This window comes from Prionailurus bengalensis, chromosome A1, assembly GCF_016509475.1.
Source record: "Prionailurus bengalensis isolate Pbe53 chromosome A1, Fcat_Pben_1.1_paternal_pri, whole genome shotgun sequence".
In the NCBI taxonomy this organism is placed as follows: Eukaryota; Metazoa; Chordata; class Mammalia; order Carnivora; family Felidae; genus Prionailurus; species Prionailurus bengalensis.
In genome coordinates this window covers 86,182,761-86,326,939 of record NC_057343.1, presented here as the reverse complement: position 1 = coordinate 86,326,939, position 144,179 = coordinate 86,182,761, and the positions used below count along the sequence as shown (strand labels likewise).

Here is a 144,179-nt window from a genome sequence, read left to right as displayed (position 1 = left end):
TTCATGATTATCCAGCATAGTGGAGAAGTAGGGAGATCTGTACTTCCCACATCTCTCAAACAAAGAAGGGCTAAAGCCAAAGGAATTTGAACCCCAAGAGTCTGGGAGGAAAAGAGAATGAGTCTAAAAGGGAGACACAAGGAACATCCATGATGGGCTATAGGTGGATGATTGCATCAGATGAATGCAGGCCACGTTGGCCTGGCAGGGGAGAGATGAAACAGGCCACGTTGGCATGGCAAGGGAGGGATCCCCTTTTGCAGAGAGACAAAGGGAAGAGAAAGAGTGGCTGGGGAAGCACAGAACTGTTTCTGGACAAAAGATAATCCTCGGACTGGGACTGAGAGGGATTCCATCTCTGAGGAAATTTCTTCTGAATGGGGTCAGCTGCCCCATTTGCGCCCCTAGGGAGGAGGGGAAGCAGCCCCCAGTTCGGTGATAGGTCAGGAGCACAGTCTGTAGTAGGAGAGAGCAGTCCTCCCTGGAGTGCTGTGGGACAGGGTAAGGCCTGCCTGTGTCCACAACCCCCTGACTAGGCAGCAACGTCAGCAGCACAGTCTGCAGTAGGAAAAGGTATTCTTCCCTGAAGTGCTGTAGCACAGACAAAGCCAGCTGGTATCACATATCAAGCCACACAGAGAGGCACTTCCCCAGTGCCAGAGCACAGGGAGTGGAACTTTGAGTCCTAGCAAAGTGCTGGGTCAGGGGAATCAGTGGAGTGAGAGGGTCGCCTCATCTGTGCCCACAGCACAGTGAGGACAACTCAAACAGAGTCCACAGGCTCTTGGAGAAGAGACTGGGGGATCGCCATTTCTCCACCACCACCACCACCACCATGGTGGGGCCTCAGGGATCAGTCCTCAGGGACCAGAGTGGAGGTGGGACCAGCCTACATCAAACCAGGCCCCTCCTTGCTGGGTAACTGCATATCTGCTGGAGCCAGATAGATGTTGTGTAACCAGACGGTTCCATCATCCAGGCCAGTGATGCTGCATAGCCCAGATTAATTCCAGGGCAACTCTTGTTATTTACATATATTCTCCCTTCTTATTTCTTTCCTCCTCTAGGCTGGTTACTCTGGTCATTGGTTTGTTTAAACAAATATATGTAATCCATTCTCTTGATACATGTTCTAGACCTCCTTTGGTACATTCCTTTCTCTCTGTAATAATCATGCCATATAGTTTCTCTGTCTGGGAAACTTTTTTTATTTCTTGCCTCTTTCTTTATTTTCCTTTCTCTCTCTCTCCAGTTTAAGCCATTTAGTCTCTCTGCTCAATCTTTTTTTTTCTTCTTTGTACCCACCCCTGTCATTTCTCTCTTTGTATGTGCTCTTCCATCAGCATTGCCTCTACCTTGTTCTTCACTTGTAGCTGGTGTTTCTCGTTTTTGCTTTTGGATTGTTTTTGTTCATTTGTTTGTTCTTGTGTGTGTGTGTGTGTGTGTGTGCGTGTGTGTTTATTTGTTTTATTTTTTGGTGTGTTGGATGCCTTTGTTTCCTGTTTGTTTGTGTGTTTGTTTTCCTTTCCAGGGCTACTTCTAGGAAAAAAAATAAAGCACACTTCATAGAGGGTTCAAACCATCACTATGAGTAGAGAAATAAAATAACCAAAGTCACAACAACAGAGAACAAGTAACACTGTCTGACAATCACTTCCTGAAGGACCAGGCCCTTGACAGTGTATGACCCCATTTAATATAGGACTGCTCACAGGTGCAGAGCACATAACAAGCTTTTAAAACTCATAAGGACAGAAAACTAGCCAAAATGACAACATGGAAGAATTCCTCTCAAAAAAAATTCCAGGAAGAAGTGACAGATAAAGAATTAATCAAAACAGATCTAAGCAATATAACTGAACAAGGATTTAGAATAATATTCATAAGATTATGAAAAAGGCATAGTAGACGGCAGAGAATCTATTACTGCAGAGATCAAGGAACTAAAAAATTGTCATGATGAATTAAAAAATGCTATAAATGAGGTGCAAAATAAAATGTAGGTGGCCACAGCAGGGATTGAAGAGGCAGAGGAGAGAATAAGTGAATTAGAAGATAAAATTATGGAAAAAGAGGAAGCTGGGAAAAAGACAGATAAAAAAAAATTGGTGATCAAGGGGGAGAATTATAAAACTAAGTGATGCAATAAAACTGAGCAATATCCATGTCATAGGAATTCCAGAAGAAAGAGAGAAAGGGGATGAAGGTGTACTTGAACGTATCATAACTGAGAACTTTCCAGATCTGGGGAAGTAAACAAGCACTGAAATCCAAGAGGCACAGAGAACTCCTGTCAGATGTAATTTGAATTGGTCTCCTGCATGACATATCATAGTGAAACTGGAAAAATCCAAAAATAAGGAGAGAATTCTATAAGAAGCTAGGATTAAACAAGCCTTAACATACAAAGGTAGAGACATAAGTGTAGTAGCAGACCTATCTACTGAAACTTGGCATGCTAGAAAGCAGTAGCAGGAAATCTTCAATGTGATGATCAGAAAAAAATATGCAACCAAGAATCCTTTACCCAGAAAGCTTGTCATTCAGAATAGAAGGAGAGATAAAAGTTTTCCCAAACAAACAAAAACTTAAGGAATTCAATACCACTAATCCAGCCCTAAAAGAGATCCTAAGGAGGACTCTGTGAGTGAAATGTTGCAAGGACCACAAAGTACCAGAGACACGACTACAAACATGAAACCAACAGATATCACAATGACTCTAAACCTATATATATTAATAATACACTAAATGTAAATGGACTAAATGCTCCAACCAAAAGGCATAGGATATCAGAATAGATAAAAAAACAAAAACAAAAACAAAAACACAAAACAAAAAACAAGGCCTATCTATTTACTGTCTACAAGATACTCATTTTAGACCTGATTGAGGTCTTAATGATTAGACCTCATTTTAAACTTTCAGATTGAAAGTGAGGGAATGGAAAACTATATATCATGCTACTGGGAAGTCAAAAGAAAGCAGGAGTAGCCATACTTATATCAGACAAACTAGACTTTAAATTAAAGGTTGTAACAATAGATGAAGAGGGCATTATATAATTATTACAGGGTCTATCCATCAGGAAGAGTTAATAATTATAAATGTCTATGCACCTAATTTGGTAGCACCCATATATATATATATATATATATATATATATATAATCACGAACATAAGCAACCTTATTGATAAGAATGTGGTAATTGCAGAGGACTTTACTACTCCATTTACAGAAATGCATAAATCACCTAGACAGAGAATCAGTAAAGAAACACAGGCTCTGAGGAATACATTGGACCAGATGGACTTGGCAGATATATTTAGAACTCTGCATCACAAAACAGCAGAATATATTTTCTTTTCAAATGCATATGGGACATTCTTCAAGATAGATCACATAATGGGTCACAAAACAGCCCTCAATAAGTATAAAAGAATTGAGATCATACCATGCACACTTTCAGATCACAATGCTATGAAACTTGAAATCAACCACAGGAAAATGTCTGGAAAACCTCCCAAAATGCATGGAGGTTAAACAACATCCTGCTAAACAATGAATGAGACAAATAGGCAGTTATAGAAGAAATATATATATATATATATATATATATATATATGAAAATACAGCAATCAAAACACTTTGGGATGCAGCGAAGGCAGTCCTGAGAGGAAAATACATTTCAATTGAGACCTATCTCAAAACAAGAATAATCCCAAACAAAATATAACAGCACACCTAGACAAAATAGAACCAGCATAGCAAAGACACCCCAAACGAAGCAGAAGAAGAGAAATAATAAAGATCAGAACAGAAATAAACAATATAGACTCCAAAAATGAAAACAAAAACAAAACAAAACAAAACAAAACAAAAAAACTAAAGAGCACGTCAATGAAACCAAGAGTTGGTTCTTTGAAAAAATAAACAAAATTCATAAACCTCTGGCAAGGCTTCTCAAAAAAAAAGAGAGGACCAAAATAGATAAAAACAGGAAAGAATACGGATTTATTACAACGAATCCCTCAAAAATACAAGCAATTATCAGGGAATACTATAAAAATTATATGCCAACAAACTGGACAACCTGGAAGAAATGGACAAATTCCCAAGCACCCACACGCTTCCAAAACCCAAACAGGAAGAAATAGAAAACTTGAACAGACCCATAACCAATGAAGAAATTCACTCAGTTATCAAAAATCTCCCAACAAATAAAAGTCCAGGAACAATGGCTTCCCTGGGGAATTCTACCAGACATGTAAGGCAGAGATAATTCCTATCCTTCTTAAGGATGCTCCAAAACATAGAAAGGGAAGGAAAACTTCCAGATTCATTCTATGAAGCCAGCATTACTTTGATTCCCAAACCAGAGACCCAGCAAAAAAAAGGTAACTATAGGCCACTATTCCTGATGAATATGGATGCAAAAATTCTCAACAAGATACTAGCAAATCGAATTCAACAGCATATAAAAAATTATTCACCATCATCAAGTGGGATTCATCCCTGGGCTGCAGGGCTGATTCAGTATTTGCAAATCAATCAGTGTGATATTTCACATTAACAAAAGAAAAGAACCATATGCTCCTGTCAATGGATGCAGAAAAAGCATTTGACAAAATACAACATCCTTTGTTAATAAAAGCCCTGAAGAAAATCATAATAGAAGGAATATACCTAAATATCATAAGTTATATATGAAAATCCCACAGCTAATATCATCATCAACGGGGAAAACCTGAGAAGTTTCTCCCTGAGATCAGGAACATAACCGGAATATTTACTCTCACCACTGTTGTTTAACACAGGGTTGGATGTCTTAGCCTCAGTAATGATACAACAAAATAAAATAAAATGCATCAAAATTGTCAAAGAAGAAATCAAATTTTCACTTTTCAAAAAGACATGATACTCTACAGGGAAAATGCTGCAGACTCCACCAAAAGTCTGCTAGAACTGATACATGAATTCAGCAATATCTCAGGATACAAAATTAATGTACAGAAATCAGTAGCATTTTTATACACCAATAATGAAACAACAGTAACACAAATAAAGAAACTGTTCCCATTCACAATTGCAACAAGAATCATAAAATATCTAGGAATAAACCTAACCAAAGATGTAAAAGATGTTTATGCTGAACACTATAGAAAACTTATGAAGGAAATTGAAGGAGATACAAAGAAATGGAAAAACATTCCATGCTCATGGATTGGAAGAATAAATAATGTTAAAATGTCAATACTACACAAAGCAATCTACACATTCAATTCAATCCCAATAAAAATTGCACCAGCATTCTTCTCAAAGTGAGAACAAACAACCCTAAAATTTGTATGGAATAAAAAACGACCCTAAATAGCCTAATATTGAAGAAGAAAACCAAAGTGGGAAGCATCACAATCCCAGACTTTAGCTTCCACTATAAAGTTGTAATCATCAAGAGAGTATGTTATTGGATGATAAACAGACATAAAGACAAATGGAATAGAATAGAGACTCCAGAATTGGACCCACAAATGTATGGCCAACTAATCTTTGACAAAGCAACAAAGAATATCCAATGGAAAAAAAATTCTCTTTAATAAATGGTGCTGGGAGAAAAAGAAGAATGAAACTAGACCACTTTCTTACACCATACACAAAAATAAACTCAAAATGTATGAAAGACTGGAATGTGATACATGACACCATCAAAAACCCTAGAGAAAAAAGCAGGAAAAAAACTCTCTGACCTCAGATGCAGCAATTTGTTGCTGGACACATCTCCAAAGGCAAGGAAATTAAAAGCAAAAATGAACAATTGGGACCTCATGAAGATAAAAAGCTTCTGCACTGCAAAAGAAACAATCAACAAAACTAAAAGGCAAGGGACAGAATGGGAAAAAATATTTGCAAATGACATACCTGATAAATAGCTAGTATCCAAAATCTATAAAGAACTCTCTGAACTCCACACCTGATAACAAATAGTCCAGTGAAGAAATGGACAGAAAACATGAATAGACACTTCTCTAAAGAAGACATCCAGAAGGCAAACAGGCACGTGAAAAGATGCTCAATGTCACTCCTCATCAGGGAAATATAAATCAAAACCATACTGAGATATCACTTCATACCAGTCAGAGTGGCTTAAATGAACAAATCAGGAGACTATAGATGCTGGAGAGGTTATGCAGAAATGAGAACCCTCTTGCACTGTTGGTGGGGATACAAACTGGTGCAGCCACTCCAGAAAAAGGTGTAGAGGTTCCTCAAAAAATTGAAAACAGATATACCCTATGACCCAGCAATAGCACTACTGGGAACTTACCCAAGGTATACAGGAGTACTGATGCATAGAAGCACTTGTACCTCAATATTTATAGCAGCACTTTCATCAGTAGCCAAATTATGTAAAGAGGCTAAATGTTCATCACCTGATGAATGGATAAAGAAGGTGTGGCTTATATATACAATGGAATACTACTTGGCAAAGAGAAAGAATGAAATCTGGCCATTTGTAGCAACATGGATGAAACTGGAGAATAGTATACTACGTTATATAAGTCAGGCAGAGAAAAACAGATACCATATGTTTTCAGTTATATGTGGATCCTGAGAAACTTAACAGAAGACCAGGGGGGAGGGGAAGGGGGAAAAAAAAGTTACAGAGAGGGAAGGATGCAAACCATAAGAGACACTTAAAAACAGAGAACAAGCTGAGGGTTGATGGGGGGTGGGGGAGAGGGGAAAGTGGGTGATGGGCATTGAGGAAGGCACCTGTTGGGATGAGCAATGGGTGTTGTATGGAAACCTATTTGACAACTATATATATATATGTATATATGTATATGTATATATGTATATGTATATATGTATATATGTATATGTATATATGTATATGTATATATGTGTATATATACATGTTTTTAATACAAGACAAAAAAAAGAAGATAAAATTAGGAAAAAGATGCATGTGAAAAAGAGAGATAAAAAAATCCAGGATCAAGAGGGGAGAATTAGATATCTAAGCAATGTAATCAAACGGAACAATATCTATATCATAGGAAATACAGAAGAAGGGAGATTGAAATGGGCTCAAGGTTTACTTGAATAACTCGCAGCTGAGAACGTTCCCAGTCTGGGGAAGGAAACAGACATTGAAATCCAAGAGGTACAGAGAACTCCCTTCAGATGTAACTTGAATTGATCTTCCTCAGGACATATCATAGTGAAACTAGCAAAATACAAGGATAAAGGGAGAATTCTGAAAGCAGCTAGGGAGAAAAGGACATTAACATACAAAGGTAGAGGGATGAGGGTCATAGCAGACCTATCTACTGAAACTAGGCAGGCCAGAATGAAATGGCAGGAAATCTTCAATGTGATGAACAGGAAAATATGCAGCCAAGAATCCTTTTATCTAGCAAGACTGCCATTCAGAATAGAAGGAGACATAAATGTTTTCCAAACAAAACAAAACAAAACAAAACAAAAAACTGAAGGAATTCATCAGCACTAAACCAGCCCTATAAGAGATCCTAAGGGGGATTCTGTGAGTGAAATATTACAAGGCTCACAAAGGGCCACAAACATCACTACAAGTATGAAACCTACAGATAACACAATGACTCTAAAACCATATATTTCAATAATAATACTGAATATAAATGGACTAAATACTCCAACCAAAAGACATAGGGTATCAGAATGGATTAAACAAACAAACAAACAAACACATCAATAACAACAACAGCAACAAAACATCTATTTGCTGTCTACAAGAGACTCATTTCAAACCTGAGGCTACTTTCTTATTGAAAGTGAGGGTGCAGAGAACTGTCTATTTTGGTACTGGAAGTCAAAAGAGAGCTGGAGTAGCCAGACTTATATACGACAAACTAGACTTTAAATTAAAGGCTATAATAAGAGATGAAGAAGAGCATTATAAAATAATTATAGGGTCTATCCATCAGGAAAAGCTAACAATTATAAATGTCTATGTACCAAATTCAGAGCCACCAAATATTTAAAATAATCATAAACATAAGCAATGTTATTGATTAGAATGTGGTAATTGCAGGAGACTTTAATGTTCCACTTACAACAATGGACAGATCATTTAGACACAGGATCAGTAAAGAAACAAAGGCCCTGAATGATACATTGGACCTGATGGACTTGACAGATATATTTAGTATGCTACATTCCAAAGCAGCAGAATATACTTTCTTCTTGAGTGCCCATGGAACACTATCTAAGATAGATAACATAATTGGTCACAAAACAGCCCTCAATAAATAAAAACAAATTGAGATAATGCCATGAACACTTTCAGATCACAATGCTATGAAATTTGAAATCAACTACAAGAAAAAGTCTGAAAAACCTCCAAAAGCATGGAGATTAAAGAAAATTCTACTAAAGAACAAATGAATCAACCAGGACATTAGAGAAGAAATTAAAAGATACAGAAAAAAAATTAAAATGAAAATACAACAATCCAAACTGTGATGCAGCCAAGGCAGTCCTAAGAGGAAAATACATTGCAACCCAGGCCTATCTCAAAACAAGAAAAATCCCAAATACAAAATCTTACAGCATACCTAAAAAAAGTAGAAGGAGCACAACGAAGACACCCCAAACCCAGCAGAAGAGAAATAATAATAAAGATAAGAGAAGAAATAAATAATATAGAATCTACAAAAAGAAAAAAAAAACAATAGAGCAGATCAATGAAACCAAGAGTTGGTTTTTTGAAAAAAAATAAATAAATAAACAAATGTCATAAACCTCTAGCCAGTCTTCTCAAAAAGAAAACAGAGAATCCCAAATAGATACTATCACAAATGAAAATTGATTTATTACAACCAATCCTTCAGAAATACAAGCATTTATCAGGGAAAACTATGAGAAATTATATGCCAATAAACTGGACAACCTGGAAGAAATGGACAAATTCCTAAGCACACACACACTACCAAAACTCAAATGGGAAGAAATAGAAAATTTGAACAGACCAATAAGTGGTGGATAAATTGAATCAGTACTCAAAAATCTCCTAACAAATAAGAGTCCAAAACCAGATGGATTCCCTGGGGAATTCTGTCAGATATTTAAAGCAGTTAATCCCTATACTTATCAAGCTGTTCCAAAAAATAGGAATTGAAGGAAAATTTCTAGACTCGTTCCATGAAACCAGCATTACTTTGATTTCTAAACCAGACAGAGATCCAGCAAAAAAAGAGGACTACAGGCCAATATCCCTGATGAATATGGAAGCAAAATTCTCAACAAGATACTAGCAAATCAAATTCAACAGAGTATGAAATGAATTATTCAACAATATCTAGCGGGATTCATTCGTGGGCTGCAAGGCTGCTTCAGTATTCTCAAATCAATCAATGTGATACATCATATTAATAAAAGAAACACTAATAACAATATGGTCCTGTCAATAGATGCAGAAAGAACATTTGACAAAATACAACATTCTTTCTTGATGAAAACCCTCAAGAAAGCCAAAAGAGAAGGAACATATTAAACACCAAAATAGCCATTTATAAAAAGCCCACAATTAATATTATCCTCAATGGGGAAAACCTGAGAACTTTCCCCCTAAGATAAGGAACACGACAGGGACATTCACTGTCACCAGTGTTGGTGAAAATAGTGCTGGAAGTCCTAGAATCTGCAATCAGACAACAACAAAAGAAAAGGCATCAAAATTGGCAAAGATTATGTCAAACTTACATTTTTCCCAGACGACGTGATACTCTATATAGAAAACCTGACAGACTCCACAAAAAGTATGCCAGAACTGATACATTAATTCAGCAAAGTCTCAGGGCACCAAATTAATGTACAGAAATATTTTGCATTTTTATCCACCAATAATGATGTAACAGAAAGAGAAATAAAGAAACTGATCACAATCACAATTGCACGAAGAACCATAAATTACTTAAGAAGAAGTGTAACCAAAGATGTAAAAGATTTGTATGCTGAACACTATAAAAAGCTTATGAAGGAAATTGAAGGAGATACAAAGAAATGGAAAAACATTCCATGCTCATGGATTGGAAGGATAAATATTGTTAAAATGTCAATACTACCCAAAGCAATCTACACATTCAATGCAATCCCAATCAAAATTGCACCAGCACTCTTCTCAAAGCTCGAACAATCTTAAAATTTGTATGGAACCACAAAAGACCCAGAATAGCCAAAGTAATATTGAAGAAGAAAACCAAACCGGGAGGCATCACCATCCCAGACTTTAGCCTCCACTACAAAGCTGTAATAATCATCAAGACAGTATGGTATTGGTCCAAAAACAGACACATAGATCAATGGAATATAATAGAGACTCCAGAATTGGACCCACAAAAGTATGGCCAACTAATCTTTGACAAAGCAGGAAAGAGTATCCAATGGAAAAAAAGACAGTCTTTTCAACAAATAGTGCTGGGAGAACTGGACAGCAACATGCAGAAGAAGGAAACTAGACCACTTTCTTACACCATACACAAAAATAAACTCAAAATAGATGAAGGACCTGAATGTGTGACAGGAAATCATCAAAACCCTAGAGGAGAAAACAGGAAAAAACCTCTCTGACCTCAGACGCAGCAATTTCTTGCTGGACACATCTCCAAAGGCAAGGGTGTTACAATAAAAAAAAAAAGAACTATTGGGACCTCATCAAGAAAAAAAGGTTATGCACTGCAAAGGAAACTATCAACAAAACTAAAAGGCCACAGATGGAATGGGAAAAGATATTTGCAAATGACCTATCAGATAAAGGGCTACTTTCCAAAATCTATAAAGAGCTCACCAAACTCCACACCCGAAAAACAAATAACCCAGTGAAGAAATGGGCAGAAAACATGAATAGACACTTCTCTAAGGAAGACATCCAGATGGCCAACAGGCACATGAAAAGATGCTCAATGTCACTCCACATCAGGGAAATACAAATCAAAACCACACTGAGATATCTCTTCATGCCAGTCAGAGTGGCTAAAATGAACAAATCAGGAGGCTATAGATGGTGGAGAGGATGTGGAGAAATAGGAACCCCCTTGCACCCTTGGTGGGAATGCAAACTGGTGCACCCGCTCTGGAAAACAGTGTGGAGGTTGTTCAAAAAATTAAAAATAGATCTACCCTATGACCCAGGAATAGCACTGCTAAGAATTTACCCATTCTTAGGTAATAGGTCCCATATTACCTAAATATAGGGACACTTGTACCCCAATATTTATAGCAGCACTCTCAACAATAGCCAAATGATGGAAAGAGCCTAAATGTACATCAACTGATGAATGGATAAAGAGGTTATGGTTTATATATCAATGGAATACTATGTGGCAATGAGAAAGAATGAAATATGGCCTTTTGTAGCAACATGGATGGAACTGGAGAGTATTATTCTAAGTGAAATAAGTCAGGCAGAGAAAGACAAATGGCATATATTTTCACTCATATGTGGATCTTGAGAAACTTAACAGAAGATCCTAGGGGAGGGGAAGGGGAAAAAAAGTTACAGAGAGGGAGGGAGGCAAACCATAAGAGACTCTTGAGTACTGAGAAGAAACTAAGGGTTGATGGGGGTTGGGAGAGAGGGGAAAGTGTTTGATGGGCATGGAGGAGGGCACTTGTTGGGATGAGCACTGGGTGTTGTATGGATACCAATTAGGCAATAAAATATATTTATAAAATAATAAAAAAATCATTTTATTTTAATAAGTTAAAAAACGTCATTTCATGAAGCTAAAATTACCCTGATATGGAAACCACAAAATATTTACATTAAAAATTAGAACCAATGACCTGAAGAACATGTAAAAATTCACAATAAAATTATAACAAGCTAATTCCACAATACATTAAAACACTTATTCACCATGATCAGGTGGTATTTATTCATCAAGTGCAAGGTGTATCAACATTTAGAAATCAATCAACAGGAAACACCACATAAATACATTAAAGGGAAAGGGATATATGATCCTCTCTATAGATGCAGAAAAACAATTGAAAAAGTACAACATCAACGCATTATAAAAACCCTCAACAAAGTAGGTTGAAAGGTAATGTACTTCCATGTAATAAAGTCTATATATGGAATACTCATAGGTAATACATCCAAAATGAGCAAAATTTGAGGGCTTTTCCTCTCTGGTTGGGAATAAGACAGTGGTGTGAACTCTTGCCAATTTTATTTCAGATAGTCCTGGGATACTTAAAAACAACTATCAGAAAAGAAAAAGAAACACATCAAAATAATTAAGAAATAAAACTTTCACTATCTGCAGATGACATCATAGTCTATATAAAAAACTCAAAAAACAACCAAATATTTGCTAGAGATGATACATGAATTCAGTAAAGTGGCAGGATACAAAATCAACATAAAAGTCTTTTGCATTTCTATACACTAATAATGAAGCAGTAGGAAGATAAATCAAGGAATTAATTCCATTTACAATTGTCCAAAAAACCATATGATATCTAGGAACAAACCTAACCAAAGAGGAGGAATACCTGTACTATAAAAACTATAAAAACTATACTATAAAAACCTGTACTATAAAAACCATAAAAAACACTGAAAAGAGAAATTGAAGACGACACAAAGAAATGGAAAAATATTCCATGCTCATGGATTAGAAAAACAAATACTGTTAAAATGTCTGTACAACCCAAAGCAATCTACATATTTAATGCAATTCCTATTGAATAACACCAGCAGTTTTCTCAGAACAAAACAAAGAAATCTAAAATTTGTAAGGAACCACAAACAATACCAAATAGTCAAAGCAACCTTGAAAAAGAAAAGGACAGGAAAGGACAGAAAAGAAAAGAAAGGAAAAATAGAAGAAAAGAGAAGAAAGAAAGAAAGAGAAAGAAAGAAAGAAAGAAAGAAAGAAAGAAAGAAAGAAAGAAAGAAAGAGAAAGAAAAGAAAAGAAGAGAAAAAAAGAAAAAATGAAAGGAAAGAAATAAAAGAAAATCAAGAGACATCACAACTCTAGACTTCCAGCTGTCTTACAAAGCTGTAATCATCAAGACAGTATGATACTGGCACAAAAACAAACACATAGATCAATAAAATAGAAAAGGAAACCTAACATTAAACCCTTAACTATAAGGTAAATTAATCTTGAACAAAGCAGGAAAAATCATCCAATGGAAAAAGACAGTCTTTTCTTTTAAAAAAATGTTTATTTAGTTTTGAGAGAGATAGAGAGACAAGCATGTGCAGGGTACAGGCAGAGAGAGAGGTAGACACAGAATCTGAAGCAGGCTCCAGGCTCTGAGTTGTCAGCACAGAGCCCGATGCAGGGTTTGAACTCACGAGCTGTGAGATCATGACCTGAGCTGAAGTCAGACACTCAACTGACTGAGCCACCCAGGCACCCCAAGACAGCCTTTACAACAAATGGCTTTGGGAAAACTGGATAGTGAATGCAGAAGGATAAAATTTGACAACTTTATTACAGTGTACATACAAAAAAATCAAAATGGACAAAGGATCTAAATGTGAGACAGGAAATCATCAAAATCCTAGAAGAGATCACAGGCAATAACATCTTTGACATCGACTGTAGCACAGTCATACTAGATATGTCTCCTGAGGCAAGATGAAAGCAAAAGTAAACTATTGGGAAATCATCAGTATAAAAAGCTTCTGCACAGTGAAGGAAACAATTAACAAAACTAAAAGGCAGAAGTAGAAGATATTTACAAATGACATATCTGATAAAGGGTTAGTATCCAAAACATATAAAGAGTTTATAAAACTGAACATGCAACAAACAAATAATCCAGTTAAAAAATGAGCAGAAGACAGTAGTAGACATTTTTCCAAAGAAGACATACAGATGCTTAACACACACATGAAAAGATGTTCAGTATCATTCATCATTAGGAATACAAATGAAAACTTCACTGAGATATCATCTTACACCAGTCAGTTTGGCTAAAATTAACAACACAAGAAGTAACAGGTGTTAACAAGGATATGGAGAAAGGGAAAATTTCTTGCATTTTTAGTGGGGATGCAAACTGGTTCAGCCATTCTGAAAAACAGTGTGGAGATTCCTCAGAACAGTAAAGTAGAATTAGTCTACAATACAGCAATACCACTACTGCGTATTTGCCCCTTGCCCCTCCAAATAAAAATGCTAATCCAAAGGGATATGTGGATTCCAATGTTTATAACAGTGTTAACTACAATAGCCAAAAAATGAAAAAGGGTCAAGTGTTGTTCACTGACAGATAAATAGATACAGAAGATGTAGTATGTGTACACACACACACACACACACACACACAAACACACACACACTGGAATATTACTCAGCCACCAAAAAGAATGAAATCTTGCCATTTGCAATGATGTAGATGGCGCTAGTGAGCATTATGCCAAGTGAAATTTGTCAGAGAAATACTAATACCACTTGATTTCACTCATATATGGAATTTAAGAAACACATGAGCAAAGGGAAAAAATAGGGAAAGAGAGGCAAACCAATAAAATAATTTTCGACTATAGAGGACAAACTGATGGCTACAAGGGAGAAGGTTCATTGGTATTTCAGTTAAACAGGTGATGAGATTTAAGGAGTGCCCTTGGTGTGATGAGTATTTCCTGTTGTATGAAAGTGTTGATCACTGAATTCTACACTTAAAACTACTATTACACTGTAAGTTAACCAACTGGAATTTAAATTAAAACAATAAAAACTTAAAGAGTCTTTTTTTAAAGGACAGTATGTAGAATATATCAGTCCTACAAAATGCAAAGTATGTTAAATAATGACTTTCTAATAGATTGGTATCATAAGGGTGTTTAAAATAAAATAATGAATATTTGATCAGAAAATCATTTGGCACTAAATTTCATAAGATGATTGCTTCATGGAAATATCTAGGTAACCACATTCTTCATGAGTCTTTCATGATCAAGATTATATCACTGTACTAGTATTTGAAAGAAATTGCTCATTTGTAAATAATGTAAAAAGTTGACAAGGTAAATAATTTAAGGCTGAATTTATTCCTTCATTGATATTGTAGTAATGCAATTAAAATGGTTATTTTGGGGGGCGCCTGGGTGGCTCAGTCGGTTGAGCGTCCAACTTCGGCCCAGGTCATGATCTCACGTCCGTGAGTTCAAACCCCGCGTCAGGCTCTGTGCTGACAGCTCCAAGCCTGGAGCCTGTTTCAGATTCTGTGTCTCCCTCTCTCTCTGACCCTCCCGCATTCATGCTCTGTCTCTCTCTGTCTCAAAAATAAATAATTGTTAAAAAAAATTTAAAAAAATAAAATAAAATGCTTATTTTGGTAGGATCATATACATGCAGCCACGTTGAAGGATACTTTGTCCATGTAACAAATATCTTAAAAGTAGCAGAGGATTCTCTTATATTTTAGTCACCAATACAACATTTACCTAAAATTTAAGCATTGGGATGTTGCGTAGTCATGAATTTGACATCATGTGTGCAGAAATATCCATTTTTATAGCTACTTGACTTCCTGGTTACTAATGATCTGTTCACAAATCCTAGGAAACTGAACAAATGCAGTCATGTCCCCCTTCACTGGGTAACAACTTGGATGTTTAAGCTGAATAAGTAGAAAGGCCTTTAAAGAATATCTTCTTTGTGCATTTCCTTGTATGTGGCACCAGAAAATAAGCACTAAACAAATTAATTTAAACATCAGGATGTGCAAACATGGGGATTTTATTCCATTCTGATCATTGATCCTTTTGAATCATCTCCAGTGGGATTTTTATCATAGGGAAATGAGTAGGATAAAGGATCTGCTTAATTGGATACAACTGTGAAATGTTCCTAAGTCCCTCAACACACTCGTGTTCTGAGGGGGAGAAGAAGAATGCCTGGAGTTTAATATGATTTAGGTAAACCATCATATAATGGAATATATTTACAAGTATCAACACTGTTATTTACAAATGTTGTTAGATATCAATGGAAGCTTTTTTGTGTGAGAAATGAGGTGAAACTAAACAGCCTTAACTAAAGTTCAACTAGTGCTCAGTTTCGTTGTGCAATTAGGTTAATGGAAGCTGTAGAGAAAATATTGAAAATTACTTAGTTGTATTATTTCAAATATATTGATAAGAAATCTGTAACGTCCATTTGAAATATCATATCAGCTATGATTCACCCAGAATTATAGTATATTTAAAGTGTAGTAAACAATCATTGAAGTGACAATTTAAAATATATCCGTGTTCCTTTATTAATCACTTTTAAGGTCCAGTTCTAAGGACATATTATTGTCCTAGACACCACATAGATTTGTTTACATAAAGAAAATAAAAATTGGGTATAAAAATTACAGAAATATATCTAAACTTAGTGGAATATAAATAGGAAACAGCAGAGTTTTGCAAAAGCAAAATTCCAATGATTCATAAGACACATCTATGATATCTCTTCGATCTATTGTGAAGCCCTATAAGATAAATCAATACTGTATATAAGAATTATATTGAATATAAATGTTTTGGAATGGGTGTATATAATTACCAACAGCAGGCATGACTCAACATATATTGTCACTATTATAAACTCATTTAAAACTTCCTTCTTTTAGAAATAATTTAAAAACTCAATTCAAATTTATTTAATAATTACAGATTGATTTTTTTACATTTATTCATTTCTGAGAGACAGACAATGCACAAGTGGGGGAGGGGTAGAGAGAGAGGGAGACACAGAATCTGAAGCAGGCTCCAGGCTCTGAGCTGTCAGCACAGAGCCCAACATAGGGCTCCAACTCACCAACCACGAGATCATAACCTGGGGCAAAGTTGGACGCTCAACCTACTGAGCCACCCAGGCATCCCTACAGATTGACTTTGATGTTAAAGATATCACACATGATTTTATTTGGTGAGTTGGTGATATCACTAATTCAATTGTGTTATGTTATTTTCTCTGTTTTTATTAGTTTAAGTTTCATTGTAAATGCGGATCCTGTGGCTGGGAGACTATGAAAACAGCATCATCCGGATTTGCATCTGACATTCCCAGTTGTTTACAATATGCTACGTAGGAAGCTGTCAGAATAGTAAGGAAAATCATTTTCTTTAATTTGAGAGAGAGAGAGAGAGAGAGAGAGAGGGAGAATGCAAGCTAAGGAGAGGGGGAGACAGAGAGAGAGAGAGAGAGAGAGAGAGAGAGAGAGAGAGAGAGAATCTTAAGCAGGTGCCATACCCAGTGACGAGCCCCACACGGACTCCATCCCACAACCCTGAGATCATGATCTGGGCTGAAACCAAGTGTCAAACACTAACAAACTGAGTAACGCAGGTGACTCTGTAAGGAAAGTTCTTTATCAACATCCGACCCCAAATAACACCTGACCAAACTGACCACAATTTGTAGCATGCATGCTCCTGAAATCATCATGAAGAATGGAGTGGTGGAACTGACCTTGAACTCTATATTAGTTCACAACTTCCAAAAGTCATCGGTTCTCTATGCTAGCCATCAATTTCTTACTGAAATAATCTTTTTGGGCTTGTGTCAAATACAACTCACGTCTGACTTTTATTCCTGTTTTCTGTTTTGAATTCTCAAAGGCACCCATTATGCCACTGCAATCATGGTACAGAAATAAGAACAATTGTAGTCCTATGTAACAGGTCTTAAAGCTTCTGTTTTGGTCTCATATCTTTCACTTTTATTCCTATTCCATTTGCCAGAACAAGTCACACAGTGAAACTTTCATTTAAAAAAAAGTTGGGGGCTCCTATATGGCTCACTTGGTTAAGTGTGGGACTTCAGCTCAGGTCACGATCTCACCACTCATGAGTTCGAGACCCAAGTCAGGTTCTGTGCTGACAGCTCAGACCCTGGAAACTGCTTTGGATTCAGTCTCCCTCTTTCTATCTCTCCCCCATCCGTGCTTGAATTCTCTCTCTCTCTCTCTAGCTCTCTCTCTCTCTCTCTCAAAAATAAAGATTAAAAAAGATGGGAAATATTCCAGTGCTCTGGATGCACTGAAGAAAAATCTCCCCCCTTTTTCCCAGGTGTAGTACTTTTATTGCTTGAGTGGTATAAGATTTCATATATGCCTAGGTCTGCATTTGGCTTATAATATACCCATTATTAGTTATGTTTTTACTTAAAAAATATTGTAATGCAAAAAAGGCAACCACAAAATCTTAGTGGCATAAAAAAATAAGCATTTATTTCACACATCCTTACAGGTTGGTTGGCTGGGTTGTGAGTAGATATTGATTCCATGTGTCTTTTATTTATCTTAAACCAACTGAATGGACAGCAGCTACTCAGGTCATGCTCATCTTGTGGGGGAAACTCAAGTTTTCATGATAAAACCTCGTATAGAATAAGCAGAGTCTCCTACTTTAATCCACATTTTATGAGCTAACTAACATGGCCATCACCAGTGTCAAGGAATCATGAAAACATATTCATCCCATTTATATCATATAGGTGTGTGTTTGAAGATGTGTTAATGTTTCCTAACCAATAGTCTAATCTATACAAATTCTACTCATGTTTTCAATAAATATTATATAGTACCAACCATTTGTCAGATATAAAAGTCAGTTTTTAATGTATATGCCTTCAAGTTTAGACAGGCAGAAACAGACACAAACACAAACATTTAAAAAAAGTACAATATGGGGGAAAACAGTGGTGGGCTTAAGTTGGAGGAACAAGGATAAGTCCTCGACTATGGAGAAATTTCAGTAGAGGACTAAATAGATTAAAAGAAGTGGGTATGCATACATCTGGTAGTAAAGTGTTCAAAGCAAGTAAACTAGATTAAGGTCCTAAAGTAGGAGCTAAGTAAGAATGTCCAAAGGAAAAAAAAAGTTACAGAATATAATGAAAGCCAAATTTATTCTAAAGTTTAAATGGAGATATAAAAGACCCAGAATAACCAACAAAGTATTGGAGGAGGAGGACAAATTTGAACTGATAAAACACAGAGTCAAGACCTGCTATAATGCTACAGTAATCAAGGCAGTGTGTTGTTGGCAAAATAATAGACATGTAGATCAGTGGAAGAGTATAAAGCCCAGAAATAGACACATATAAATATAATAACTTGTTATTTGACAAAACAGAAAAAGTAAAGCAAAGGGAAATGTAGTATTTTTCAATAAATGATGTTAGAACAACTGGACATACATAAGCAAAAAATGAATCTAGACACAAACCTTATATCCTTCTCAAAAACTAAATAAAACTGAATCATGGACTTAAATGTAAATCACCAAACTATAAAATTTCTAAAATAATGGGAAAAAACTAGATGACCTTGGTAGAGTGATGACTTTTTTGATACAATACCAATGAATTTCTCCCCAGGAAATAAATAATGAAGAAGGTGAACTTAATTAAATTGGAAACTTTTGCTTTGTGAAAAACTGTATCAAGAGAGTAAGAAGACAAGAGACAGAGTGTGAGAAATTATCAGCAAAACCACATCTGTTATCCAAAATATTTGAAGAACTCTTAAAATTGACAGTAAGGAAACAACTTGATTTAAAAAATGGGACAAATACTTTAACAAATACTGAACCAAAACCATATAGATATAGATGTAGATGTAGATAGATAGATGATATAGATAGATATAGATAGAGATAGAGATAGATAGAGATAGTCTCAGATAGAGATAGATGATAGGTAGATAGACAGATAGCTGGCAAATAAGCATGTGAAAACATGCTCCAATTAAATGTCATCAGAAAAATGCAAATTACAACAACAATTAGATTCTTCTACACATCTATTGGAACGTCTAATATCCAGAGCACTAACAACAACAAATGCAGACCAAGATATGCAACAAGAATGACTCTGATTCACTGCTGGTAGGAATGCAGAAAAATTGGAATGCAGCCACTTTGGAAAATAGATTGGCAGTTTCTCACAAAACTCAACAAACTCACCTTAGAACCTAGCAATCACACAACTTGGTATCTATCCAAATAATTAAAAGGTCATGTCCACACAAAAATTTTGCATGGATATTTATAGCAGCTTTATTTATAATTGACAAAACTTGGAAGCAAGCAACAAGTCCTCCAGTAGGTGAATGTGTAAATAAACCATGGTGCATTCAGACATTGGAATTTTGTTCTAGACTAAAAACAAACAAGCTGAAACTTTGATAGCCATTAAGAAGACATGAAGAGCCTCAAAATCATATTACTAAATGAAATAACCCACTTTGAAAAGGACATATACTATAGGATTCCAACTATACAATATTCTTGTGGAAAGGGCAAAGCTATGGAGACAGGGATTGGAGGAGGGGGAAGGAGTGAATTCGTGGAAAACAGACTTTTTTAGGATAGTGAAACTATTCTGTACGATACTATAATGATGGATCCAAGTCATTATACATTTGTTCAAACCTATAGAATGTATAACACCAGGAGTAAACCTAAGGTAAACTATAGACTCTGGGTGATTGTGATGTGTCAATGTAGGTTTATCAAATGTAACAAATGCACCGCCCTGGTAGGGATGTTGATAATGAGGGAGACCAGAGATGTGTAGGGAAGAGGTATATGGGAAATATCTGTATCTTCCTCTCAATTTTACTGTGAACATAAAACTACTCTTTAAAAAATAAAGTTAAAAAAATAAAAAGAAAAAGAATGAGTACAATTGTATACATTAGGACAAATGTTGCCCACAAATATCATTCATCATGGTAAATAAAATAGGAGAAAATATGCAGTTATTGTAGATAAATTCTATATTTTAAACAACATTAGTAATTACGGAATTCCAAAGATGTCCCAGGATTAGGACTAATGCAATAATCCATTAATTAAAAATTATTTCATTCATGTTATTCATCAGCTCCTATTTTTGGTTCTACAATTACAGGAGTAAATAAAACAGATTTCTTACACTCAGAGGCTTGCATCCCAATAGGGGAATGTACAAGTGCATACATAAATAAGTAAATGTTATAATGCCAAATAATGGTAACGCTTGTGAATTTAAAACGTGGGAGGCAATAGATAGAATACCATTGTACCCTTAATTTGTTTGGTCAAGACTTCTTTTATTAATGATATTTGAAAGAGATCTGAATGTGATGAGGGAGTGAGCCAATTTATGCAGAAAGAAGTGCTAGGGGATGGAGCAACAGTGTAAAGTCCTTGACACTATGAGGAAAAGTAAAGATGGCAACAGTAAAAATCCAGTGAAAGAGGGAAATACTATGGTTAAGTTCACACATGTATCCAGTATCTGTTTGTCAACTTGGACTTATTTAATATATATTGAATAAATTTGAGCATAGAGCTATATCAGCTGTCTAATTTTTCTAGAGAACACCTTTAGAAGTCCTGGAAACATTGTAAATTTTTAAATGTTTATTTATTTATTTACTTATTTATTTTTATTTATTTATTTATTGAGAAAGAGAGAAGGAGAGAGAGAGAGGAGGAAAGAGAGAGTGAGACAGAGGGTCCAAAAAGCAGACTCTGGGCTGGCACTGATAGTAGACATCCTGATGTGGGGGCTGAAACTTAGGAACCACTGTAAGTTCATTACCTGAACTGAAGTCAGATGCTTAAATGACTGAGCCCCCAGGTTCCCCAGTCATGGAGACATTTTAGAAGAAAAGGATGAAAACTGGAAGAGCAGTTAAAAGTTCTTCATGGTACCAAAGCAAGAGACAATTTTGTCTGAGTTCGAGTCTACAAGGGAGCTGTTGAGAAGTGGGCAGATATGGAACCTGTTCTAAAGATGCAGCAACAGGTATGCTGGTGAATTGAAAGTAAGATGTTAGAGAAAGAGAAGAGTCAATAATGATTCTAAATTAGAGAAAAACTATGATATCACATGAATGGTGACAGATTTTTGTTAAAAAAGAACAGATGACTTCCAAACACTAAACACAAAACACGCAAACACACACAAACACAAATACACATGCATACACACAAACTCTTTGGTAATGCAGCAAAAATGTCTATAATATGGTAAAATTCATAGCCACTTTACATTAAAGATAAAACACCCCCAATGCTTCCCATCAATTATACAATCAGGATATTAAATACTATGTAACATGCTTGTTTTGTTCAACATCTTCCTGGAAGCAGTGGCCATGCATATTGGGGTAACATTCCAGCAACCAAAAAGATAGAAATTTCTGGGAAACAAGCAAAAATGAGTATTTGCGTATGATATAAGTAACTTGGTGTATGTTTGAATTTAACTGGAAAGCTATACGAATGCTCAGGAAGTAGAGGGGACACACAATTGATATAGAAAAATGAAGGATCATAAACAGAAATACTACTTTTATAAATTTACAATGTAGCAAAATTTACACATTTCTTCCTCATCAGGAAGATTGCAATATTTGTATAAGGACAATTTTCCCCTGAACTTTATAAAAGAGGAGGCAAGTCAATGAATTGTTTCTAGTTGGGAAGGTAGAATATAGAATATAGGTAAAATATACATTTTTTTATTCATCTTCATGTACTCTAAAATACTATGAAATTCAGATTCAAATTCTCATTTCTTAAGATTCCTTTTGGGGTTTGGGCGCCTGGGTGGCTCAGTCAGTTAAGCCTCTGTTAATTGACCATGTCATTTATATTGTCATGTTTTCTATCTACCCCTGCCTTGTCTCTTATAAACACTTTACTGCCTATTTCCTACACATGCCTCCTGTGTTTTTTCCAAGTCTCTAGTCTCCTCCTTCATTGCTTCTTCTTTTGTGAGTCCAATCTGGAATAGGTTTTGAGAAACCTGGGTGAATGTTGCCTGAGTCTCCTTGTATGTGAACTTTTCTCCCTCATTTATTTACCAGGTTAATGGTTAAGCTAGTTGGAGCCAATTATCTGGTTCAGCTACCTCTGCACAGGGACTGTAAGGAATATTCCCAAGCAGTGGCCAAAACTTCTTTTGTTCCAGGGAAGTTCCCTGTCTTCTCCAGCTGGACATGGACTGCCTATTTTTGCTTTTTGTTGGAGGAAAGCAACTTTTTTGTTAGAGGAAAGCAATTTTGTTCCTCTGTCCAGGCTGATGAGCTTTAGGACTGGGAGTCTTCTTTGTCTTCACTGTGAGCTTTTATCCTCCCCTAGGCTTGCTGGTAGTACCTCAACTCTTCTGTTTCCACCTACCCCTCCTCCTGTTTCTGCACCACCATGGGTGCAGCAAGCATAACTGGCTCCTGTACCAGTCTCCATGCCTCCAGTGCCAGTGGCTCTGCTCCTTGTATCCTTTTTATCTAGGAGCAAAGAGCACCCTAAGCTGTTGCAACACCTTCTTATGAGGTTCAAACCAGACATGTCCCTAATAAACATGAAAGGGCCCAAGGGTCCTCTTGGATTTAATCTACCCACCCCATCTCCCCACAGGTGCTGCACATCTGTCCACATGGACAGTGGGAACAAGGTGACTGGCTCTTATGTTGACCTAGGTGCAAAATATTCAATATTGAAACTCATATAAGCTTGTTAGTTCAATTAAAGTAGACTTGTCTTTAGATTTATCAGCATTAAGTATAACTTTTCTTCTACCAAGGTTTACTAAAGGCAAACATCTGGACAATTTTCAGGTCATTAGGTCAACATAATGGGAAAAGTTGTATGAAAAACATATTTCTTCTGAGCTGTGGGGAATAAGCTTAGGAATTCCCTGGGTTTTCACAGATAGGTTAATAAGGCATAAATAATTAGAAAGTCACAGGATGCTCACACCCAAATTTAGGTAAGCAAGATTAAGTAAATAGGTATAGAAAGGGCAGGGCAAAGGTCCCAGTATAGAGAGCACAGGGCAAAGGCTCCAAAACAAACTTATATGAGGTAAACAAGATTAGGTATTCAGAGCAGAAACACACCCAACTTAGTACTATAGCAGAAAGCAGCTTTCATAGGAAGGAAGGACCAAATCAGGTAAATAGGTAAATAGGGCTATAGACTGCTGTGGGGCAAAGTTGCCCAGAGTGGAGCTAATTAGTAAAGGAAAGGTGCCTTGTTGACCCTGAGGTAGCTTGCTCTATCTTGTCCCCTAGACCAGTTTAGGTAAACAGAGGTGGTACCTCATGTCTGCGGTAAACAAACTTCCACAGGGCCGCCTGGCACCAGGATTTTGTTTGTATTAATTCAAACCCCCAACCCCGAATATCTTCAAAACCTCCTTTCCCTCACTTCCATGAGTTAATGTTCACAGTTTCATTGTCTCTTTGTGCACATCCAGCACCATGTTTGTAAGCCTTCTGATCATAATAAAAACGGAGGAAGGACCCTTAATTGGAGCTCTTCCCAGATGGCCCCAGACATTAGCCATCTCTTGCATTTTAATCCTGCATCCCACTTTCTTGCTAGACAAGAAGGAACCCTAGACCCAGAGGCTAGGACACTGAGCTAAGTTCCAGGGTAAAGAAAAACACAGCTGTTCCTTATTAACCTACACCTGGCCAAGGAAACAGACCTGAGAGAAGAAGGGTCCTGATGCTCACACATAAAGGCTGCCTCCCAGTTGGGGGTCTCAGTGCTGGAAGGCCAGACCTCTGTCCTCCCATGAGCTATCATGGGTCACAGTCCTGAATTTTGGTTCTCTTACATTCACACCGTTTTTAAAATACTGTGAACATGATTCCCAAACAGAAAACTAACTTGTTTGGCCACTCACATAGGGGAAAGTGAAAGCAGGAAGTAAGTGGACTCTGAACAAAATGACTCATGCTTCAAATAGTAAAGGATCAAATAAGAAAGAAGATTAAAGCAGGGTTATTGATAACATGATGAAGCAATCTCCTTACAGAATGAAGATAACTTTAACCCTAAATTCTTCATTTCAGTATGGAGATTGGTTTTCTGAATTAGAATTTACACCACTCTTTTACTCTTTCAAGGAAAACAAAATTGGTGACATTCAAGTTGTCTTAATTGGCAGAAGGCAAACATGAACAGTGTCACATAATACAGACAGGAGTTCTGTGCACAAGTACAGAGGTTGTGAGATGCCTGGACCTCAACATCGCGCTAGAGAGGGTGTTTCAGGGGTGAATTACAGTAGAGGGAGTCTTCTCCTTTCATCCTACTTTTGGGAATAAGCATGGGAGCACCTGTGCTACATATTTTAGCTCCAATATGTACACAAAAATCAAAAATCAAGAGTAAAAATGAAAAAAAAAATAAACTAGTTACAAAACTGGGCCAAACAACCTAAATAGGCCTGGTTTACGGTTTCTCTATGTTAGTCATAGACTATATGTGGGTAATAAATACTTATATGAATATATGTACAACATCACTAGCCACAAAGAAAATATGAAATTAAACCATTATGAGATACCATTGCACATCTGTTGTAGCAAATTAACGTTGTGGGTTTTTTTGTTGTTTTTTGTTCTCGTTGTTGTTTTTAAGTGACAATGCCAATAGTTGTAATGGTACAGATAAACTAGATCAATCATACATTGTTAATGTGAATGTAAAATGGTACACATGCTCCAAAAAATAGTTTTATAAATTCTAATAAAACTAAACATCTGAATGCCACATAACACTAAAATTTTATTTTATTTTACATTTTCTATTATATTATTTTATTTTATTTTATTTTTTTATTTTTTAATACGATATTGTCAAGGTAGCTAATATATAGTGTATACAGTGTGCTCTTGGTTTTAGGAGTAGATTCCCATGATTCATCGCTTACATGCAACACCCAGTGTTCATCTCAGCAAGTGCACTCCTCAATGCCCATCACCCATTTCCTCCTTCCTCCTCATCCATCAAACATCAGTTTGTTTTCTGTATTCAAGGGTCTGTTATGGTTTGCCTCCCTCTCTGAAATTATTACCTTCCCCCACGGTCTTCTGTTAAGTTTCTCAAGTTCCACGTGTGAGTGAAAACATATGATATCTTTCTCTTACTTACTTCACTTAGCATAACACCCTCCAGTTCCATCCATATTGTTGCAAATGGCAGCATTAACAAGCAGTATTTCATTTCATATATAAATCACATCTTCTTTATCCATTCATCAGCTGATGGATATTTGTCCTCTTTCCATAATTTGGCTATTGTTGACAGTGCTGTTATAAACATTGGGGTACATGTGCCTCTATGAATCAGCACTCCTGTATCCTTTGGATAAATTCCTAGTAGTGCTATTGCTGTGTCATAGGGTAGGTCAATTTTAATTTTGTGAGGAACCTCCACACTCTTTTCCAGAGTGGCTGCAACAGTGTGCATTCCCACCAGCAGTGCAAGAGGGTTCCCATTTCTCCACATCCTCACCAACATCTGTTGTTGCCTGAGTTGTTAATTTTAGCCACCTGACTGGTGTTAGGTGGTATCTCAGTGTGGTTTTGATTTGTATTTTCCTAATGATGGATGATGCTCAGCATCATTTCATGTGTCTGTTGGCTATCTGGATGTCTTCTTTGGAAAAGTGTCTATTCATGTCTTCTGCCATTTCTTCACTGGATTATTTGTGTTTTTTTGGTGTTGAGTTTGGTAAGTTACTTATAGATTTTGGATAATAAACCTTTATCCAATATGTCATTGCAAATATCTTCTCCCATTCCATCAGTTGCCTTTTAGTTTTGTTGATTGTTTCCTTTACAGTGAAGCAGCTTTTTATCTTGATGAAGCCCCAATAATTCATTTTTGCTTTTATTTCCCTTGCCTTCAGAGACGTGTTGAGCAAGAGATTGCAGCAGCTGAGGTCAAAGTGGTTGTTGCCTGTTTTCTCCTGTAGGGTTTTAATGGTTTCCTGTCTCACATTTAGGTCTTTCATCCATTTTGAGTTTATTTTGGTGTATGGCATAAGAAAGTGGTCCAGTTTCATTTTTTTTTTTTGCATGTTGCTGTCCCGTTCTCCTAATATTTTAATTCTTGGCAATATTCACAGAGAAATAAAAACTATGTTCGAAAAAGTTGTGTACAGAAATGTCCATAAGCTTAATCTGTATTAGTCAGAATTTTGAAGTAATCCTAATATACTTCAATGGGTGAATAGTTGTACTGTGGCACATCCATACTATGATATACTACTCATTAATGGAAAGGAAACTGTTGGTACACAAATCAACTTGATGGATCCAAATGGAATTACACTGTGAAAAAATCTAATGACATAAATTATATACTGCATGTGTCTAGCCATATAATGTTTTCTAAATTATAAAATTACATTAATGTGGATTAATTAAGTATTTCACATAGGTTAGGTACTGTGAATAGTATTGAGGTGTAGGGTCGAAGACAAATGCGACTTCAAAAGTGTAACACAAGAGATCTTTTTGGTGATCATACCTTTGTATTTCCTGGTTGAGGTTGTTACTCACATTACACATAAGTTAAATTGTAAAAAACTACTCAAACACACAAAAAGAAGTCAGTGAGCACATTAAAGCAGTAACACCTGAAAAATTTCTGTGGATTGTAGTCAATTCAGTTTCGTAGTTAATGACATTATGCTGGAGTTCAACAAAATATTACCACAGAGGGAGACTGGAAGGAACTTCCTATACCAATTTTGTTACTTTTCATAAGTCTATGATTACTTCAAAATTAAAAAAAAATAAAATACAAAATTTAAGAAAGACAAAGTCATAGGTGCGCTTGAGTGGCTCAGTGGGTTAAGCATATTTGGGCTCAGGTCATTATCTCATGCTTCCTGAATTAAAGCCCCACAATATGCACTGTGCTGACAGCTCTGAGCCTGGAGCCTGTTGCAGATTCTGTGTCTCCTTCTCTATCTGCCCCTCTCCCACTTGCACTCTGTCTCTCTCTCTCAAAAATAAATAAACATTAAAAAAAGAGGAAAAAGTCATAGAAACAGCATTGATACTAAGTAATAGAAGTTGATTTTATATATAGGGGCTCCTGAGTGGCACAGTCATTTAGGCGTCCGACTTTGGCTCAGGTAATAATCTTGCGGTTTGTGAGTTCGAGCCCTGCATCCGGCTCTGTGCTGATAGCTCAGAGCCTGGAGCCTGCTTCAGATTCTGTGTCTCCCTCTCTCTCTGCCCCTCCCCTGCTCATGCTCTGTCTCTCTCTGTCAATAATAAATAAACGTTAAAAAAAATTAAAACACACCATGAGAAACTTAAAATAATATAAATCATATAAACTGTGTTCTCAGACTCAATGAAATTAACAATGAAATAAAGAGAATGATAACTTTGAAACTTAAAAATACTTGGGCACCAACTGATTTAAACACAACATATGTGTCATGGAAGAAGTCTCTAAAAATTCAAAATAATTTTGAAGTAGATAAAAATAGAAATACATCTTATCAAAATGTGTGGGATGCAGCAAAAACAGTGATTAGAAATAAGTTTGTTAATATTAAATAAATATATTAGAAAAGAAGGAAAACTAAAATCAATAATCTAACCCGCCTTAAAAAAACTGGAAAAAGAAATGCAAATTACATTTAAATAAAGAGAATAAGGTAAATAAAAATTAGAGTAGAAGTCAATATAATTGACTCAAGTTATAAATAAAGGAAATCAACAAAAACAAGAGCTTTTGATTAATTTTACTTTAATTAATTTTAATTAATTGAAATAATAATTAAAATTGATTAAAGCTCTAACCTGAAAGAAAACTAACTTAAAGATCATTGATATTAGAAATTCATACTAGAAAAAAGTATGGTATCACTCAATTCAAACAGTTAAATATTTAAATATTAATAAATGAACATGTTTTTCTTTTAAGTTTTTATTAAAATTCCAATTAGTTAACATACAGTGTTATATTAGTTTCAGGTATAGACTTTAGTGATTCATCATTTATATAAAACACCCAATGCTTATCACAAGAGCCCTCCTTAAAATACATCACCTATCTAACCCATTCCACTGCCCACTTACCCTCCAGTAACCCTTAATTTGTTCTCTGTACATAAGAGTCTGTCCTGGTTTGCCTTTTTTTACCCCCTTATCTTCATCAGTTTTGCTTCTTAAAGTCTACATGAGTGAAATCATATGTACTTGTCTTTCTCTGACTAACTTATTTCACTGAGCACAGCACACTCTAGCTTCATCCATGTCCTTGTAAATGACAGTATTTTATTCTTTTTGATGGTTGACTAATATTACATTACACACACACAAACACACACACACACATACATACATATGCCACAACTGCTGTATCCATTCATTAGCCAATGGACATTTGGGCTCTTTCCATAATTTAGCTATTGTTGAGAGCACTGCTATAAACTTTGGGATGCACTTCCACCTTCAAATCAGTATTTTGTATCCTTTGGGTGAATGCCTAGTACTGAATTTCTGGATGGTAAGGAATTCCTATTTTTAACTTTTTAAGGAGCCTCCGTTCTGTTTTCCAGAGTGGCTGCAATAGTTTGCACTCCCACCAACTGTGAAAGAGGGTACCATTTCTCTGCATCCTTGACAACACTTGTTGTTTTTGTGTTGTTAATTTTAGGCTTTCTGACATGTGTGAGGTGGTATCTCATTGTGGCTTTAATTTTCTTTTCCCCGATGATGAGTGGTGTTGAGCATCTTTTAATGGAACTTTTAGACATCTGTATAGTCTCTTTGAAAAATGTCTGTTCATGTCATCTGCCCATTTCTTAACTGGATTATTTGGTTTGGGGTGTTGAGTTTGATAGGCTTTGTATATATTTGAATACTAACCCTCTTCAGATATGTAATTGGCAAATAGCATCTCCCATCTCCCAATTGAGTGTTTTTGTCATTAAAGGGTGATGGAATATATCAATTTTTTGCATCAACTGAGATGTTAATGTATTTTCCATCTTTCTATTAACATGGCTTCATGTTGTATTACATGCTTTGATGTTGTATGTTGATAGTTCTTGAATTCCAGGAATAAATCCTATTTGATCATTGTATACAATCCTTTAATATGTTGCTTAATTTAGTTTGCCAGTGTTTTTTTTTAATTTTTTTTTATTTTTCTAAATACATATTTTTAAAGTTTCATTATTTTGAGAGAGAGAGAGAGAGAGAGAGATCTGGGGAGGAATAGAGAGAGAGGGAGACACGTAATCTGAAGCAGGTTCCAGGCTCGGAGCTGTCAGCACAGAACCCAACGTGGGGCTCAAACCCACAAAGTGTAAGATCATGACCTGAGCCAAAGTCAGATGCCTAACCGACTGAGCCACCCAGGTGCGCCACTAGTGTTTATCTTAAAATTTTTACCAATATTCATCAGGAATATTGGTCTGTGACTTTTTTCATGTAGTGTCTGTATCTTTTTTCAGTGTAAAGACAATTATGGCTTCTTAGAATGAATTCAGAAGTGTTTTATACTTTTAATTTTTTAGAAGAATTTGAGGAATTTTGGTGTTATATTTTCTTTAAATATTTGGGAACTAAAATATATTATGTTAAGCAAGTAAGTCAGAGAAAGACAAATATGATATGATTTCACTTATATGTGGAATTTAAGAAACGAAACAGATGTACATAGGGGAAGGGAAAGAAAAAATAAGACAAAAAAAACCAGAGAGAGGGGCAAAATATAAGACATTCTTAAATACAGAGAACAAACTGAGGGTTGCTGGAGGAGGGATGTTATGTAGGGGGGATGTTCTAAATGCGTGATGGGCATTAAGGAAGGCACATTTTGGGATGAGCACTGAGTGTTGTATGTAAGTGATGAAACACTAAATTCTGCTGCTCCTGAAACCATTTATTACACTATATGCTAACTAAATTTATGCTTTAAATAAAATTTAAATAAAACGTATAAATCACGTAGCACAAAAGAAAATCCCCAAACATGAAAAGGCCAAAAATGAAGTTGTAAAACTGCTGCAAAGATAAAGGGAATAGATCCTAAGTCACCTTAAGTTTAAGTTTTAGTCATACTTCTCTCAATTTATAGAAGCAACAGACTGACAGGGATTCAGACTGACCTAAGGTTAAATCATGAATTTAGTATTCATTAAGTATATAACTTTTGCCCAGGTACACAAAGACAAGTCTCAGTCTTTCTTTTCTTTTTTTTTTCTTTTTAAAGTTTATTTTAGAGAGACAGAGACACTATGGATGGGAAAGGGTGGACTGAGAGGAGAGAAAGAATCCCAAGCAGGTTCATCACTGACAGTGCAGAGCCTGATGTGGAGCTCGAACTCACGAAACTTAAGATCATGACCTGAACCAATCAACAAGGAGTGTAAATTAGAAACTTAGGTTTTCTAATTTCTACAAGTAATAATGTATGTAATGTGAGTAGGAATGGATATTAAGTGTATGGTTCAGACACATTTCCTACCTATCATCTATGGGCTTTGCTTTTCATGTCTGTTCAACTTTTAAATATTTGTTTTTAATTTTTAGTCTGAATATTTCTACACCTCTTTATGAGAGTGTGATGCTGATGTTCTTTCCATCTCTTAGAATCCCTTTCTTGACTTTTGTATGCCATGTAATCTTTTTTATTGAAAGTTGGGCCTAAATACAAGGTAAAAACACTGAGGTAGGTAGGCTTTCAGGAGGAAATTTTATGTTTATCTGGCTAGGAGTTAGTCTGTGTCTACTGTTTGCTCTAGCTGTAGGTGTCAAAGGCTAAAATGTCTGCTATTTTTTTAACTCTCCTTTTGCATTTGGGTCTCCATAGAGATTTCTATTTCAATAAGATCTGAAACCTGTGTTTCTTTTGTATTTCTTTGTTATTTTACAGGATGCTTGATGTGGTGGTAAGGTAAGGATAAAGGGCATACTTTATTTCTATAATTAGGTTCCAATCTTTTAGTGTGCCTGTGGCTTTGCACAACACTTTGTATAAGACTTTCAAAGCTTTCCCCCTTTTCCTACCCTTAGGTGTGACAGCATGGTTAGTAGGGGCTAGGCTGAGGCTGGGTATTTTGCTCCCAAGTTTGCTAAAGCTCTGGTAAATCTAGTTTTTAGGCTTTGTTAAAATAGTTTCTTTTGTGAACAAGCCTTTTAGGAACAGGATGATTGGGGCAGATTTCGAAATGATCACTTTTTTTTTTTTTTTTTTTTTTTTTTTTTTTTTTTTTTTTACTTTTCCTACTGCTTGTATGATAGAGGACATTTTTCTTCAATCTTCACTATGATAATCTAGAAAAACTCCTGGATGTAAAATTCAGAAAACTGTATAGGTCCCCTTAAGAAGGACTTCTTTCTTTTAAGGTTTAACTCTCAAGTTTATCTATCTCAAACCTCCAGCATTCATCCATTACAGTTTAACTTTTTTCCTGAGTTCTCTTGATGGTTCCTACCATGATAAACTGATTCTCCATGTCTGTCTGTTGGTCTTTAACTTTGGAGCAGGTGTTTTCTCTGTGATATCAACTTTCTGATGGACCAAAGAAGAGTTGAAACTTTTCAGTTTGTCTTTGAGTTTGTGTGTGTATGTGTTGTGTGTGTCTTGTTGTGAGAATTGGAGTGAGGACTTCCACGTTCTTTCCTTACATGCCAGACTGAAAACCACAATCTCTGAGAGTTTATTTATTTTAAATGTCAGTGTGGCTTAAGGATATAGAAATTAATGCACATACTAACTACCATGTTCAATGAATAAGTCAAGAGTGTCTTCTAATTTCCAAAAAGCCTTCAACAAGAAAGGGCTTTTGAAATTAGAAAATGCTCTTTCATAAAAAGAAAAAAAATAAGTTTTTTGCTACAACATATGAGTAGTGATATCTCATCAAGGTTTTCTTTCATATTTTCTTTATGGCTAATTATGTCATAAATATTTTCATACAAGTATTTATATGCCTATTCCTTCTCTATAGCTAACAAAGTAACCATAAAACAGGACGGACTGTTTATGTTGTTTGGCCCCGTTTTGTAACTAGTTTATTTTTTTTTTCATTTTTACTCTTCATTTATGATGTTTGTGTGTATATTAGGGCTAAAATATGTAGCACAGGAGCTCCCATGCTTACTCCCAAATGTAGGATCAAATAAGGCAAATTTTCCACTGCTAAAACACATTCCTGAAAGACCCTCTCTCTCCAGATGCTGAGGTCTACACATCTCACAACCTCTGTACTTGTAAACAGAGCTTCTGTCTGCATTATGTGACACTGCTCATGCTTGCCTTCTGCCAAGTAAGACAACTTGAATCTCACTCATTTCATTTTCCCTGAAACAGTAAAAAAGTAGTTCAAATTCTAAATCAGAAAACCAATCTTGATACTGAAATGAAGAGTTTAGGGTTAAAGTTTTCTTCATTTGGTAAGGTGATTATTTCATCCTATTATCAATAACCCTGTTTTAATCTTCTTCCTTATTTGGTCCTTACTATGTAAAGCATGAGTCAGTTTGTTCAGAGTCCACTTACTTCCTGCTCTCACTTACCCCTATGTGACTGGCATAACAAGTTAGTTTTCTGTTTGGGAATCAGATTCACATTGTTATAGAAAAGGTGTGAATAGAAGTGAACCAAACTTCAGGACTGTGACCCATGATAGCTCATGTGAGGATAGAGGTCTGACCTTCCAGGACTGAGACCCCGACTGGGATGCAGCCTTTCTGTGTGAGCATCAGGACCCTTCTTCTCTCAGTTCTGCTTTCCCGGCCAGGTGAAGGTGAGTAGGACAGAGGAATGACTATTTTTCACTACCGTGAATCTTCTCTCAGAAGTCATTTTTTCCATAGAACATTCCTTGGACTTCAGCTTTTTTCCCATTATCTAGATGTGAAGACTTGAGAATTGTTCTCATTTCAATTTATCATTTTTTTTTCTGCCTTCCTGTGTCCCTTTCCTTTTCTACACTTTTTAGAATAAAATTATATAATTATGCAAATGTAATTTGTTACTGTAAATAATATATGAATAATATTCAAAATACTGGTATTAATCCTGCCCAGTTTATGTGGTGCATTTTCTAAGCTGAGCCTCGAAAAGGAAACTCAGTTTGCTGCCCTGAGGGATGCTCTCTATCCACTGCTGCCACAACCTACAGTCAGAATCTTTGGGATCCCATGGTCATGTTGTACCCATGCCCTTCATGACCATTGGTAGGGCTATTAAATACTTTTGGCCTTAATAAATGCCTTTATGCTTACATGAGTGCATTGAAATAAGTTTGAATATTACTTCCAGTATAGAAAGTTTGTATTTAAATAGTGTTGTGAGGAAATTGGTACAATTGAGAAGACACGCACTTGCCAGACAGCAAGTTAGTTGAAAGAAGTTCACAGTATTCCATTTCAATTCAAATGTAAACAGTGGAATATCAACACATTTTGTAGAGAATATTCATATTGATTTTAGTGAAAGAGGGGCTATTGAACAACAAGGTAAGTATACACACTTTGCCAAGCAATAAAAGGGATCCATTTTAAATTCTAAAACTGCATCCTAGTCCACTACCTCAGAAACATCATCTATTAAAAATACAAGAAAGCAATTAGTACATTAGAAAATTAATGCGTGCCGCAGGGGCGCCTGGGTGGCGCAGTCGGTTAAGCGTCCGACTTCAGCCAGGTCACGATCTCGCGGTCCGTGAGTTCGAGCCCCACGTCAGGCTCTGGGCTGATGGCTCGGAGCCTGGAGCCTGTTTCCGATTCTGTGTCTCCCTCTCTCTCTGCCCCTCCCCCGTTCATGCTCTGTCTCTCTCTGTCCCAAAAATAAATAAACGTTGAAAAAAAAAATTAAAAAAAAAAAAAGAAAATTTAATGCGTGCCGTAACTGGAAAAGTAATCTATCATATCTGTGAAGCTCTCTACTTAAAAATTAGTTTTAAAGAGATCAAATATTTAATCAAATTCAATCAAATTCAAATATTTAAAATATACAATTTGTAATTTTGGACATTCACTATTTTGTTTCCTTTCATAAAATAATAAATAAGGTGCAGCCACCATAGGGTATACAGGAGAGGGTCAGGAAAACAAAGCTTGTCTTTCTCACATGTCCTAGATAAAGTCCTATTCCATGAAAAGGGTTACATTGAGAAAGACAGAGAAAGTGCCTGGGGAGGGGGGTCAGCTAAGCAGTTTGGGAGCCTAGACAGTGGAAAGCTCATTGGCAAGTATCATTATTGGAATCAAGGTGGGATCCATAAATAAAAGGCACAAATAAATTTCTGCATTTGAATATCAAAAGGCCATAGTCTGACAAGGGCAAGACGGGGAATTTGTGGCAAAGGTCATCTTATCACAGTGGTGCCTGTGGTCACCTAGGAAAAGTGCTCCCAAATCTGTTGGCATGTTGAGGCATCAGGAAACGGTAACATGTGAAAATTTACAATACAAATGCAAACCCTTGTGTAAAAATCACCACAATCAAGTTAATCAATATATCTAGAATTTTCTTCCTGCTATGCTGTTATTTTAAATGTGTATGTGTGTGTATGTGTGTGTGTGTGTATGTGTATGTGTGTGTGAATAACACTTGAGTTATCCCTCTTAACAAATTTCTAAGTGCACATAGTACAATATTGTCAAGTATACATCCTATGTTCTAGCAGATCTTTACTACTTATGAATCTTGCCAAATGTGAATTTCTCTTTAATTGCAAAAAAGGAGAAGTGGGATGCAGTTTTTGTTAGGGGAGTAGGTAAAATGTTCTGTTAAGCATGTTGCAGGATCATTGAGCATGGCACTCAAGAAAGAAATTTTAGACAGTTTACACTGAAGCTTATTTAAGTTCATTTATGTAGCATGGGGACAGGACCCATGGGAAGAAAGAGCTGCACTTTTTCTGTATGAAGCTGCTGTTTATATGCTTAGTGCTCAAAGGGGAAAGGGTCTACACTGAGTATAAGTATTTTGAGTATAAGTACACTGAGTCATAAGTATTTTCTTCAAATTTCTACTCACAAAATTAATTTTGCAAAATTTCCCTGGTGAATATCATTCAGCTCCATATTAACTTTCATGAGATGCACAGGCAGTCATGACTCTCTTTAAGAATGTAGCAACCAACACATATTTGATCCTTATTGCAACTATGCAGGCCATAGCTAAGCTCTCTTGGTTAAAGGTGAACATTTTTCTGCTTCTAGCTGTCATCATTTCCCTCTGACCAATTTTCATTGCTTAAATCATTAAGGTTTTTGAAGGACAAAGGGCTCATCATCTGTAACTTCTTCAACCTGCAACCTGACAAGGATTGTAGAGATGTCACTACATATGGACTAAAATTGGTCACTATCTGTTCTCCAAGTAATCATTACAGAAGGCTATTGCTTTAGTGTCTAGAGTGGCCCTCAGGGTGAATTTGTTTCAAGTAGAGGACCATTTGATGGGTAGAGGATACAGGAACAGGTTGTGTGTATCTCAATAATAGGAGACAACAAAGTGAAAACTACAACATCTCAAGATTATTACTGTAATAAAACTAAAAATTATGATAAGAAGATGTTTTAGTGTGGCCAACCAGGTAGATCCAACCAGGATCTTAGCCAGTCTTGATTACCCCAAATGTAGGGTTTTAAGAGCACCAATTTGGTTATTTATATCAGTAAGTAATCCTGTTATAGTTTTGTTAAAATGTGTAATGTAGATGCAACATTCCACTTTAATAATGACATATGTTTGTGGTTGTGCTGCTGTTAAATTATCTAGTGCCATTTTATTGCGTAGAATTTGTTTATGCTTTTGAGTTACTTCAGTGTTTAATAATGTAAAGCTATTTTGTGTTATTTAAGGCCATAATTGTGTATTTATCAAGGGCATCCATGTGCCATATGACATCTAAAACTACTGATGGAAGAAAAATAGATGCTATATGGTAATACCAAAGAAATATGTATCTTGCCCATTATTGTTTTAGATATGGAAGATTAGTTGGACTTGTGATAGTTAATGCTACAACCAGGTATCCATATATAACCTATAGTCCATCTCCTAATCCAGCCTTCTGGAAGCTATGGCCACTAATTTTGCCCAAATAGCAACTGTGTTCTGTTAAGTGCCAGCCATGTGATATTTGGTCGCTTTGTCCAGTCAGTGGCAAACCAATTGGTTGCTGGCAAAACAATGGTATGGTCCCAGGCTTCTGGGGGGGAGCCATTGCTTTGGTGAGTACCATAGGGTCATGAATCAAGTATATGTTCTTTCTGTTCCCAGCATAAAAGGACCACTTGGCTTAGTTGTTTTATTATGGGAGTAAGCCTCATATATCCATCCCATATCCTGAGTGTATTGATAGGAAAGACTACATAGATGTGGAAAGTGTGGTAATGAGTCTATCTGTTGGTTGGCATATTCAGTTAAAATTTTGATAATTCAAGGATAAGAGAAAGGCCTCCTATGACATGGAGTGGCCCATCTAATTTTTAGCATAATACAGCAAGAAACATTATTATTTTGGGGTGCCTGGGTAGCTTCAGTTGGTTAAGCATCCAACCCTTAATTTCAGCTCAGGTCATGATCTCACAGTTCATGGGATTAAGCCCCACATCAGGCTCTGTGTTAACAGTGCAGTGCCTTCTTGGGATTCTCTCCCACCCTTTCTCTGCCTCTCTCCTGCTCACATAGTCTCAAAAATAAATAATAAAAAAAGAAACTCTATTATTTTTATTAATAGAAATTTCCCTATATGTGCTGGGACTGGGGTGACTTTCTGTTGGGTTTGGTTAAACAAGGCCACTGTATGCTTGGCTAAAGCATCTACTTGAAATCTTGGTTCAATAGAGGTGGCTCCAAGCATAAATATGACTAAGGGATTAAACTATGAAGAAAGCTTCTTTGCTTGATGTCTAGACCTAACCATATTATACTTGAAATGAATCACTGGCAAGTGGGCTATGATTTGCTCTGTGAGATAAGGGTATCGCCAAGTTCATTCTCCAATCAAATTTTAAGGATTTTATCTCCACAAGTTCATAGCTAACCCCATAGAGTGGGATGTGTTCTGACTTTTAAAGAGCAATTTTGTTATCTCAGCCACATGGAATTGGTCAAGTTGACAGCTAATTTACACAGTTGTTGGGGAGTTTATTTTACTGTCTAGATGTTAAATAATCATATGTCCATGGAACACCTGTTATTAGCCCCACAGAGTAACAAATTAGAAGATAGTCTATATGCAAACTCTTATGGCATTTTCTCTGTTTTACCTCAAGTTGTTTAGTTTAGGCAAGTAACAAACATTTAAAGATAATTAATGAAAACTAGAATCTAGCATCCAAAAGGAAATGTTATTAAAACATGTATTTTCTCTCTATATTCACCTTTATTTCCAGAGAGAGCCAAACCAGGGCTAATTTGCTTGTAGATTAATTCCAGTTTTGACAAAATTGGGTTAATTATTTACATAAGCTCACCAAGAATAGTTATTGACCATATACAGCCTTTAAAATCTTGCTGGATTTTAATCTTTCTGGAACTTTTTATGAGGAATATCTAGACTGAACTCTTAATAGCCTCTCTAGGCCAGAGCCAAGCCAATATTTGTCATCACACTTGCCTACAATACCTGTATATTTTGGGGTATTCCTATTCTTGAGGTCTCCTGGAAATATATATCATCCAATCTATCCTGGATATATATTTCAACTAATATATGCAAGAAACTTGATGTCCCTGGAAGTGATGTTCTCTGCTCACCTGATAAGACTGCTGGGAACTCTTAAACAAGGTATCAGGCCAATATTCTCAAGGGAAGTTATTGGCTTCAAAACATCAACCTTAATTCCTTAAAGCTGTCTGGTCATGTATGTGTCTATGCATGTCTCTTTAAAATATTACACTTCAGGGGCGCCTGGGTGGCGCAGTCGGTTAAACGTCCGACTTCAGCCAGGTCACGATCTCGTGGTCCGTGAGTTCGAGCCCCGCGTCAGGCTCTGGGCTGATGGCTCAGAGCCTGGAGCCTGCTTCCAATTCTGTGTCTCCCTCTCTCTCTGCCCCTCCCCTGTTCATGCTCTGTCTCTCTCAAAAATAAATAAACGTTGAAAAAAAAATTACAAAAAAAAATAAAATAAAATATTACACTTCAGATAAAGTCTTGGTAATATAACCAATGTTCCAGTGGTGTCCTGATATGAGGAGACCAGATTTTCATGAAACTTATTCAAATAATTATAAATTCCATGGAAGAAAGAACACTCACTAAGAGTTCCTGAATTCTGGAGGATTCAGTTAGGGGAAAATGTTAAATGCTTCCATTTATTCACCAAGGATTATTCTATCATTTTTCTCAATTCAATCAGTTCTGTGTTTTTAATTTTTGTTCATTTTAAGTACAGCTTGTTCATTAGTTCTGGAAATGTTACCTGGGTCAGTTTTATGATTTTAAAGATACCAAAAACTTGTATTTGTAAAAAATCCTTTCTATGAATCTTCTTGAAGATGAAACACATTTTGCAATAACACTCAAATAATAATTATAAATGACAAAATAAAACCCCTCAGAAATGCACATGGTTAAAAATCTTGTATGAAAATTTGTTATAATGCAATTGACAAAGACATCTGGTTATTTCTGTGACATACAAAATTTCAATAATACAAGCAATGACTTTCTATGAGGACATAGAAACTTCAGGAATTTCATATATTTCCTAGAATAATTATAGATTTATCCATAAAATACAATCTAAAGATTATCATTATTGGTTTGAAAATGTTGTCCAAGTAACTTCAAATACCAAATAAACAAATGTAATTTGAAAAAAAAAAAGAAAAAAGAAAACTTCCTGTATAATTAAATCTTGTAAAGCTTGTTAAAACCCTCAGAAAGTTTTAAGCACATTCCTAAAAAGTATTATAGATCATTACAAATCTAATATTTATATTTAACCAAGGTGACAATAATGGACCCTATTAGGAAATCATATATCAGTTAGCAATACTATACTATTTCAACATTGGAAAGTCTTAAGTTTCTTTTTTTTTTTTTCTTTTAATAGGTTCCACACCCATTGTGGTGTTTGAACTCACAACCCTGTGTTCAAGAGTCCCATGTTCTATCTACCCACCCAGGCAGGCACTTCCTTAAGTAATCAAAGACCTGATAAAGACAAAACATAGAAGCTTTGGTTTTCAGGGCAGATAAAGAAAAATACTGGTATTCTGGGTAGACAAAAGAGAAAAGCCCCTTTCTTTATTTTCTTATCATGAGCAGACCAGCAATCTAAATTTTAAAAAAAGTCTTTTTAAAAATGAGGAGAAACATTTTCAAACTTATACCAGTGTGCCTTAAATTCCATTTATTTCAAACTTAACCACATATAAAATTATTTTCCAAAGATTCTCCTTCACAAACGTCCTACAGCTTTCTTTTTCATTCAGAATTTGTCCTAAGCCTGTTTTCTCTAAACAACCGGTCTCATTTTAGGATAAAATTACATTCTTTTTCCCTCAACAATATTTGTCCTCATTCCTTATGACTTTCTTATTAAAAACTCATCTTTTCTTACATACATAGTTTCTTCCCTTATTTCCATCAGCCCTCATTACATTTAGCAGAATTTTATTTTTAGAAGCTTTAGTGTACAGTTAAAGTTAAATAGGAAACAATTGTGAACTGTTGCTCCAGAATTCTTAAGATAGGAAATTCATGTTTACCTTGTATAATTCTAAAAACGTTTTCCATAGTATTCTTTCAATAAAGCATACCACGTGTTTACCAACAGGCCCAAATATCTTCAGTTTCTCTGCAAGAAAAACCCCAAAACACAAACCTGTGTTCAGTAATCAATGCTTTTCTACATTATTTGGACAAGACTTACATATCCAGCAAATTCAATCCAATTTTATCATTTAATTTAGCAAAAATTCAAATTTTAAGTGACCAAAGATTTTGAAAGCTATGAAAACTTTTATGTGTAAACCTTTTAATTTATTTCAGTTTTTTAAATTATCCATGAAAAGTTTAAGAGAGATGAAACAAGCATCTTTTTAAGTTATTATTATTATTATTATTATTATTATTATTATTTTGCTGACAAATTACAACAGAAATCACATGAGCTTATTTCACACTTAGTAAACCTTGGTAGAATAAATGTTATATATTTAATGCTGATAACTCTAATTTTTTAATGTTTTTATTTATTTTTGAAGGAGAGAGAGAGAGAGAGAGAGACAGACAGAGCATGATTGGGAGAGGAACAGAGAGAGAGGGAGACAGAGAATCTGAAGCAGGCTCCAGGCTCTGAGCTGTCAGCACAGAGCCTAATGCAGGGCTTGAACCCACGAACTGTGAAATCATGAGCTGAAGTCAGACACTTAATCAACTGAGCCACCCAGGCACCCCTAATGCTGATAACTGTAAAGACAAGTCTTCCTTAGTTAAACTAACAAACTTATATGAGTTTAAATAAAGAATATGTTGCGCCTAGGTCGACTTCAGAGACAATCCACTTGTCCCCACTGTGCATGTTGACCTGAGGCGTCTTTGGGGAGAGGAAGTGGGCAGTTTTAATTCCAAGAGAACCCTTGGGCCCTTTCATGATGACTGGGGACATATCCAGTTTGAACTTGATAAGAAGGTGTTGCAACAGCTTGGGGTGCTCTTTGCTCCTCGATAGCAAGGGTAGAAGGAGCAAGAGCCAATGGCACTGGATGCATGGAGACTGGTCCAGGAGAGTTATGCACACTGCACTCACTGTGGTGCAGAAACTGGAGGAGGAGCAGGTGGAGGCAGAAGAGGTGAGGCACTACCAGTAATCTGGGGTAGGATAAAACCCAGAGTGCAGACAAAGAGGACTTCTAGTCCTAAAGCTCATCAGCTCATACAGGAACATACACATATTTCTTTCCTCCAACAAAAGTGAAAAAAAGGCAGCCCATGTCAAGATAGAGAAGTCAGGGCAGACACATTTATTTTCTCCAACAAAAAGTGAAAATAGGCAGTCCATGTTGAGCTGTAGAGATCGGGAACCTCCTTGAAACAAAAGGAATTTTGGCAGCTGCTTGGGAATGAATACTCTTTAAATTCCCTGTCCAGAGGTAGCTGAACCAGATAATTGGCTGCAATTAGCATAGCCATTAATCTAGTAGATAAATGAAGGAGAAAAGTCCACTGACAACAAGACTCAGGAAATATTCCTCCAGGACTCTCAAAATCTATTCCTGATCCCACATAACAGAAGAAGAAACAAGAAGGAAGCTAGTGAGTTAGGAAAAACACAGCAGGCATGTATAGGATCTTGTTAGCAAAGTGTTTATAAGAGAGACAAGGTGGGGGTGCATAGAAAACATGACAGAACACAAGTGATGTGGTGAATTAACAGAAGTAGAAGAACTGATGCAAATGGGTAAGAAGAAGTTGTCTTTAGGCCCCGTAAAGGAGTATAGACAGATCATCCTTGTGGCACAGGGCCATAAAGATCTGACCAAATGTGATTTTGTTCCATTTTCCCTGAAACCTACAAAGAAAGTCTAATTTATAAATAGTATTGAATTTGAAGGTCCCATTAATGGACCAATTTTCATCATTCTTCAGAGAATGTTGAGGCCAGGCACTATTACTGAAGAAGATGAGATGCTTCCTTAAATCCTGTTGTCCAAGGTCACCCCAATGTGTTAGGAGACAGCCTGAATGGGGAATCCTTTGGGAGTGAGGAAGTTGATCACATGGTCGATTCATAGAAAACAAGAGATCACATTAACAATCTAGGAGTCCATTACCAAAATCCCTCTCAGCTCTGAATGGCACCACATCAGGAATATTGGTGAAGGTTCCTGGGATCAGAGTGGTGGGAGGCATCCTTCTTTGGTGACCACTCTGATACTTTTGTACTACCTGAAAAGGGATGTTCAAATTTTCACTGCCCTATTGTATCCTAGGCTACAACAGGTGTTGGTGAATGGACTGAAATGCCACAAAGAGTGTGGTTTCTTTCCATTTTGAAGGAGTCAATATATTTGGCAACTAGTAATAGCCTCAAGGTCTAGTATTAATGGATAAGGCATAGGTTGTTAAGAAGGGGCAGCTATTTGATATCATATTAAGCATCATATACCTAGGGTAGAAGTACTTTCAATCTCTTGATTTCAGCTCAGGTCATGATCTGAGATTGAGCTTCACATTGTGCTCTCCCTGATAGTGTTGAGCCTGCTTGGGATTCTCTCTCTTAATGTTTCTCTCCACCAGTCCCCTGCTCATGCTCTCTCTCAAAATAAATAAATAAACTTAAACATAATAATAATAATGACAATAATAATAATAAACACCAAACCATACTGCAATGACGTTGTAAGCAATCTGCTAATGAAATTTATCATGGAACAGTCAGTAAGGTTTCAAGAGAGAAAGAAACCTAGCCCACTTTTCCAGCCAAGCTGGTTCAGTCCCTTACTTGCATATCTCAAAATATATTATAAAAAACTGATACTTAAGAATAATAATATGAAAGTAAATTTTTTTTTATTTTTATTTTTTAACGTTTATTTATTTTTGAGACAGAGAGAGACAGAGCGTAAACGGGGGAGGGTCAGAGAGAGGGAGTCACAGAATCTGAAACAGGCTTCAGGCTCTGAGCGGTCAGCACACAGCCCGACGCGGGGCTCAAACTCACGCACCGGGAGATCATGACCTGAGCTGAAGTTGGCCGCTTAACCGACTGAGCCACCCAGGCGCCCCAGTAAATTTTGTTTTAAATTCATTTAGTTATTAGTGTGTTTATCTGTACAACTTTCCTTACATTAATGACATGTGAGCAGTTAGAACTTGGAGCTATGCATGCCTAGGTTAAACATACACAGTGACAGAGTGAAAGTGGTGCTATCATGTTTGATGTTTACATTTCAGAATGGTAGCCCTCCATCCTTAAGAAAGATATATTCAATGGGTGACTTGGGTGGCTCAGTTAAGCATCTGACTCTTAATTTTGGTTCAAGTCATGATCTCACGATTTATGATTTCGAGCCTGACATGGAGAACCACCATCAGTCTCTGTGCTGACAGCATGGAGCCTGCTTTGGAGTCTCTATCTCTTTTCTCCATGACCCTTCCTGCTCTCTCTCTCAAAAATAAATAGATAAACATTTAAAAAAATATATTTGAATTTCAATATTGGAACAAAAGATTATGTAGCCTTTTAAAATATATAAGCCAGGTAAAATTTATTGTTTTAAGATTGGTTTTAACCAATGGTTACTTTTTATGCCTATACTCAGAGAGAAATTACAGTAAAATTCTAGAAAATTTATGTTGTAGACAGGATCTCATACTTATTTTCTAAACTGGGTAAATATTATGAATAGAATTATGTTCTTTCTTAACATAACCATTTAAGTTTTAATAGTTTCACCTTATATTTCTTTATAGATTATATTATATAATACATGGTGTAAAGCAAGGAAACATTTGGGTATTACTATTAGAATACTTAGATCATATAATCTAACAAAGAATAAGTATTTAGGGGCAATTTAACATATACTGAATCCATTAATCATTGACTCAATTATTTAATTGTTGACTGACTGAATATTTTCATCTGTTAAATGATAATATATTCTATAACACATGAAATTTTTTTAAGCCATAAACAATGAGATTTATATAATTTGAATTCTAATCCTAGGAAAAGGGAAAAACAATATATTTTTTTAAGATCAAATGACTATTGCATGTTGGCATTATGTTCTGTATTATCTTTTATGCAAACAGTGTATTTGGGCATCTATATTTTATTTTTTGTGTTTTTTTTAACATTTATTTATTTTTGAGAGACACAGTGTGAGTGGTGGAGGGAGAGATGGAGATGCAGAATCTGAAGCAGGCTCCAGACTCTGGGCTGTCAGAGAAGAGTCTGTTGCATGGTTCGAACCAAGAACCATGAGATCATGACCTGACCTGAAGTCAGACGCTCACCCATCTGAGCCACCCAGGCACCCCTGGACAGCTTTATTTGAAATCTGTTCATTAATCGTCTACAATTTCCTATGTTAATTAAACTGGTCTAATTTTTTACTGATCAGATGGCCACAACCATGCTTGTCAAGGTCTCAGTAATGATTCCATTGTTTTAAAAATTATTTCCAGGGCAATTCCAAGTCATAGGACCAAGAGCACCAGTCATTGCCTTTGTTGGGGAAGAGGTTGTGGTTTCCTGTCATCTCAACCCATCAATAGATGCTCAGAACATGGAAGTGAGATGGTACCGAAATGATCCTTCAGGCCTGGTGCATTATTATGGGACTTCCCAGGATCATATGGACCAGCAAATGCCAGAGTACCAAGGGAGGACCAAGTTCCTGAAGGAGAATATTACCAAAGGGCTTGTTGCCCTAAGGATCCATCACATCAGACCTTCAGATGAAGGGGAGTATGTGTGTTTCTTTGAAAGCTCTACATTCTACAATAAAGCACAGTTCAAAGTGTTGGTCACAGGTGAGTCTCTGCAATTAAAACTACTGTCCAAATTGTATTATTTTGTTTCCATCAGCAGTCTAAAGTAGTGTTGTATATGGATAGAGGTGGCTAAATCTATACAAACACTATGACTGAATGCCAAGAAAGTTAAATATGCAATCTAATCAGTCTGCCTCAACATTCTTGGGTGGTAGTAAAAACACATTTTAATCATTTGTCAACATAATTTCTTTGAAGAAAAGAAAAAGTAGGTATTATAGTATGTTCTATCTCAGAAGAGTCCCAGAAGTGTATCTTAGTCTATCTTCTAAATTTCAGAGGGAGTTAAAAGAGACAGAAAGAATCTGAGCAGGCTGCCCTCTGGCTAGGTTTTCTACACCTTGCTGCTACCCACTCTGGGAAAAGCCCAGTCACATGTGGTCTTGTTCACTATTTAGTATGACATCCTTCTTTATTCAGATCCCTGCATAATTTGTCCCCTTAGGTCTCACTCCTGCTCAGATATTGACCAACACACACACACACACACACACACACACACACACACACCAAAACAAAACAAAACAAAACAAAACAAGAAAAACCCCACAAAACTATATTGCCAGAGTGAAAGACTAAGGAAGGACTGTAATTCAACCACACACTGAGCCTGAAACACCATTTTCTCTATAGACATTATAGGGCCTTTACTGAGCTCAGAAGACGAGTTTTTGTATCATCTTTCTTACAATGGACATAATATAAACTAACCCAATATAATGAAAGAGACAATAATATTGACCTTCCTCCCAAAAGCAGGAAAACGTTTTCCTTCAGAACTCCCTGACCTGTATGCAATTGCTCCTTCCTCTTATTTAGTGACAATTGTGCATAGGTCCCACGTAACCCTTAATCCATGTTTACACAATAAAGGGATGTGTTCTTCTATAATTATTCATAAATTAAAGGGGAGCATGTGCAAAGACACTCGCCTGTTAGTTTTAAACACCTTTTTGAGTTACCATTTTTGTTGTTTTTTTTTTTTAATTTTTTTTTCAACGTTTATTTATTTTTGGGACAGAGAGAGACAGAGCATGAACGGGGGAGGGGCAGAGAGAGAGGGAGACACAGAATCGGAAACAGGCTCCAGGCTCTGAGCCATCAGCCCAGAGCCCGATGCGGGGCTCGAACTCACGGACCGTGAGATCGTGACTTGAGCTGAAGTCGGAGGCTTAACCGACTGCGCCACCCAGGCGCCCCTGAGTTACCATTTTTGTAACCAGACATTTTGAGCCACACATCCTCTGATAATATTTCTGACGAATCATGGAAAGAATAGTAACCTCCTTCTGAGATTCCTTCCTGAAATTAAGGAATATCTGCTTTTTATGCAAGTATACTCGTGTTCTTCACTGCAAGTGTCTATTGTATGCAAATGACTTTCAGTGTACTGGAGACATTTAACCAGTCACTAAGAGGCATGAATGAAACCAATTATATTCATTCATTCATTCATTCATTCATTCAGTTTTGCCTTTTGAACAGGGATCTTTCACTCTATTGTGGTAACTTCTGAAGCAATCCAGGTGTTAGACATCCACTTCTATAAGTCCTACAAACATTTCCTAAACTTTGGATAAACTCTTATCAAGGGCTTTGGATTTGAAAACTGTAATTGCTTCTGCAATGAACAATATGTCATTCCTCAGAATCATCTCAATTTATTTATCTCAATTTCTTTACTTGCTCCTTGTTGAGAGTAACTCTACCACTAAATAGAAAACAAATTTCCACTATGTGTCCTTTTTAACCCAGTCTTTAGAAGAGTGCATTTCCTACCTTGACGCTCTTGGCACTAAACTCTGACATCATGCTTGTGATTGAATTTGTCTTGAGCTTAAACAATGGTTAACTGACACACCTTCCCGAATCTCTTATATCTTGTACATGAGTTTTTATTATACATCAAATCATTGTTTGTTCCAAATCATTTATGCAAGGGAAGTTGTATTTGCTACCCAAGCACAAAAACCCAGTGCCAAGCACTTTAATTTGCACTATGAATATATATTTTTAAAAAAGTATGCATTCCACCCATCTTTTTTATGAAGCCCAGAAGACCCCACAACATCCAAAGATATTTGGTTTTTCTCTTGTTTGGCTTTTCTCTTGTTTCCTGTGGGCAGTACAAATATGTGGATTTAATATTTGAACTAAGTACAATATTTTCATAAACAAGCTTTGACTTTAGAAATTAATGAAAATAGGTGTACTTTTAAATTCTTAAGAAATTATATCATCCTCTGGCCTACTGTAAAATAAACCGGTATCTAAATATTGACATAATAAGTGATTACAAATAAGCTTTTAAGAATCCAGATTTTTTTCCAAAAAAAAAAAGACTTCTGTACTACTAAAATGTAGTTGTGCTGCTTTTTTGCCACATTTTGTTGATTTTAATGGGAGATATCTCACTTTTGGGCCTGCAATCCTCATTCATTATAAATAAGAAAAATAAAGTCCTATATTGATAAAATGCTCTGATATTCTTACCTCTTCCAGATGAATTATCCATGAGCTTGTGTAGTTCATCCTGGGATGGATCCATTTGTTTCCAATCCCATATCCACTGCAAAATAATATCTGGTGCTGTGTGACTTTATAGTTTTCATTTGTGCCAGATCTTGAGACCAAGTCCTTGGTTTTCTCTAGCTGGATACCTCATATCTTTCTGTGATTGCCTTAGTTACTATGATTTTTGTCATGAATTTCTTTAAAATATCTCTCCTTAATGGAGGAATAAAATTTTTCTCAGGGTCAGTAATCAGTTCTGATAAGGATGTAGTCTCTGCAGGCAGCTCAAGAATTCTATACTATCTCCTAGAGAAAAGATTCTTCTGTATCTTGAGTCAAATGGAACCAACTCATTTCCTGTTCTGTTTAAATACCCAGGAGGTTCTGGGTAACAGAATTTCTGCAGAACCCACAACTGCAGTGAACACCTACATTAAATTCTACTTAAATACAATAAGCATCACTAACTTCTATCTGTTTGATAGTTGTAGAGTACAGGTAAGCAAATCCATCAATCAATAACTATTAAGGCAACCACAAATATAGGTTGAAAACATAACCAAAATATTTTCTAAGAGATAAGAGATAAAAATGAAGGCCCTGATATTAGGTAACATAATCAGATGGTGTCATAATGGTGAAAACTATGAGATTTCTCTCCCTGCCATGGTCATAAGACAATACAAATCCCAGACTCTCAAAATAGATACAGTATGTATTAAAATCAGCCTGTGCTATGTCAGAAACCATGGAGGTCTCAAGTATGCCCATTAGAAACCCATGAAGGTAGAACAATGGTGACCTAGTTTACTCACCTGCTGGCAAACTTTTCTCCACTTTGACCCTTCAGTCTTCACTTGATAATTCATAAGAGAACATTAATGGCTAAGGCAGCACTTGGAACACATTTTTCAAGCCTGTGAAATTATCCATACCCAACACCCCTAATTTCCAATCCTATTTTTAATTGATGCCAGACCCAGAGGTTGTGTTCTACCCTTAGCTCCCAAATTTAGTAAGGCAAACAGAATAGCATAATTCGAAATACAACTTTTCTCTCTATAGAAAATCAGATACGAATTAAGCATTTATTGTGTTTCTACAAAGACCTGCCAAATATAATCTCTTTAGAAATTACCCATCCAGAATGACATTTCCCTTCAACTCGTAGCAAGCAGCCTAAACACATGAAATACAATGGATGGCCTTTCAAATTGAAGGATCCAGCAAATGAAAACCATATTTTCTTTGTATTCTTAATTTATTAATTCTTTAAGATGAATAATATTTATTACAACATAGTAAGCACTATATATGGAGTAATATTTATAGCCATCATGTGTTGAGACTCTTTTTTTTCCTGGTTTTATAAAAAGGGAATGGAGGCACAGGGAGATTGAGTCAATAGATACACTGGGTCACTAGTCCCAGCAAGTACAAGTGTAACTCTTTGACTACAGAGCCTATTCTCATAAGCGTGATGCTCTACTGATTCTCAAAGCCATTGCATTCTGAGAACTCCATGTATCAGTACTAGCACTGGTTGGCACCACTATGCCACTTAGGTCATTACTGACTTGACACACTATATACTAGTCACCAAATGGTGTTAAGGGTTTGGCCATCCATGCAATATCAGAAATCATTGGATAATTTTCCTTCATAAACTTCCTAGGATGACTATCATAACAAATTACCACAAATGTGATGGACTGAAAACAAAAGACATTTATTTTCTCACAATTCTGGAAGCCAGAGTCCACAATCAAAGCGTCATCAAGGTTATGGTCCATTGGAAGCATCTAAGGAGAATGATTCTTTGCCTCTGACAGCTTCTTGTGGCCCAGGCATTCCTCTGCTTTTGTTGGGATCATTCCAATCTCTGGCTCTATCTTCAAAGGACCAGTTTCCCTGTGTCTCTGTGCCTAAATTCCTTTCTTTTCATATAGACCATAATCCTTTTGGATTACGACCCATCTATTCCAGTATAATTTCATTTTTACTAATTACATGTACAGAAGGCATCCAAATAAATGCACAGATATTAAGGATTAAGACTTGAACATATCTTTTTTTTTTTTTTTAATTTTTTTTCAACGTTTATTTATTTATTTGGGACAGAGAGAGACAGAGCATGAACGGGGGAGGGGCAGAGAGAGAGGGACACACAGAATCGGAAACAGGCTCCAGGCTCTGAGCCATCAGCCCAGAGTCTGACGCGGGGCTCGAACTCACGGACCATGAGATCGTAACCTGGCTGAAGTCGGACGCTTAACCGACTGCGCCACCCAGGTGCCCCAAGACTTGAACATATCTTATAGAAGACAAAATTCAACACAAAACAAGGATAGTTTTGTCCTAGTAAATTTTATTTTTTGTAATAGACTGTAAGAGTTACTGTACATAATACTGTACATAATGCTACACTACTATTCAATGAAGTCAACACACAGTAGCTTAAACCAGAATGTCTCCCGTGGTACAGGGATAAAGGAACTAGAACTGGAAGAGTAGGTACACACTGTGAGGTTTACACATTTCTCTCAACTTGATGTTTTGCCATATGGACAAAATTCACCTTTAAGATGATTCATAGGAACTGTCTGTGCTCCAGTCCTTGAGAAGTGAGAAAAAAATGAAGGAAAAAAGTGTATCTCCTTTCTCTGAGGGAAATATTCCATAAAGCACATATATCATTTCCATTTCAAAACACTTCTATCAGCATATCAAGGCCACTTTTAAATGTAAGGTGGTTTGGAACATTCAGTCTTAAATGGGACTGGGATATTCATAGTTAAAATTTATATTATTCCCCGAAATGTTCTATCCAAAATAGCAGCTACTAACTGCATATTTCTCTTAAATTTAAATTTAGTTGGAATGAATTTAATTGACTAAAATATGAAATTCATTTCGTAACAAAATTTCGGGCGCTCAGGAACGACCTGTAGCTAGTTATTTGGACCACATTGATGTTCATAGCATTCCCAACGTCATGAGAAGTTATTTATTTAAAAATAACTTCTTTAGAATTAGGCATTAAAAGACAATTGTAAAGTGACTACAAATTTGCTACAGAAAACCATCCTATGTTCCTTTAAATTCAGTGACTGCAAATGAATTGATAGAGTGTTTTTCCACTCAACTTAGTTTTTTTTTTTTTTTTAATTTTTTTTTTCAACGTTTATTATTTATTTTTGGGACAGAGAGAGACAGAGCATGAACGGGGGAGGGGCAGAGAGAGAGAGGGAGACACAGAATCGGAAACAGGCTCCAGGCTCCGAGCCATCAGCCCAGAGCCCGACTCGGGGCTCGAACTCACGGACCGCGAGATCGTGACCTGGCTGAAGTCGGTCACTTAACCGACTGCGCCACCCAGGCGCCCCTAAAAAATAAACATTTTTTAAAAACTAAGTTGGGGCGTCTCTAAAAAATAAACATTTTTAAAAAACTAAGTTGGGGCGTCTCTAAAAAATAAACATTTTTAAAAAACTAAGTTGGGGCGTCTGGGTGGCGCAGTCGGTTAAGTGACCAACTTCAGCCAGGTCACGATCTCGCGGTCCGTGAGTTCGAGCCCCGCGTCGGGCTCTGGGCTGATGGCTCGGAGCCTGGAGCCTGTTTCCGATTCTGTGTCTCCCTCTCTCTCTCTGCCCCTCCCCCGTTCATGCTCTGTCTCTCTCTGTCCCAAAAATAAATAATAAACGTTGAAAAAAAAATTAAAAAAAAAATGTTTATTTTTTAGAGAGAGAGAGAGAGAATATGAATGATCCAGAGAGGGGCAAAGATAGAAGGGGACACAGAATCCAGAGCAGTCAGCAGGCTCTGAGCTGTCAGCACAGAACCTGATATGGGGTTCCAGCCCATGAACTATGAGTTCATGACCTGAGCCAAAGTTGGACACTCAACCAAGTGAGCCACCCAGGTACCACATTCTTCTAACCAACTTTAAGAATCATCAAATAATATAATCAGTGATGTTTCAACTGGGAGGGCGGCAAAGGAAAACAATACAGACATGCTTGGTATGTGGGTACTTTATTAAATGTTGATACAGCTGATTTTTTCCCCAAAGTTCTTTGGCTTAGTTATTTTTCTAACTCTCTTTTATGAATAAGAAAATGAACTTCATAGACGTTAATTAAAATGTAAACTGGAAAGAAAACTCTTGGAGATGTGTACTTTCTTTGTCTCTCTTTGGCTTTCCTAGTCTCAGGTACAGCTCCTCATATTCACATTGAGCCTGGCAATAGGATGGACATGAAGATGACCTGCACATCCACGGGGTGGTATCCAGAGCCTGAGGTACAATGGAGGGACCTTCAAGGACTGCACTTGGCACCAGCCTTTGAGACAAAGAAAATAGAAGAAAATGGACTGTTTCATGTGGAATCATCTATCACAGTTGATAAAAATTCAAGAGCAGATGTGTCCTGTGTTATAAGGAACCTAATACTCAGTGTGGAGAAGGAGGTGCATGTCTCCATAGCAGGTCAGTTTCCTCCAAAGTTGATATCTTGAGAAGTCCCTGCTGATCAGGAAGTTCTTACTGATAAAGACCTATGATTGACACACCAGAAGGATATTCTAATTTATCCATTTCTCAATTTTAATGCAGAGAACCTGGAAAAAGTCACATTCTGTCTCATTTTATATTTCTTCTTATGATGGAAATGTCATTCTTCTACTTTATGCAGATGAATACATGAGTGGAAAAAAGTAATAACGTTTTTGAGGAAACCATCAAAGTTCTTTCTAAACTTCTCCTAATCCCACTGCCTAGGGAAAGCATATTTTCACAATTTTCTGTTTTCTCCCATCTTTCAAATTGAATTTGAATCCTGGCAGTGCCATTTATCAGCTTCATGGTCGTGAGTAACTATTGACCTTCCTGTGCTTAGTTCCCATGTGTTAAATACGGATAATCATAGTGTCTACCTCATAAAGTTGTTATGAGTATTAACTCTTATGATTAATAGCACAGGCAGAGAAGAGCTCAGACATTCCAATAACTATCCAAAGTGACAGTTCAAAGAAATAGTTTGCCCATGTGATCTCTTCCAACTTCCTGGATATACAAATATCCTTATTTGAAGTATTGTAGCCTGTCAATAGCATTCTTTATCTCTCGTCCTTTCTAATCTTTCCAGCTTCATCCTTCAGCCCTGTCTTCCTTTGCCTCCAATTCTTCCTACCCCTCACTCATTCCCAGAACATATTCACCCATGCAATATCCCATGTAGGCTGTTATTGACACATTTCTTCTATTTTTCCTCTAACCAAAGGTTTCTTCCTGCTCCCTCTATATTTAACCTTAACCTCTCAGAAAGCTATTCTGTGTTAAGTGCCCTCTTTACTCATACATTATTTTGATTATATGTTTCACTATTTCCCTAGAATGAATATAAAATTCTGAGGATACTGTGTCTATTTTTTATACCCCGTTACTTAGAAAAATACCGATCCACAATATATTTTTCTACAATGCATAAATTTTTGTATCACCTTTAATCAGTAAGTGAAGTGACATTTCCTTTGTGCTTTGGTTTGGGACATCACATTGGTTTAAGTTAGTTAGAAAGGAAACTTGAGGTGGAAAATGTGAAAGAAGCAAACACATACACCATGATAGAGAAAACATTTTAAAAATGCTCATATATTTATATATACATGTATACATATATGTTTGAGATCATCAATTAAAAATTACACAGACATTTTGGGGCACCTGGGTGACTCAGTCAGGACCTCTTTTGAAGTAACAGTATTAAATAAAATAATATAAAAATGATACTCATTTTTACAGATTTTATTTGGTAGCTGACACATATTTCATAAGAAATGGGGAATTGAAATAATCTCTGTCTCAAGAACCTAGACATGAATTCCATTTAGCTTATCATCTAAGATGTCACAATTTTTCCTTTAATCTTTGGAAAGCTCCACATGCTTCCTATTCATTGGTATATTGTCAAACTCACATATATATTTATATAGAAAATAATCAGATAGAAAAGACACATGGCAAAGTCAGTGTGGGGTCTGTAGCAGAAATAATGGAGAAAAGGATGAAAAAAATACTTAAATGCATTTTTAGACTTTTATTTGTTGTAAGAGAATTATTTGTTGCAAATATAATAATATTTGTTAAATTTTGATTGTGGGTACATGGATGCCTGATGAATTATTTGTATGTGTTCAGCATATTAAAACATTTGATAATTTATAAAATAAACATCTGAGTCTCCATATATCAAGAACAGGAAAGGAAACTGAAGCCTCTTTATAATTCCAAAATTCTTTAGAATTGCAGGGAGAGGTAGATGAGGCTTAGAATCTGTGCTCTTCCTCATAATGTCACCTAAAGGAAAACATCTAGGGATTTGTTCCCAACAGCCAAGTCTCTGATAGCAAGCTGAATACTAAGTGAGAAATTTTGTATTTTTCAGATACCTTGTTTCCTGAGGACTGTCCTTGGGCAGTGGGGTTTGCAGTTTTCCTGTCTCTCCTGGCCTTTGGTGCAACAATCAGTGTTCTATTTGTGTGTACCCGAAAAGCCAAAGGTAAACTTTAAAAATGGTGAATTGGCCTCATTTTTGGAAGAATTAGAATATAACAGTAACAAAAAATTCATAAATTATCTGTAGGTGGTCTTTAGAATTTAAAATTGGGAATAAGAAAACCTGAACAGACTCATCCACAAACTTATGGCTTTGAATGTTTGTCAGAAACTAGAGGTTATCTGATGAAGGTCAATTACTTCATCAAGAAAAAAAAAACATGCTTGGTTTGTTTATGAACTGACACTTAAATTTGTGGGTTCAGAAACAAGATTATATAATGCTTTGTTTATGTGTTTATTTATGCACCCAGAGATAATCAAATTCTCTACAATATAATTTAATTGAAATCTTAGTGTAGCATTAGGATGTTTTTTTTCTGTTATCAGAATGCCACTGTTCTCTAATATTGGGAGAGGGGGCAGAAATCAGTATAGCAGTATTCAGAACATTTCTTTGTGAGCAAAAGCAAGAAGATATTAACAAATTAGAGCTTTTTCCAGGCCATGAGTGCCCGTGACTGCCTTTCTCCAGTCCCTAGAAAATAATGCATCATAAGAACCCATTTTTCTGTGCTCTGGCTTGATTACGTTTCTCTACATAGGCCTGGCTACCCACAGCCTGTGGCACTTCTGTCCCTCACTCTCAATGTGTTCAGTGAGTTCTTTAAAGAAATGCTCTGTTCAGAAATAATATTTGTGCTGTAGACAGGCTTAGGTCATTATTCCTGTAGAACTATGATATATTTCTATTTACATTTGTTCTACATTGATTGAATTTCCAGTATCTTGAAGGTTACTTTCCTGCCAATGTGATTTACCTCCACTAGGTAGGAGAAGAGAATCAGGGCAGTGATCAAAATTAAAACAAAACCAGCAAACAAACAACAAAACAAAACAAAACAAAACACAAAACCGTGACCATGAAGAGAAGCATTGCATGGTGTTAAAGTTCTTCTCTCATCACCTGTCAGTTCACAAAAATGATATAGTTCATACTCCTAAATTTTTATACAACTTAGAAATCCCTTTAAATATCCAATACTGTCTACTTGGTCAATATGAAAAAAAATAGTTTTTTTTCTAAAAATGTGAGAAATATATTTTCATGGCAGAAAAATGGTATTTATCAGAGCATAGCTGATAAATTTTATTTAATTGAAAACAATTGTTAACTGTACTGGAATTAAAATGAAAAACTTAATAAAAATGTATAGCTGACAAACAATACTACATTAGTTCCAGGTCTACAACAGATTGATTCAAGAACTCTTCACATTATGCTTTGTTCACCAAAAGCGTAGCCACCATCTGTCACTAACAGCTATTACAATACATAAATTATATTACTTAAGCTGTACCTTTCATTCATGAGACTTAATCAGTTCATAACTGGAAGCCCATATCTCCCACTCCCTTTCACCTCTTCCTCCTCCAGTCCTGCAACAACCAGTGTGTTCTCTGTATTTATGGTCTGGTTCTCTTTTATTTGTTTGTTTTGTTTTCCACACATAATTGAAATCATATGTATTTTTTCTTTGTCTGACATCTCACCAAAATACCCTCTAGTTTCATCCATGTTGTTGCAAATGGCATGATCTTATTATTATTTTTGGCTGAATAATAATCCATTGTATAAATAATGTTTATTCTTTCATCTTTCCAAGGCATTTAGGATATTTCCATATCTTGGGTGTTGTAAATAATACTGCAATAAACATAGCAGAGCATATATATTTTTGAATTACTTTTTCCATTTCTGGGGGGTTAAATACCCAATAATGGAATTACTTGATTTTACCGTATTTCTATTTTTAATTTCATAAAGAAACTTCCTGATATTTTCCACAGTGGCTGCACGAATTTAGCTTCCCACCAACAGTGCACTAGGGTTCTCTTTTCTCCATATCCTTGCCAACACTTAGTATTTATTATATTTTTGATACTAGTCATTGTGATAGGTGTCAGAAAACATTGCCTGGTTTTGAATTGCATTTCACTGATGATTAGCGATGTCGACGATTATTATATGTGTCTGTTGGCCATCTTGAAAAACTTTCTATTCAGATACTCTGCTCATTTTTTAAATGGATTACTCATTTTCTTTTTCTTCCCTTTTTTTTGCTGCTTTCTTTTAGATATTTTAGATATTAAGCCCTTATCAGAAATATCACTTACAAGTATCTTCTCCCATTCAGTAGGTTGCCTTTTGCTATGTTGATAGTTTCCTTTACTGCACACTTTTTTTTTTTTTGGTACAGTCCTAGTAGTGTACTTTTTGCTTTTGTTGACCTTGTCTTAGCAGACATATCCATTAATACGTTGCTAAGATCAATATCAAAGAGATTGCTGCCTATGCTTTCTTTCAGGAGCTTTATGGTTTCAGACCTCAGATATAGGTCTTTAATTTATTTTTATTTTTGGTACGGTGTAAGAAAGTGAGTCAGTTTCATTTGTTTGCATATAGTTATTCAGCTTACCCAGGCCATTTATTGAGGAAGATTTTTTTCTCCTATCGTGTATTCTTACCTCCGTTGTCATAGATTAACTGACCATAGAAGCATAGGTTTATTTCTGGGCTCTCTCTTTAGTTCCATCGATTTGTGGGTTTCTTTCTTTTTTGTGTATCAATAAAATACTTTTTTAGTTATTACAGCTTTGTGGCATAATTTTAAAATCTTGGATTGTGATATATCCAGGTTTGTTTTTCTTTCTCAACATTACTTTGGGTATTCAAAGTGTTGTGTGGTTCCATACATTTTATAATTATTTGTCTTATGAGAAAACTGCTATTGGTATTTTGATAGGGATTACATTGAATCTGTATTTTGATTTGGGTAATATGGATATTTTAGCAGTATTAATTCTTCCAATCCAGGAGCATGGAATATCTTTCCATTTGTTTTTGTCATCTAAATTTCTATAATCTATATTTTATAGTTTTCAGAGTACAGGTCTTTTTCCACTTTGGCGAAGTTTAGTCCTGGGTATTTTATTTTTTGGTGCAATTTTGAATGGATATTTAAAGACATTTTTTTCTACAGCTTCATTATTAATGTTTAGAAATGCAGCTGTTTTCTGTATATTAATTTTGCACCATGAAATTTTACTGAATTCATTTATTAATTTTCATAGTTCCTTGGTGTATTCTACAGGGTTTTCTAAGTATAATATTTTGTCTTCTGCTAAAAGGCACGGTTTTCTTTCTTTCTTACTGATTTGGATGCATTTATTTCTGTGCATTGTCTGATTGGTGTGGTTAGGATTTTCATTACTTTTTTTTTCTTTTTAAGTTCCATTTGTTTTATTGCCATTTATTTATTTATTTATTTATCCATTTATTTATTTATTTATTTGTTTGTTTATTTATTTATTTATTATTTAATATAATTTATTGTCAAATTGGCTAACATACAGTGTGTAAAGCGTGCTCTTGGTTTTTGGGTTAGATTCCTGTGGTTCATTGATTACACACAACACCCAGTGCATATCCCAGTGCCCTCCTCAATGCCCATCACCCATTTTCCCCTCTCCCCCGCTACCCCTCATCAACCCTCAGGTTGTTCTCTGCATTTAAGAGTCTTTTATGGTTTTCTTCCCTCCCACTCTGTAACTATTTCCCCCACTTCCTTTCTCCAATGGTATTCTGTTAATTTTCTCAATATCCACATATGAGTGAAAACACATGATATCTGTCTTTCTCTGACTGACTTATTTCACTCAGCATAATACCTTCCACTTCCATCCTTGTTGCTGCAAATGGCATGATTTCATTCTTTCTCATTGACAAGTACTATTCTATAGTATATATAAATCACATCTTCTTTATCCATTCATCAATTGATGAACATTTAGGCTCTTTCCATAATTTGGCTATTGTTGATAGTGCTGCTATAAACATTGGCATACATGAGCCCCTATGAATCAACACTCCTGTATCCTTTGGATAAATTCCTAGTAGTGTTATTAGTGGGTTATAGGGTATTTCTATTTTTAATTTTTTGATGAACCTCCACACTGTTTTCCACAGGGTTGTACCAGTTGGCATTCCCACCAGCAGTGCAAGATGGTTCCCTTTTCTCTAAATCCTAGATAGCATCTATTGATTCCTGAGTTGTTAGTTTAAGTCACTCTGACTGGTGTGAGGTGGAATCTCAGTGTGGCTTTGATTTGTATTTCCATGGTGATGAGTGACGTGGAGTATCTTTCCATGTCTGTGTGGGCCCTCTGAATGTCTTCTTTGGGAAAGTGTCTATTCATGTCTTCTGCCCATTTCTTCACTGGATTATTTGTTTTTGGGTGTTCAGTTTGGTCAGTTCTTTATATATTTTGGACACTAAATTTATCCAATGTGTCATTTGAAAATATTTTTTCCCATTGGGCCAGTTGCATTTTACTTTTGTTTATTATTTCCTTTGTAGTGCAGAACTGTTTTATCTTGATGAGGTCTCAATAGTTTAATTCTGCTTTTAATTCCCTTGCCTTTTAATTCCCTTGCCTTACTTTTGTTTATTATTTCCTTTGTAGTGCAGAACTGTTTTATCTTGATGAGGTCTCAATAGTTTAATTCTGCTTTTAATTCCCTTTGCCTTGGGGATGTGTTGAGGAAGAATTGGCTGCAGCTGAAGTCAAAGAATTCGTTGCGTCCTTTTTCCTCTACAGTTTTGATGGTTTCTTGTCTCACATTTAGGTCTTTCATCCATTTTGAGTTTATATTTGTGTATGGTGGAAGAAAGTAGTCTAGTTTCATTTTTCTGCATGTCGCTGTCCATTTCTCCCAACATTTGCTAAAGAGACTCTTTTCCATTGTATGCTCTTTCCTGCTTTGTCAAAGATTAATTGGCCATACTTTCTGGGTCCAATTCTGGGTTTTCTATTCTCCTCTATTGGTCTATGTGTCTGTTTTGTACCAATACTGTACTCTCTTGGTAATTACATCTTTATAGTAGAGGCTAAAGTCTGGGATTGTGATGCCTCCTACTTTGGTTTTCTTTTTCAATATTACTTTAGTTATTCAGGGTCTTTTGTGGTTCCATACAAATTTTAGAATTGTGTGTTCTAGCTTTAGGAAGAATGCCAGTACAATTTTGATTCAGTTTGCATTTAATGTATAGATTGCTTTGGGTTCTATTGAGATGTTAACAACATTTATTTTTCCAATCCATGAGCATGGAATGTGTTTCCATTTCTTTGTTTCCCCTTCAATTTCCTTCATAAGTTTTCTATAATTTTCAACATAAATATATGTTATATCTTTGATTAGGTTTATTCCTACGTATTGTATGGTTCTCGGTGCAATTGATAATGGTACCAATTTCCTGATTTCCCTTTCTGTTGCTTCATTATCGTGTATAAAAATGCAACAGATTTCTGTACATTGATATTTTACCCTGTGACTTTGCTGAATTCTTGTATCAGTTCTAGCAGCATTTTTGTGGATGCTTTCATGGTTTTCTATGTAGAGTATCATATCATCTGCAAAAAGTGAAAGTTTGACTTCTTTTTTGCCAATTTTGATGCCTTTTATTTCATTTTATTGTCTGATTACTGATGCTGGGACTTCCACCACTATGTGAAACAACAGTGGTGAGAATGGGCATCCCTGTCATGTTCCTGATATCAAGGGAAACACTGTCAGTTTTTACCCATTGACAATGATATTAGCTGTGGGCTTTTCATAAATGGCTTTTATGATGTTTAAGTATGTTCCTTCTATCCTGACTTTCTTGAGGGTTGTTTATTAAGAAAGGATGATGTATTTTGTCAAATGCTTTTTCGGCCTCTATTGACAATATCATATGGTTCCTATCCTTTCTTTTATTAATGTGTTGTATCACATTTATTGATTTGTAAATATTGAAGGAGCTCTGAAGCCCACGAATGAATTCCACTTGATCATGGTGAATAATTATTTTTATATGCTGTTGAATTTGATTTGTTAGTGTCATGTTGATAATTTTTGCATCCATGTTCTTCAGGGATATTGGCCTGTAATTCTCTTTTTTTGTGGAGTCTCTGTCTGGGTTGGGAATCAAAGTAATGCTGGCTTCATACAATGAGTCTGGAAGTTTTCCTTCCCTTTCTATTTTTTGGAACTTTTTGAGAAGGATAGGTGTAAACTCTTCCTTAAATGTCTGGTAGAATTCCCCTGGGAGGCATCTGAGCCAGGACTCTTATTTGTTGGGAGATTTTTGATAACTGATTCAATTTCTTCACTAGTTATGGATCTGTTCAAATTTTCTATTTCTTCCCATTTGAATTTTGGCAGTGTGTGGATGTGTAGGAATTTGTCCATTTCTTCCAGGTTGTCCAGTTTGTTTGCATATGACGTTTCATAGTATTCTCTGATAATTGCTTGTGTTTCTGATGGATTGGTTGTGATAAATCTTTTTTAATTCATGATTTTATCTATTTGGGTCCTCTGTCTTTTGTTTTTGAAAAGTCTGGCTAGGGGTGTATCAATTTTGTGTATTTTTTTTCAAAATAACAGCTCTTTGTTTCATTGATATGTTCTACTTTTTTTTGTATTCTGTATTGTTTATTTCTGATATGATCTTTATTATTTCTATCCTTCTGCTGGCCTTGGGGTTTATTTGCTGTTCTGCTTCTAATTCCTTTGGGTGTACTGTTAGATATCATACTTGGGATTTTTCTTATTCTTTGAGATAGGCCTGGATTTCAATGTATTTTCCTTTTAGGACTGCCTTTGCTGTGTCCCAAATGTTTTGGACTGTTGTGTTTTCATTTTCATTTATTTCCATATATTTTTAATTTTCTTCTTTAATTTAATTTAATTTAATTTAATTTAATTTCTTCTTCTTTAATTGGTTTACTCATTGATTTTTAATAGGATTTTCTTTAACCTCCATGCATTTGGAGGTTTTCCCAATGTTTTCCTGTGATTGATTTCAAGTTTCATAGCATTGTGATCTGAGAATATGCAAGGTATTATCTCAATTATTTTATATTTATTGAGGTGTATTTGTGACCCAGTATGTGATCTATCTTGGAGAATGTTCTGTGTGCACTTGAGAAGAATGTGTATTCTGCTCCTTTAGGGTGAAAAGTAAATATATCTGTAAAGTCCATCTGGTCCAGGGTATCATTCAGGGCCATATATTTTCTGTATTGATTTTCTGTCTGGATGATCTGTCCATTGTTGTAAGTGGAATATTAATATCCCCTGCCATTACTACATTCGTATCAATAAGGTAGCTTATGTTTGTGATTAATTATTTTATATATTTGTGTGCTCCTGAATTGGGAACATAAGCATTTATAATTTTTAGCTTTTCTTGGTGGATAGATCCCATAATTATGTTATAATACTCTTTTTCATCTCTTGTATCAACCTTTATTTTGAAATCTAATTTGTCTGATATAAGGATGGCTACTTCAGCTTTCTTTTGAATTCCAGGAGTATGATAGAGGGTTTTCCAACCTCTCACTTTCAATCTACAGGTGTTCTCAGGTCTAAAATGGATCATTTTTAGACAGAAAATAGATGAGTCTGGTTTTTTATCCATTCTGGCACCCTGTGTCCTTTAATTGGAACATTTATTCCATTTTCATTCAGTGTTATTATTGAAAGATATGGGGTTAGAGTCATTGTGTTATCTGTAGTTTTCATATTGTAGTGATGCCTGGTCCATCATGGTCTTTGCAACATTCCACTCACAGAGCACCCCTTAGGATCTCTTGTAGGGCTGGTTAAGTGGTGATGAATTCCATCAGTTTTTGTTTGTCTGGGAAAACGTTTATCTCTCCTACAATTCTGAATGATAGGCTTGCTGGATAAAGGATAGTTGGCTACATATTTTTCCTATTCATCACATTGAAAATTTCCTGCCACCCACTTCTGGCCTGCCAAGTTTCAGTAGATAGGTCTGCTACTACCCTTATGTGTCTACCCTTGTATGCTAAGACCCGTTTATCCCTAGCTGTTTTCAGAATTCTCTCTTTATCTTTGGATTTTGCCAGTTTCACTATGATATGTCATGCAGAAGATCAATTCCTATTACATATGAAGGGAGTTCTCTGTGACTCCTGCATTTCAATGTCTGTTTCCTTCCCCAGATTGGGAAAATTTTCAGGTATGATTTGTTCAAGTACACTTCATGTCCTTTTCTCTCCCTTCTTATTCTGGAACTCCTATGATTCAGATATTATTTCATTTCATTGGATCACTTAGCTGTCTAATTCTCCCCTCGTGGTTCAGAATTTTTTATCTCTCTTTTTCTCAGCTTCATCTTTTTCCATAATTTTGTCTTCTGTTTCACCTATTCTCCCCTCAGCCTCTTCCGTCCTCACTATCACTGCCTCTAGTTTATTTAGCACCTCATTTATAGCATTTTTTTAATTCATCATGACTACTTTTTAGTTCCTGATATCTGCAGCAATAGATTCTCTGCTGACTTCTATGCTTTTTTCAAGGCCAGTGATTAATCTTATGACTACTATTCTAAATTCTTGTTCAGTTACATTGTTTATATCTGTTTTGATTAATTCTTTAGCTGTCATTTCTTATTGGAATTTCTTTGAAGAAAATTCTTCTGTCTTGTCATTTTTTCTAGTTTTCTGTCCCTTCTGCATTTTGAAAGCTTGTTGTGTATGCTGCACCTGCGAACACTACTATATTATAGAGTGGTCATATACTGTCCAGGCCCTGGCCATTCAGCAGGTATTTCTTGGAGTATGTTACTTGCTCTTTGTTTTTGTGACTCTGGTTGCTTTATCTCCCTACTCAAACTGATGTTTTGGACCCTCCACCAGGTGTGCTTTGATATGTTCATGGAAGTGGCCCTATGATCCTCCACTTTGTCCCCATGGGCCCCTGGAGATGTCTTTGTCACTTTGCAGCCCAGACTCTTGGAATTCAATGTCCTTTGGACTCAACACTGCTTTTTTTTGAGGGAGGAGGGAACTTTGGGTCCCCCTACTTCTCCACCATGTTGTATCTCTTCTTCATTACTGTTTTGAATACAAGTGACAAGAATGGACATCCTTCTCTTGTTCTGTTGTTAGAGGAAGAGCTGTCATTTTTTTAACCATTATATATGATAATAAGTGTGGTTTTCCCATGTACAAAATTAATTACACTGAAGTATGTTCTCTCTAAACCCATTTTGCTAAATTTCTTTATCATGATAAATATCAAATTATGTCAGCTAGTATTTTCTGCATCTATGGAGATGATTACATAACTTCCATCCTTTATTCTATTAATGTGTTATATAATGTTGATTGATTTGTGGATACTGAACCATCCTTGCATCCCCAAAAGAAACCCCTTGATCATGGTGAATGACGTTTTTCAAGATATTATTAAAGGTGGTGTGCTAATAATTTGTTGAGAATTTGCATCTGTGTTCATCAGGAATATTGACCTGCTTTTATTTTGTTTTGTTTTGTTTGCTTTAATGTCTTTGGTTTTGTTATAAAGGAAAACATTTTTTTAATCTTGGAATTATTTGGAAAATTAATTTGTTTTACATTTTTTGGAATAGTTTGAGCAGAATCAGTATTAACTCTTCTTTAAATTATGTGTGCAATTCACTTGTGAATACATCTGGTCCTTATGTTGTATGTCAAGAGTTTTTGGATGCCAATTCAATATTATTACTCAGAATTGGACTGTTCAGATTATCTGTTTCTTTGTGATTCAGTTTTGGAATATTATATGTTTCTAGGAATTCATCCATTTGTTTTGGTTGTCTAGTCTGTTGGTGTCTATTTTTTCACAGTGGCATAATTGTAATCCTTTATATGTCTCTGGTGTTGGTTTTGATTTCTCCTCTTTCATTTCTGATACCATTTGTTTGGGTTCTTTCTTCTTTCTTTCTTTCTTTCTTTCTTTCTTTCTTTCTTTCAATAAGTGTATCTAAAGGTTTATCAATTTTGTTTATTTTTTCAAATGACCCAGCTCTTGGTTTCAGTGATATTTTCTATTTTTGTCTCATTTTATTTATTTTAATTCTCATCTTTATTATTCTCTTCCTTCTACTAACTTTGTATTTTGTTTCTTCTTCTTTTTCTAGTTCATTTAGGTTAAGTGTTGATTGTTTATTATGTATTTCTTGATCTTGATGCAGGCATCTATAATATTGAATTTTCCTCTTAGAACTCTTTGCTGAATCCCAAAGTTTGTGAGAAGTTGTATTTTTATTTTCATTTGTCTCCATGTATGTTCTCATTTCCTCTGATTTCTTAGATTACCCATTTCTTGATTAAGAACATATTGTTTAGCCTCCTCATGCTTGTGTCTGTGTGTGTGTGTGTGTGTGTGTGTGTGTTTTCCAGTTGTTTTCTTGTAAGTAATTTTTAGTTTCTTACTGTTTTGGTTCAAAACATTCTTCTCCTGATTGCAATTTTCTTAAATGTATTGAGTTTTTGTTTGTTTGCTTGTTTGCTTTGTTTTGTTTTGTTTTGCTTTTGTCCTAATGTGATCTATTCTGGAGAATGTTCCTTGTGCACTTGTAAAGAATGTGTATTGTTATGTTTGAATAGGATATTATGTATAAATGTGTTAAGTTCATCTGGTTTAATTTGTCAGTCAAAGACATTGTTCCCTTATGGATTTTCTGCCCTGCTGATCTCTCCATTGAGATTAGTGGGGTACTAAAGTCCTTCACTATTATTGGATTACTGTCAATTTCTTTTTTTTATGTTTGATAATATCTGGTTTGTGTATTTAGGTGCTCTAGTATTGAATGCACTGATAATTACAATTGCTATATTCTCTTTTTGGATTCATTGTTTATCTTTAGATAGTGTCTTTCTTTTTCACTTCCTAGAATCTTTGTTTTTAAACCTATTTTGTATAAGTACATCTAACCCACATTTTTCTTCACTTACATTTGCATGGCAAATACTTTTCCATCCCCTCACTTTAATCTTTATATGTCTTTATGTCTAAAGTAAGTCTCCTTCAGGCAACATATGCATGGGTCTTTTTTTTTTAATCCATTCTATCATACAACAACTTACATTGAAGCATTTTGAACAGTATATTTTAAATAATTATTGATAGGTACATTATTGTCATTTTATTTGTTTTCTTAGCTTTTTTCATCTTTCTCAGTTTATTTCCTCCCTTGTTCTCTTTTCTTGTGATTCGTTACTTTACTTAATGGGATTCTTGGCTTTTTCTTTATATTTTTGTAATATCTAGTATAAGTTTTTGGTTAATGATTACCATGAGGTTCATACATAAGATCTTAAGTATATAACATTTTAACATAAGTTCACGTTCAATTAAATTCAAATACATTTTAAATGAACTTCATTTATCTTCTCACTCTCCATTTTATATATCTATCTATATCTATATGTGCATCTGCATCTAAATCTACATCAACATCTACATTTATATATATCTATATCTATCTCTATCATCTATCATCAATCTATTGATATCTATCTATATCATCTATATCACCTATCTCTATTATCTCTATATCTATCTGTCTATGTATCTATGTACCTATGTATCTATTTACCTATCTATATCATCTCTCTATCTATATAGTCATATTTTACATCCTTTTATGTTGTGAGTCCCCTTATCATTTTTTTAGATATAATTGATTTTAATACTTTTGTTTTTTAACCATTATGCTGACATTTTACATGTCTGCTCTACTAACTTTACTGTATTTTGCTTTTACTCATGATTTTTTTTTTCCTTTCATAAATGTCTTCCTTCTCATTATGGTCTATTCATTTTCACTTAAAAGTCCTTTTAACACTTCTTGTAAGGCCTGTTTAGTGGCTATAACCTCTTTTAACTTTTCTTTTTCTAGGAAAGTCTTTATCTCTCTTTGAATTCTGAATGATAGTCTTGCCATCTACACTGTTCTTGGTTGTAGTTTTTATTTACTTTTTTCTTTTCAAAACTCTGAATACAGTAGGCCACTCCCTTTTGCTCTACATGTTTAGGCTAAAAAAAATGAGCTCATGGACTTATTTGGATTTTCCTTTTTAGTAACTACTTGCTCCAATATTTCTGCATGTATGTATGAATGTATGTATTTAGTACAAAGGGGGATGAGACAAAGCAGGAGAGGGAGACAATCTCAGTCAGGCTCCACCCTCAGCATGGAACTCTATATAGGGTTGATCTCACCAACCTGGGATCATAACCTGAGTCAAAATCAAGAGTCAGACACTAACACACTGAGCCACCCAGACACCCCTCTTTTTTTGCTTTTAAAATTATCTCTTCATATTTAGTCTTCCATATTTTAATTATTAAGTGTCATGATGTGGACCTCATTGGATGTCTCTGAGCTTTGGTACCTGGATGTCTGTTTCCTTCATCAAGTTAGTGAATTTCTCCACTATTATTTCTTCAAGTAAGTTTTCTGCCTCCTTTCTCTTTTCTCTTTCTGGAAACCATATGATGTAAACACTTATTCACTTGATGTTATCTCATAGATCCTTTAGTTTACCCTCATTTTTATTTATTTTTCTTTTTGCTTTTCTTCTTGGGTGCTTTCCATGACCCTGTCTTCAAGATCACTGGTCTAGTCTCCTGTATTCTCTAAGCTAATGTTGATTCCCTTTCGCACAATTTTATTATAGTCACTGTATTCTTCAACTCTGATTTTTATATTTTCCTACATATGTTAAAATTCTCACTGAGTTCATTTACTCTCCACACCTGTGAGCATATTTTGGAACATTACTTTGAACTCTTCATTAGGTATATGATTACCTCCATTTCATTCTGTTGTTTTCTTGACATTTTTTCTACTTCTTTCATTTAGAACATATTCTCATTTTGCTCATTTACTGTGTGTGTGTGTGTGTGTGTGTGTGTGTCTTTCTATGAATTAGGCAAAACAGCTCATTTTCCTGAACTTGAAGAAATGATCATGTGTATAGTTATCCTCTGTGTAGACTGTTTTTAGTGCATTTGGCTAGATGGCTGGAACTGTGGTTTCCATGGGCTCTGGAGCAGAGTGCTCAATATACTCTGGCTGCCATAAAAGTGTAGCCAAATATTAAGTGGGATCTGGCCGTGGTAATACTGGGGATCACCACACTCAGGGGTCTCTGGCAGGGCTCCGTATCTGAGGTGGGTTCTGGCCAGGTGTTCCCTGGACATTTTGTGGCAGGGCCTTCCCTGGTAAGATGTTTGGAGTCAGACTGATGCAGTCCTGGAGCGTTCCACTGTGTTTTGCACCGGTGATATCATGGTGATTCAGCTGGAGCTGTACTAAGTGTAGACCCAGTGTGCCCTGGTGTATACTGCACTGGCTCATCATTAGTGTAGTGGCTGGCTGGTGTGGACTAGGTCTGTGGATCACTAAGGAGTTAGCCAGCTAAAGGTTCTGGACTCTATTCCTATCCATACTATTAATATGGAGGGAAATATAACCTGTGTTTTAATGAAGACCCTTTGACCAAGGGTGAGTTTCATTAGCTCCCCTGTCATTTGGTAGAGTTCTAGGGCTGGGTCCTTTATATTTTAGTTGCTCCTTTCTTTTAACTTTTTAAAAAATTTTAGTTATTTGGAATGCAGGGTTATATTAGTTTCTCATGCACAATATAGTAATTCAACACTTGCATATAACACCAGTGCTCATCAAAACTACTCTCCTTAGTTTCCATCATCTATTTAATCCATTGCCCCACCCACCTCTCCTCTGGCAACCATCAGTTGGTTCTCCATTGTTAAACATCTTTTACTTGATTTGCCCCTCTCAATTTCTTTATTTTTCCTCGTTGAGCATTTGTTCTGTTTCTAAAACCCAAATATGAGAGAAATCATATGGTATTAGTCATTTTCTGACTCACTTATTTTTCCTAGCATAATATTCTCTAGATTCATCCATATTATTGCAAATGAAAGATTTAATTATTTTATATTGCTGAGTTATATTCCATTGTGTGTATGTGTATATGTGTGTGTGTGTGTGTGTGTGTATGTATATACATATATATATAATTGCAGTTATGTGTATATCTATTTTATTACAGATGCATATATATATATATATAATTGTAGTTATTGTGTGTATATATTTTGTTACATATATATGTGTATATATATATACATAATGTAGTTATTTTGTATATAGGTATTTTGTTACATATATATATATATATATATATATATATACATATATATAAATCCATTCATCACTTGACACAAGTGGGCTGTTTACACTATTTCACTATTGTAGATAATGCTGCTACAAAGATCAGGGTACATATAGCCCAGAATTAGTATTTTGTATCTTTAGGTAAATACCAAGTAGTGCAAATATTCAATCATAGGGTAGTTCTATTTTTAACTTTTTGAAGAACCTCAATACTATTTTCCAGGGTGACTGCACCAGTTTGCATACCCACCAACAGTGCATGAGCAATTGCCTTTTCGACATCCTATGAACAAATGCTATTTCCTGTGTTGTTAATTGTAGCCATTTTGGCAGTTGTGAGGTGATATCTCATGGTAGTTTCCATTTGTATTTTTCTGATGCTGACTAATGTTGAGTGTCTTTCCTTGTCTTTGTTCATCTTAATGTTTCCTTTGTAAAAATATCTATTCATTTCTTCTGCCTATGCTATAATTGGATTATTCATTTTTGGGGTGTTGAGTTTGTAAGTTCTCTATATATTTTGGATAATAACTCTTTTCTCACCTGTGTCAGTTGTAAATATCTTCTCCCATCCCATAGCTTGCCTTTTAGTTTTGGTGTTTCCTTCCCTTTGCAGAAGGTTTTTATTTTGATGAAGCCCCAATAGTTTATTTATTTATTTTTTTTTTACTTTTGTTATCCTTGCCTCAAGACAGATATCAAGAAAGAAGTTACTATGACCAATGTCAAACTATTGCCTATGTTATACTCTAGGATTTATATGGATTCAGGTCTCACATTTAGGTCTTTATTCTTATTTCAATTTACTTCTCTGAATGGTGTAAGAAAGTGATCCAGTTTCATTCTTTGTCATGTAGCTGTCCAGTTTCTTCACACGATTTGTTGAAGAGACTTTCTTTTACTAGTGGTAATCCTTTCCTGCTTTGTCAAAGTTTAATTGACCACATACTTGTGAGCTCATTTCTGGGTTTTCTGTTAAGATCCATTGATCACTGTGTCTACTTTTGTGCCACGAACATACTGTTTTGACCATTGTAATATAACTTGATATGGAATTATAATTCTCCCAGCTTTACTCTTCTTTTGCATGATTGCTTTGCCTCTTTGAGGTCTTTGTAGTTCCCTACAAATTTTAAGATTGTTTGTTGCAACTTTGTGAAAAATGCTGTTAGTATTTTGATAAGGATTACCTTAAATGTGTAGATCGCTTTTGGTAATATAGACATTTAACAATATTTGTTCTTCCTATCCATGCACAAGGAATGTCTTTCCATTCTTTTGTGTCCTCTTCAATTTCTTTCATGAGTGTTTTATACTTTTCAGAAAACAGGTTTTTCACCTTTTAGGTTAGGTTATTTGTATATATGTTATTGTATTTGGTGCAATTTTAAATGGGATTGGTTATTTAAATTGTTCTTTCTGCAGTGATTTATACAAATGTAACAGATTTCTACATGTTGACATTGTATCCTTCAGATTAACAGAATTTGTATATCAGTTCTAGTAGTTTTTTGAGTTGGTATTTCTGGTTTCATATGTGGAGCATCATGTTATCTGCAAATACTGAAAGTTTGAGTTGTTCCTTATGCTGATTTAAATGTCTTTTTCTCTTTATTTTGTCTGATTGCAATAGCTAAGACTCCCAGGACTATGTTAAATAACAGTTATGAGAATGGTCAGCACTGTCTTTCTTTCCTGACCATAAAATAAAAGTTCTCAATTTGCCCCACTGAGGATATTTGTTGTGAATTTTACCTTATGACTTTCATTATTTTGAGATGTGTTCCCTCCAAACATACTTTTCAATGCTTTTTTTAAAATCATGAATACTCTACCTTGTCAAATGCTCTTTCTGCATCTATTGAAATGGTCATATGATTCCTATTCTTTCTTTTCTTTTTTTTTTAATGTGGTATATCATGTTGACATGTTCATGAATATTGAACCTCCCTTACAACCCGAGAATAAATTTGACTTGATCATATGAATGAGTTTTTTAAAGGTGTGTGTGTGTGTGTGTGTGTGTGTGTGTCGGTTTGCTAGTATTTTATTGAGAATTTTTGCATCCATGTTCATCAGTGATATTGGACTGTAGTTTAATTTTCAGTGAATACTTTATTCAGTTTTGGTATCATGGCAAAGCTGGCCCCTTAGAATGAATTTGGAAGTTTTCCTTCCTTTTCTATTTTTTTGTGAAAAATTTGAGAATAACAGTTATTAACTCTTCTTTAAGTTTTTGATAGAATTTGCCTATAAATATAAGTGGCCCTAGATATTTGTTCATTGGGAGTTTTTTTGATTACTGATTCAATTTATTTTTGGTTACTGTTTTGAACAAGGTTTCTATTTCTTCCAATTTCAGTTCTTCTAATTTATATGTTTCCTTTCTACTCAAAGTTCTGTGGAAGGATTTGACCCTAGTATATGGGTCTTCCCTTGTATGTTAAGGACTACTTTTGTCAGTGTATATTGCAAATTTAATTACAATATGACTTGGTGTTGGCCTGCTTTTGTTGCTTTGATAGGAGTTCTCTCTGCCTCCTGGATCAGGATGTCTGTTCCTTTCCCCAGATTAGGCAGTTGTTTAGATATTATTTCTTCAAATAAATTTTCTGCCCCCTTATTTTTCTTTTCCTCTCTGAGACCCCAATAATATAAATGTTATTACGTTTGATGTAGTCACTGAGTTCCCTAAGTTTATTCTCCTGTTCCATAATTCTTTGCTCTCTTCTTTGTTCAGCTTCATTATTTTCCATATTTTTCCTATGGAAAAATAGTCACTAATTTGTCACTCTGCTTCTTGCATCCTTCTCTTTATTTCATCAAGCCTGTTTCCAACCTTGTTTATACATTTTTAATTTCTTAATTATTATTTTCTCACTCTTTTATATCTATGGTAAGATTCTCTCAGATGTCTTCTATTCTTTTCTCAAGCCTAGTGAGTATCCTTATGAATGTTGTTTTAAATTCTCCATCAGGTATGTTTATTTGTTTGGCTTAGATTTCTGATCATGGCCTTATCTTATTTTTTCATTTGAGGCACAGTCATCCACCCTTCCATTTTGTCTAATTACCTGCCCTCTACAGCATGTCAGAAAAGCTGGTTATGTCTCCTGCACCTGAAAATAATGACTTTACGAAGAACAGACTGTGTATTATCTAGGACCTGGCATTTCATGAAGTTTCTTGTATGAGTGCTGTATGTATTCTGCTATAGTGCTTTAGATGATATAACGTTTAGACCAGTCATTTTAGGAGGCTCCCCTTGCCTTCTGTGGGCAGTGTTTGAGGTGAGACTCTGGTCTACTTCTCAAATGAGACCTGACACTACCTCAATAAGAACAGAAGATTTTCAGAACTCTCTGGTTGGGAGATGTGGTGTGGGTAGGGTTTATGCTCCATATGGGGGTGGAGCCTACTGCACTAGGACTGAGGCAAGTTTGAGTGAGAAGGGTAATCCCATCGTAGTTCAGAGGTGTGGCACTTGGTGTAAACAAGTTAGGAAGACAACTTTGATGCTAACCTGCTTTGTACACTTGGCTCTGTATTTATCCTTAAGGGTGGGTGAAAGAATATAAAGCATTATATTTGACAGCCCCTTGGATCTATAGATAGTTACAGAAACTCCTATGTGATTTGGTAACATTCTAGGGCTCTTCTCTATTCTAGTTGGTCTTTTTAAACTATGGCTTTTTTTATGTGCTACAGAATGTCCAGGGCTGGCATGGGTCAGGAGTCTGGGGCTTACTGAGGCAAGCCACTTATGCTTCTTAAACTATGTCCCTGTATGCAGTATTAAAGTCAATGGTGTGGGACAAACAGTGGTGCTACCAGCCCCTCCCACACAGAGAGAGTTCTACCAGTTCCCCCACTATTTGGCAGGATTCTAGGGCTGGTTCCATTATATTCTAGTTACCTCGTTAAACTACAGGAATATTTTGTGCCCTAGGGCAGACAAATCTGCTCATAGTTCCTTAGTACTATCTTATTTCACTAAAATTTACAGCACTGGGGGCAAGATTCCGTTTATTTCCATATCTCCATATATCTTGCCCTTTTCTATCTTTTTGTTATGTAGAAACTGTCCAGTAAGCCATCACCTCTTTTTTTCAGGAGGAATTACTCTGTAAATTCAGTGTGTAGATTTGGTGTATCGGTGGTAGAGAAGAGTTCAGAATCCTACTACATCACCATTTTCCAAACAGATCCACAATAATTTTTTTTGGCTATTTTCATTTTATATTATTTTTTTAATACAGATATTAGCCTGAGCTAACTCCAGGGAAAAAACAATTAAATAGTCATATAATTTATTGTTGGTAATATATATTTAAAATTTGTTCAATTAATTACTTTTCTTAAAACAGATTACTTTGGGTCTCTGTACATATTTCTGAATGTTAAAACCAAATTAAACTTGTAATTGTGTACTATAGGTTGTAAGAGTGACTTACCAATGATCTGCTACACTCATACTAAAGGATACACATGCATTCATTTATTTTGGATGCATTTATTAAGAAATACTATGCATCGGGATGGTTGTACATTAAGAACATGACAGGCACATTACAGGTGTGATTTCAGTACTTTTGTGGGAAGAAAATGTGTTTTAATCACTTTGTCAAAAAAAATTACTTAGTGTCTTGGTGCATAGTGCATGTGTACTTTTGATCAAGGTATTGATATTTAAAGACAATATGAACCAACAGTCTTAGAATCACCATGTATTTGATGAATGTTAACCTTTCTCCCGCACTAATCTTACCCTCTAAAAAATTGGCATCAGCAGTTGTGAAAGCTAAAGTAGCATTTAAAAGCTGTTTTCCAAACAGTGAGCAAAATGACAGAGTTGCCAACCCTGAGCTCTCATTCCCATACAGAAACATCAAAACAAAGTCTCAGAATTGATCATAACCAATTTGTCGGAATTCTGAACAAAAATAAAAAATTTACAACAAGTAAGCAGAAACTAATGAAGTGACCATTCAAATGGTAGGGGAGTATTGTGTCAATTTTAGTTGCCTTTGATTTACCCTCTCTGTTGCATTAAGGGTCTTCATTAGGAAATTGCAGGAATCTGCATTAAAAGTCTGGACCCATTTCCCTGAGTTGACAGAGAGAAGGGCAGATAATTCATAAATTATTACATATATCTACTCCAATCTGTGTCGATGTTACTTGACAGACTGATGTAAGATGTTTATCTTGGTTTTGCCTATCTCAGAATTGAGAGTTAAAGAGCACTTAGCATTTCTCCAAAACACTACAAGCTGAACTAGCAATTCTTAGAGGACTGGACAAAACATGGGAGTCAAACCAAACAATAGACTGCCTAAGATAAACTCTGGGAAGTTTCTTAGGGAAGCCAGGGCATTCACAAACAGCCTCATGCATGTCCAAAGTAAGCCTCATTCAGAAAAAGTCTTACAAAAATACAACTTTTTTATCATGGGTTTTCTTCAAGCTCAGTAAAACTCTGAGTGTTAATGGAGAGCCATGAACAAAACCAATCAGCAAACACTAGGGGAGACATTTGCCTTTCTTTTTTGTTTGTTTCTTTGCTTTTTTTTTTATTTAATACATTTTTAGTTCCTGAAATTCAAGTAAATATATTTCTTTTTTTTTTTTATGAAATTTATTGACAAATTGGTTTCCATACAACACCCAGTGCTCATCCCAAAAGGTGCCCTCCTCAATACCCATCACACACCCTCTCATCCCTCCCACCCCCCATCAACCCTCAGTTTGTTCTCAGTTTTTAACAGTCTCTAATGCTTTGGCTCTCTCCCATTCTAACCTCTTTTTTTTTTTCCTTCCCCTCCCCCATGGGTTCCTGTTAAGTTTCTCAGGATCCACATAAGAGTGAAACCATATGGTATCTGTCTTTCTCTGTATGGCTTATTACACACTCTCCAGTTCCATCCACGTTGCTACAAAAGGCCATATTTCATTTTTTCTCATTGCCACGTAATATTCCATTGTGTATATAAACCACAATTTCTTTATCCATTCATCAGTTGATGGACATTTAGGCTCTTTCCATAATTTGGCTATTGTTGAGAGTGCTGCTATGAACATTGGGGTACAAGTGGCCCTATGCATCAGTACTCCTGTATCCCTTGGATAAATTCCTAGCAGTGCTATTGCTGGGTCATAGGGTAGGTCTATTTTTAATTTTCTGAGGAACCTCCACACTGCTTTCCAGAGCGGCTGCACCAATTTGCATTCCCACCAACAGTGCAAGAGGGTTCCTGTTTCTCCACATCCTCTCCAGCATCTATAGTCGCCTGATTTGTTCATTTTGGCCACTCTGACTGGCGTGAGGTGATACCTGAGTGTGGTTTTGAGTTGTATTTCCCTGATAAGGAGCGACGCTGAACATCTTTTCATGTGCCTGTTGGCTATCCGGATGTCTTCTTTAGAGAAGTGTCTATTCATGTTTTCTGCCCATTTCTTCACTGGGTTATTTGTTTTTTGGGTGTGGAGTTTGGTGAGCTCTTTATAGATTTTGGATACTAGCCCTTTGTCTGATATGTCATTTGCGAATATCTTTTCCCATTCCGTTGGTTGCCTTTTAGTTTTGTTGGTTGTTTCCTTTGCTGTGCAGAAGCTTTTTATCTTCATAAGGTCCCAGTAATTCACTTTTGCTTTTAATTCCCTTGCCTTTGGGGATGTGTCGAGTAAGAGATTGCTACGGCTGAGGTCAGAGAGGTCTTCTCCTGCTTTCTCCTCTAAGGTTTTGATGGTTTCCTGTCTCACATTTAGGTCCTTTATCCATTTTGAGTTTATTTTTGTGAATGGTGTGAGAAAGTGGTCTAGTTTCAACCTTCTGCATGTTGCTGTCCAGTTCTCCCAGCACCATTTGTTAAAGAGGCTGTCTTTTTTCCATTGGATGTTCTTTCCTGCTTTGTCAAAGATGAGTTGGCCATACGTTTGTGGGTCTAGTTCTGGGGTTTCTATTCTATTCCATTGGTCTATGTGTCTGTTTTTGTGCCAATACCATGCTGTCTTGATGATGACAGCTTTGTAGTAGAGGCTAAAGTCTGGGATTGTGATGCCTCCTGCTTTGGTCTTCTTCTTCAAAATTCCTTTGGCTATTCGGGGCCTTTTGTGGTTCCATATGAATTTTAGGATGGCTTGTTCTAGTTTCGAGAAGAATGCTGGTGCAATTTTGATTGGGATTGCATTGAATGTGTAGATAGCTTTGGGTAGTATTGACATTTTGGCAATATTTATTTTTCCAATCCATGAGCAGGGAATGTCTTTCCATTTCTTTAAATCTTCTTCAATTTCCTTCATAAGCTTTCTATAGTTTTCAGCATACAGATCCTTTACATCTTTGGTTAGATTTATTCCTAGGTATTTTATGCTTCTTGGTGCAATTGTGAATGGGATCAGTTTCTTTATTTGTCTTTCTGTTGCTTCATTGTTAGTGTATAAGAATGCAACTGATTTCTGTACATTGATTTTGTATCCTGCAACTTTGCTGAATTCATGTATCAGTTCTAGCAGACTTTTGGTGGAGTCTATCGGATTTTCCATGTATAATATCATGTCATCTGCAAAAAGCGAAAGCTTGACTTCATCTTTGCCAATTTTGATGCCTTTGATTTCCTTTTGTTGTCTGATTGCTGATGCTAGAACTTCCAGCACTATGTTAAACAGCAGCGGTGAGAGTGGGCATCCCTGTCGTGTTCCTGATCTCAGGGAAAAAGCTCTCAGTTTTTCCCCGTTGAGGATGATGTTAGCTGTGGGCTTTTCATAAATGGCTTTTATGATCTTTAAGTATGTTCCTTCTATCCCGACTTTCTCAAGGGTTTTTATTAAGAAAGGGTGCTGGATTTTGTCGAAGGCCTTTTCTGCATCGATTGACAGGATCATATGGTTCTTCTCTTTTTTTTTGTTAACGTGATGTATCACGTTGATTGATTTGCGAATGTTGAACCAGCCCTGCATCCCAGGAATGAATCCCACTTGATCATGGTGAATAATTCTTTTTATATGCCGTTGAATTCGATTTGCTAGTATCTTATTGAGAATTTTTGCATCCATATTCATCAGGGATATTGGCCTGTAGTTCTCTTTTTTTACTGGGTCTCTGTCTGGTTTAGGAATCAAAGTAATACTGGCTTCATAGAATGAGTCTGGAAGTTTTCCTTCCCTTTCTATTTCTTGGAATAGCTTGAGAAGGATAGGTATTATCTCTGCTTTAAACGTCTGGTAGAACTCCCCTGGGAAGCCATCTGGTCCTGGACTCTTATTTGTTGGGAGATTTTTGATAACCGATTCAATTTCTTCAATGGTTATGGGTCTGTTCAAGCTTTCTATTTCCTCCTGATTGAGTTTTGGAAGCGTGTGGGTGTTCAGGAATTTGTCCATTTCTTCCAGGTTGTCCAATTTGTTGGCATATAATTTTTCATAGTATTCCCTGATAATTGTTTGTATCTCTGAGGGATTGGTTGTAATAATTCCATTTTCATTCATGATTTTATCTATTTGGGTCATCTCCCTTTTCTTTTGAGAAGCCCGGCTAGAGGTTTGTCAATTTTGTTTATTTTTTCAAAAAACCAACTCTTGGTTTCGTTGATCTGCTCTACAGATTTTTTAGATTCTATATTGTTTATTTCTGCTGTGATCTTTATGATTTCTCTTCTTCTGCTGGGTTTAGGCTGCCTTTGCTGTTCTGCTTCTAGTTCCTTTAGGTGTGCTGTTAGATTTTGTATTTGGGATTTTTCTTGTTTCTTGAGATAGGCCTGGATGGCAATGTATTTTCCTCTCAGGACTGCCTTTGCTGCGTCCCAAAGCATTTGGATTGTTGTATTTTCATTTGTTTCCATATATTTTTTAATTTCTTCTCTAATTGCCTGGTTGACCCACTCATTCGTTAGTAGGGTGTTCTTTAACCTCCATGCTTTTGGAGGTTTTCCAGACTTTTTCCTGTGGTTGATTTCAAGCTTCATAGCATTGTGGTCTGAAAGTAAGCATGGTATAATTTCAATTCTTGTAAACTTATGAAGGGCTGTTTTGTGACCCAGTATATGATCTATCTTGGAGAATGTTCCATGTGCACTCGAGAAGAAAGTATATTCTGTTGCTTTGGGATGCAGAGTTCTAAATAGATCTGTCAAGTCCATCTGATCCAATGTCTCATTCAGGGCCCTTGTTTCTTTATTGACCATGTGTCTAGATGATCTATCCATTTCCGTAAGTGGGGTGTTAAAGTCCCCTGCAATTACCACATTCTTATCAATAAGGTTGCTTATATTTGTGAGTAATTGTTTTATATATTTGGGGGCTCTGGTATTCAGCGCATAGACATTTATAATTGTTAGCTCTTCCTGATGGATAGACCCTGTAACTATTATACAATTTCCTTCTCCATCTCTTGTTACAGCCTTTAATTTAAAGTCTATTTTGTCTGATATAAGTATGGCTACTCCAGCTTTCTTGTGGCTTCCAGTCGCATGATAAATAGTTCTCCATCCCCTCACTCTCAATCTAAAGGTGTCCTCAGGTCTAAAATGGGTCTCTTGTAGACAGCAAATAGATGGGTCTTGTTTTTTTATCCATTCTGATACCCTATGTCTTTTGGTTGGCGCATTTAATCCATTTACATTCAGTGTTATTATAGAAAGATACGGGTTTAGAGTCATTGTGATGTCTGTATGTTTTATGCGTGTAGTGATGTCTTTGGGACTTTGTCTCACAGGGTCCCCCTTAGGATCTCTTGTAGGGCTGGTTTAGTGGTGACAAATTCCTTCAGTTTTTGTTTGTTTGGGAAGACCTTAATCTCTCCTTCTATTCTAAATGACAGACTTGCTGGATAAAGGATTCTTGGCTGCATATTTTTTCTGTCTAGCACCCTGAAAATCTCGTGCCAGTTCTTTCTGGCCTGCCAAGTTTCAAAAGAGAGATCAGTCACGAGTCTTATAGGTCTCCCTTTATATGTGAGGGCACGTTTACCCCTTGCTGCTTTCAGAATCTTCTCTTTATCCTTGTATTTTGCCAGTTTCACTATGATATGTCGTGCAGAAGATCGATTCAAGTTACGTCTGAAGGGAGTTCTCTGTGCCTCTTGGATTTCAATGCCTTTTTCCTTCCCCAGTTCAGGGAAGTTCTCAGCTATGATTTCTTCAAGTACCCCTTCAGCACCTTTCCCTCTCTCTTCCTCCTCTGGGATACCAATTATGCGTGTATTATTTCTTTTTAGTGTATCACTTAGTTCTCTAATTTTCCCCTCATACTCCTGGATTTTTTTATCTCTCTTTTCTCAGCTTCCTCTTTTTCCATAACTTTATCTTCTAGTTCACCTATTCTCTCCTCTGCCTCTTCAAGCCGAGCTGTGGTGGTTTCCATTTTGTTATGCATTTCGTTTAAAGCGTTTTTCAGCTCCTCGTGACTGTTCCTTAGTCCCTTGATCTCTGTAGCAAGAGAGTCTCTGCTGTCCTGTATACTGTTTTCAAGCCCAGCGATTAATTTTATGACTATTATTCTAAATTCACTTTCTGTTATATTATTTAAATCCTTTTTGATCAGCTCATTAGCTGTTGTTATTTCCTGGAGATTCTTCTGAGGGGAATTCTTCTGCTTGGTCATTTTGGATAGTCCCTGGCGTGGTGAGGACCTGCAGGGCACTTCCCCTGTGCTGTGGTGTATAACTGGAGTTGGTGGGCAGGGCCGCAGTCAGACCTGATGTCTGCCCCCAGCCCACCGCTGGGGCCACAGTCAGACTGGTGTGTGCCTTCTCTTCCTCTCTCCTAGGGGTGGGATTCACTGTGGGGTGGTGTGGCTCGTCTGGGCTACTTGCACCCTGCCAGGCTTGTGATGCTGGGGATCTGGCGTATTAGCTAGGGTGGGTAGGCAAGGTGCACGGGGGCAGGAGGGGCAGGCTTAGGTCGCTTCTCCTTAGGTGATCCACTTCAGGAGGGGCCCTGTGGCAGCAGGAGGGAGTCAGATCAGCTGCCGGAGGTTTGGCTCCGCCGAAGCACAGAGTTGGGTGTTTGCTAGGTGCGAGCAAATTCCCTGGCAGGAACCGGTTCCCTTTGGGATTTTGGCTGGGGGATGGGCGGGGGAGATGTTGCTGGCGAGCGCCTTTGTTCCCCACCAAACTGAGCTCTGTCTTCCGGGGGCTCAGCAGCTCTCCCTCCCTTTGTCCTCCAGCCTTCCCGCTTTCCGAGCAGAGCTGTTAACTTATGACCTCCCAGAGGCTAAGTCGCGTTTGCTCTCGGAACACAGTCCGTCAGGCCCCTCCGCTTTTGCAAGCCAGACTCGGGGGCTCTGCTTGGCCGGCGAGCTGACCCTCCACCCCGGCTCCCTCCAGCCAGTCCATGGAGCGCGCACCGCCTCGCCGCCCTTCCTACCCTCTTCCGTGGGCCTCTCGTCTGCGTTTGGCTCCGGCGACTCCGTTCTGCTAATCTTCTAGTGGTTTTCTGGGTTATTTAGGCAGATGTAGATGGAATCTAAGTGATCAGCAGGACGTGCGGTGAGCCCAGCGTCCTCCTAAGCCGCCATCTTGCCTATCCTCCAAGTAAATATATTTCTAAACAACTAGCTGAATACAAGTTAAAGAACATGGAATTCGTTGGCCATACATGATTATATATGATCTTTGTAAAGATAACTTTGGAAAGTAACTAAGCAACAACTTCAACAAAATATTCTTGAAGAAGAGCTATGACTTACCAAAAAAGGACTCTAAAGCAAGTTTTAAAATATAATTAAATAGCTAAAGAACACTATGGAAAGAAAGAAGGAAAGAAAGAAAGAAAGAAAGAAAGATAAAGAATGAAAGAAAAGAAAAGAAAAGAAAAGAAAAGAAGGAATGGTGGAAGGAAGGAAAGAAGGAAGGAAGGAGAGAAGGAAGGAAGGAGAGAAGGAAGGAAGGAAGGAAAGAAGGAAAGGACGGAGGGACGGAAAGGATGGGGGCACCTGGGTGGCTCAGTCGGTTGGGTGTCCGACTTCAGGTCAGGACGTGATCTCAAGGCTCTGAGTTCAAGTCCCTCGTGAGGCTCTGTGCTGACAGCTCAGAGCCTGGAGTATTTTTGGATTCTGTGTCTCCCTCACTTTCTGCCTCTCCTCCACTTGTGCTCTGTCTCTCACTATCTCAAAACATAAATAAACAAAAAAAAATATTAAAGAAAGAGAAAGAATTAGAGGAAGGAAGTAGGGAAGGAAGGAAGGAGGGAAGAACAAAGGAAACCAGGAAAACTGAATGGACAAAATAAAATTTTAATAAAAATACAAAAATATAAGGAATCAAACAAAACTTGTGGAGCTATAAAATTCAATAAATAAAATTTAAAATTTACTACAGGGGTTCAAATGCATTTTGAATACATGTTCTAAATAATTAGTGATGATTGTAAATGTTAAATCTGAAAAGCAAAAAAATATATAGAAAAATTAACAGTCTAAGGGACTTGTGGAACACTGTAATGGTAAATTTTGTGTCTCAACTTGAATAAGTTAAATGATGTCAAAATAACTGATAAAGCATTTCTGGATTTGTCTGTAGGAGTGTTTATGAAAGTTATTTACATTTAAATTAATACAGTAAGTAAAGAAGATAATCTTCACCAATATAGGTAGTCATCATCCTATCAATTGATGCCCAGAACAAAAAGGGTGAATAACAGAGAATTAACTCTGTTCTTGAAGTGGGACATCCATTTCCTACTGTTGGATATTGATGCACTTGAGTTTCAGGCCTTTGGACTCAGAACAGAATTTACACCATTGGCCTGCTCAACTATTAGTCCTTCAGATTCAGGTTGAGACTTATGTGATTGGATGTCATGCTTGTTAGGGCTCTAGATTTTGACTGGAACTACACAATGGGGTTTTCTGGGTCTCCAGCCTAAAAGTGGCCAATTTGAGATTTCTCAACCTCCAGAAATGTGTGAGCTAAGCCTACATTATTAAATTTCTTTTCCTTTCTCTCTTCCTCTTTCTTTCTCTCTTTCTCCCTACCAGTAGATTAGATAGATAGAGATATGTATATGATCTATCACTTATCAGTTTATACCATATTGGTTCTGTTTCCAGGAGAACATGGACTAATACAGAATTTGTTACTAAGAGTGGATCTTGAGAAACATCATTTTAAGGATGGGTTGGTTCTGATTAGATTTGAAGATACTAGTGACTTAAGGCACCTCAGTGGCTCAGTCTTTTAAGCTTCTGCTCTTGATTTTGACTTAGGTCATGATCTCCCAGTTTATGGGCTTGAGTCTTGTGTCAAGCTATGTGCTGACACTAAAGAGACTGTTTAGGATTCTCTCCCTCTCTCTGCACCTTCCCCTGCTCGCTGGCTCTTTCTCCCTCTAAAAATATAAACTTAAGAAATATATTAATGACTCTATTTCCAGTAGTAAAGAGAGCACAGATAGTTCATGTTTTTGACTGTTTATAGAAATATGCAAAATATCTGCTTTGGACATTTCTAATCAACCACTTATAAGAAACAAGTAGTTGCATGACTGCATATGATATTTTTCATTTTTTTAAACTAAAAATGTAATGATGTTGCTTGGTTACTCCTATTGCCACTAGGCAAAGTGATGCAAGAAAAAGATGAGCTCAGGGACTACAATTTTCAGCTCAAGTGTGACATAAATAGTCTAAGAACTTCTATGTTTGCCTTGAAGAAGTCCCTTACTTCTTGTAGTTGCATGGTTAAAATTGCTTAAAACCAAACACAGAACCTCAGCCTGTGACTAGGAGAATTGAAACATAAGTTAAACTCCCAGTACTGAATGTCATCTACTCTTCTTTAAAATTTTTTAAAAAATGTTTTTAATGTTTATTTACTTCTGAGAGAGACAGAGAGAGAGAGAGAGTGCAAGCAGGGGAGGGACAGAGAGAGAGGGAGACACAGAATCTGAAACAGGCTCCAGGCTCTGAGCTGCCATCACAGAGCCTGATGCGGGGCTTCAAATCACGAACTGTGAGATCATGACCAGAGGTGGAGTTGGATGCTTAACTAACTAAGCCACCCAGGCTCCCCTAAATGTCATCCACTCTTAAAGTGACAACACTGATGAAGGAGAATGGAATTTTATATGTTGAGGTGGGTATGTGGGGAGACCCTGGTGAACCTGGGAACATGTGGCCCCTAAATTCTGATTTTTTTTAACCAATGGAAGAAACTTACCTACCTCCATGAAGATTTCCCTCCTCAGTTCTAGTAGATTTGACCTCCCAGCCCACAGAATTGTCCTGCATAACCCCAGTAACTGCAGCATCCTTACCCACACTGGCCTCTGAGTCCACCTCCACCTGATGGGGGTTAACTCTGTGTTACCTAAAATTAATAATGGTTTCCTCTGAGGAAATTGCCTTACAAGATAATGCTGATTCTCACAAGACTTATAGCACCTTTTTGCTTCTATACTTCTAATTAGACTTGAGTCCCAGCAGAATCCTAAATGTGGTATTAAAGTGTAACCCATGTGGAGGTGTGATACAATCTAAAGGAGTGTAAATTAGAAACTTAAGTTTTCTAATTAATACAAGTAATAATGCATGTAATGTGAGTGGGAATGGATATTAAGTGTATGGAATAATTGTAGAAGGGACATAAATTTGGATCAGGTAAACTTTATTGGTATGAAGTCTGCATTTAATTGATGTTGCAACTCAAGTGGTCAGAAAGCACTTTGTTTGGATGAAACACTGAACAACAAATGTAAGTGAACTGGGTATACCAGACATTACTTTCTTTAATGTGAAGGAAGGAATTCGAAGATTTAGGTAGATTAGAAAGTTAGAATGAATTTGTTTTTTAAGACCAGTCACCCATGCTAGGAGGGTCTAAATGACATACCTCACATCATAACTGTGAGGAATAAATTTATGAGACGAGCCTCATTAAGAACATCCTTGAAGTGTACTGTGATCACTCATCTTTCTGGGTCAGAATTCACAGTGGTAAATTCAGTCACTTACTTGAAAATTTTAAACGCTGTGGGAGGAATTAGATCCCAAGGTGGTAAGGGTTAAGTGGAGGCACTCAACCTCCAAAGGCACAAGGGGTGGGACTACTGTAATGGACAGCAGAGTCAAAGCAGCATTTTTAGGAGTCTGACTCATGCAGACTTATGCTGTTGACTAAACATGGTGGTCTTAGAAGTAAAATAGGAAGTCTGCTAAATTTTTGCTTGATTTGTACAAGCAGAAAAGTTCTAAGTCAGGTAAATAGAAGTCTAACTTAAATCATAAAAAAACATAGTCACAGTCATTCAATCATTTTCTGATTTGAGCCAATTTATAGATCAAAGTCCTTAAGTAATGGCAATTTGTGTTTCTTTGAGAATGAACTCCACCATATTACTGAAAATTGATACTCAAACTTTCTCACAGACTTTCCCCAAGGGTTCTAAGACTTTTACCAGAGTAAATGTACATTGCAGTAAGGGAATAAACAATTTGGGACGACTACACACTATATCTGAACCTACACTAAGTCTAGGAGACCAAAAATGTCACTGTGTCTTACCAGAGTAGAGACAAAACAGCTTCCACAATAATATAGACCTAGTTCATGGTCCCACACGAAATGAGCAGACTATTGAATCTGTAAATGAGAGAAAATAACACACCCAACTGGGGAAAATATTGCCTACCAAATCCAGCGCTGCCCAATGAATGGTGTGTCTCATTCTTGGTTGTAGGAAGGTCCAGATGCAACAACTTATCATGTACCTTGGAAAGAATATCTCAACATGTCCCAAACCACTGCACCCTTAGAAGTTTCTAGACAAGCCCTGAATTTTAGTCTGAAATGTTTCCACCCCCTTTTTTACTGATAAGTATAGAATAATTGCTACAATTTATCACTAGGTCCAATCAGCATGTCATCAATATTATGGAACAATGTGATATCTCAACGAAGGGAAAGGTAGTAAATAAACTTTAAATGTTCAAGTAGAACATCAAGTAGGTTGCAATATTCACAGGACCAGGAGAACTTTCTCCTGAAGAATGTGTCTGCTCTGAATCAGCATTCAATCAATGGTGCTGATTATCTTAATTCACAAATCTTGAAATCAAAGCAGAGCCAATGGAGTGGTATCATTCACAGTTACCTACAGTGAACCATAAACAAAATTTTAATTTTTGTTCCCATGACTTTATGTTCTGTTGGCCTAGCAGACTTTGTTCCAGAGGGAGGAATGTTCCATTGGGATATACAACAATAATTCCAACCAAACTGGAAGTTAAGAATGCACCTGGCCACATAGGAATCCTTATGTGTCTGAGCCAACAGGCAGAAAAAGTTACAGTGTTGGTTGGGGTGACTGATCTTTATTACAAGTGTAAATTGGACGGTGATTCAATAAACATGCCTTAATCCACTTTGAAAGTTTGAAGTCATATTTAGACTTTCTAAACGTCACTTGGAAAATTTAGAAATATGTAAAAACAACAATACAAAACAATTTAGTAAAAATTATGATAGAAATTAGAAAATATAGATGAATGAAAGTGAAAAAGAACACAACATAACAAAGTTTATGGAATACAGTGAAGAAAGTGGCCATAGAGAAAACTATAGTTGTAAACAACAAAGTTCTAAAAGAACATCCTTAGTAAATAAAATTAGACGTGAGGAAGTAGAAGATTAAAAAAAAAGAGCAATTTAAATGAAAATCTGAGAGAAGAAAAGGAAACAATATAGAATAGAAAAAAAAATAAGTTGGCACTTTATAGTGCCTTTAATAAGGTCAAAAAATTTAGAAGCATTTGACTAGACTGGAAAGAAAAATAGAAGAAAAGAGAATACAAACAAAGCATAAATGAAAGGGGACAGTACCAGGATCTGTTAATAAGTCCGAGTTACAATGAGAATATTATGAACAATTGCTTACCAAAAATTGCATAATCAAGACATATAGAACAAATCTCTAGAAATACAAAAATTATTGAAACTGACTCAAAATAATCTACCATATCACAACAGACCTATAAAAAGTAACAAAATTGAATAAGTAAACGTAAGTCTTTCAAAATAAGAATTTTCAGGGCAATATGACTTTAGTGGTGAATTATATAAAAATTTAAAGATTTAAAAACCATGCTTCACAGCACTTCCAAGGAATAGAAGAGTCCAAAACTCTTCATAAATCATTTTATGAGGCAAGCATTACCCTGATACCAAAGCCTGATTGAAAGAAAGAAAGAAAGAAAGAAAGAAAAGGATACAGACTAATATCCTTACGAGTATTTAACAAAATGCAACCAAACTGAATCTAAAAGCATCTTAAACAGCAATGAAAAGATTCATGCACTATAATGAAGTGGAATTTTCCCGGGAATACAAGAGTGTTTCAATATAAGAAAATCAAATAATGTAATTGGCCTTACTAGTGAATTAAAGGTAGAAGCCTACATGATAATCTCAAGTGACACAGAAAAGACATTTAAAAAAAATCTATCACTCTTTCTTATTAAAAGCATTAATAAATATACGAATATAAGGAAATTACCTCAACATAAGAAAGGGAAGGTTTTCAAAATCCACAAGCTTGCACTATATGAAAAGGGAAAAACTGAAAGCTTTCTTCCTAAAGTCAGGAACAAGAACAATTTGCCAGTTTTACCACGTCTATTCAACACATTGTACTGAAAGTTCTATGCAGAGCAACTGGAAAAGAAAATACATAAAAGATATTCATATTGGAAAATAAAAATTGAAACAAAATCTATTCACAGATGACATCATCCTCTATGTTGAAATCAAACAACCCACAAGAAAGTTAATAGAAATAATGAATCAATTTATCAAATTCATAGGGTAGAAAATCAACATACAAAAATTAGTTATATATTTATAGACCTGAAAAAAATCAGAAAAAAATATATTAAAAAGTCAGTTCTGTTTACAATAGTGTCTAGAAAAATTAAGCAAGGAGAAATGAATTAAACAAGGATGTAAAAAATTGCACACTAAAAACTACAGACCATTTATGAAAGAAATTAGAGACTTCAAATGGAAAGAAATCACGAATTCATAAAAATGCAAATTTAGTATGATTAAGATGCCAATATTACTTAAGTGATCAGCAGACTTAATGCAATCACTATCAAAACTCCAAGCTCACTTCTTACAGTGGGGAAACTGGTATACAAATTTTTATGGATCACAAGAGGCCATGGATAGCAACAACAAAAAAAATCTTGAAATTGAAGAACAAAGTTAGAGGGATCATAATTTCCCATTTCAAAACTTACTGCAAAGCTACAGTAATCAAAAAGGTGTGGTTATTGAATAAATATCTATCTGTCTAACTTCTATCTATCTTTCATCTCTTTATCATGTATATCATATCTGCATCAATGAAATAGAATGGAGAGTCTATAAGTAAACCTTTATTGCAAATTGAATTTTCACAAAGCTCAAAGTCCATTCTATGTGTAAATATTGTCCCTTTAACAAGTGTTTCTGGAATAACTGCATTTCCACATGCAAAAGAATGAAGTTGGATCTCTGCTTCATATATATAGAAAAACTAACTCAAAATATATCAGTGAAATAAAGATTAATAAAAAAGTATAGAATAAATAACATGGGCAAGTCATGACATTGTACTCTTAAACAGGACACCAAAAGCACAAACACCAAAGGGGGAAACAAAACACATAAATTGAACTTCACTGACTTCTTTAATTAACTTTTTAGAGATTTTATTTTTAAGGAATCTCTACACCCAATGTGGGGCTCAAACATATAACTGCACAATCAAGCTGCCTGCTCCACAGACTAAGCCAGCAAGGTGCTCAGAACTTCATTGACATTTAAAACTACTTTGTATCAAAGGACATTACCAAGAGAGATAAAAGACAAATTACCGAATGGGAGAAAATATTTGCAAAATATATATCAAATAAGGGTTTTATCTCAAGAGCACATAAAGAATTTTACAAATTCAACAACAAAACAAACAACCCTAATTTAAAAATAGAAAAAAAAATACATATTTTTCTAAAGAAGATATAAAATGGCAAAGAAGTACATGAAAAGAAGCTCAACACTATTAGTCATTAGGGAAATGAAAACCAAAACCACAATGAGATATCACTTCACACCTTTTAGGAGGGCTATATTATTTTTAAAAGTGAAAATAACAAGTGTTGGGGAGAATATGGAGAAATTACAACCCTTGGACGTTGCTGGTGGGAATTTCAAATACTGCAGCCATCGTGGAAAACTTTTGGCAGTTCCTCAAAAAAACTATAAATATAATTACCATATGATCAAGCAATTCCATTCCTAGTAACATACCTCCAAATAATTAAAAACAAGGAGTTGAAGAGTTTCTTTATGCCAATGTTCATCGTGGCATTATGTATAGCAGCCAAAATAAAGAAACGACACAAATGTTCATCATTACATGAATGGGCAAATTAACTATATTACATAAAATAGTGAAATATTATTCATTATTCATAGCAAGGGATGATATTGTGATATATAGTCCAACATGAATGAGCCTTGAAAACATTATACCAAGTAAAATAAGCCTGACACAAAAAGGGAAATATTGCATGATTAACTGATATTAAATACCTAGACTAATCAGATTTTATAGAAACAGACATAGAGTTAAAGGGAGTTGGAGGTTTGAGACAGTGGGAAGTTACTGATTAATATAGATATTCTGTGCAGGGTGATAAAAATATTTCAGAAATAGTGGTGATATTTGCACAACAGTGGAATGTACTACTGCCAAAGATTATACACTTAATAATAATTAAGAAGTCAGATGGTATCTTATAATATTTATCTATCATCTATCTATCTTCCTATCTATCTATCCTACATATATTCTTATATATTTATATAATTTACATATGGTGTGTGTGTGTGTGTATATATATATATATATATTCACAATATTTAAAATAATAAGGTATTTTTCTCTATAATGATTGCATTGCAGTTAGAAATAATTAACCCCAGGCTATTGATTTAAAGTCTTTTAGGGGCGCCTGGGTGGCTCGGTTAAGTATCCGACTCAGGCTCAGGTCACGATCTCACCATTTGTGAGTTCGAGCCCGCATCGGACTCTGTGCTGACAGCTCGGAGACTGGAGCCTGCTTAGGATTCTGTCTCCCTCTCTCTCTGCTCATGCTCTGTCTCTCTCTGTCTCTCAGAAATAAATAAATGGTAAAAAAAATAAAGTCTTTTAAAGTTTTACCTTTATTTCCCATTTTATTAATCCTGTATTCTACTATTTTAGGTTTAAAATATAGGTGTGTGTACACACGCACACGCACACACAGAACTTCATGATGCTTTTAAACAGTGGAAGGAAACTCTCTAAAAACCTGAATGTCAAATTGGATTAATAGAGTATCCTCTTGTGAGCCAAAAGAGAAGCTCAACCACACCATAGATGAGTTCTACTAATAAATTCATTTTTGTCTGTTTTTCTTTTTCTTTTTCTTTTTCCTTTTAGGTTCACTCAAGAAGAAGCATGGTGAGTTGGTTTACTTCTAACTCAGAGCAGTTCAAGCATTTGTTTACAGGACAGGGTCACAAATTCAAGTTGTGCCTGACCAACATGAATCCAAAGAAAAGATTGCAGGAATTGTGTATGCAAGGCAAGTTGCCATAGGACTAATCTTATCCATGTTAAAAAAGAGAGCCCAGGATGAGAACTTAAGTAAGGGCTATTTAACTGTTTAATATATATGAACATTGTTCTAACAACATCCCTAAGGAGGAGCTGTGATTTGTCAGTTTCAGAGAACTAGGGCAGAAACAATGTACTGTTATGTTCATTAAGTTATTTCTAAGGACCAGCTAAAGTAAATGTTCTCAAAACCAAGAATCGATCAGAATGCCATGGAGAGCACATAATTCTGGGACACATCCCTTAATTTTTGATTCAATATTTCTGCGTTAGGCTCAAGTATTGTCATTTCTAACAAGGTCCCATATGAGAAATGCCAATGCTGTGCAGCCAGGAGCCACACCATGAAGAATGTGGCTGTATCAAAATTTACTTGATAATTTACAGAACTATTAAGAACCATTAACATTAGAATTTAAATTTTATTTTTAATTACCTGATGGGCTAAAACAATACAAAGTATGAATGCACAAGAAACAGATCAAATCCAGGAAAAAGACATGGAGCTTCCCAGGCTACATGGAAATTGATGCCATTTAACTTTTGGTATTACAATTTGAGAATAAGTGGTAAGATATCTAGGAGTAAACCAAGCCTTGTTTCTAAGGTAAGTAGCATTCTTCTGCTTTGGTTAAGAAATCACAATATCGAGGTGCCTGAGTGGCTCAGTTGTTTAAACATCCGACTTCAGCTTAGGTCATGATATCATGGTTCATGAGTTCGACTTTGACTCAGGTTATGATCTCATGGTTCATGACTTCCAGCCCCAAGTCGAGCTCTGTGCTGATAGCTTGGAGCCTGCAACCTGCTTCGGATTCTGTGTCTCCCTCTCTATTTGCACCTCCTCTCTCTCTCTCTCTCTCTCAAAAATAAATAAACATTAAAAAATTAAAGAAATCACAATGTCAATGAAAAAAGTTATTAAGTACTGAAAAGTGTTGAATCATTAGGAAAGACCAGAGCACTTTTGAAAACTGAAATTACACTCTCTTTGTCATTTTGGACTGGGACAGATGCATGTACTTGCATTTAGTTACAATGAGTGCAATACTGTAAGATGTAGATATTGAACATTATTCCTAGTCCTATTCCCAGGACACAGTCTAACTGAATGAGTCTAGGCCCTTGGGGAGACAGGCCCCTGGAGCTGAAAAGATAATGTGAATCTGGGGTAGTCAGAGATTGAAGATAAGTAGTACCTATTCCTATTGCAGGAATTTTGAATTGTGAGTTCTGGGCTTAATCATATACACAGGTATCTTGGGAAGTAGGAGATTTTAGACACAGTAGAAGTTTAAGTGCCATCTCTGGAGACAGCTTTCCATATAGAAAGAAAATATTGTTTTGTTTTGTTTTTTGTAATGTATTTTTTAAAATTGAATTTAGCCTATATTATTGAATTTCTCAGGTGTACACCATATTTATTTGACATTTCTATGCTTTGCTCAATATTCACCACAATAAGTATAGTTACCATCTGTCACCATACACTATTATACCATTACTGACTATATTCTTTAGGTTGAACGTTTCATTTTTGTGACTTATTTATTTTATAAGTAGATGTTTGCATTCTTAATCCTTTTATTGTGCCCTTGTCCACACCCACCACCTGTGTGGCAACAATTTATTGTTTGTGTTTAACAGTTTGCCTTTTCCTTGTTTCCTTGTTTCCTTGTTTTTGTTTTGTTTTGTTTGTTTTTTGTTTTGAATTTTTGGATTCCACATAGAGTGAAATTATATGGTACATGTCTGTCTGACTTATTTCACTTATCATAATACCCTCTTGAACAATGCATGTTTTGGAAAATAGCATGATCTCATTATTTTTTTAAAGCTAAGTAACATTATATATGTTGCCACCACACCAGGTCCCTAAAGTTTGGATTTTAAAACTCAGCTGGCTTGGCCAGGATAGAAACAAAGCACAATGTGCTTCTCCAGTCAGGTAGGAAAACCAGAAACAGACAGTGTAAAAACAGCAGTCTCAAAAAAACTATCACACAAAAGGGGAAATTATCTGCTCTTCTGGGAGAGCTTCCCTGACTGCAGACAGCAGAAACTACCCATTCTGGGGACAATGGAGCTGGAGTGATAATTTTCCTCCTCTGTCCTGCAGCATAAACTAACTTCATTAAACAGCACAGTGACAACATTGGCTGTTTCAGTTGCTTACACCCAGCCCCACTGTCCAGCATTCTACTGGTACTACTTTTCTCTGGCAAGTGTGTCAAAGGACTAGCAAAGCAGGTCCCCTCCAGAGGACCAGCAGAATCCTTCTTATGCACCACCTCTACCAATCATAGAGTTCTGCAAAGATTCATGTATAAGGGGAAGTATAAGGGGAATAGACTCACATCCTTATTAACAAGTAGATTAGAGGACACCTATTTAAAATTTGACAATTTGTGGCCAAGGTCTATACATTCCCCACAGCTGGCAGGAGAAACTCAAGAGGACTAACTTGAGGAATAGAGCATGCATAACAGCAGCAGAGTGCCACACCACAGATACATTTTGAAGCATGGGTCTCTGGACATGATTTGACCTGCTCTTCATAAAGCCATTACTCTCAGGAGCACAAAACATAACAGACGTACCTAACACAGAAGAAAAGAGACTTAGACAAAATGTCAAGACAGACCAACTCATTCCCCCAAAAAAGTACAACAAAATGTCACAGCCAGTGATCCACTTGAAACAGATATAGGTAATATACATGATTCACAATTTGAAGCAACAATTATAAGAATACTACCTATGCTTGAGAAAAGCATAGAAGACACCAGGGAGCCTATTACCCCAAATAGAAAAGATCTTAAAACCAATCATGCTGAAATGAAACATGCAATAATGGAGATTCAAAACTGACTGGATTCAATGACTACAAGAATGAAAGAAGCAGAGGAAGGAAGAGGTGACAAAGGGGATAGATTTATGGAAAATAAAGAAGCTGATCAAAAGAGAGAAGGAAAATTTTGAACCATGAAAGTAGACATATGTAATCAGTGATTTCATTAAATGTAATGACATTCTTACAATAGCAGTCCCAGAAGAAGAGAGAGAAAAGGTGGCAGATGGTTTATCTGAGACAATTATAGTTGAAGACTTCCGAATCTGGGGAAGGAAATAGACTTCCAAATTCAGGACGCACATATAACTTCCATCAAAATGAACAAAAGCAGGTAAAAATCAAGACATATTGTGTCTAAATTTGCAAATATAAAGATAAAGAAAAAATCTTAAAAGCAACAAGAAAAAAGAAGTCACTAACTCATAAAGGTAGACCAATAAGGTTAGCAGCAGTTTTCTCCACAGACACTTGGCAGGCCAGAAAAGGGTTCCATGATATATTCAATGTGCTGAATGGGAAAAATCTGCAGTCAGTAGTAAGGTATCCAGCAAGGCTATCATTCAGAACAGGAGAGATAAAGAGTTTCACAGATAAACAAAAACAAATAGAGTACTCTCAACCAGTCCTGCAAGAATTATGAAAGGGAACTCTTTCAATGGGAAGAAGACTAGAAAGACACAGAGAGTATCTCTCAAAATAATTACAAAACAATCACTACAACAGCACTAAGACCATTGATTATGATATATCAATAATTATTCTGAAAAAAAATTACACCGTAAATTGAATAAATGATCTAATCAAAAAACAGTGTGTCAAAATGGATATGTAAGAGAAAAAGACACACTTATGCTGACTACAACAGACTCATTTTAGACCTCAAAACACAAGCAAACTGAAAGTGAGGGGATGCAGAAACATTTACAATGCAAATAGATGTCAAAAGAAAGCTTTACTGGCAATATTTATAACAGACATACTACATTAAAAAAAATTTTTAACATTTATTTATTTTTTGAGAGAGAGACAGACAGACAGAGCATGAGCGGGGTAGGGGCAGAGAGAGACAGAGACAGAGACAGAGAATCCGAAGCAGGCTCCAGGCTCCGAGCTGTCAGCGCAGAGCCTGATGCGGGGCTGGAACTCACAAACCATGAGATCGTGACCTGAGCTGAAGTTGGATGCCCAACCGACTGAGCCACCCAGGCACCCCCAGACATACTACATTTTAAACTGAAAACTATAATATGAGATAAAGAAGGACATTGTATCATAATGAAGGAGGCTATCCAACAAGAAAATCTAACAATTGTAAATATTTATGCACCCAAAAGGAAAGCACTGCAATTTATAAAACAATTAATAACAAACATAAAGGAACTAATTGGTAATAATAAAATAATAGGAGAGGAATTTAACATTCACTTGCAGCAATGGAAAGATAATATGAGCAGAACATCAACAAGGAAACAATAGCTTTGAGTGACACCCTGAGCCAAATGGGCTTAACAGATATAGTCAAAACATTTCTTCCTAAACTATCAGATTACCATGTTTTTCAAGTGCACATGGGATATTTTCCAGAATAGATCACCTACTTTGTCACAAATCATGCCTCAACAAGTACAAAAAACTTTCAGATCATAACATATATGTTTTCTGACCACAATGTCATGAAATTTGAAATTGACCACAAGAAAAAAAAATGGAAACATCAAAAATACATGGAGGTTAAAGGACATCTTACTCAGGAATGGATGGATTAACCAGGGAATTAAAGAAGAAATAAAAAAAATACACAGAAACAAATGATAATGAAAACAAGATGGCCCAAGACCTTTGGGATGAAGCATAAGCTGTAGAAAAAGGGAAATATAGAGTAATAGAGGCCTCTTTCAAGAAGTAAGAAAAATCTCAAATACAAAAACTAAGCTTACACCTGAAAGAGCTATGTAAACAACAACAAACAAAGCCTCAAACCAGCAGAATAAGATAATTAAGACAGATTAGAGCCGAAATTTATGATAGAGAAAATAATGAGGAAAAAAAGAACAGGCGAATGGGAAAAGGATCTGGTTGAAAAAACTAATAACATTTATAAACTCCTAGCCAGATTTATCAAAAAGAAAGAGAAAGGACCTCAATAAATAAAATCACAAATAAAGGAGGGGAGATCACAACAAACACTACATTAATACAATTATAAGAGAATGTCATGAAACATTATATGTCAGGAAACTGGGCAACTTGGTATAAATGTACAAACTCCTAGAAACATATAAACTACCAAATTTAAATGGAAAGAAATTGAAAACTTGAACAGACCAATAACCACCACCACCAACAAAAATGGAATCATTAATCAAAAATCCCCCAACAAAAAAAGTTCAGGGCAAGAGTCTTCACAAGTGAATTTCAACAAAAATGTACAGAAGACTTAATACCTATTTTTCTAAAAATGTTCCAAAAAATAGAAACAGAAAGAAAACTTCCAAACTCATTCTATGAGGCCAGCATTATTGTGATTCCAAAACCAGATAAAAATCCCACAAACAGGGAAAATTAAAGGCCAATATCCCTCAACAATATCCCTCAAGTAGAAAATTGAATCTAAGGTACATTAATAGAATTATTCACCATGATCAAGTGGGATTTATTCCTGGGCTGCAAGTGTGGTTCAATATTTGCAAAATCAATCAACATGATACACCACGTTAACAAAATAAAGAATAGGGACAATACATTCCTCTAAATGGATGCAGAAAAATAATTTAACAAAGTACAGCATCAAATATTTAAAAAAACATAAACCTCAATAAAGTAGAGATAGAGGGAACATGCTGCAACATCATAAAGGCCATAAGGAAAAGGCACACAGCTAATATCATCTGATATGGAGAAAAACTGAGAGGTTTTCCTCCATGATACAGGAGCATGACAGTGATACCCACTCTCAGCAGTTATTAAAAATACTACTGGAAATTCTAGCCTGAGATATCAGATGACAAAAAGACATATAAAGCATCAAAATTGGCTACAAAGAAGTCAAATACTCACTATTTGCAGACAACATGATACTGAATATCGAAAATTGTCAAAATGTCTATACTACCAAAAAATTGCCATATTTAATGCAAACCCTAACAAAATACACCAGCATTTTTCAGAGAGATGGAATATTTCTAAGAATTTATGGAACCACAGAAGACCTGGAATAGCAAAAACAACCTTGAAAATGAAAAGAAAAGCTGGAGACATCATAATTCCAGACTTCAAGTTATATTACAAAGTTGTAATGATCAAGACAATATGATACTGGCACTACAACAGACCCATACATCAATGGAAAAGAATAGAAAACCCGGAAATGGACCCACAACTATATGGGCAACTTATCTTTGACAAAATAGGAAAGAATATCCAATGTGAAGAAGACAGTCTCTTGTACAAATGATGTTGGGAAAACTTGAAAGCAAGAGGCTAAAGAAGGAAAAGGACCACTCTGAATACCATACACAAAAGTAAATTAAAAGAGGGTAAGATGCATAAATGTTAGTGAGGAAATCATTGAAATCTTAGAGGAGAAAACAGGCAGTAACCTCTTTCACATTGGCCATTACTAGCTGTTTCTCCAGAGGCAAGGAAAACAAAAGCAAAAACAAACTATTGGAAATTTACCAAGATAAAGCATCTCTACAGTGAAGAAAACAATCAAACTAAAAGGAGACATTTGGAATAGGAGGAGATATTTACAATTGACATATCTGGTAAAGGGTTATTATCCAAAATAGATGAAGAACTTTTAAAACTCAACATCAAAACAACAAATAATACAGTTAAAAAATGGGCAAATGATATGAATATACACTTTTTTCTAAAAAAGGTGTTAATGGCTAAGAGAAGCAAGAAAAGATGGTCAATATCACTCATCAATAAGGAAACACAAATCAAAAGTAAAATTAAATATCATCTCAAACCAGTGAGAAGGGCCAGAATTAACAACACAGGAAAAAACAGATGTTGGCAAGGATACACAGAAAGGGGAACCCCCTTACACTGTTGATGGGAATGCAAACTGGTTAAACCGCTTGGAAAACAGTATGTAAATTCCTCAAAAAGTTAAAAATAGAACTACCATAAGATCCAGCAATTGCACTACTAAGTATTTACCCAAAGGATACAAAAAATACTGATTTAAAGGCGTACATGCATCTGTTGTGTTTAGAAGCATTATCTAATATACCCAAACTATGCAAATTTGCAAAAAAAAGCGCTCAAATTCCCATAAACTGATGAATCAATAATGAACATGTGAAAAAAATATACATATACATAATGTATATGTAATGTAATGTATAATGTAATGTGTGTGTGTGTGTGTGTGTGTGTGTGTGTGTGTATAATGGAATATTACTCAGCAACAGAAAAAAAAAGAATGAAATCTTGCCATTTGGGAAGTCATGGATGTAGCTAGAGATTATCATGCAAGGTGAAATAAGTCATTCAGAGAAAGACACATACCATATGATTTCATTCAAATATGGAATTTAAGAAACAAAACAAATGAACATATGAAGGGAAAAGAGAGAGAGGCAAACCATAAAACTGATTCTTAAGTAGACAATAAACTGAGGGTTGCTGGAGGGAAGGTGGGCTGACCAATGGGTTAAATGAGTGATGGGTATTAATGAGGGCATTGGTTGTGATGGGTAACGGGTATCTATAGAACTGATGAATGACTAAATTCTACTTCTGAAACCAATACTGCACTGTATTTCAACTAACTGGAATTTAAGTAAAGACTTGAAACTCAAATTAAAAAAAAGTAGCATTTTCATTTTGGGAGGTAAATACCCAGTGGTGGATTTATGGATCATATGGTGTTTCTATTTTTAAATTTTTGCACAATCTCCATACTGTTTTCCCCAATGGCTCCACCAGGTTACATTCCCACCAACAGTGTCTGAGAGTTCCCTTTACTCTACCCCCTCGTCATCTTATGTTATTTCTTGTCTTTTTGGAATCAGCCATTCAAACAAGTGTAAGGTGATAATCTTATTGTGTTTTTGATTTGTAAATTGTTTATAATTACTAATGTTGAATATATTATCAAGTATATGTTGACAATCTGTTTGTTTTCTTTAGAAAAAAATGTCTATTCAGGTCCTCTGCCCATTTTTAAATCAGATTGTTTTTGGTATTGTTCATGCTGTATAAATTCTTTACATATTTGGATATTAACCTCTTCTTGGATATATTATTTTCAAACTTCTCTCATTCAAGGATTTGCCTTTATATTTTGTTGATGACTTCCTTTTCTGTTGAAGAATTTTTACCTTAGTGTTGTCCCAGTACTTTATTTTTGCTTTTATTTTTCCTTTCCTGGGGCAATATGTTCATAAATATGATGCTAAACTAATGACCAAGAGATTACTGCCACTGTTTTCTTTTAGAAGCTTTATGACTTCAGGTCTCACATTTAGATCATCAAGCCATATTTATTGTATTTTTGTGTATTGTGTAAGAAAGTGGTCCAGTTTCATTCTTTCACATATACTTTGCAGTTTTCTCAACACCACTTGTTGAAAAACCTTGTTTTCTCATGATATATTCTTGCATCTTCTGTCATAGGTTGACTATATACATGTGGGCTTATTTCTGTGCTCTATATCCTATTCTATTGATCTATGTGTCTATTTTTGTGTTAGTACTATACTGCCTTGATTACTGCAGTTTGTAGTCTATCATTAAATCTGCCATTGTGATTCCATTATCTTTGTTCTGAAATCAAGATTTCATTAGTTATACAAGTTTTTTTTTTCTGTGATTCCATAAAAGTTTTAGGATTATTTGTTCAAGTTATCTTAAAAGATGTTATTGGCATTTTGTTGGATTTGTACTGAAACTTTAGGTTGCTTTAGGTAGGATGGACATTTTAAATATATAAATTATTCTAAAAAGCAAGTATAATACATTTTTCCATTTGCTTGTGTCATTGCAATTTGAATATATTATTATTATTATTATTGTCTAATTGTGGCAGCTAGGATTTTCAGCACTACTATGAGGAATAAAAGTGGTAAGACTGAATATCCCTGTCATATTCAAAACTTAGAGGGAAAGATTTCAGTTTTTCACTATTGTATGATGTTAGATTGAATTTTTTATATATCACCATTATTATGTTGAGATATTTTCCCTCTAAATCCACTTTGTTAAGAGTTTTTATCAGGAAGGAATGTCGTAATTTGACAAATCCTTTTTCTTCCTCTAGTGAGATGATCATATGTTTTTTATCCTTTCTCTTATTAATGACATTAATCACATTGATTGGTATGTGAATGGTGAAAACATGCTTGCATCCCTGAAATAATTACTACTTGATCATGGTTAGTGATTTTTTTTTAATGTATTGTTGAATTTGGCTTTGCTAATATATATTTTTTTGGCAATTTTCATGCATGTTCATCATAGATACTAGCCTGTAGTTGTATTTTTGTTTTTTGTTTGTTTGTTTTTGTTTATTTTTAGTATTTTGTTTTGTTATGTTTTTCTGTACCTTTGGTTTGGTCTCAGGGTAATACTAACCTCATAAAAAGAATTTGAATGCTTTCTTCCATATTCTATTTTTTAATATAGTTTCAGAAGAATAGGTATTAATGCTTCTTTAGATGTTTGGTAGAACTTACCAGTGACACCATTAGTCCTGGACTCCTGTTTGTTAAAAGTTTATTAATTACTAATTTTATTATTATTAAGTGGCTTTTCAAATTTTCTATTTTTCCTGATCGAGTTTTGGAACTTGGTATCTTTCTAGGAATTTACCTATTTTTTTCTAGGTTGTCCAATTTGTTGGCATTTTTTAAATAATATTCTCTTATAATCTTTGCAAACCTGCTTTGTTTTTTTTTCCATTATCTGATTTTATTTATTGTGTCCTCTCTTTTTTTTTCTTAATAAACCAGGCTATAAATTTACCAATTTTGTCTAACTTTTCAAAGAAGCAGCTCTTGGTTTCATTTATATTTTCAACTTTTGTCTCTATTTCATTTACCTCTGCTCTAATCTTCATTTTGAGTAGCATTTTTGGTTGTCCTTTCCCTTTCTAGCTCCTTTAGCAGTAAGTTTAGATTGATTACTTGAGATCCCACAGCTAACATTATACTTAATGATGAAAAGCTGAAAACTTTTCCTCCATGTTCAGAACATGACAAGTATGTCCATTCTCAACATCTTTTTACAACATAGAATGCTTATGCATTCTAAAATGCTGAGGCATTTTAACAGTATGGATTCATTGTAACCATAACCATAGAATTTTTTTCCCATTTCCTTGTGTCTTCTTCAATATCTTTCATCAGCATTTTGTAGTTTTTAGATTACAAATCATTCACCTCTCTGGTTAGGTTTATTCCTAGGTATCTTATGGTTGTTGGTGCAATTATAAATAGGATCAATTATTTAGTTTCTTTTTCTGCTGCTTCATCGTTGATGTATTAGGAATTCAACATTTCTGCACATTTCTATACATTGTACTTCTGTACAAGATTTCTGTACATTGATTGTGTATCCTGTGGTCTTATTGGATTCCTGTATCATTTCTAGGAATTTTTTCATGGAGTCTTTTGGGTTGTCTATATCATTTAATCTGCAAGTAGTGAAAGACTGACTTTTTCCCTATCTATTTGGATGCTTTTTATTTCTTTAACTGTCTGATTGCTGAGGCTTGTACTTTCAGTGTCAAATAACAGTGATGAGAATGGATATCCCTGTTTTGTTCCTGACTGTAGATGAAAATCTTTCAATTTTTCTCTAGTGAGATGATGTTAACTATGGGTCTTTCATATATGGCCATTATTTTTTTGATGTATGTTCCCTCAATCCCTACTTTTTGAGTTTTTGTTTGCCAGAGTGTGGCAAATTTTAACTAGGTATGCTCTGGTCTGCTTATTATATGATAGCTGATGTGACTTCCAGTAGAACTGAAGCCTTGCAGGACACTGTGGTTGGGAGACACGGTGTGGACAGCATTTCTGTCGGTCCACTGAGGAAGGAACCTGCCTTGCTGGGACTGAGGCACACTTGACAGGGAATGGAAATATTGGCAGAGCACAGGGGTGTGAGACTTGGTGTAAGCAAGGTAGGCAGCCAGTCTCAGCACTGTGTATTTACTAAAGGTTGTTCTGTGTTTATGCTGAGTGGTGAGGGAGACAGATATCACCAACCAACTCCTTTGTTTCCAGTGAGGGGTTCTTGTGTCTACTGCTCTCAGAGAAGCACTCACTGAAGAGTGAATAATCTCCCCTCTGTGTGTTCCCTGTGTTTTTCAGATTCTCATTTCCATGCTGTCCGTCCCTAGGTAGTTTGCCTGTCTTCTAGCAATGAGCATTGCAGGGTCCATTCCAGGAAAGGCTCCCAACTTTGAAAACAACAGACTTTAGGGACATGGTTTGGGCAGGGGCTGCACTGGTCTTCTGGAAGAGGGTCTCATCTCACTGAGACTGATGCAGGTTTTGCTGATAAGGGCAATCACAGGCTAGGAAGACAGTGTCAGGGTTGAGCTGCCTTTGACAGAAGGCTTTGAAATTATTATCAATGGTGTGGGAGGGAAGTGGAACATTCTGAAACTTTTGTCCCTGTAGAGGGGTCCCTATGAATGCCACCTGCCACTCAAGTGCTCCAAGAAGAATAACAATCCCTACCTGTATTCCCCAAGCATTCCTCCAGCCAAGCCATCTGCCCTTGTGGTGTTTGCCTGTCTTCTCCACAGGAGTAGGACAGTACTTTTTGTTCTGTATCCCAGTTAAGACTCCTGACGTTAAAAACTCCAGGCTTTAAGCCCTACTGGATTAAAAAAAAAAAAAAATCTAGGAAATAAGCTCCTTTGTTATTCCCAGTCAATGGCTTTGAGGAAGTGTCCTCCTTGTGCATTCCCCTGCATAATCCTCTCCCTCTCTCTCTCTCTCTCTCTGTCTTTGTCTCTGTCTCTGTCTCTCTCTTGTCTTTCTCTGCAACCAGGGGTCCCTCCCTTCCACAGTGCCCAGGATCCATGTCTCCCCCAAACCATGTCTTTGCATTTCCTACTTTCCTCAATGTCGCCTTTTCTCTCCCTCTAGTTGTGAAGTTGTTCTGCCAGTCTTCAGGTCAATTTCATAGGTATTCAGAATGATTTGACAGCCATCTAGCTTTGTTTAAGTAATGAGAAAAGCTTAAAGTTCTCCTACTATGCAATCATTTTAGCTCTGAAGCAGGAAACCTTGAAAAGGAAGGAAAAGCTCATGGTATCACCCTTCTGGATACCAAAATGTACTGTAAAGCTATAATAATGAGAAGAGTACTTTATTGGCACAAATGTGGATAAATAGATACATGAGCACAACAGAATAGCCCCCAAATAAGTCCTCACTTATATGGACAATTATTCAGTGACAAAAGAGGCAAGAATATACAATGGGGAAACTATCCATTCAATAAATGATGTTGAGAAAACTAAAAAGATACTTGCAAAATAATGAAATTTGACCACTTTCACACCATAAACAAAAGTAAATTGATAATGGGTGGGAAGACATAAATGTAATATCTAAACCATAAAAGTCTTAGAAGAAAACATAAGCAGTGAGTTCTTTGACAAAAGTCTGAGCAATATTTACTTGAATCTGGTTCCTCAGGCAAGGACAGCAAAAACAAAAACAAACTATTAGGACCATATCAAACAATTTTTTCACAGCCAATGTAACTATTAACAAAATGAAAACACAACCCACTTAATGGGAATAGATATTTTCAAATTATGTATCTAATAAGGGATTCACTATGAAAATATATAACAAACTCATACAATTCAATATGAAAAACTCAAGCAACCCAATTTAAAAATGGGCAAATATCTGACTGGAATTTTCAAAAAAGACGTACAGATATACAATGGTTACAGGAAAATATGCTAAACATCACTAACCATTAGGAAAATATATATCAAAGCCACAGTAATATATAATCTCACATCTATCACCATGACTAATATCAAAAGGACAGGAAACAACAAATCGTAAATATGTGGAAAGGGGATAATGTGAACTGTTGGTGGGAATATAAATTGGTGCAGCCATTATTGAAAACTGCTTGAGGATATTCAAAATAAATAAAATTGAATTATCACATTATCCAGTAATTCCAGTACAAGGTAATTATCTAAAAATTAAAAACACAAATTTAAAAAGCATTTCTATGTTTATTACAGCATTACTTACATAGCCAAGATATGGAAGAAACATAAATGTCCAATTATTGTTGAATGGATAAATAAAACATAGTGTGTGTGTATATATATATATATATGTTTATGTATATATAATGGAATATTACTTAGCCATAAAATGAATTAAGAAAGAATGAGATATTGCCATTTAAGACAATATGGATGTACCTAGATAGTACTATGCTAAGTGAAATGAAGAAAGCCAAATACCATATGATTTCTTTTGCATGTGGAATCTAAAAATCAAAACAGAGATACCTGGGTGGCTCAGTTGATTGAACGTCTGACTTCTGCTCAGGTCATAATCTCGTGGTTTGTGAGTCCGAGCCCTAGTCTGGGTTCTGTGCTGACATCTCAGAGCCTGGAGTCTTCTTTGGATTCTGTATCTCCCTCTCTTTCTTCTCCCCGCCCACACTTGTGCGCTCTCTCTCTCTCTCTCTCGCTCTCAAAAATAAATAAATATTATTTTTTTAATACAAATAAAAATTAAAACAAACTAAGGAACAGAACGAAACAAACTGTGGTTTTAGATGCAGAGAATAACTGATGGTAGTTATAGAGGATATTGGTGGGGGAATAAATGAAATGAGTAAAGGGAAATAACAGGTGCTATCTTTCAGTAACAAAATATATTTAGAAAATGGGTATAGTTTCTCAGGATCCACATAAGAGTGAAAACATATGGTATCTGTCTTTCTCTGTATGACTTATTTCACTTAGCATGGGGGAGGGGAAGGAAAAAAAAAGTTAGAGAGGGAGGGACCCAAAACATAAGAGACTTAAAAACTGAGAACAAACTGAGGGTTTGATGGGGGATAGGAGGGAGGGGAAGTTGAGTGATGGGTATTGAGGAGGGAACCTGTTGGGATGACCACTGAGTGTTGTATGGAAACCAATTTGACAATAAATTTCATATTAAAAAAAAGTAAAAAATAAAATTAAAAATGGGTATATAATGTACAGCATAGGGAATATAGTCAATACTATTCTATTATATTTGTATGGCGGTCAATAATAACTAGACTCAATTTGCTCATGATTTCATAAAACATAAATATTCAATCACTACCTTTTGGTAGTGGAAACTAATAAAGTATATCCGGTCAATTATGCTTCAGTTAAAAAAAAATCTTGCTGTGTGAACAAGGGTTTAAGATAATAACATTTTGCACTCTCCTAAGTATAGAGATATGATTTTGGAGATACATACTTTACTCTCATTCTCTTTGAATGACCTCCTCCAACTGTCATAAATGTAGTTAATAGTGTCAGAAAGAGATTTATTCAAACAGTTTGAAAAATCTTAAAAGCATTTGGCAATACTTGTTACAGTGTTGTCCTTTGGGGATATTTTAATGTAAGACAGTTCAGAACTACTAAATACCCAACAGGTCCACTATTCTCGAGAGAATATCATCCTGAAAAGTGTTAGAGGGTCATGACTCAGACCTCTCTGAATCATAGTACAGGTTCTCAAAACTCTGTGAATAAGCTCTATGAGGATGAAACTTGTATTTACTTGTTATCCAGCTGCACAACACATGGCTCACAGATACAAAATATAGTTTCCAACCTCCATCTGTAATAAACTGCATCACCTTCACAGAGCAGTGAACTCTCAGAATTTTTAGTTTCACTCTAACTAATTTGTGTATTTCCTCTTAAAGGTAAACTCCGGAAAGAATATGGTAAGTCATTTATTACTTCCTTGTGTATATCATATTGATCACAGTATAAAAAGTCAGGCCTTTTTTGAAGGAAAGTTTTAAGAGAAAAACACTTGGTAAAGATATAAGTATATAAATACCACTTTGAAATTTGGGATTGTGCATTTCCTTTCATTTTTTTTCTTTTTTTAAAAAAAAATTTAAAGGTTTTTACTTTACTATTGAGAGACAGAGAGAGACAGAGCATGAGCAGGTGAGAGGCAGAGACAGGAGGAGACACAGAATCTGAAGCAGGCTCCAGGCTCCATGCCGTCAGCACAGGGCCTGACGCGGGGCTCGAACTCACAAACCACGAGATCATGACCTGAGCCAAAGTTGGATGCTCAACCGACTGAGACACCCAGGCGCCCCTCATTTTTTCTTAATTAGGTTGTTTGAGTGTCCATGAGCTCTGTTAGGTCATGCTGTGTCTAATCCCTTGAAGTTTGCAAATGTTGCTTTGATTCTACAGAGAGGAGAAACTGGGTAATACTTGAGGAAAATACTAAAGGAAGGTCTGCAGTTAAATCTACCAGATATACTTAAAAGGTACAGGGTGCTACATTTCAATGTACAGCACAGCCTTGTCTACTATCCAAATATCTACTAATGTTAGCTATTCTCACTTTTTGTTGTTTGTTTGAAGTGCATGTTTTACTTGCTAACCCACTTTCACTGGAATTGAGAAAAGGAAGCTTGTGTAAAATGTACTTGGAGAACATTTTTTTTTCTCTTCTGCATTTTCAAAATTTCCTCATGTCTTGAGGATTCTTTCTTACCTATTCTGACCCACTCAAATTTAAAAAAATTTCCTCATGTACCACACACCAGTTTCCAAAGTAGAAATTGCTGTTTGTATTATCATCAGACTATGCTCCTAGATGAAACATTAGAGGAAAATTATGTCTTTCAATGCCCAGGATTTCTTCTTGGGATGAGCAATAAAGACTAATTAGCTGTTTCAGGTTGTTTCTGGCTCTGGATATATTCTCCTCTCAAAGGCTCACTGATCTTGTCCCAGTCTCTTGTGGTTCAAACCCCATGTGTAATCTGGATGAACTTTGCTTGGGAAATATTCTAGGATGACATCCACACAATCAGCAGATGGAACAGAATGGACTGACTTAGTTCTTGGAGAAAGGAGACCATAGATGATGGAGTTATTAGCATATTTCATGATACTATGCAGTCTCTTAGAAATTATCTATTTGAGATAATGTACACAATGCCTTCTTTTTATTTTTTGTTTTTTTCTTCTCTAGCTTTTAATTTTCACCTACTTGCCCAATATTTTACCAAGTCAGATGTTGAAAGATTTGAGTAAAGTCTGTTTCTTTAGAAATTCTTCCATATATACTTTGTTGAATTCTTTATTATATATTTGTTTTTACACAGAGCTCTTACGTGAACAGAAAGGTGAGTAGTATTTGTTTAAATTTTAGCGGCAGACATCATAGAAAAGTATATTGGTCAACTAAAATTTAGCAATTGATTCCATATCATAAACTAGTTTTTAAATGGTCTCTCTTTTAAGCAGTTTCTCTATATATGATTAGTCATAAGTTGAAACTATTTTGTATTTTGTAACATTATAAATTATAAGTTCTATACATGATTTGCATTTTAAAAGAGTCACAATGTGGCATCTTTGTTGAAATCTTTCTCCTGTTTATTATTTGTTTTGTTTTTTACAGTCTCAATAAGGTGTTCAGATATTCCTTTATGATTTTTCTATTATTAATTCTTAAATACAAATTAATACCTGAATTTTGATCTTCATATTGGTTTCTTCTAATATCTGAATCTATATTATTAAATAACAATTAATGCTAATTCTATTTTATACAATAGGATGCCAATCAAATATATCACCATCAATATTGGGCACTTTTAAAGACTTTGCATTTTTCTATATGATATATAAAATTTAAAAAATGTGATATGCATAAGCTTTGATATACCATATGCATATTTTTGTTTTGATTTTTCTTTATTCTTGGCCTTGTTTTTAGGAGATTTTTTTATGGTAATTTGGTCTCTGTACCTTTGTACTTGTTTTTCTCTATTCCTGAAATATTTTATTTCTGTAATCATTTCCTAATTAAATCTATTTTTCCTGTGGGAACCTGGTGAACCCTCACTAGTTGAGAGAGGTATATGAGTAGTCTATGGTATCCCACAGCCATGCATTCTCTCATTATTGTTTTTCATGGTGATCTGTGCATGTGACAGGTCAGAGCTATGTGTCCTCCTTTACTGAGGGAGCCTGATCCATGTGGAGCTAAGGGCGGCCAGTCCACAAATATCTGTTGAGTGGAAAAAATTATTTGTATTTATATTTTTCTTTGTCAAATTGTTTTGCTCCTTGTTTTTCTAGATTATGTATGAAAGAAAATATTAGCTAGGAACCAGACCTAATGTTTTATTTCCTGATCTAGGATTTAAAGATCACATAACACCTAATTTTTGGAGAAACACTTATGTCAAAATTAATTTCTTATATTTCCTTAGTACTATATTGAATTGAATCTCATGTCTTTGGCCATGCAACTCTGGGCCAAGTGAGGCAAGGTGAAGAATCTTATCCTGGAGATGCCTAGAAATATATTTGGCATGAGACTTTCAGTTAGGCTCTATGTGACCTCAAGAGAGTGATGTGGAGGGAACACTTCCTAAGAGAGTTACTAAGTACTCCTCTCCCATGAAAGGCTATCGTTCGTGTGGGAATTGACAGGGAGGACCTTAAGGAATCTGCCAAAATCCTCTCCAAAAGAAAGTGATAATTTGAACATCTAAGCAGGCAGATGACCCTCATGTGAGACAAGTTTTTCTCCTTCCTTTACACAAACGCCCACTCCACTCCACCTTCAGTTCTCATTCCTGGAGGAACCACAAGTTTCATGGGAGGTGAGAGAAGGTAGGAGACCTGAGGCAGAAGGGAAATGGGCCATTGCATGGCCTGAACAATTTAATACTCAAAATAGACATGAAAAAATAATTCTGGGAAATTTATTTGAAACGTTAACAGTGAGATTAAATAAGGTTGTTTTTTGCATAAACTTGATGATTTCTAAGTTATTCTACAAACCAGTTATAAAGCTACATATAACTATGGCCCTATACTCACGTTTGGTCAAATGTTTAATAAATAGCTATTGAAAATATACTTGTTTAAATAAATTTGGTAATGTCAAGAAACATACTATATTATTATCTACTTAAGAAAATTCTCAAGAAAGGCCTTGTGAACAGTTTTGCTGACTCTTCTCTGAAACACTCAAAGAAATGGGTTATCCCAAAGTGGTTGGGGGTACAATCCATTGAAATTGCAATCGACCCTAAGTCTGCAGCCATGTAGCGTTCATTCTGGAAGACAAATCTGCAGTAAGTTTATTTTTTTTTATTTTTTTTATGTATTATCTGTATCTTTATTTTATTTTATTTTTTTTTATGAAATTTATTGACAAATTGGTTTCCATACAACACCCAGTGCTCATCCCAAAAGGTGCCCTCCTCAATACCCATCACCCACCCTCTCCTCCCTCCCACCCCCCATCAACCCTCAGTTTGTTCTCAGTTTTTAACAGTCTCTTATGCTTTGGCTCTCTCCCATTCTAACCTCTTTTTTTTTTTTCCTTCCCCTCCCCCATGGGTTCCTGTTAAGTTTCTCAGGATCCACATAAGAGTGAAACCATATGGTATCTGTCTTTCTCTGTGTGGCTTATTTCACTTAGCATCACACTCTCCAGTTCCATCCACGTTGCTACAAAAGGCCATATTTCATTTTTTCTCATTGCCACGTAATATTCCATTGTGTATATAAACCACAATTTCTTTATCCATTCATCAGTTGCAGTAAGTTTATATTCATGTAAGATAAACATGGTATGTTTCCAAGACTGTACATCTAAACAGCCTGTAGTTTGGAACATTTTAAGGTGTGAAGCGGGAAAGTACCTCCTTATTTCTAAAAATCCAAGATAGACACCTTAAGTTTTTATGGTTGCTCAAATAAAGGATATATTGCTAGAGCTGAGTATGCCAAATATACCACGTCTTTAATGCAAAGTAAGGTAAACCAAACCCTCCATTTCAGTAAATCCTCCTTTCTCAGAAGCCCCTCCCCCCCCACTTCATTTCCTTCTTATCAGCTGCCAGGTATTGTAAATGAAGTGTGATAAAATGAGGGTCTGAAGGCCACTTTCAGACTTCCCTCTTATCCTGGAAAGAATGGTAGAATTTGTAGGTCCTTGGCACTTATATTCTCAAATTTGAGACATCATCCAAAAGAGATCACTTTTAATATCCTATTTTATATCTACATAAACACATTTACAAGTCAAATAGTATGTATTTAGTTTGTGTTGTTTATTATTATTATTATTATTATTCAGGAAATAACTATCTCTCTCTGTGTCACACATATACACTGGATCATTAAGTCTTTGTTCTCAGGGTCTCTGTTTTCAAATTGAGACCAAGTAATAGGACAGATATTCCATGAATAGGAATAAGAGGACACGTTCTAACATACATTTTCTTTCTTTATTTATATAGGGAACATAGAAAAAAAGAACGGTAAGTGATATTTATATTTGATTGAAGCAGTGTTTGAATATCCCATATCAATATTCCAATATTGATGTTCTTTCATTATTATTAAAGAACAAATTCCAGGCACCCCATGTGTGACCTAAAAGTTTTCAAAGCAAGTAAAGTATCTTCCTGCTACTTTAAAAAGTGAACATAACTATTCATAAGACAAAGTTTTAGGCATAAATACAGAAGAACAAGATGAATCCATGTGTGCCATTAGAGCTGGAACTCAGGTCTTACGTTCAGTGCCATTCAGTGAGGTCATTTGTCTTTTGTATATATAGTAATTAACTGACTATTTTACAGTCGGTGCTTAAGAAACAATGAGACAAAAGGACTATCTTTCTTTATGGAAGTTGCTATAAGAATGATACAAATTCCACATTTAAATAATAAATAAAAAACAAATATTCTAATATTTGTTATGGAGGAGGGTTAATGATGCCATGGATAGTACAACAGTTGGACTGGGCTTAGACATGAGGTTCTAGATTTGCTAAAGAAGGTCAATGCAGGAGAGGCTGGAGATATTGAAAAGGACAGGTAGGTCAAAGAGAGAACTACCACGTGTAAAGCAGAAAGCACAACATGCACTAAACTCTGAGGGGAGGTGAGCCTGTGGTTCTATTAGAAGAGACAATATTAGCCAGGTGCCTCTGGTTCTGAAAACCTAGACAAGGCTATACGTAGGCAAAGGCTGGTAAATGCAACATCTCCTTACCATTCTAAGAATTTTGAATGCTCTCTAAGAAACAGAATTTTGAATATTATCCAAGAAAATAAGGAAATCATATAAATTCTAAAAAGGGGTACAGTGACAAGATTTTCAATTCAAAAATGTTATTTTCTTGAAGGTAGAGAACAGATTATATGGTTAGTGGTAAAAAAAAAAAAGAAAAGAAAAACAAAAGCTAGGACAATCTACTCTGAGATATACACTGAACTAAATAAACAGGTCTTAAAAGTCTGTACATGTTTGTGTACAGTCTGTGTAAAATCGGTAGTTTAATGGAAAAGAGAATTCCTATGTAAAGTCTATGGTTTAATTTTGACTCTAATTTCCATGACCTGGAAGCCTATGTCCCTGCTGTGTTTAATTTTGGAATCCTATTAAGATTTAGATTTTCTATGCAACAAACATTCTCACTTAAGGAAAGCTGTTGATCAAATGTAAAAGTACTCTGAATGGGTCTATATAACATAAGCCCATACTGACTGAAATCAGAATTAACTACAAATTAATCCAAATCTGAAACCACTATACATATATTTGTTACATTTCCAATAATTTTTCTCAACTCATTTTCCCAGAATTGAATTAATACTTCTTTGGAGTAAAGAAAAACTTGAATTCATTTCATAAAAAATACTAACAAGTATCTTTTCTCTTATCAAAAAAAAATTAAACGTGATTCATGGAAGAATGAAAGCATTTATCTATAGTTTAGCAAAGGTAGGTTAGTCATGTGGGACATATCCTGAGAGGAAAAAAAGTATTTGTCATCATTGTCCTCCTCCTCATCATCTTCACCACCAACAAAAACCTACATTTATTTATTAATGCTCTTTACATTTAAAAAATGTGCTTTACAATAGTAATACATTGGCAAATATGGAGCACATATTTCTTTCTGTCAAGTACCTAAAATTAAAACAAGAATAAAAATTAATAAAGTAATACATCAATGAACTAGCAGAAACTATGATTGAGGAGGTAGATAGAAGGCAGATAATAACCAACCTCTTAATTTTAGAATTTAATATTTATCTTATGAGTGGTGAAAGGAACTGAGGAATTCTGAGTAAGTAGGTATTCAACATAAAAATTATAAGATCTGAGTTTTAAAAAGACTGCATTAGAGAATCCATTGACGTGTGCAGGAGTGGGCATTGGAAGACCAGTAAAGGAGCTTCCACAGTCAATGAGCAAGACTCAGAAGGGTGATGAAGGGTGGAGGTTGGTGGAAGGGCTTGGGAGAGCAGGAAACCTAAGATGGAGCTAGACTCAAATGACCATAATGAATAATTCAATGTGGAGGGTGGAGTGGGAGGTAATGGAGAAGGAAATACAAACAAAATGCCCCTCTTAGTGGCCTGTACAGCTGGATCCAGTGATTTCATTCACTAAGTTGGTAATAAAATTCAATACTTAATTCATCAACTCTCTTAACATTAGTAATCTCTTCAATTGCCTAAACTTCTGGTAATTAAAACCAATCCCTCAGTGACACTTGGCAAAAAAAAAAAAAAAAAAGAGGCTTAATCTTCATTCTCTGTTTTTGATTTATTGTTTTGTCTTTGCTCTTTATAGTCACAAACTGTATTTTTATTTTATACATTTTTTGACACAGTCATTATTCTGTATATCATTTGTCTTTTATTCCCTTTCTGTCAGATCACCTGAAGGATGGGAAAACAATAATTTTGTTTTTAATTTTATGAGAATAAGGGAAAAATCAGCAATTCAATGCTTAAAAAATAAAGTTTATTAAGTTTTATTTAAAAATAAATCAGTTAAGGGGTGCCTGGGTGGCTCAGTCGGTTAAGCATCTGACTTCAGCTCAGGTCATGATCTCACAGTCCGTGAGTTCCAGACCCCCGTTAGGCTCTGTGCTGACATCTCAGAGCCTGGAGCCTGTTTCAGACTCTGCGTCTCCCTCTCTGCCCCTCCCCTGCTCATGCTCTGTCTCTCAAAAAAAAATAATTAAAAAAATTAAAAATAAATCAGTTAATTATGCTATAGAATAGTGTTTATTTTCATTAAAATGTTACAATTAACCTCTAAAAGAATAGAGCACATTATGAAAAACATGCATTAGATTATTCCTTTCACTATTGTGGGGTAAAACTATTCTGCATATTTAGATAATGAGAATATGGCAAGATATTTTAAAGGGATTATAGATGGGTAATAGACACCTAATGGGTCCCTTTTTCTTTCCTTGACTTTTTAAAAATAAATTGACACATATCATTTTTGTAACAAATTATGTTTATAATTAAACACAAAGAATATAACCCTTGTGAAAATGAGCACAAATACCTCTGATGGCCCTTCTTTTAAAGCACCTTGATTTTGGAATGGTGCTTCAATTGTCAGGCAGCTTGTTAATGCCTCTGTAGGTGAAGAAACTGGGTCTTATTCATCACAATGAAAATAGTGCTTTGTCTAAAAAAGAGTCTCAGTAAAAATGTGCTGGATAAGTAGAAAATTTTTGCAGTTAAATTAGGAATATCATGAATAAAAAGTAATAAATGCTACTTGTGGACATGTCAGATAAGTTAAATACCAGATGCTGAATGCAGATTTTTTTTTTTCACGTTAGCTCATTTATCCATCACATTGTAAATAACAGTATCAACCTAATTTATGGTACTTTCTTGATATCACACAGATCACAGTTGGGAGAGATATAATTTGGTTATATTTGGAAAAAGCTCTGTTCATGTTTTGAACCAACTCTAGCTGGCCACCATGAGACTCTAGTTTAAAATTTTATCTATTCACATAAGTGCAATTTCTAACTGCATGACAATTTGTGTTTCATAAATTTTTATATTACTTACAACTCTATGCCCTATCTTTGAATATCCATTTCTTCCTTAATTTACATGACTGTGATTTCTGTGGTAGTGCCTATATTTTTGTGCTTACATATGTAGCACAAAAACAGACAAAAAGATTACATGATAAATCATGATTATATTATAGTGAAATGATAAATAATTATTGTTATAATTTTCTCAGAAGAATGTTTTGTTGTCTGGATTATAAAATAAAATCACCATTTTGATTCTGAATGCATGATGTACCCACATATTGATAGTAGACTTTATTTAAAATAAATTACCTTGGGGGTTATTGGGTAGCTCAGTCAGTTGAGCATCTGACTCTTGATTTCAGTTCAGCTCATGATCTCACAGTTCGTGCATTTGAGCCCCACACTGAGCCCTATGTCAGGCTCTGTACCATTAGTGTGGAGACTGCTTGGGATTTTCTCTCACCCTTCCTCTCTGCCCCTCTGCTGCTTGCACATGCTTTCTATCTCTCTCTTTAAAAATAAATAAGTAAAATTAAAAAAAAAAATTAAAAAAACGTTTTTTTCCTAGTAAATGCAAAACTTTTGCAAAGGAAAAAAAACTCTATTGATAACTGGATGCTAAATATTCTTAAGTCACATATCAATTTCAGGTACATATTGAACACTATATTGAACACATATTAAACATTATATCTGGCAAAGCTCATATCCCTAAGAATTCTGTGTTTTTTTTAACGTGATACATTTCTATTTGGAATATATTGATCACACTATAACCTGGTAATGTTCACATCAATATAACATCACATAATTATCATTTATTTTTTGTGGTGAGGATATTTAAAATCTAGTCTCTTAGCAACTTTGAAACAGCTCTTTAAAACCAAAATAAAATAAAATAAAATAATTAAATTAAATTAAATTGTGCTTATTTTTTATCTTTTTTATTGAGATATAATTGACAAATTACATTGTGTAAGTTTAAGGTATACAACGTGTTGATTCCATACATTTACATATTGCAATATAATTATCACCAAGGCATTAACTAACAACTCCATAATGGTGCATAATTATGATTTATTTACTAAGAAAAATCAAGATCTATCTTCTTAACAACTTTGATTTTTCTAATACTGTGTATTTGACAATAATTATTATGCTGTACAACACATCTCAAAAACTTATTCATTTCCAGTTTTAAGTTTATACCCTTGGGCAAAATCTCTTAAATTCCCTCTACCTCCAGCCTCTGGTAATCATTATTCTATTCTCTGTTTCTATGACTTCAGTTTTCTTAAAAATTCCATATATAAGTGATATCGCACAGTATTTTTCTTTCTCTTTCTGACTGACTTAATTTAGCATAATGCCATCGCAATTCACTTTCGTTCATGTGGTTACAACTGGCATTTACTTCTTTTCCGTCGATAAATAATAAACAGTGACAATAATAATAATATACATAGCGATGTTGACCATATTTTTATGTACCTGTTGTTCTTTTGGCTATTTGTATGTCTTCTATGGGAAAATGTCTACTCATTCCCTTTGTCCATTTTTTAAAACCAGATTGTTTGTTTTTTGCTATTGAGTCGTATATGTTTTTATATGGTTTCGACATTAACTCTTTCCTCATGATTTGCAAATATTGTCTCGCTTTCTGATTGCTGCCTTTCATTTTGTTGATTTTTCTCACAGTTCTGGAAGCTGGGAAATCCAAGTACAGGGCACCGGCAAATCTGGTGTCTGAGAGTCCACTTCCTTGTTTGCAGATGGCCATGTTCTCACTGTTCTCTCACAAGGCAGAAGATGGGAGCAAGAACAAGTGTTCATGGCTCTTCTTATGAGGGCACTAATCCTATTCATGAGGGCTCCACTGTAAAGACCTAATTACTTTCCAAAGCCCCAACTTTCTAATATTATTACACTGGGTTTAAAAGCATATGAATTTTGTAGAAATAAATTCCATCCATAAACATGACATTACAGGCACAGTAGCCAAAAATCTTGTTGTTGACATATTTTTAAAAAATAAAACCTAGCAAACAGGTTACAGAATTTTCTACTTTTTAAATTGCCAGGAAATACCTAAATACTATAACCTTATGGCACTTTACCATGAAAAAGACATGTGGCAGCATATATTGCCCTTACCTCCACCAGCATGCCCAACAACTCATGCAAAGGAAGATAATAACATAAATAGTGGTGAAAGAAAGTAGAAAGAGAGTAAATGAACAGAAAATAAATAGGGTTAAAAGCCAAAGAAAGGAAGGGCATGGAGCCCTATACCATTGGTGAAGCTGGAATCTTGTAGTTACTCTGATGTGTCAGGACAGAGAGTTGTAATACCATTTGTGGGTGGGTGTATCTCATTGTCCTTCTGACATCTGTGCATATGTGTGTATGGGAGTATTTTTCTGTGTGTGTGTGTATGTGTGTGTGTGTTTATATATTTTATATGTTACTGCACCTGTGGATTAAACTGGGTACAGTTTTCTATCCCATAAAAATCACACATAAAAAATGAAAAAAATTCATTGTATACTGAAATTCTTTCTTAATATGTTAGGACTAAATTACATTTTCAAAACAAACATTATAGCTGAACTAACTGTATTTAGTTTTTAATTCTTAAGGTGAGGAGAAAAAGAAATTATATCCAAACTCACTGGTGTTTTCAATGCTAGTTTCTTAAATTTATACTTTTTTTTTGTTCTTTTGATGAAGGCAGTCTGTCCATAGGCTTAATACAAACACCTGGGAGAGGCTATTTCTTGTCAAAATTTTGCATTATGATCCTTTGAATTACAATAAAGCAAAGGCAGCCAAAGACTCTAAATACCTATTTTCCAAATATATAACTTGAATTCAATCTCTCTCTCTCTCTCTTTCTCTCTCTCTCTCTCTTTCTCTTTCTTCTTCCCAAGCAATTTACATGTGCAAAGATTAGAAAGAGAGTCTAGTTGGGGCACCTGGGTGGCTTAGTCCACTAAGCATCCAACTTTGGCTCAGGTCATCATCTCATGGTTCATGAGTCCTAGCTCCACATTGGGCCCTGTGCTGACAGCTCAGAGCTCAGAGCCTGAAGCCTACTTCTGATTCTGTGTCTCCCCCTCTCTCTATTCTCCTTCCCCACTCATGCTCTGTCTCTCTCTCTCTCAAAATTAAATAAACATTAAAAAAAAATTAGAAAGAGAGTCTAGTTAATGAGTCCTGACCAAATTCTCACAAGACTTGTCACTGTTTTGCATTTCAGGAAAGCTTCATGAAGAACTTGGTAAGTAATATTTCTCTGTGAGGATAGACATGTAAATATATTTCAAAACAAACTCTTACTCTATCTCATTCTTTCAGAAAGGATAAAATTCTTGGGAGAAGAAGGTGAGTAATGAAAATGACCATCTGTAGCCCTGACTCATGCACTTGCCTTTTGACCACTCATCATTTTCTTGTTTTATTCATTGGTAAACCTTGGTTACAAAACTATACTCTTTTTCTTTTATTTTCTTTTTTTTTTTAATTTTAGGGTTGAAATATGCTCGACGCTATGCAGGTAACTAGAGACTGAAGTATTTGGATATTGGTTCTTATTTTTAGCCAGTACACTGGGCCACCAGACAAGGGGTCTCACAAACTCACACCAAACATATGCGCGCGCACACACACACACATCCCTTTTTTTTCTCCAAAATCTCCACTTTGTTATGCTTATTATTGAGTATGTTATAGCTATAGCTCCTTATATATCACAAATGGTCCTGCTTCTGAGGTTCAGTGATGGATGGAAGCAGAACATTAGAGCCCAAAATGATATCATCTAACATGCTTTTCAGAACCAGAAATTCATTGGGGAATGTCTCTAGGGTGTAGCTGACAGGGAATGTGGTAAGGGCAGGCTGCCTTCTTACTATGTTAGGATGGAGGCTACTGACACAATGCCACTAATTTCCAAGGAACCAAAATTTTTGGGCCTTCATTTAATTTGTCAAATTGAAAAACCAGAAGTTTTTGACATCTAACAAATTGTCAAATTTATGACCTCTGTTTAATATTAGGAACAACAACAATTTTTGTTATATTTTCTAACTTTGTATTAATGATTTCAAAGTATTTTCATTTGATTCCCACAAATACACTGTGAGGAAAAAATTCCAGGTATTAATATACTGTTATATATATATATATATATATATATATATATATATATATATAATGAATGTTATTAGGAGATTTCTCCAGTTTATATGACTAATTTATATAATATTTACTTTCATGAGACAACTTTAGAGGCACTCTTACCAATTGAATAAAGTATAGTCTAGATAGCAGATATTGCTTTGGAAAAATACCCATGAGCAACTAAGCTGCAATGGCTTTAAGTGCATACAATCTTATATTTACAGTGCTAACTAAGACTAAGAGTCTTTAGTTATTTTTAATATTGCATTAATACTAATGGAATTTTCTTTGTGGTTACACTAATACAAGTAGAATTTAGTTTTGCTTATAACTATGATCACTTAATTAATAGAAATACATACAGTGTACATTAACAGAATCCTGTGTAATTAGGTAAATATCTGAATCAAGTTTAGCTTTGCTTTGTGTGTTTATATACTTAGCATACAACACTTTAAAAATTATTTTTGTATCCATGTATCTGAATTTTGCACCTATATGAAAGCAGTTTTAGGAAAATTAATTGAGTAAATCTAGATAAATTTCATTTGATGATTTATAACAATTTTAAACTGTCAAAACATTGAGAATCAATGTAAATATTTATAATTGTCTTCAGTTAACTCACAAATTGAATCAGGTAAGTCTGGACTTGAAGCCAAACATTGATGGATATTAGTAATCATTGTTGGACAAACTTCTCTAAGTATTTGTTGTCTCAACTACAAAATGAAAATATTTCTTCATTTCATGTTTTGTTTTGAAAATTGAATATTTATAAATGTGCTTCATGTACCAGTAAGCAGAAAAAGTTCCTAGATAAAGGAAGGACTCTTGTATATTGCATTAATTACTGTTGAATATAATTGATCATAGCCAAGACTGACATGTTCTTCTATAGAAAATGTTACCCTGGATCCAGACACAGCTAACCCATATCTCCAAATTACTGATGACAACAAAAGTGTGAAAGGAGGTGATACCTTTCAGGAACTACCCAAAAGAAGACAGCGATTTGATAACCTGGTCTGTGTATTAGGTCAGCAAATTTTTTCCAAAGGTAAACACTACTGGGAAGTGAGTGTGAAAAATAAAATAAAATGGACTTTAGGCATTTGTAAGGATTCTGTCTGCAGACGGGGAGAAATCATGGTGTCCTCTGAGACTGGGTTCTGGACAATAGGCTTGAATAGAAACAATGACTATCAAGCTCTTTTAAACCCACAGAAAACACTCCACCTCGAGGAATCTCCTGAGACTATTGGTATCTTCCTGGACTATGAGGCTGGAAGAGTGTCGTTTTATAATGTGACCAATCTTTCTCACATCTACACCTATAGAAACTGCTTCACAGGTTCTCTGAGGCCATACTTTTATCCTGGCCCCCTCTACAATGGTCAAAATGAACACCCTCTCACCATCCTGCCCTTAGGTCATATTAGAAAAGCCATAGGAAGAAGACGTTCTATGTGACTGAGCAAAAATTGCCCTATTTTGAATCTGCTGAAACTAGGGATTTTTATGAAGTTTGTAAATATTCTAATATATATATATATATATATATATATATATAAAATAATATATGTATATTACAATATTTACAAACTTCATAAAAATCCCTAGTTTCAGCAGGGAAATTTTTACTTATAAATAAATAAAAATAAATATATAAATATTTAAATAAAACAAAAATGTTTTATTTTAGAATGATGGACTTCTCCCTTCAAATAAATCTAAAATCTAAAAATCATTTTGATGCCATAATTTATAACTTTTTTATCATTTCAGTTCCTAATATATCTTTTGTTAATGGACAAGAATTGCTTGAGTTAAACTACATGATGTAGAACTTACTTGATGACTATTCAAGGCCACAAAACTAAATACAAAACCCAACAGAAGCATCTACTTGTGCAAGTGATGAAGGAAAGTTAATTCCCAGTTGACCCTCATGGGTATGGTCTCTCCTTCATTCATGTTTTGAGATGGAAGAAGACATGGACTCTGCTCCACATCATCAGGAAATTGGCTGGAGCCCACACCTTATTGACTTTGCCCAAACCTAGAGGAGTATGATGGCTTTGACAAGGGAGTTCTAACCCTAGACTATGTAATATTCAATACAAAAAAAAATCTTCAAGTGAATATGTCTTCCAACTACTCATTTCTTTACTTTTTTACCTCCATTCTTTTTTGAAGTTTAAATGTACACAATCTCCAACTTAATTTAATATAATTGTATCATTTATTCATCTACTTAACAAATGCTTGTTAGGTACTGTATATACGTTATGTAGGTATCCATAATCTAAAACACCTTAGATTGATTATCTGTAACTGTAACTGTGTATCTGGTACTGTTAATAAACAGGCAAACACTGATAAATTGTTACTAATTTCAAAATGTTGTGTGGAAAAGGCTAAAGGTATCCAGATACAGAACAATAGTGAGTGGGTTCACTTCAGTCTACTCATCAGGAAAACTCTCACTGAGAAAGGGATATATAGAATATGGAATTTCCCACATGCATAGCTGTAAATTATTAAAATCAAGACAACATGCAAAATGCAGAAAGATTGGGTCTGGGTGAGAAAGTAGAAGAAGACCTATGGGGCTCAGACAGAATGGTTTTAAATTAGGCTGCAGACTAAGTAGCTTAAGTAACCAGACAGGAGGAGCTGCCATGGATTTTCTTCATGCACCAGCAGGCCATTTGGTGTTATTATAATAAAATATATAATATATAAGGAAATGTTAAAATAAAATTTTTGAGAAAAATAATTTATTAATTAATCAGTTAACAAACAAATAATAAATGAACTGTTCTAAATCAATGCTGAACCTATTGTCATTAAGCTATTTCAAGAGATGTGACCTAAATATGATTAAGTGCATCTAACAGCTCACATTCATGGAATATTTAATAAGGTCAAGAGAGAACATGGATAATTTAGGAGAGAACTGTAGGTGTATTCTGAGGTGCTGTCCCCGAAAATTAAGAGCTGGTATGGTTGCCTGCCCCTCACTTAAAACATGTGGGAAAAAATTAAGAAGATAGTCTGTGTCATGAAATCTAAAGAACACAATGGACCTATGTTTGCCTTCTGTCTTGAATATTGATGGTGAGAGAAGGGCCAGTAGCTACTCTGTAACATAATGGAGCAGTGCTGCATTGTATGATCTGTGCAATTAGAACTTTTCTGGGGGAGGATCTCATGTTTCCTGAAGGATAGAATATGGTCCATGAGAAAGAATCCCTCTGGGATGCTGCCTGAAAAAGTGAATACATATTAGTATATTAGTGGAAATCACATTGTGTATCACAGGATGTCTGGTGGCTGAGAACAGAATCTTGACAAGCCAAAGTACAGACATATTTCACCTTCCTCACGTTAACAGCAGGAAAAAAGTCCTCAGATATTTGGGGGCCTTTGAAGAACTAAGGAGGGAAAAATGACCTTGAAATGATTTCTAAATATAGCTCATTACAACAATGATCAAGTAAAAACATCTCACTCTTGTTATAAGATTAATAATAATAATAATAATAAATGTAGCTCACGTCAATAATAATTAAGTAAAAATGTTCTGACTCCTGTTACCTTTAAAACCCTCTCATTCCAAAACTCCACAATTCCCTACAATGCATGTTTTCCCTTACTTCAGGGAGTAATATACCCAATTACAGGTGTTTTCCTGGTAACCTTTAGCTAGAGGACATTGATAAATGTTAAGGAGAAAAGACATCTATCATATTGAGGCATATTTCTACCAACATTAAACTCTCCTGTAGAATAAGATTTAGAAAATGGAAACTTTAGGGTAAAAGGGAAATTCATGAGAAAAGTAATTTGGGAAACTATTCTTGTGTGTATTCCCACACAAGACACGATAAAATTTCATTGTGCTGAAATGCCTGCAATTCTGCTTTAATTAAAAATAAGAAAATGAGGGACGTGTAAATGGCTCAGGAATAGTGTGACTTCTCTAAGCTTGGCTGATTCTTTGAACACAGCTAGATACATAAGAAATAATTATCAACACCCAAGGAATCAATATGAAGACTGAGGGAACTATACTGCACATCTACAAGTAGAAAAATGACCAGATCCTGGTAGGGAGGAACTGCAGAAATTTGATATGGGGGAGAAAAGAACTGTGAGTGCTGCAAAATGGAAGGAGCCGTGATTACAGAGAGAGGAGTAAGCTAGCAAGCAAGCGAGAGAGAGAAAAAGAGTAAAGCAGCAGGCAGAGGATTGCATAAGGAAAATTCTTCCCTTAATCTATTGACTGGGAAAAGGAGAGGGGCTGGTATTTATAAGTTATTCTAAGCAGCAGAGCACAAAGTCTGAAGTTTAAAAGTACACGCCATCACCTGGAGTCATGCCTGGTGAGCTTAGCAGTGTTCCTTTGGGGAATGAGGGTGGAAATCTGGGATTGGGCAGCATGATATGAGGGTCATTTGGATCACATGGTTGGAAACAGTTCCTCTTTTTAAAGTGTATTTGGGAGTGGTGGCACAGCTTCTCTGGGTTAAAAGAACTGGTGGTGCCAATTTGGTGTCTTGTTCATTAGAATAGGGACATGGACATCAGCTGAGGGCAACAAACTTGATGCTGGCTTTTGTTATCCTTTACCATAAACTCTGAACCAACGTGCAGTCATAAGACTACTTTTCTGGGACAAACCAGCAAATATCACGAGCACACTGAGACCCTCCCTCAGAAGAGCTGTGCACGTCTGCACTGCATGGGTTCATAAAATTTGGAGTTTTAAAACCCAGCCACATGCCTGAAGTATAACACAGGAGTTCTGTCCCTCCTGAAAGGTAGAAAGCTCAGACCCAGACAGGGTGATGGCAGGGATCTGACAGAGGCTGGAGACACAAGAGTGTGTCTCCTCCAGGGAGGAGAGAGTGGGGTGAGACCATCTCAACTCCCCAAGTCCATCAGATGGACAAACTTCAATGAGCAACACAATGCTCCATAGTGGAGATTAGAGCATTTTACACCAAGACCCACCACCCTGCACCCTGAGAGTACATCTCCACTGCAGCACGTAGACTTGAGAATCAGTGCAGCAGGGCTCTCCCCAGAGGACCAGCACAAACCCCTCGTACCAAGTCTACTAATCATCGAGTACTCCAAAGCTTCAGTGTAGGGGATCTAGTTGCTATTTTATTTTGTTTTATTGTATTTTAGTATTAGTTTTTTTTTTATGTTGATCTGACTTCTGTTAACAAGTAGACCAAAACACAGATAGTTAAAACTTGCCACACAGTGTACAATGTCTGAAAACCCCCCACTGCAATCAAGGAGAAATTATTCAGATGACTGAAATGAGGGTATATATAATCAACCAAAAAATAACAACAGAGTGCATACAGGAAACCCCTCCCACATTTTTATGGACCTCTTTTTAGTACAGGCATTGTTCTCAAGAGCAGGAATATAACAGGCTTACTTAAAAATCACACAAAAAATAGTGACCTAGAGACAATGACAAAATGGAGGAATTTACCCCAAAAGGAAGAACATGACAAAGTAATTGTCAGTGATTTAATAAATACAGATAGAAGTATGATGTCTGAAACAGAGTTACAAAAAAACAATTATAAGAGTATGAGCTATGCTTGGAAAAAAAGCATAGAAAACACTAAAGAACCCCTTACTGAGAGGTAAAAGAACTTAAAACTGGTAAGCCTGAAGTTAAAAATGCTGTAACTGAGATGAAAACCTGACTAGATGCCATGACAACAAGGATGGACAAAGCAGAAAAATAAATCAATGATATAAAAGATAACATTATGGAAAATAATGAAGCTGGAAAGAAAGAAAGAAAGAAAAAGGAAAGAAAGAAAGAAAGAAAGAAAGAAAGAAAGAAAGAAAGAAAGAAAGAAAGGTGTTCTATCGAAAGGTAGACTTAAAATACTCACTGACTCCTTAAAGTGTAATAAAATCTGTGATAGGAGTCCTAGAAGAAGAAGAGAGAGTTAGAAATGAGGGCAGAAGACTGATTTGACTATTCAGGGTCTTTTGTGGTTCCAAACAAATTTTGGGATTATTTGATCTAGCTCTGCAAAGAAAGCCGGTGGTATTTTGATAAGCATTGCATTTTATGTGTGAATTGTTTTGGGTAGTTTAGACATTTTAACAATGTTTATTCTTCCAATCCATGATCATGGAATGCTTTTCTCTCTCTTTTTTTCATCTTCAATTTCTTTCATATGCCATCTATAGTTTTCTGAATACAGTTATTTTACCTCTTTAGTCAGGTTTATTCATAATATCTTATGGTTTTTGGTGCAATTTTAAATGGTATTAATTCTTCAATCGATATTTGTCTTAAAGTGTGGATATAGTGAATATTGGTGATGCAAGCCTAAAAGAAGTGGGAAGATGGGGTGCCTGGGTGGCTCAGTCGGTTGAGCATCCAACTTCCGCTCAGGTCATGATGTTATGGTTCGTGAGTTCTAGCCCCACATCGGGCTCTATACTGACAGTCCAGAGCCTGGAGCCTGCTTCAGATTCTGCCTCACTCTCTTTCTGCCCCTCCCCACTCGCACTCTGTCTCTCTCTGCCTCTCAAAAATAAAGAAACATAATAAAAAAATTTTAAAAAGAAGTGGCATTAATAAAGATGTGGATTTTGTTGAGTGCAAATCTTTCTGTCATCAGTGTTAAGTCCTGTGGCTGGCCAATGGCTTTGCTCCTATGGCACAACTAGAAATCTGGAAAGTAGTTGTAGTATCTTGCTCTGGGTTCCTGAACTGTGAGTCAATTGAAGGTCCTTGGCAATATTAATAACAGAAGGGTTATAAAAGCAACTTATGAGTTGTGGATTCTTGGATAAATCCCTTGGATATTTTTTTCAGAAATATGTTGGAGGTCATTTTTCAGCTCTTCTTACACCTAAATAACACAGAAGCTCTAATTGCAGCTGACAGTCACAAAAAGGAAAATCAGTGCTTGAACATCAGTCACTGAAGCTGACTGCTGATGCTGAACTCTGGAGGTCATTTTCTTCAGGAACGTGCCAGAAATAAATAACTTTTGAGGGCAGCTGAAGTTGTGGGCAGATGGGTGGATGAGCAAAGCTGATGGTCTGGAACAAATTTAGTTTGGGTTTCAAAATACAGCCTGAGAAAGATGCCACAATATGAAGAAAGGGAAAAAATAGTGACAGGAAATCTAAATAGCTATCAAGGACTGAGTGTCATCAATAGGAGAAATGAGGAGGAAGGGAAGTGTCAGGTAGTTGTCATGTAGAGAGACCTGGGAGAAGTTCTTCCACCCCTTTTAAAGTTCTGGGTGGCTCATCATAGCCATCTGCCCAACAAGTGTACTAAGGGGTAGTAAATCTATCACTTTGCAATGGAAAATAACTATACAGAGTTCTGTCAGTCTCTGTCTGGAAGGTCCCTCTACCCTTCTGTGGCCCCACCCCAACTCTGTTCCCACAGAGGCAACTATACTGAATGAAAATGAATATTAAAACCACAGTTAGATATCTCCCTACAACCAGCATGTTTGCATATACTAAATATTCATAGGATACCAAGAATTGGTGAGGGAATAAAACAAATGAAAATTTCATAGTGTACTGGTGTGACTATAACTTGCTGTAGTAATTTTGAAAATGTTTTGGCTTTATTCAATTTATGAAGCATGCTATGGCCCAACAATTACAATCTTAAATACAGAAATTAATAATTATATTTCCATTAAAATTTTTTAATATTTATTTATTTTTGAGAGGGAGAGATAGCAAGAGAGAGGGAGAGAGCATGAGTAGGGGAGGGGCAGAGAGAGAGAGGGAGACACATAATCTGCAATAGTCTTGAGACCCAACTGTCAGCACAGAGCCCAATGTAGGGTTGGACCTTGGGAATAGCAAGATCATGACCTGAGCTGAAGTTAGACACTTAGCCAACTGAGCCACCCACAGGCCCCAATAATTGTATTTTTAAAGGCAATGAGAAACATATATATATATATGTATGTATATATATATATATATATATGTCCATAAAAATATAATAACTGATAATAGTCTTAGTGTCCATCAAAATATAGATTGAATGAATAAATGTATATATATTTATAAAATGTAATATTTTTCAGTAATGAAAATGGACAAATATAACCACATAAAATACTTGTTTTTTTAAGAGGCACAATGTTTAACTAAAAGATAAGAATAAAAAACAGAAATCTGACTCCATTATAGAAATGGTTCAAATAGGAAAACTAAATTATATTGTATAGGAGTCCAGGCATAATTGCTTAAATAAGAAGGCATTGAAAATGACCATTATACCACTATCCACTGACTCAGAACGGTGGATTCTTTTAGGGCAGGGTTTCTTAATCTCACCACTACTGTCATTTGGGGTCAACCAATTCTTTGTTGTGGGGCCTAATCTATGCATCATAGAATGTTTACTGTTATCTCTGTCCATCTGCTACTGAATGCCAGTAACAATCCTATCCCTTGACCTGCTACGACAACTAAAACTGACTTCATACATTGCCAAATGCCCCCTTGGGTGGGGAGAATTGTCCCATTGTGATGTCTAGGTGGAGCAAAAACAAGTTCTATTTTTTCCCTGATTATTATTTACAAGATCTTGACTTTGTACTTTTTTCATAGATTTCAAATTCATGTTTTCAATAACATTCTCTATTATACTGTAATTCACAACACACACACACACACACACACACACACACACACACACAAATGCCCTATTATTTTAAAAATAAAATTACATACTTGGGCTGATATTGTCAATCTGTCCTTTTCCCCATGCTATAGGTCTTGTTCAAATCCTTGGAATAAATCCATCACCAGGTTATAGAAAAATTCCTCAGGGTCAATGTCAGGTATTATCTCCTCCTCCTCCTTCTTCTCCACCTGCCACTGAAGGACTCACAGATGTAGTTTAGCTACTTCTTTGACGCAGATATTTAAAGCAAGATGTTAGTGGTGAAGCATTGCTTAAAATCTACTAAAGACACCACAATTTTAAATACAAAAATTTAATTATATCTCTGGATCTAAGAAAGTAGTATTATTTTTTAAAGTAAGTGTTCACCTACTTTCCAAGGAAGGATGTAACCTGAGCATTATACATGTCTAACATGTTCTTTTCTTTTTTTTTTCCTTTTTTTACTTAATGCAATTTATTGTCAAATTGGCTAAAATACAGTGTATAAAGTGTGCTCTTGGTTTGGGGGTAGATTCCCATGGTTCATTATTTACATACAACACACAGTACTTATCCCAACAAGAGCCCTCCTCAATGCTCATCACCCATTTTCCTCTCTCCCCCACAAACCATCAACTCTTAGTTTGTTTTCTATATTTAAGAGCCTCTTATGATTTGCTTCCCTCCCTCTCCGGTTGTAACTATTTTTCCTCTTCCTTTCCCTCATGACTGTTAGGGTTTCTTAACTTACACATATGAGTGAAAACATATGATATCTGTCTTTCTCTGACTGACTTATTTCACTTAGTATAATACCCTCAAGTTCCATCCATGTTGCTGCAAATGGCAGGATTTCATTCTTTCTCATTGCCAAGTAGCACTCCAATGCATATATAAACCAAATCTTCTTTATCCATTCATCAGTTGATGGACATTTAGGCTCTTTACATAATTTGGCTATTGTTGCTAGTGCTGCTATAAACATTGGGGTACATGTGCCCGTATGAATCAGCACTCCTGTATCCCTTGGGTAAATTCCTTGTAGTGCCATTGGTGGGTCATAGGGTAGTTCTGTTTTTATTTTTTTTTTTGAGGAATGTCCACACTGTTTTCCAGAGCAACTGCACCAGTTTTCATTCCCACCAACAGTGCAGGAGAGTTCCCATTTTTCCACATCCTCACCAGCATCTGTTGTTTGCTGATTTGTTCATTTTATCCACTCTGAATGGTGTGGGGTGGTATCTCAGTGTAGTTTTAATTTGTATTTTGCTGATGATGAGTGATGTTGAGCATCTTTTCATGTCTGTGTTGGGCATCTGGATGTCTTCTCTGAAAAAGCGTCAATTCATGTCTTCTGCCCATTTCTTCACTGGGTTATTTGTTTTTTGGGTATTAAGTTTGGTAAGTTCCTTATAGATTTTGTATACTAACCCTTTATCCAATATGCCATTTGCAATTATCTTTTCCCATTCCATTGGTTGACTCTTAGTTTTGAGTGTTTCCTTTGCAGTGCAGAATTTTTTTTTTTATCTTGATGAGGTCTCAATACATTTTTGCTTTTAATTCCCTTGCCTTTGGGGATGGGTCAAGCAAGAAATTGCTGAAGCTGAGGTCAAAGATGTTATTGCTTGTTTTATCCTCTGTGATTTTGTGGTTTCCTGTCTCACATTTAGGTCTTTCATACATTTTGAGTGTATTTTTGTGTATGGTGTAAGAGAGTGGTCTAGTTTCATTCTTTAGCATGTTACTGTCTAGTTTCCCAGCACCATTTGCTAGACTGTCTTTTCCACTGTATTCTCTTCCTTGCTTTGTTGAAGATTAGTTGGCCATACATTTGTGGGTCCCATTCTGGGTTCTCTATTGTAATCCATTAGTCTGTGTGTCTGCTTTTGTACCAATACCATGCTGTCTTGATGATTACAGCTTTGTAGTAAAGGCTAAAGTCTGGGATTGTGATGCCTGCTGCTTTGGTTTTCTTCTTCAAAATTACTTTGGCTATTTGGGGTCTTTTGTTGTTCAATAAAAATTTTAGGATTTTTTTTCCTACCTTTGAGAAGAATTCCCATGCAATTGGGACTGGGATTGCTTTGAATGTGTAGATTGCTTTGGAACTATTGACATTTTAACAATATTTATTCTTACCATCCATGAGCATAGAATGATATTTCATTTTTTGTGTCTTCTTCAATTTCCTTCATCAGTTTTCTATAGTTTTCAGCATACAGATATTTTACATCTTTGGTTAGGTTTATTCCTAGGTATGGTAAGGTTCTTGTTGCAATTGTAAATGAGATCAATTTCTTTTTTTTTTAATTTTATTTTTTTATTTTTAAAATTTACATTCAAATTAGCTAAATGAGATCAATTTCTTGATTTCTCTTTCTGTTTCTTCTTTATCGTTGTATAGAAATGCAACTGATTTCTATGCATTGATTTTGTACTCTGCAACTTTGGTAATAACATATATCAGTTCTAGGAGTCTTTTGATGGTGTCTTTGGGTTTTCCATGCAGAGTATCATGTCATCTGTGAAAAGTGAGTTTGATTCTTTACCAAGTTTGATGCCTTTTGTTTCATTTGTTGTCTGATTGCTGATGCTAGGACTTCCAAAACTATGTTAAACAACAACAGTGAGAGTGGACATCCCTGTCATGTTCCTGATCTCGGGGGAAATGTTCTGTTTTTCCCCATTGAGGACCATATTAGCTGTGGGCTTTTCATACGTGGCTTTTATGATGTTTAGGTATGTTTCTTCTATCCCAACATTCATGAACATTTTTATTAAGAAAGGATGAGGGGCACCTGGGTGGCTCAGTCAGTTAAGCATCCAACTTCAGCTCAGGTCATGATCTCACAGTTCATGAGCTGCAGCCAGCTGTGCTGACAGCTCAGAGCCTGGAGACTGGTGCCTGGTTTAGATTCTGTGTCTCCCTCTCTCTCTGCCCCTCCCCTGCTCATGCTCTGTCTCTCTCAGTCTCAAAAAAAAATTAAAAGAATAATTAATTAATTAAATAAATAAATAAAAAGAAAGGATGATGTATTTTGCCAAATGCTTTTTCTGTATCTATTGACAGGATCATATGGTTCTTATCATTTTTTATTCACATGATGTATCACACTGATTTATTTGTATATATTGAACCAACCCTGAAGCCCAGGAATGAATCCAACTTGATCATAGTGAATAATTATTTTGTATGCTGTTGAATTTGATTTGCTAGTATCTTGTTAAGAATATTTTCATCCATGTTCATCAGGGATATTGGCCTGTAATTCTCCTTTTTTGTGGGCTCTCTGTCTGGTTTGGGAATCAATGTAATGCTGGCTTCATAGAATGTGTCCAGAAGCTTCCCTTGCATTTCTATTTTTTTGGAAAGCTTGAGAATGTTAGGTATTAACTTTGCTTTGAATGTCTTGTAGAATTCCCCTGGGAAGCCATCTGGTCCAGGGCTCTTATTTGTTCGGAGATTTTTGATAACTGATTCCATTTCTTCACTAGTTATGGAATTAATAAAATTTTCTATTTCTTTCCATTTGAGTTTTGGTAGTGTGTGGGTATTTGGGAATTTGTCCATTTCTTCCAGGTTGTCCAGTTTGTTGGCATATAATTTCTCATAGTATTCTCTGGTAATTGCTTGTATTTCTGAGGGATTCATTGTGATAAATCCATTTTCATTCATGATTTTATCTATTTGGGCCCTCTCTCTTTTCTTTTTGAGAAGTCTGGCTAGGGGTTTATCAATTATGTTTATTTTTGCAATGGAAGAGCTCTTCATTTCATTGACCTGTTCTACTGTTTTTGTTTGTTGTTGTTGTTTGTTTTTAGTTTCTATATTGTTTATTTCTGCTTTGGCCTTTATTGTTTTTCTTCCTCTGATGACCCTGGGTTTCTTTTTTCTTCTGCTTATAGTTCCTTTAGGTGTGCTGTTAGAGTTTGTATTTGGGATTTTTCTTGTTTCTTCAGATAGACATGAAATACAATGCATATTTTTAGGACTGCCTTTGCTGCATCCCAAAGGGTTTGGACTGTTGTGTTTTCATTTTAATTTGTTTCTATATATTTTTTTATAATTTCTTCTTTAATTGCATGGTTGACCCATTCATTCTTTAGTAGGATGTTCTTTAACCTCTGTACACATTTGGAGGTTTTCCTAAATTTTCCTGTGGTTGATTTCAAGTTTAATAGCATTGTGGTCTGAAAATATGCAAGGTATGATCTTAATACTTTTGTATTTATTGAGGACTGTTTTGTGACCTAGTATGTGATCTATCGTGGAGAATGTTCCATGTGCATGCGAGAATAGTGTGTATTCTGCTGCTTTAGGTGAAAAGTTGAATATATCTGTCAAGTTCATATTGTCCAGTGTATCATTCAGGGGCATTGTTTCTTTATTGATTTTGTGCCTAGATGATCTATCCATCATTGTAAGTGGAGTATTAAAGTCCCATGTGATTACCACATTCTTTTCAATAAGAATACTTATGTTTGTGATTGTTTTATATATTTAGGTGTCTCCTAATTGGGCACATAAACATTTATAATTGTTATCTCTTCTTGATGGATATACCCCAATATTATGATATAATGTCCGTCTTCATCTCTTGTTTCAGCCTTTATTTTAGAATATAGTTTGTCTGATATAAGTATGGCTACTTTCTTTTGACTTCCAGTAGCATGATAAATGGTTTCCATCCCCTCACTTTCAATCTAAAGGTATCCTTAAATCTCAAATGGGTCTCTTGCAGAGAGTAAATAGATTTGTCTTTTTTTTCCTTTCCATTCTTATATCCTATGTCTTTTGATAAGAGCATTTAGTTCATTTACATTCAGTGTTATTTTTGAAAGATATGGCTTTAGTGTCATTGTGTTATATGTAGATTTCATTCTTGGAGTGATATCTCTGATCATTTTGATCTTTGAAACATTCCACTCACAGAATCTCCCTTAGGATCTCTTGTAGGGCTGCTTTAGTGATGATGAATTCCTTCAGTTTTTGTTTGTCTGGGAAAAACTTTCTCCCTCCCTCTATTCTGAATGACAGGCTTGCTGGATAAAGAATTCTTGGCTGCATATTTTTTTTTTCCTATTCAGCCTTTTGAAAATTTTTTGCCACTCCTTTTCTGGCCTGCCAAGTTTCAGTAGATAGGTCTGCTCCTACCCTTATGTGTCTACCCTTGTGTGTTAAGGCCCATTTGTCCTTAGCTGCTTTCAGAATTCTCTCTTTATCTTTGCATTTTGTCAGTTTCACTATGATATGTCATGCCAAATATTGATTCCCGTTAGATCTGAAGTGAGCTCACTCTCCCTCCTGGATTTCAATGTCTGTTTCCTTCTCCAGGTTGGGGAAGTTCTCAGCTATGATTTGTTCAAGTACACTTTCTGCCCCTTTCTCTCTTCTGGAATTCCTATGTTATGGATATAATTATGTTTTACTGAATCACTTAATTCTCTAATTCTCCCCTCACAGTCCAGAATTTTTTAAAAATCTTTTTCTCAATTTCACATTTTCCATAATTGTATCTTCTATTTCAGTTATTCTCCCCTCTGCCTCTTGAATCCTCACTGTTACTGCCTCTAGTTTAATTTGCACCTCATTTACAGCATTTTTAAATTCAACATGACTATTTTTTAGTTCCTTGATCTCTGCAGCACTAGATTCTCTGTTGTCTTCTATGATTTTTTCAAGCCCAGCGATTAATCTTATTACTATTATTCTAAATTCTTGTTAAGTTGTATTGTTTATATCTGTTTGATCAATTCTTTCACTGTCATTTCTTTCTGGAATTCTTTTGAGGAGAATTCTCTTTTGCCATTTAGACTATTTTTCTGTCCCTTATGAGTTTTAAAAGATTATTAGGTGCCCTTCACCTGCAACTACTACTATATTGAAGTGGGGCAAACACTTTTCAGAGCCTGGCCCTTCAGGAGGTGTTTTTTAGAATGTGTTACTTCTCTCTGTTGTGATTTTGGTTGCTTTATCTCCCTACTCTTAGTGATGTTTTGGATCCTCTGCCTGGTGTGCTTTGATTTGTTTGTTGAAGTAGCCCTGGAAAAGAAAACAAACAAGCAGAAAATAAAATAGAAAAACACCAGCTACAGCACAAGATGTGGGGCTATCGTTGTTGGAAGACAACAAAGAGAAAAATGACAGGGTTGGGGAAAAAGAAAAGAGAAGAAAATTAACCAGGCACAGAAGAGAAACTATAGGGCTTAATCCAGGGTAGGAGAGAGAGGAAATTATAGGAGACATACAACAGGTACAAAGAGAATAGTTCAAATACATCTGCTTAAACAAACCATCAGAAAAATCAGACTAGAGGAAGGGAGAAATAAGAGGGAGAAAAGGAAGAAAAAAAATATATCATAGATTTGTATACGATAACAATTGTCCAAGAACTAAAACAGGAAATGCAAAATTGCTGAATGCTTTGGAACCAGTAGCAGAGCTGGACTGGAGGAGGGGTTGTCTGGTTCATTAGAGTCAATTCCAGTAGATATGGAGTTAGCAGGCACTGAGGGACGTGGTTTGGTGTAGGCAGGCCCTACCTCCACTGTGGGCCCACTGTCTGTTCACTGTAGCCCCACCTTGTCGGTGATGGGGATAAAAATGGCAACACCCCAGTCTCTCCTCCATGGACCAGGTGCCCCAAGCCACTCTGTTCAGGCAGTCTTCACAGTGCCACTAATGTGAATGAGGCAGAGGCGGTTTGTCCTGCTTCCCCTACTCTCCGCTCATCCCTAGTGCTTGGCTGGGATTTAAACCCAGATGTCTTAAAGGGTCCCACTATGTGCACCCCAGTTTCGGGGAAGTGTTCCTCTGAGCCACTGAAGTATGGCTTCTGGCAGGCGGGTGCAGGCCGCCTTTGTCCTTTGAATGGTTATATGCCTTCTTCCCACAGCAGTTCAGGGAGGGGATTTCTTTCTTTCACAGTGGACTGCACCTCTGAGCTTTTTACTGAAACTGAAGCTGGCTCCCCTCCTCCCCAGTTGTGAAAACAGGACAACTGGCCCCCGTCCAGAGAAAACCCCACAGTTAGAGATTGGATCATTCTCCATCCCAGTCTGTGTTTTTTCTCTTGTCCGTATACAGTCCTACACTTCTCCAGCTTCCCTTTCTCTTCCCTTTGTCCCTCCACAGAAGGGGATCCCTCCCATCTGTTCCTACAAGGCCCATTTTATCTCTCCTAGTTCGCAATCACATACCTATGGCCTGCTAGGCTGTCCCCGGGTGCCCCTGGAGATGTATTTGTCACTTTTCAGTCCGAACTCTTGGAATTCAAGGTCCTTTGGCCTCAACACTGCTGTGTTTGAGTGATGAGGTAACTTTGGGTCCCTCTACTTCTCCACCATCTTGGCTCTCTCCAGGGCCCCCAGTTTAAATTGCAGGATATTGCTTTGAGACACTGACTCTGAATGGACTAGTTTGAAATGCTCTAGTTTGAAAACAAGAGCAAAAGGATGGAAAGAAATGCACAGATGGCCAAAGCATTTGATTACCAATGAGAGTGGGATGCAGCTAAGAATTAAATGCCTAGCAAATCTTCTGAGAAACTGTTGTCTCTAGTAAGAAACACTTGTCATGTCTAACATGTTCTGAATCTTGTTTCAAGTTATCATCAAATTATGTAGAACTAAGACTTCTAAAGTTTTTGGGGTGGACACAATTTGACCCATAAGAGACCCTTTCTCCCCTCTGTTTATTATATATATATATATATATATATATATATATGAAGAATAAAAAAGAGAACAAGTGAAGGGAACTCAGTAACATCATCAAGTATAATAACATCTGCATTATAGGGAACACAGAGGAAGAAGAGAGAGGATGTATAAAATATATTTGAAGAAATAATAGCTGGAAATTTTCTAGTCTGAATAAAGAAGGATAAATATAGGAGGCACAGAGATCCCCCAACAAAATAACCCAAGGGGGTCTACACCAAGAGACATAGTACTTAAAATGGCAAAAAGTAATGAGATAATTTTAAAAGGAGGGAAAAAAAGTAACAAGGAAAATAGTTACATACAAAATAAACCCCATAATGTTTTCAGCTAATATTTTGTAGAAACATAACCAAGGAGATGAAAGATATGTAGTCTGAAAACTATAACTCATTAATGAAAAAACTGAATATGACATAAACAAATGGAAAAATATCCCATGCTCATGGACTGGGAGAATTAACAATGTTAAAATGACTATAATATCCAAAGCAATCTAAAGGTCTTATTCAATCTCTATCAAACTACCAACATTTTCCTCAAAATTAGAGCAAATTATACTGAAATATTTATAAAACCACAGAAGATCTTGAATAGCCAAAGCCATCTTGAAAAAGAAGAACTAAGCTGAAGGTATCACAATTACCCAAATGCTAAGTTAAAGAAGAGTATGACACAAATATAGACATATAGGTCAATAGAACAAAATGGCCTGGAAATGAACCCATCTTGATATGGTGAATCTATGATAAAGGACGCAATGACATACAATGAGGAACAGATAGTCTCTATGATAAATGGTACCAGAAAACTTGGACAGCACCAACCAAAAAAATGAAGCTAGGCCACCATTTTGCACGATACATGAAAATAAACTCAAAATGGATTACAGATCTTTATGTAAGACTGTAAACCATAAAACTTGTAGAAAAAAAACATATGCAATAATTTATTTGACATTGGCAGTAGAAATATTTTATAGATATGTGTTCTCAGGCAAGATAAACAAAAGCATCAAATTAAAAAACTTCTGCACAGCAAAGAAAGCCATCAATAAAACTAAAAGGCAACTATTAAATGGTAGAATATACTTTCAAATATATATCTGGCAAGGAGTTGATATCCAAAATATATGAATAACTTATATAAGCCAACACTTAAGAAAATTCAATTAAAAATGGGTAGAGGTCCTGTATAGACATTTTTACAAAGAAGACAAACAGATATGCAACAGACACATACACAAGGAAAATGCAAACCAAAATCATAATGAAATATCACATTACACCTGCCAGACTAGCTTAAATAAAAAATGCAATAAATAGCAAGTATTGGTCAGGATGTGGAGAAAAGGGAACTCTTATGCACTATTAATAAAAATGCAAATAGGTACAGTCACTGAGAAAAAAGTATGGAGGCTCTACAAAAAAATTGAAAATAAAATTACCATATGATCTAGTAATGCCATTACTGGGTATTTACACAACGGAAAATAGAACACCAATTTAAAAAGATATATGTACCCCTATCTTTATTATAGCATTATTAAATAGACAAAGTATGGAAGCAACCCGTGTCCATCAATTTTATATATATATATATATATGTGTGTGTGTGTGTGTGTGATATATATATAATGTGTGTATAAATATGTATTGTATTTACATGTGTGTGTATATGCACACAAACACACTGGAATGTTAGCCATAAAAAAGAATGTGGTCTTGACATTTGTGACAATTTGAATGGACTTAGAAGGTATAATGCTAAATGAAATAAGTCAGTCAGATAAAGACAAATACCTTATGATTTCATTCCTTTGTGGAATTTAAGAAACAAAACTAACAAGTAAAAAATAAAGAAACAGTAAGGAAGACACCTAAATACAGAGAAAAAAAATTTTGGCTGTTGCAGGGGAGGTGGGTAGGTTAATGAGTAAAATAGACAAAGGATATTAACAGTATACTCATTTTGATGAGCACAAAATAATGTATAGAGTTGTTGAATCATTATAATGTATACCTATAACTAATACAATACTGTATATTATTTATGCCTCAATTTAAAAAAAAAAAAAAGAGGAGAGAGTGAGAGAGAGAGACAAAGGCTTGGATGCCCAGAGGCCATGAAATTAGAATCTCAAGACATGTTTACTTTGTGTATGTTTGTATATGTGTGCTTGATCAGAAGGTATTTGCTGATAAGAAAAAAATGTATTTAATTTGTTTAGTAATTTATACACCCAACATGGGGCTGGAACTCATGACCATGAGTTCAAGTGTCCGGTGCTATTCTGTTGGAGCTATGCAGGCACCCCAATATGAATCTTAATGGTGATATTATTTCAGTTTTATTTAATTTAGATACTGCATTTTTCTGGGTAAATAACCCATAATCTGAACTAGAAACACATTTCAATATAATTCTGAGGTCTTAAACCCACTGTGCCAGGGAGGAGAGAAAACTGATTTTTGTATTTTCTTTGTTGGTACTATCAATGCTGCTCCAAATTAAGGACTGATTGTGGAAAGAGCCTCACAACTGAACAACAGTAAGTCTTTGAATATACATGTTTTTGAATGCTGGAAGTTTTAAATCAACACCAAGATATTGAAAGCATTGAGTACCTAAAGAGGTTAGCGTGGGAGAGAGCCAAAGCATAAGAGACTCTTAAAAAATGAGAACAAACTGAGGGCTGATGGGAGGTGGGAGGGAGGGGAGGGTGGGTGATGGGTATTGAGGAGGGCATCTGTTGGGATGAGCACTGGGTGTTGTATGGAAACCAATTTGACAATAAATTTCATATATTTAAAACAAACAAACAAATAAATAAATAAATAAATGAAAGGATTGAGTACCTGCTTATAGGTGTGATTATATTCAAGGCTATCCCTCTTGGAAGTAGAAGTTGAAAAACAAGAATCACTGGACATACAAGTACTTAATTCTCCTTGTGTGTTTGGAAAGGGCAGGTATGACTGCTTTCTGGGATTGATTACAGTCTTTTACCTATGACAGAATCTGTGGAGCTTAGACACCCAATCTAGGGTTCATTATCTGAATATTGTAAACACTGACAGAAGTTTGTTGTTAGTAGGAATTGAAAAAGTCTTACAAATTAAAATTCTATGACTGGGTGGGAAAAACAGAGAATTCTAGATGAAACACGTTATTTAAAGGTTTCAATGAATTTACCATTGTAAGAGAAGAAGTGAAGGCAATTGATGGAATGTAACAATAGCCTTGAAGCCAAATTACTTTTAATATTTCAAATATCTCAAGTATCAGCTAATAAGTGGAATGAAATTTCTTCCCATTAAAGCTTTCTGTTCTACAATAGAGGGCATGAAAATAAACATGGTGCCTTGGATATGATTACTCATGGTGCTTCTGAAAATCTGTCAGGGTGTTATATGTGCTCTGTTCCAGATAGACATCTGACTAACACAAGGCCAGTTTTACGTCCTCTAGAAATTTTAACTCTAAGCCACAGGTAGTCTAGTAAAATGACATAGATTTCCACACAGCTTTTTTCCATGAAAAAAGACACCACTACCTGTACTTTCTTGTGAAAGCTATTAAATTATGTATATTTAAAGTCACCAAGAAGTGCCTGGGTGGCTCAGTTGGTTGAGTGTCCGACTCTTGATCTCATGGTTCAGGGGATCGAGTCCCATGTTGTGCTCTTGCACTGACATCACAGAGACTGGTTGAGAAACTCTCTCACTCTCTCTCTCTCTCTTCCTCTGCTTCACCCCCACTCGCATGTGCACACACATGCTCTCTCTCTCTCAAATAATTAATATTAAAAAAATAATGTCAGCAAGTAAGCAGTTCAGGTTAAAGACAACTGCTTTATTAATGATATAAGACCTAGATAATCCCATGCTAATTTTCTGTGTTGACAAAGGAGTAAAGTAAGTTAGTCAGAAAAACTATTTGGTGCTGATACAACAACATTTATGTCTCAGTTCTTTTAATGTCACAAATATTGTTTTACTCTCATATGACACTCCATTATGAACCCTCTGATAGTTTTGTTCTACTGGATTTTCATCTTCATTCTGACTGAATAGCACGTATCTGGATCTTCCTGGCTAATGTGGCAGAGAGAAGAGAATTTGGTCAAACACACACCCTGATCATTTGCCCATCATTGACCTTTGTTCCCATTTTATTGCCCAAAGCAAACTTCATGGCCAAACTTGACATCATAGTCTTTTATTAAGTTCTAATTATCTCGGGAAGGAAATGAATACTGGTGAGCAGGCCAGCAGTCTCTCTAAAGCTCCATGGACTGATTCCTCATTATAGTTTTCTAGTGTTCCACCCTGAAAGCAGAATTTTTCAAATTCAACTCCTTCCAGTTCAGTGAAAGATAACACCTTTTCATGTTTTCAGTTACAAATAGCAAGTTTTTTTGCTTCCCCCCTCCATCAGGGAAAAACAATAATAGTATAAACCTGAAAAATCAGTCTAAGGCCAATAGCTTGTTGAACAGTTTATTTTATTTCATTGTTTTTTTCTTTTAATTTTCTAGTTAAAGTTAAATATTGTAGCAATAATTCCTTCAAAACATTGCTGTAGATAGTGAAAATGCCTACCATACAATATGTAATTAACATTAAGACGAATACAATTAATTCCCTTCACATCTGTGTACTATGGATATAAAGACTTAAAGAAAAACAATGAACCATCTATTATATATATATATATACACACACACACATATATATATGAAAACAATATAAATAATAAGAAATAAGAATAAGAAAACAACATAAAATGTGTATATACATTTTATATTGTTTTCTTATTTTTAATTCCAGTACAGTTATCATACAGTGTTATATTAATTTCAAGTGTTCAATATAGTGATTATTTTATCATTATAAATTGTATTTATTTTTGTCTTCAATGTCATGTTAATTTTGAAATATCTTCCTGTATGTGTAGTTTCTCAACATATGTATCTATGCCTGTCCAAGGAAGAAGCCAGATCCTTTTTTTCCCAGTTTCTCTTGAAGTAGGCTGCAGGCATATTAACCATGTTATCCAATCATATGCATTCATGATAAAATTCACTGTCAAAGCTAGTGACAGGGAACACTCATTTACAATTACATTGAAAAAGTTTTTTTTGGGGGGGTGTTGAGAGAAGGGATCTTGTGATCCCTAAGAAGTTCATATCTACCAATAAAAATATTGACATCACATGTACAAATTGTACATGTGTATACCAAATGCAGATACCTAAAAGCATTGTTTATAATAATCATTAAACTTGTTTCAAGTGTCCATCAATATCAAAACAAATAAATTGTCATAATCATATAATAGGGTACTACACAGAAATGAGAATGTACTACAAATAGATACCTGCAACAGTATAGATAAATTTTATGAGCATACTGTTCAGTGAAAAAAAAAATTAGACACAAATGAGTATATGCCATACGATTCCATTCATCTAAAGTTCAAAAAACTGGCAAATTTCATCTACAGGGCACCTGGGTGGCTCAGTCAGTTAAGCATTGGATTTTGGCTTAGGTAATGATCTCAGGATTTGTAAGTTTAAGCCCCACATGGGGTGAGTTCGAGTCATGCTTGGGGTGAGCTCGAGCCCCACTTTGGATCAGCTCAATCCCTGCTTCATGTGATCATGAGCCCCACTTCTCTCCCCCCCCCTGCCCTCATTCACTTGCACTGTCTTCCTCTAAAAAAAAATCACCTACAGTTATATTAGTGACAAGAAGAATTATTTTTCTAGGGTGTTACAACGGGAGGGCATGCAAAGGGAACTCTGGAATTCTGGTAATGGTTTGTTTCTCGATATGGCCGTTGGTTATGTTTGTTTTTACTGTATGAAAATTCATTGAGCTGTTTGATTGTATATTTGCCATGTGCTGCTCTGTAAAAAGTTCACTTAGAAAAGAAAGAAAAAAAAAGAGAAGAAAAGAAAAGAGGGGAAGAGAAGAGAAGGAAAAAAAGAAAAGAAAAGAAAAGAGGGGAAGAGAAGAAAAAAAAAGAAAAGAAAAGAGAAAAGAAAAGAAAAAAAGAAAAGAAAAGAAAAGAAAAGAAAAGAAAAGAAAAGAAAAAAGAAAAACTGGTGATGTGAAGATGCAGACCTGCATGGAGTTCTCTCTGGAGAGGCTGGTAGGAGGAAGTAACATGCATGTGCCATAGAGACAAAGAGTGTAGCTCCAGCTTCTACACCAGAATTAGCAGTGCAGCTTCAGTGCTTGCATCCACTCAGAGGAGCCATGCCCCACTGGGATGGCAGGGGGTAAAGTGTCTATGTTGGTCTCCAAGTGTGGCAATTCCAAATGTTCTATAATCAATTTAGCATGTGTTCTCAACTTTAATTTCCACTTAAACTAGTTCTGTCTTTTCCTAACTCATACAATATTTTTGTATTTATACTTGGATAGTGAGAAGATTGTCATGTATCTGTAACATGTGTATAAACAGATGTCCTATGGAAAGTTACCAGAGGGTTGTAAAATATTTCCCAAAATCTGAGCTACCTCATGTTACTATAGGATAGAATTACTTCAAGAATGGTGTAAGAACAATGATTATGCTAGGGTCCAGGAATGGTACAATACTCTCCCACATCTTTCTGTTCTGTACCTGTAATCTTACCACTCTACATGATAGAAAACAGGAATTCTGTGCATTTCTGGATATATTTTTATTCTTCTGGGGAAAAAAAGACAGTGTAAGAATTAGATTTTTATATAAGGGTTCTGAGGAGTTACCTCCTTTTATCTCTCAAATTGTTTTCCACTAGTTATCTCTCAAATTGTTTCCCACTAGAGATATAACTCATATTCCAGAACTTTCAGAAACCAAAAAATGGTCATTTTACAATCCACACAAGATAGGCTGTTTTATTTTTGTATCTCATATTTATTGGAATCTTTGTGTTGGTGAGTAAATATCGTGTTTGGCCTCTGCCAAAATATCTTAATATTTTCAAATAATTGTTCACCCATGGACTCTTAGCTCATTTATCTGTCTTCATGGAGGAAATCCAGCATAATATAAAGGACATACAATCATCTACCTCTTTTCCATGTTGGCTTATATTGTTACTAAATAAATGCAAAAAATAGAAATTAATAGAATAATAGGAATAGGCATTATTGAGGTAACAGAATCACTTTAAAAAAACATAGCCAACTTGAGATTGTTTATACCATAAACTAAAATTCATGAGATATTTTCTTGATGTGGTAGAAGTGTAATAGCCAAATGAATCTCGAATGTCACAAAGCTTGGAAATTGTGTCCTGAATCATCTGCTCTATATCTTCACTATTATAACATGAATTACTAACCATAACTTGTGAATTAGACACATAACCAGATATCAACTTTGTTAGCACAAAGCTCTGAATATATAAAATTTTAAATGGTTTAATAAATGGTTACTCCATTTCTTAGATCCATCTATTTCCCTGGAAATGGAGCACCACATCACTCCCCATGCTGGGGTGGATGGAGTAACTTTCAATAAGAATGTTGCATGCTTAAACATCCAATGATTTAAAATCTTCTAATCTTCTGTTATACATGTGAGGAATCAGTGTTATTGAGTGATGACTAAGAAGCAACAAATGTTTGAGGGACGTGTTTTTTTGGTGGTCAGTACATGTATGTGTTTCTGTTGGGGGATTTCTTAGATTCTGTTTTATCAATTTTGTAACTAAAACTAATTTGGGTGACTAGAAGAAACCACTCTTACAGTACCCCAATATGGTTGTGCACACAATCACATGTACGAACAAACAACATACAACACACAAAAATACTATTTTATGTAATTCTACATATTCTGTAAGTTAATTTTTTTATACATCAATATTACATGAAAATCATTCCACATGAAGGCCAAATATATATCTCCTTTGATAAACAGATGCATAAAGTTCAACAGATGACTTAATTTGTTTAACAATGTCCTATCTATACATGGGCATTGTGGTTGTGTAACTTAATATTGTAATAATTACTGTGTTGCAGATAAGTTTATTTTATATCTCTTTAAAATTGATCCAATATTTTGTAAATAGCTTGTATTGCTTTATATTATGACAGTGTTTTTTTTTCCCATTCAGTTGTCAATTTGACTTCTTGAATTTGTTTTGTTTGTCACTTTTTGCTCAGTCTGAGAATGAGAAAATAAATGATTACAGATTCTTATTGTTTTCATTTGTATTTCTGTAAAAAGTTAAGATTTGGATGATCTTCTCATTGTTAATTATGTATTGTATTTCATCTTTTGTAATGTTGTTATATGGCCTTTAGTGACCTTTTTGCTATGCTCTGTCTTTTCGTTTATTAATTAAATTTTATTTTAAAGAATCTGATCTGGAAAGACAAATCATCAAGAACAAACCTCATATATCTTTGCCTAAAAAATTTAATTAATTAAATGTCGTTGGATATATGTATTAAATTGGAGAATAATTGTACTTTCAAAATATAAAATTTTCATGGGTGTCTCAGATGGTTAAGTATCTGACTCTTGATTTTGGCTCAAGTTGTGATCCCAGGATCATGGGATAGAGCCCTGTGTCTGGACATGCTGAGTGTGGAATCTGCTTAAGATTCTTTCTCTTTCTTCATCTTTCCTTCTCCTCACCTGCTCTTCCTCTGAAATAAAATGAATGAATGAATTAAAATTTAAATTAAAAAAATAAAACATAAAATTTCCAAAATAATGGGCTATAACATATATTTAGGAATTAATGTCTTTAAAGTCATTTACAAAAACTTGGTTGGGTTATATGTATAGTTTACCCAATAACTTTCCAAATAATTTTCTTCATGTTTTATACTTTCTTATAAAATCATACCCTTAACTATTCCATGTTTTTAATAGCCTGAAATCAATATTGAGGTTTATCCATTGACTTATCCAAACATATGCTGAATTACTTCCCTAATTAAGTGACTATTTAAAAAAATTAAATGGTTATGCTTTTTTTAATGTTATTATTTTATTTTCAGAGAGAGCGACATAATGAGTACATGAGGGAGGGGCAGAGAGAGAGGAAGAGAGACAGAATACCAAGCAGGCTATATGCATTGCCAGCACAGAGCCTGACATGGGACTCAAAATCACGAAAGATGAGATCCTGACCTATGCCAAAACCACGAGTCAGATGCTTAACTGACTGAGCCACCCAGGTGCCGCTCTTTTTACTTTTATAAAGATTTCCATCATCTAATGTTACCAGGTCAGGGAAGTTGACAGAAAAGAAGGAATCTAAGCTCACTTTGTCCCCTGAGTACAAATAGCTAACACATAGTGTAAAAACCTCAGAAAGCAACCTGAAGACAGTAAGAGTAAAATCCACATGTAGATGTAGAGAGGAGACCACAACAAGGAGGGTAATTAGGATGGAAACATGGTGTGGAGCTAAACAGAACCATGAGACTGTCCACAGATATGGAAAGGAAAGAGAAACAAACTATTACAGTGGGGAATCTGAATAGGGAAAACAAATTCCCATAACATTTGGCTTTAAAAAGCAGAGAGAGCAGCGGTGCCTGAGTGGCTCAGTTGGTTAAGTATCTGACTTCAGCTCAGTTCATGATGTCGGTGTTTGTGGGTTCAAGCTCCATGTTGAAATCAGAACCTGGAGCCTGCTTCGGATTCTGTGTGTCTTTCTGTCTGTCTTCCAGTCATGTTCTCTGTCTCTGTCACAAAATAAATAAATAAACATTAAAAAAATTAAACTAGAGGGTTTTCAAATTTTGTGAGTTCTTACAACCAGTGGGATTTAAATTTTGAAATTAAAAAAAAAAAAAAAACAAAACACAAAAAAACTAAAAACAAAACATTGTGCTCAGCTCTGGAAGAGTCAGGAGGGTGAGGGGAAATTGAGGCCCTGTCCTTAAAGAGGCAACACAACCAAAACACAGAGAGAAAGAATAGAAACAGCAGCTTGAAAAACACCTGGGAAAAATATGGGAAGGATATTTGTCTACACTAATCTCAGAGCATGAGCTGGAGGGTCAGGGATCTTGGGGAGACACCTTCAGGAACAAAGGAGCTGGGGATACCATTATCCTCCCCACTACTCATCCAAACACACTGTCACCACTGGGAACAAGCCTAGTACTGATGTTTGCAACCTGTGTATCTTGGCCCCCTCATGTTTCAATGGATCTCTCTCCTCTAGCCAGGTTTGGTGAGTCCTAGCTCTATACCAAACACCATCACAAGCTTTGCTAAAACCACAGATTCCACTCTCCCTAGCACCGTGTGGGTCCACCCTTTCCAGTTTGGCTTGGATCAGTCTCAGCACTGCAGGTCCACTCACACAGAGGTCCACAGAACAAATATTGTTAATACTGAGTGTCCTGCACTTATGCATGTTGTGAGAATGTGCCCTCTCCAATAAGCTCTTGGACAGAGACCATCCAAACTGGAAAAAGGGGAACACTTTTGTACTGTTGGTGGGAATGCAAACTGGTGCAGTCATACTGGAAAAGAGTATGGAGGTTCCTCAAATAATTAAAAATAGAACTAGTGTATGACCCAGCGATTCCCCTGCTAGGCATGTATCCAAAGAATACAAAATGCTGATTTGAAGGGACACATGCACCACGATGTTTGTAGCAGAACTAAAAACAATAGCCAAATTATGGAAAGAGACCAAATGTCCATCGACTGATGAAGGGTTAAAGAAGATATGTTATATATGCACACAATGGAATACTACTCGGTGGTCAAAAATAATGAAATCTTGCCATTTGCAGCAATGTGAATGGAACTAGAGGTATTATGCTAAAAATAAGTCAGGCAGAGAAATATAATTATCATATGATTTCAATCATACCTGGAATTTAAGAAACAAAACAGATGAAGATAGGGGAAGGGAAGGAAAAGAATAAGATGTAAACAGAGAGGGAGATAAACCATAAGAGGGTCTTAAATGCAGAGCAAAAACTGGGGGTTGCTAGAGGGGAGTACTGTGGGGGAATGGGCTAAATAGGTGATGGGCATTAAGGAGGACCATAGTTGGGAAGAACACTGGGTGTTATACGTAAGTGATTAATCACTGGGTTCTACTCCTGAAACTAATACTACACTGTATGTTACCTAACTTGAATTTAAATAAATAAATAAAAGAAATCAGTAAAACAAACAAACAAAAAATTCCTAAGACTTCCACCAAAATACTGTTAGAGATGACAAATGAATTCGGTAAGGTCATAGGGTACAAAATCAAGGAAGAGAAATATATGAAATTTCTCTATGCTAATAACAAAGTAGCAGAAATGTAAATTAAGGAAATGATCCTAATTACAATTACACCAAAAAATAATAAAATACCTAGGAATAAAGTTAACTAAGGAGGTGAACGACCTATACTACCAAAACTATAAAATGATGGGAAAAGAATTTGAAAAAGGCTCAAAAAAAAAAAAATGGAAAGACAGTCCATTCT

General features: G+C 35.6%; 1 protein-coding gene across 1 annotated transcript; it reads left to right on the top strand.

The window, feature by feature from the left end:
* Nucleotides 1-41,504: 41,504 nt before the first annotated feature.
* On the top strand, nucleotides 41,505-117,747 carry LOC122479052 (butyrophilin subfamily 1 member A1-like). The gene is made up of 9 exons (XM_043572983.1): nucleotides 41,505-41,601; nucleotides 44,945-45,292; nucleotides 52,035-52,316; nucleotides 54,274-54,387; nucleotides 88,954-88,974; nucleotides 103,913-103,933; nucleotides 115,352-115,372; nucleotides 115,622-115,648; nucleotides 117,176-117,747. The coding sequence occupies exons 1-9, from the start codon at nucleotides 41,505-41,507 to the stop codon at nucleotides 117,745-117,747; spliced, it is 1,503 nt and encodes a 500-aa protein (XP_043428918.1).
* The last annotated feature ends 26,432 nt before the right edge of the window (nucleotides 117,748-144,179 follow it).

Excerpts from the sequence above, each read along its gene's own strand:
- LOC122479052 (XM_043572983.1), top strand. The coding sequence starts at position 41,505 with ATGGCACTGGATGCATGGAGACTGGTCCAGGAGAGTTATGCACACTGC. Across the intron at positions 45,293-52,034 it reads GTTCAAAGTGTTGGTCACAG|TCTCAGGTACAGCTCCTCAT; the intron begins GTGAGTCTCTGC and ends TGGCTTTCCTAG. Across the intron at positions 115,373-115,621 it reads AAAGCTTCATGAAGAACTTG|GGTTGAAATATGCTCGACGC; the intron begins GTAAGTAATATT and ends TTTTAATTTTAG.